This window comes from Serinus canaria, chromosome 12 (assembly GCF_022539315.1).
Source record: "Serinus canaria isolate serCan28SL12 chromosome 12, serCan2020, whole genome shotgun sequence".
Lineage (NCBI taxonomy): Eukaryota > Metazoa > Chordata > Aves > Passeriformes > Fringillidae > Serinus > Serinus canaria.
In genome coordinates, this window is record NC_066326.1 from 6,797,009 (window position 1) to 6,941,187 (window position 144,179).

General features: G+C 44.7%; 2 protein-coding genes across 4 annotated transcripts; both read right to left on the bottom strand.

The window, feature by feature from the left end:
* Positions 1 to 153: 153 nt before the first annotated feature.
* On the bottom strand, positions 154 to 3,490 carry SNTN (sentan, cilia apical structure protein). Its single transcript, XM_009091149.4, has 4 exons — positions 3,325 to 3,490; positions 2,689 to 2,723; positions 1,785 to 1,924; positions 154 to 447 (listed from the first exon to the last, which is right to left on the bottom strand). Exons 1-4 carry the CDS (start codon positions 3,432 to 3,434, stop codon positions 289 to 291), a joined length of 444 nt encoding a protein of 147 aa, XP_009089397.4. The 5' UTR covers positions 3,435 to 3,490; the 3' UTR covers positions 154 to 288.
* A 5,220-nt stretch (positions 3,491 to 8,710) lies between these two features.
* Positions 8,711 to 106,924, bottom strand: SYNPR (synaptoporin). 3 transcript variants are annotated; one of them, XM_030228131.2, is made up of 6 exons: positions 106,816 to 106,924; positions 106,659 to 106,724; positions 35,832 to 35,956; positions 19,674 to 19,872; positions 11,556 to 11,747; positions 8,711 to 10,494 (listed from the first exon to the last, which is right to left on the bottom strand). In XM_030228131.2, the coding sequence occupies exons 1-6, from the start codon at positions 106,831 to 106,833 to the stop codon at positions 10,228 to 10,230; spliced, it is 867 nt and encodes a 288-aa protein (XP_030083991.1). In that variant the 5' UTR covers positions 106,834 to 106,924; the 3' UTR covers positions 8,711 to 10,227. The 3 variants fall into 3 exon arrangements, with proteins under 3 accessions (XP_030083991.1, XP_050835397.1, XP_050835396.1); XM_050979440.1 differs by lacking the exon at positions 106,659 to 106,724 and having other exon boundaries at positions 106,816 to 106,893; XM_050979439.1 differs by lacking the exons at positions 106,659 to 106,724; positions 106,816 to 106,924 and adding an exon at positions 103,700 to 103,750.
* Between the last annotated feature and the right edge of the window lie 37,255 nt (positions 106,925 to 144,179).

The following is a 144,179-nucleotide window of genomic DNA, read 5'->3' on the forward strand; positions in this document are numbered from 1 at the left end:
CTGCCTTTCCCTGGCATTAAACTGGGCTGGAGGTTGTCCCCAGTTGTTAACTGGTCTTGCACCCAGCCACTCACTCCCCAAAGCACAAAAGGAGAGGACACAAACCCTGAGCACCGACTTCACGGAGTGTTTCAAGAGAGGAGTGAGTTCAGCCAGGTTTGGACACAACTTTATTCCATTTAGAAGGGACCAGCACAGGGTATCCAGGCACACAGGTGGTACTCTGTGTGTACCTCACTCATGCTTTCCTCATGTGGTGCCAGGCCATTTCTTCTTTAAAATCACAGATCATTTTGTGGTTTTCACATTTTTGATCTCCTGCAGCAGGTCAGACATTAGAGTGAGACTGACTAACAAGATCATGAAGTCTTCAAAATTAATTTTGTTCTCTGACTCCTCATCCAAGGAAGAAATTATTTCCTGGTATTTTGGTTTGTTTTCTTGGCCCTATGGAGGATTTTAAATGAAAAAAAAGAAGAAAAAGCATGAAATTCCTTTTTTATTGCATCATTAGAAAAAAAGAAAGACATCTACTTATGTAAATATTAATGTCATTTTTATTTTCCCATTCAGGTTGTTATGTCAACATTCATATTAGTTTTTCAAAAGAAATTCAAACAGAAATATTATTGCAGTCAGAAAGGAGAACAAAAAGTCCTCAAAGTTTCCATAACAATCCAGAATATATCTTTAAGTCTAAAAGACACTTAATTATGACTGAAAATCTGACAATGATGATGATACTGCTGGTAACTGTTAAATAAAAAAGGGAGTCCTGTGTCCTGATAAAACTGGGAGAAGGAAACAACTGACCAACCCTCTTAAATTTAATATTCAAATATATAGAAACACATATTTTGAAGGTCTCAGAAACTGTTGATTTTACAGGCATGACTTTAATACTGCTACTCTTGATCCTCTTGGGCATTCCTGTTGGAATGGATTATTAAAATTCTGTAACATATCTATTATTTATATTTCCTAATGAAAAAGCCTTGCTAGAGTTCCAGGTTAGTTTTTTTAGTTTAATAATTTCCAAACCAACTCAGGATCCCAAGCTTAATTGCTTCCAGTAATTTTTTCAATTCTTTTTCAATAAGGTGCCTAGCTTCTAATTTGGTGCCACTTTCCCCAACCCGCCACGTGATTTTGTTATTTTTGGAAGTAAAGGTGTTACCTCTCTCATTTACTTATTTGAGCTCTTTTTTATTAGTCCTATATAGCTTTTCCTACCACTTGATAATTGTTTTGTTTTAATTTAGGGAGGGGAAAAAAAAAGCCCTGTGTGAAGTTTACAGCCCCAAGTGCTGCTGTGATGGTTTTCCACCACACCCAGCCAGGTGGCTGAGGGCTTTCTGCCCCTGTCCCCCAGGAACCCACCAGTGACTGCAGTGAGCACAGCCCTGTGACACAGGGCTGGCCCCCAGAGCTCTGGCAAACCACCAAACACCTCATTAAATGCCATGAGTTTCTTCTCTTCACAAAACCAGCTTCTTGTTATCACCCAAGACTTTTAATTTCTTTGGTTGGGGTTGTTTTTGCAATTGCCCTGTTTTCTTTAAACAAATTCAAGCAGGAATCAGCCGTGGTTTGTTGCTGTCCCCCTTCTTAGGCTCAACATAAAGTAACTCAGTCACAGAATGTTTGTACCAAATCCCTCAAGTCTCACTTGGGATTACCCCATGGACTGATGCTTGCCAAGCTGCAGGAGAGAGCCTGAGCTGCCATTCCTGCACCCAGAGTGCCCAGGGCTGTCCAGGGCTGGCCCAGTGCCACCCCCTCACCTGTATGAACTGCCAGAACTGGGATTGCAGTAAGCTCTTGGTTTCAGATTTGCTGAGCTTGCTCTCAGGGTCAGCATAGTTGTTATACACCAAAGCTGCTGTAGCAAAAGCCTTTTCAAGGTCTGAGCCTTTTCTTAGAGCTGGAGGGAGGAAGAGTTTATCCAAAAAAAAAAAAAAAAAAAAAAAGGGCTTTTGAGATGTAATTGAAAGGAATCTGTTAAAACCATCCAGGGTGGGTGGAAATCTGTGTAGTTTCATTAAAGTTAATGAGACTGAAACTGTTTATACCCACAGAGGATCTGGCCCAGATTTTATTTGGAATGGGCCAGCACCATGCCTCATATCCCATGCAATCACACCCTGAAGGGACCTTTCCTTCAGAGCTAGGGCAGTGACACAGCATGGGGCTTGAGACCTATCCTGACCCTGGGCAGCCAGCAAGGACCTGCCACACCACGGGGACAGGCCATGGTGACCATCTCCTGGATGCATTTGGAGTCCCAAAGACCTGCACCAGGGAAAACACGGCCCCTTTGGAGCCTGGCTGCATAGGAGCATCCTTGTCTGGAGCACAGGAGCACCAGTGCTGCACTTCAGCATTGGCAAACTTGGGATCTGGGCTGGATTCATCCCCCCTCGTGCATGACTCTGAAACACTGATGCTCACAAGCCTCTGCTAGCAGGGGTTCCACAGATGATTTGTGCTGTGATTTTTTTATGAAAAGGCAAGCAGAAGAGATGTGACAACACAGGAGTACAAGGCACAGGGACCCATGAGACCCTCTTGACTTGTATCAGCTGAGGATCTGCACAGCCTCTGCAAGCCCTGTGACATTGCCAAAATTTCTGCATGTGGGCTGTGAAGGACCTGAACCCCAAAGGGGCAATGAAGGGCTCCCCTTACCTTTTATTGATGCCAGCTGCTTGGCTATGGGTACACTGGGGGTGAGAAAAAGCAGAGAGGCACAATTATCACTTGGTAAATTGTGTTGGGTATTGAATTTCTCCATGAATGAGCTTGCTCATTTCTGTTTTATTTAATCACCCAGGAACTCAGGGCTTCCCAAGGGACAGTGTCTTTCCTTCAGAGTGGAAAGGAAAATGGCCTCTACAAGCAGCACAAGAACATGGCACAGCTTCTAATCCCCCACCTAAGTGAGTAGCTGGAGTTGTTACTAAAGCTGGTCATTAATTTTAAGTGAGGGACATTGCAACACACTTCATGTAATTTCTGCACGAACATGAAAGAGGCCCCAGAGATTTCTCAGTTTTATACCCATTCCCAGGAAAGCCGAGGGGTCTGCCAACCCCTCCTCACCAAAGCTCTCAGTTTGGAGCAGGCACATAGCTTTTATTTCCAGCAGGACTCACATTTGTGAGAATCACCCCCTGCTTTCAATCAAAACCTAAAACCTGCTTACCTTGTGCTGAATTGCTAGAAACTAATTACAGAGCATGTGATAGAGACAAACACACCCAGATAATGAGTTTCAACACAAATGGCAGAGCACCCAGATGCCACAACAAAGAGATGACTTACCCCTTGGGCATGCCTGCAGCAGCTGGAGGGCCCTTTTTGGTGGAAGCAGGAGCTGGCTGACTGACTGAGTACTGCTTCATACTGGGAACACTTGTTCTGCAGCCACACATCTCCAGGCCAGGGTGTTTGTGATCTCCAAGCAACGGGGTAATAGCAAGCAGGTGGATGGAAGCTCTGCCCCGTGGAAGCAGCCTGCTTGTAGCCATGCCTATCAATAATGCAAACACTACCTGGGAATCCTGGAGCCAGTGAAATACACCGGTCCACAGCAGCCCCTGGAAGGCACTGCTGGCCTGGCAAGTAGTGGGGCTTGAATTGTACAGGGTAATTTGACAGAAACAAACCCAAGTCATAATGGAACCCGGATCCTCTTAGACCTGTGGGGATGTAACTTTGCATCAGGAATAACTTAGACACTGCATCCATTCATCTATACAAATTATAATTTTAATGAGAAACATTCCTGGTGTGAGATAATGTAACTTGCCCCAAGCTATAAAGTGAGTTATTCCTTCAGCCTGAGCTGGAATCCAAGCATTTCCGAGTTCCTGATCCAGCATTTATCCTAGGTGAGCACACTCCTACTCCAATATTTATTCTATTTCCCTGTCACGGTGCAAAGAGCCCTGCTCTGCCTCCCAACCCCTTCCAAGGCAGCAGCCAGCAGGGAGCCTGGGCTGTGCCGCTTCCCGAGGCAGCTCGGAGCCATATGGCAGAGCAGGCGCACATTAGCGGCACTGGAAGGGCTCCAGTGAACTTTGTTATTTATTGGCATGGATATTGCTATTAGAAAACACAGCTTGTCACACTGCCTCGCTCCACCCACGGGCTCCTCTCTGCGGATCCTTTGCCTAGAGGTGTCTAGACAGGATAACTTCAACTTAAAAGACAAAGCAGCCACTTTAATTCCAGGGTGGTCTGTTAATAGGTGGTGACTTCAACTACCTCGTCCAGCTCATCGTTCCTGGTGAAAGGATACAATACTGATGGTAAAACTATCCACGATGAGACTTTATGTAACGGGACACACAAAGGAGACTGCAACAGATGGCCTAGAGAATTAAAATGTTTTCCTCATTTAGTAGAAGCTAAATTACTGAAGGCTAATGAATAAGGATGTTCTGCACCTTACCATTCCTGGATTTTAATTATCTTAAAAAGCATGGGAAAAGAGAACCTTTAATTTTCCATCTAAGAGTGTCATTACTCAAACAATTCAGAGCCTTTTTCTGAGAGGTTTAAGCTGTCTTAGATCTCTAGTGCATTCTTTAGGACTGGCTCATGAATAAAACAGAGCCTGTAATTGCAATGACGAAGCCAAAACACATATAATCAATGCTCATTATTCCATCAATTAACACACTAAAATTAAACAAGAATTCAGGCTTAGTAATCTGCCATCAGCTTAAAAAAAAAAAAAAAAAAGAGTCTTGATATCATGTTGAAGTGATAATTCCCTTTCACATCTGTTGAACCATACAAGGAGGCATGAAAGGCGTTACATCCTGGTTAATATGTGGGATGGGGATGTTTGGTCGTAGCATCCAAGGTAAAAAATGAGAGTGAGAAACAGACTCAGTTGCCTGTTTATCAGTGGCAGGCAGTACTGCGAGCGAGCTGGCAAACCCAGCCCTCTGTGTTTTGGGATCTTTCCACTGTAGATCAGATTTCAGCTCACAGTTGTTTTAATCACACCGACTTTTGAGAGCCTGAGCTCTAGAACAGGTGATTTGCTTTGCTGGGGTAGTAGCAAGTTCAGACAAACCTGGGGTTCATTATCCCTCTAGGATACAGTAATTAATGTGTGCAGGAGCGTTTGTGCCTGACAGATAAAGGGTAGCATGAGGATAACCCTTGCCTTTGCAGATGATCAGCTTTGAAGATTGAGATTTTGGCTGTGTGTGTTGCTTGAGTATTCTGGTCAGCAAGGTGTGTGTGGAGCCAGGCCATCTGCTCGGTAGCTATTTTGGTACACACTATTTATGTTTGAAATACCCAGGTGCCTTTATTGGTCAATTCTTAGCATGTTTCACACGTTAACAATCCTGTCTGTGCAAAATACGCAACCTGCCACTTCAAGCTGCAAGATCTTTACAGGCAGTTCACTTAAAATAATCGCCACTGCAAAAAGCCACAGCCTCTGCCTCACATTTGGTATTTTCCTGGAGTCTTCTTCCTCTTTTTTTAAGGAAATGCTTTTTGCATTTCAGAAGGCTGATGTTGTGAAACCTTGTGTGTGACAGAGCCATGACTCCCTTAGAGATGACCCTGGGTGGGGCAGGATCCCAGGGACACAGGCAGGAGGGAATACCTGAAACAGGAGACAAACTCACACCTCCTGGCCTCTCAGGCTGCATTTCACCAGCAAACCCTTCAGGAGCTGCAGGAGAACAGCTGCTAACTTGCACCCAGGCAGGTATCAGCTTGAATTCTTCACTCAGAGGAGCTGTGGCTGTCCCATGCCTGGAAGTGTTCAAGGCCAGGTTGGACAGGGCTTGGAGCAACCTGGAATAGTGGAAGGTGTCCCTGCCCATGGCAGGGGGGATGGAACCAGATGAACTTTAATCCTGAAAATACTATTGCCAAGTAATTTTCCCTCTGATAAATGTTTTATTATAGGACATTTAGATTTCAGAAAGGCAGCTCTATTCCTAAAAAAACTAAAATCTCATTAATGGGGGACACAACAATAAAAATGTAAGAACAGGAATTAAATGCAACAAACAGGGTGCCTCCCCACTGAACTATTAAAATTTCATACCAAAATGCTAAGGTCTTCATATAAGGATAGATGTCATTGACAAATGATGGGATAATCAGCACCAGATATATTAACAGCAAAATACAAATTATTGCTGATGTTAAAGAATTTTGACTCAAATCTATCTTAAAACCATCGGACAAAGGATTAAATGCTTGTGACATGATCTGGCATAATGAGAAGAACTTTTTCAAAAAAGGATTAAATAATACAGTGGCAGTTTTTAATCAGTAGCTCTTAATCTGTCTGTCATATTAGCTGTGAAACTCTGGAGATATTGTCAGGAGCAGACTACAGGGAGGTGCAGTGCATGTTGATGCCACTGCCTCTTCTATCAGCACATCACAGTTTCAGCCAAGATTGATTCAGGGCTACAGCCTGGATTGCTCTTTCAATTTAAGAGCATATAAAGATTTGAAATAATTAACCTAATCAGGTCAGGCATCTACAACATGAATTCATGCAACAGGAGCACAAACTTTCTCCAAGCCTTAGCCATCACTTAGCCATCACTCTGTTACATGCAGATCAGTGGCCACGCTGAAGGAAATTTGGCAATCAGGAAAAATATCACACACAAAAACCCCAAGCCCATCCAGCCAGGGCAAAGCCCTGTGGGCTGTGTTTGCATCTGAACTCATGCTTGTCTCCTTGATGTGCTGGCAGGAAGTGAAGCAGGCTGCAGAGCCAGTGGTACCCAGGGCAGGGGATGTGCTTTGCAGAGCTGGAGCATTGATGCTCCAGGAGCAATGGGGGAAACCCAAACCAGCAGGTGAACATGCCCCTTCCTTGGCCTCTGAGGCACCCGGAGAGAAAGTCCTGTGCTCCCCCCTCCCCACCACACTCACCAGATGTACCTGTCTCTCCCCCATAGCTTCACACTTGATAATGCAAATATGCTCCTAACTTGGGTAGCTGAGAAATGGGCTATAAAGAGAAACACATGGGAAAACAGGAGGGACAGCACAGAGATCAAGGAACATGTTTTTTCTCTCCCAGGCTGACCTAGTTATTTAACTAACTGGCAGAGATACTCTAATGATGAAGCAGGGAAGCAAGGAGGCTGCCAGCAGCAGTTTCAGAAAGGATGCTTGAGTTTACTTCACTATTTGTCTTAAATCCAGGTAACATCAAATGCAGTCTTTTTCAGAAGTTGCTCCACCCTTGGCTATGCAGTCACCATCCCCAGCTGAAATCAACTTTCAATTTCTCAGCAAAAGGATGTGATAAGACTCAAATCTAGAGGAAGACAGAGGAAACATTCAAATACATTTTCTTACATAACACAGACAAGTGCATGCATCACTTTTGTTTTCACTTTTGCTGCTGCCATACTTTATTAACCTGAGAAGCTATAGGTAGAGATTTTTCTTCCCTCCTAATTCAGAGTGAAGATTACAATCCCCAAAGGGTAACAACTAGCTCAACTGTTCTGTACAGCAGCAAGGAGCTGAGGTACCTGTAAAGATCTGGCCAGCTGGGTAAAGCAAGGGCAAGTCTTCCATGAAAATATGTGCCTCTTACTCTACTTTTTCTTAACTCTTCCACTGGTTCTGCCCTTCATGAGAAAACCTTAGACTTGGAGTTACACAAATAGTACCCAAAATACGACATAAACTTAATTCTGTTCTAAGCCTTGTATTAGAAACTGTCCTTTCTCCAGGGGTGTGAACTCCAGAAAGCTGCAGATTTGTGCTCACATGGTTGCATAAGAATTTCATCTGGTTTGAAATGCAGGAATAAACCAAAGCAAAACCCATTTCCATCCCTCAGCATTGCACAGAAAAGTTTAGGAATGGGACTCTGCTGATTTGGGTGGAAAAGTGCATGAATAGAAAGCTAGCTGACACAAAAACTATTTCTAGTGGAGAACCTTAGATATGGGAGGTCAGTTTGGGATATTCCTCATCAACTAATCGAAAGAGAATTTAAAGTAACAACAATAACAAAAAAAAAAAAAAAACAGAGCAGAAGCAGGAATATGTGGGACAGAGTATGAAGTGCACACATCCCATCAAACCCCTTGCCACACACACAGATTTCACTTTCTCCTGACTTGCCAATGTCTAAAGTTTTTCCAAACTTAAAAGAAGAAAACCAATGAACCAACCAAAAAAAACACCTCCCCCAGACAAGCAACCCCAAAATCCCAAAAAATCACATAAATCAAAAAACCCCAAACACATTAACCAAGAGCCAAAAAACCATTTTTTGTTAACCCAGAAAATTGTATTTTGCCCTCATTTGGAATAGGAGAACATTTAGATATTCCAGTTTGTTTTCTCTACAACTCACACATAGCTTTCCAGCAATCCTCAGAACTGGGATGGTTAGCACAGTATTGGGGTAGTCCTACTGACAGTGGAAAGAGAGGGAAAGAGGCAGGCAGGTATTAAACTGCACAGTTTTAATTTTTTTTAAAAACTTGTGATACTGACCTTTAATGACAGGTGTCTGCAGAAGTGTCGTACTCCACTGTACATTAAAACAATCCCCATAAAAGTGTTGGAAAACAGTAAGAATATGACCAATAAGGTCAGGCACAGGAACAGTTATTTTTCTTTAATAGTTATCTTCGTTATTTGGCAGTGACATTTCAATATTAACATACTCTGAAAACATGCATTGTATGCAATAACTTTATTAGGGTCAAATAGATATCACAATATAGATTCATCCACTGAGTAGCCATAAATTGGTTACAACAATCATAGAAGAGACTAAGCTGTTTTAAGCTAAGATGCTTTCAACATTACAGCTCATACAATAAGATTATATACTGATACACTTTGATCTAGAAATGCAGATGATCAGTTTTGATTAGTACATTGTGCTTCAGGCTTTCATTTGTGTCAATGCATCCCATATGCTGTAGTGAGGGAGGGTTGAATTTCCCAGGGAGGAATCCAAACAGGCTACAAGTCTGGCTCTGGCTCTTTCAGGACGAGCTCCTCTGAGCCTGGGTTATTTGGTCAATCCAGTTACATTCTCCATTAGCACCAAGCTAGTGCTCAGAGCAGCAATCTAACAGAGGGATATCTAACAATCTTGAAACAGCACGGACAGAAAGGTTTTCTTCTCATCAAAGGGCACAAAGGAATATTTATGCTTTGTAAGGTCACAACAATACGTGCGGTTTTCATGTTGCTGTGTCAAGCAACAGGGAGTTTGTTCCACATGATTTTGTGTACTGATATCTGCACCTCTGTTATCTTAGTTAAATAAATACCTTTGTAAACATATAACACAGTTACTTGGTCCTTATTCTCCACAGCTCACGTTAAAAGATTCACAAAACATCCATAGAAATAGTGATTTATAGAAGGAATACTTAGCTGAGCTAAATGGAATAAACATTGGTCAGGTACCATAGATACTACTGAATGCCATTTCAAGGAAAAACAGTTTAGTTACAAAGCATTCAGAACTTGGGTAAGCCATATATTCAACTCTGCAAAATATATAAAAGATGCATACTTCTTTTAAACAGACATTTAACAAAATGTAGTGGCAGAAGTCGAGAAGTTCCATTTACACAGTCCAGACATTTGGTAGTATGAAACTGCTTATCCATGCACTAAATTACAGATGGATGACTCAGTTAACTGAAATAATAGTAAAATCTTCTGAAACAAAAAGGTATAACCAAAACAAACTCTCTGAAGAGTCACAGACAGGCAGTTCTGAAAATTTAGGTGCAATGTTACATGCATGGATATACAGAATAATCTGTAGAAATCATAGTAAAACACTTCCGTTTTTCACCAAAATGCAGAAGGAAATTCAATTATATTATGCATATTAAATACTACTGACTTGAGGCTACAAAAAGCTTCTACCATCTTAACACATACAAAACTACCCTAAAGTTATCTCTACAGTACGTACTACAACAGCAACTCCAGGTCACCGGCGAGGAGCACATCCCCTGTGTCTGGCTAGTCAGGGAAAGAAAGGCCAACTCCAGCCCACTGGCCACCTCCCATCTGCCAAAGGAGGTGGGCTTAGACCTTTAATGGACATTAAACACTGTGTTGTAGTATTAATTTATGTAGAACCCTTAAAAATCTGGTGCCACTGAAACTTGAGACCTGTTAAACTCTCTACTTGCGAGGGATGCAAGAGCTTGTGCTGCGTGAACCCTAAATCTGATTAGCAAAGGAGGTTGGCCCGCTCTGCCCATAGCTCTGGGACTGGCCATATTCACCCACCTGGCCATAGGAGCCTGGCTGGTTGTAGCCACCAGCTGGCCCATAGCTGTCTTGGTTGTAGCCACCTTGGTTGTAGCCCCCGGGCTGCTTCTCCATGGTGTCTGCAGGGTGGCGCTGGCCTGAGGAATGCCAGCCCGTCTCCTTAAACACAAACCAAATGTTGCCTGCCCACAGGATAAAGTTCAAGTAGCCAAAGACCTGGGTGGAAAGAAGAGGAGCTCGTCACCAGCAGCCACAGTCTCACAGCTCAACCTAATGTTATGGTCCCCACCATGACATTGGGTCCCGGGGGAAGGCAAAGCTGCTCCCACCCCTCCTTCCCAAGGACAAGAAGAAATGGCCTCAAACTGTGCAAGAGGAGGCTCAGACTGGTTATTAGGAAAGATCTCTTCACTGAAACTATTGTCAAGCTCAGATTGGTTATTAGGAAAGATCTCTTCACTAAAACTATGGTCAAGCACTGGAACAGGCTGCCCAGGGAAGTGGTGGGGTCACCATCTGTGGGGTAAGTGTAGATGTGGCACTTAGGGATATGGTTTAGTGCTGGATTTTGCAATGCTGGCTTAGTGGTTTGACTTCATAATCTTAGAGATCTTTTCCAACCTAAATGATTCTCTGATTCTCCCAAAACCCACTGGAAAATTTTCTCAGTTTTGGAGCAAATTCCCAAATTCACCTCGCTTAGATGTAGCTCACAAGGTGTTTGCTTTGCTTTTTTCCAAAAAAAATATGGAGTTTTAAGAGCAATTTTTTTTTTTGTTTGAAAACATAATCTAGTTTAAAGAAATTGTGGAAAGATAAAATTGAAGGAAACTAATTAAAAAGAGAGCTCTTAATTGGTCAGATGGCCTAGAGGGGTTTTTTGTGTTTATTTTTTTAATGCGTTGAAGTCCAATTTAATGTTGGTTTTTTGTGGATTTTTAGAAGAATCTGTAAGGCACAAACATTTCCTTCTAAAGGAGCACACAGACCCCTTTGCAAGAGAGTTGCAGTGAGCAACTTAAAAGCAGAGGGGCAACCAATGCACTTGGACAGGCACTTTGCCTTTTCCCCATCCCAACCCTGCACACCCACCCTGCTGCTGCTCCATGGCAGAGCTGCTGTGACTCACAGCCTGCCTTTCCCTGCAGCAAGACTGCACTTCCAATTAAATCATGTCAGCTAACTGCTTTACACCAGTCAATTTAGGTCAATACATGGCCAAAAGATGAAAATACACTGCAAGGTAAGGGTGAACAGCAGCAATAAAAGTCACTTACAACCGAAGTGTTGAGGCTTGACATAACAGGGCTGCGAACAGGCAAGCATTTGTTGGACTGCTGTTTGCAGGCAGACATCAGCAGCAGCACTTCATCAGGGTCAGTTGCAACCTTTACATCTGACAGTCCTTTAGCCCAAGCAGATGAGCTCACTAGCCACAAGAATGAGAAGACCACTGTCACAATGAAATCCTAAAAGACAAATTGGTTAGAAGCATTATACTGGTGTGTCCATTGGAAAGGAAAAAATATTCAAAATCACCAGAAAACTGAAAGCTTGTGTCAGAGGAGAGAAATAGCAAGAGGTTGTTACTTAGTGGAAGGTTGTGTTACTGTCATCACCCACAGAGCTAATTTTCAGAAGGGCTTGACATGCTTAATGGGGCAGAGCCCCTGGCTGACATTTGCACCCTTGGCCTTGAGGCAAGATTCCCACAAACATGTGGCCTGAGCTGCCTTGAAAATGTGGCTGTTCACAGCACCAGGCTGATGCATTGGGATCAATTACAAAATGCACATGCCTGTAAAGAAGCTCGGCCCTCCTACAAACAGTCGGGGTGGGTTTCCAATAGGAAGTGTTTCTGTCTTAGGGAAAACCTGAAATTGGCTAATCCTCAGGTATCAGATGAGGAGTTTTCTCACCAGCCACAGGTAAGGCCAAATGTCCCTGCTGTATAAGCCATGCAGCCACTAATTACCATGAGTGAGCAAGTAAACAGCAAGACTTGCCAAGCAGAGACTCCTCCCTGGCCTGGTAAAGCACTGGCTCCAATTTCCCATCCATGTCAAAAGAGGGGAGAAGGTGGGGTGGTCCCTCCAGGTTCCAGCAGCTTTGCTCTGATCCACTCTGCTCACTTTCCCCTTGAAAGACTCTCGGGAGCATGCACAGGCATAAACTTCTCCTTGTCTTAGCCAGAACAAGTGGCCAAGTGACACTGTTGTTGTGTGGGTTTGGGGGGAAAGGAGGGAGGAGGTGTGATTTTTCAAGCTTTCTTGTGTCTTGCTAAAACAGAAGAGCCTTTCTGCTGTCATATTTCATCCCATCTGTCAGCCCACAACAGATGGCAGAGGTGCCAAAGTCTAACATACCACTAACTGCATCGCTGCGTCTTGATATCCCACCTCCCGTGGGGCTGCTTCCCCTTCCCCCTTGCAGAATAAAGGTGTGCATGGAAGGAAGGGAAAACACTCATTAAGGACCCAGTGTTTCAGGTTGCTTCTCGAAGAAATAAGCAATCCCTAGGAAACACCATTCTCATGTAGAAGCACACCTGACCTTTGGGGAAGGAGCTCTCCGTGGCACCACAGGGGTGCAGGTCCCGTCACGACGGACGAGGCACCAGTCAATAAAGGGAGCCATGAACAAAGGATGTCTCCACTGACACAGATGGGATTAAATTAACTGTGCTTGGATGCTTTCCCAAAGGATACATCCTTCTCTTTTAACAATTTGTTTTCTGCAGGCCTGTGTCTGCCACTGAGCTCTGAGCTCCTCTGACCTCCTTCATGCTGCCCAAATGGGCTCTCTTGAGGAGCGTGAAGCCCAGGAGCTGACAACTCCCTTAACACCCAAAGAGACTCCGTGTGGGCAGGGGCACATAGCCCAGAGTAATTCTTCTTCTCACAGAGATTTCCAGCAAAAGAAATTACTGTATCTCACATGTCTTAGCAGTGAATGAGAAAGAGATTCCTAGAGGCAACGGTTCAATTGCAAACATTCCCTAAAAATTCCAGCTGGTAGAAACACGAGATGTCTGCTGAGCTGTGGATGATGATGGGAGATGCTCTTTATTTGCTGTGAGGTTTGACATGCTCTCAGCCCAGATGCCAAGCCCCCATGCAGTTTCGGACTGACACAAGAGATGGGGACACAGCAGAGTTTTGGGGAATGTATTTTCCAAATGCCCAGCAACCCTTTCCCAGTGCCACCACATTTGAAGCAAACTAAACCCAGCTCTGTAATCAGTGCACTGGCAGTGTCAATTAAAGAAATGCATAACAGCAGGTAGAAATTTGATGCAAACAGAGACAAACTGACTAAAATTAATGCAACACAGGAGATCGAACTTGCTAAAAAGAGAGAAATTTTAAAAGCAAGGAAAGTTCTTGAAGCAGATGACAGCAGCAGGAATACAGACCTGCTGCTGAGCTTACAGGCCCTGACCCCATGTTGGAGAGGCTCATTGCACAAATTACTGCATCTGCATGATACAGTCTGACTGCTGGTATAGCCCAGATCCAGGGCTGTAAGTCCTTCCAGAACATCCCACGGCACTGTGCAGTTGAGGGGATGGCCCTAAAGGCATTGAGTATTTCATGTTATTTCTCAAGTCTTGTCTTTCCCATCACACTCCATGCTCCAGCCTTCTCCTGACTTCCTCTGCTCCCCTGTGCCAGGGTGTTCACAAAGTCTAAAACCCTGCCCTCTGTGCTACAAGCTTCCCTGTTTCAGAGCAGGTCAGAGCCTTGGGGAAAGGGCTCTTGCTCCTGGGGTATCAGGATCAGCTCTTCTATAGAGGAACTCCCAAAAACTGTGAAGTCTGGCTGGTTCAAGAAACACACCAAACCAGAAGGGAAAGATGGCACAGTGGGACTCAAAGAGGAAACCATGCAGCCTGGCCAACAGCTGGCCAACAGCTGGCCAAGGAGACAGGACTGAAAGGCTAATGGAACACTGGGATTTTTTCAGTAGGTGCTCTCATCAGGCCTACACGGTCAGACTCAGGCTCTCAGAGGACTTCTTCTGCCTCCTCTGTACAATGCAAGGAGCAAAATGATTCTATGACTAGAGTGAACTTGCATCTTCCTATTTGTGTTGAATCTTTGAGAACCTTCAGCTTTGGCTGGAACCTGAACCTCTCTTGTTTTCAAGTGGGTTTGAATTCCTGGCTGAACATTTTCACAGCTCTGGGTGGAACAGAGTTACAAGATAATGACATGCTGAAAATAAAAGTGAATTTCAAGCTAAGCTGTTCTGTGGCTTAATGTCTATCTGGGGAATTTCTAGTTGGTAATTAAGGCCAGAGTGCCTGCATGCTAAAACATACTAAAACAAATCTTGCATTTCAATGTTTAATATCCCTATAGCATGGGTGAATTTTTTTTCCTTTGGAACAAAATAATTTTTTGCAGTTGCTCTCTTAAAATGATGTCCAGATCTCTTGAGTGTGTATTTGTATGATTACACTACACTTCTAATTACCAAGTTTCTCTCTCAGATCTCAGCTGAGATACTTTGCTCTGCCTACAGATGCCTTTGGGAAAGAAGGAAAACATAAACATGTAAAGAAAGGCAAAAACCAAAATTTAAAATACTCCGAATATACAAGGAGGGACTTTTTAAGATCCTGAAGTATGTGCGAAAAGAAAAAAAAATTCTTGCTGCCTTTTTCAAGTTGAAACTTGTTATTACTGAGTTTGCCAAAAATGTCTACTCGGAACAATTTTATATATTACACATTTTAGAATAGAACTGTGAATGCCTTTTCTTTTTATAACAATTGAAATATTTCTCCTTGCTATCAAGCTACTTACTGGTTTTTGCAAAATGTCCCTCTTTGAAAGGGGCAGTCACTTACAGTCACTTAAACCTCCTGAGCACAGCTTTGGATTGCCCAGTGTCTGGCACAACCTCACCCAGCCAAGAGCCTCTGCAGAAGCTGCTCAGAAAGGGGACATGTTTCATCTGCTCCAAGCTGGTCAGTGGCTTCACCAGCCCCTGAAGGCTGTGACACACATGTCCCTGCCTGCCCTCTGTGCCCTGCTCTCCCTCCCAGCCAAGTCTGGCAGGATGGGCTTGGGCTGTCATGGCTGGAAACAGGCAAAGCCTCAGCTCTGGCCTGGCCAGAGTGCTCCTGGCATCCCTCCTCCCTCACAGAGCTGCAGCTGCTGCCTTGGAACTGACTTCCATGCAGAGCTCATGCTACAAAACCTTTCCATTTGTGAAAACCCTCTCACACATTTGCAGCCTCCAAGGGAGCAGCTCCTCAAATGCTGAGGTCCACGAGCCCTCCTAGTCAGAGCCTGTCTGGCACTGCCAACAGCTTTCATGGCCATCCACGCAGCAACAGAGGGAGATTTCTTTACCCAGCAGAGGCAAACCACTCAGAGGATTTGCTTTCACAGTCACAACCACCCTAAATTGCAGAAGTAGCCCAGGGAGAGGCACAGCCCTGGTCCCAGCTGGGAAAGTGGCCAGCAGCAGATTGCCGCAGGCAGCAACGCCTTCCCACTGTGGCATTTTAGCTCTTTTTTGGTTTGAACCAGGTCCCACCCCAGATTTTCTGCCGAATGAAGCTTTGAAAGAATTACATGCTTCCTGCAATAGTGTAAGGCCTTGCAAGCTTGCTTCACAGGGAAGTGCAGAGCCTTTTGGGAGGCACCAGCATGTACAGCAAGGTCACCCTGGCTTGTGCTTTAAAAGGAGATGACAAGAGCAGGCTGAAACAGCTCTTTGAAATGCAAAGAAATACTCAGGTTCTTCCTAATTTCATTTTTCAACTGTAAAGGATTCAGTCTTTGTTTTTATAGATGGCTCTTTATTCTTTTCCTGTCTATTTTTTAGACAACTGGACACTAGTGAGGAAGTACAACATTTAATCAAAGAGGTGTCCAAGACCTGGGTGTACTTAACTCACTCAATCTGCAACATATGTAAGGAACCAAATGACTTTCTGCATAATGTCATTATTCATGGGACTCCAGATCCCATGAAAGGAAAGATCTCATCTTCTTAAGATATAAGCATCTTTATGCACCATAAGAATGAGATTAGTAAGTAATCACTATATAAATGAAATACCTCTTTTCAGGGCTATGTCAGTCCCTTTCTTGGCTGAATAATTGTATGCTTTTATATTAATTGACTGGAATATTAATAAAGTGATTTGCATTTATGCATGAATGCATGTGGTTCCTCATGGCGAAGCTGTAACTTCCCAGAGACAAACCTGAAGGCACACAGGACTGTCAGCATGTGGATTTTAAATGGAACACATATGGGGTAAAGAAACCATAGGAAAAGTAAGAATCCCGAGTGATGGGGACTGATACACATTGACTGTGACTATTCTTTCTTTTCTGAGAGACATATGGAAACATCCTATCCCTGATCCCCTGAAATTTCAGCACAGCTGGGTTGGTTACTCTCTGCTTGCAAGAAGCTCCAAAGGTACAGACCTGAAGCAGAGCATCAACAGAGGGGCCTGGACTGGCAGCCCCAGGGTGCAGCTCATCTCTGCTCTCATCACAAACCAGCAGGGCCTCCCCAGGTATTGGTGTTAAACAAGTGGAAACCAGCTTAAGCTGGTTTGGTCTGAGAGATGGGGATGTACTGAAAACTGGTGGCATTTTGTACATGGCATTCTTTATAATCTAAGTCACCACCTCCAATTAATTTCTTTTAGAAGTTTCTGTCTCTTGAGCACTAATCAGTCACTCGAGAAGCAGCCTTGCCCTCGTTGTACCCACCAAGGTGAGACCCCAGCTTCTCACGGCACACATGCACCATGTGGGAGTTCACAGTGGAATGAAAATCACAGCTGTGGTTTGTAGAGCTCAGAAACACACAGCATGTTTCTATGAGGTACTGAATCCCTGCTCCTTGTTTCTTCAGAAACTGGGACTCCAACCTCTCCTAGGTTTATCCATCTGCATGGACCTCTCCAGAGGATCCCTCAGGGAGCCAGCAAGGGAAGCAGAGGCTGTGTAGTGCAAGGACTCATCATTCCCTCTGGGAATGGATGAGTAACACAACCAGGGCCCCATGACCAAAAGGAAGACTTTTATCCCCCAAACCTGACAGGCAATATTAGCAACAGAAATGGTTTACTGCATAGTGAATAAACACACCCCTGCCATCCAAACAGACAGGGAGCAGTTATCTGCTTCTCCCACTGGAAATATTCCCTTGCTATCATGCCTCACTTCGCACTGAATGCTAAAATATTTTTCCACAGGTAAAGTGATGCTTTGCTGAGATCTCAGCACATGCAGTTTATTTCCCTGTATCTGTATAAACAAAGTAAACTTGAAACATTTGTGACTGAAATTTTCCCTGCATGTTTCTCGTGACTTAATGGTCATTAAATTCTATATAATCATATCTTCTGCACCCAGTCAGGCTTCTGCAATTTGGTAATGCATTGATGGTGACTGCCTGTGCAGGGGCCTTTTGAAAAATATAAAATTTCAAGTGAAAGGGGTTTTTTCCTCTCTTGACTTCTCCTGTCATAATCATTTTTCAAATCCTGAAAATTTGTCAGGAGAAAAAGGCAGCTCTGAGAGAGTGCTGCTTAAAGGCAGATGTCATCCCAGACTGAGAAAATACAAAGCCAAGAGGAAGTACAAGGCTTAAAACAGGAATGGTTTTAACCATGAAATTGTGATCAGGCACTGCAGCAGAAGTAAGAATGGACGAAACCACCATCTTCAAACTCTTCACAAAGAGAGAAAAACTGGTAGTCTGGACAAGGTGCCTGATGCACTGATCCTGCCTGGTGATGAAACAGAACGAGGGCTGCCCTGCCTCCTGCACCAACATGTGCTGCACCACAGATTTCTGCAGCACTTTTCTTTGGAAGGAACAATCTCAGGGATGAGACATACTCACACATCTGATCTGATACACGTCAGTTCAGAGCAGCATCTGCCTGGAGCTGGAGGATACACTGCCTGCCTCCTTCGCAGAGCTTGTGACATCCCTTAGGTGAGCACTGCAGCCCTGAGAAGCTCCTTTTCACTCCATGTTTTCTTTTTCCTTGGCTACTGATTGCTTCCTGGCTACAGCTGCCAGCCTTTTCTCTGGCTGGGGCTCTGCATTTTCCCAACAACTTCACTTCACAGATGGACTCATACCTGTCCTCAGCCAGGCTGTGGTGCTGCAATCATTGCACTGGACATTGTCCAGGGACACCAGCAAGGATGTGCTCCAGGCAAAAAAAAGTTATTTTTTTCTAAAAACACCAAATAGAACAGAGCTTGCAGTGCACAGGAGTTGCAGGAGCATTTGGCTGGGGAAGATGGGACTCTCCTCCTGTCAGGCATAACCTGACCATAACCCTCAGCCACTCCCAGAACCACTCACCAGCAGGAGCTGCTTCTGCTATAGGACAAACTCAAAAGCATCTTTATATTCTGAAAAAATAAGGTCATATAGCCTTGGTTTAAATACTGTGAAATTGCAAAGGGAGGCTTTGGTAACAGACACTGATTAAATTTAACCTGTAGATTCAATTACAATCCATTACACAGAACAAAGTGAGTCAATGTGATGTCAATGCTATAGCAGATTGTGCCATGCATCCTGTGATAGACACCACTGCAGCAGCTGTTTCAGGAAAATCCTGGACAAAGGCAAGTGGCCACATCATGATGTGACATATTAATACCATTGTTTATCTTTCCTTTTTCTGTTGCTACAGAGGATAAGGTGGCTGGTCAAAAGCAAGAATTATTTTCCGCAAGAAAATTAAGATGGAAGAATTCTGTAACAAATTCTTTGATGAAACAGTTTGAAATGAGATCTCACTTGATACCAAGAAGAAGCAAGGCACTATTTATTTACTTTTTCTGCAGTGACTCCTTTATTTTGCCTGTTCTTTGTCTCCTCTGTGAGGATTTCCTTACATTTCCACACCATTTCCTAGGACAGGAAAGGCCCCAGTGTGTTGGTTTGGCACAGCCTGGTTTTTGGTAGCAGGAAAGGACCACAGGGGTGGCTTCTGTGAGAAGCTGCTGGAACCTTCCACCATATCCAACAGAGCCAATCTCTGATGATCTCCTCTTTTCTTTTTTCCCCACCAATGAAGTTCTGCTATCATAGGGCTGAGATCCCAATTTTGCTACCACTCAGCTACGTGTTCATTTTTTGTGTGATCATCATCACTGTGGGCAGTGGGAGAGAAGCACAGAATTTCACAAGTACATACAGGACTAAACTCCTCCTGCATACAGCCTCCATTACCTTTGATGTTAAAATATTACATCACCATCAAGACAATGCAGAGATGCTTTGGGCAGGACACCTGGCTCTCCCAGACCATGACAAAACCTCAACAACCGAAGAAGCAAGAGGTGAAGACTACACCTGAAAACCCTGCAAATGCTGCAAACACTTACAATTAGAGGCCCTCTGTTGTTCTCACGGTACTTGTTCTGGAAGAAGATATAAACCACAGTGGCAGCCAGCGAGTAGAGGAAGGCGAAGACCGCGATGGTGACAAAGAACTCTGCCGAGGAGGAGAAGTCCCCGATCAAGGCGAGCGTTTCCCGGCGCTTGCCTTCACAAGTGGGAGCCTCAAAATTCACTTGATGCAACCTGGAAAACATCCCATAGAGCAGCAGGTGAAGCACAGGAAATGGAAGCTGCTATCTGAATAAAGCTGAACACATTTGCTCTGTCTCGTTCCTGATGCACATCGATCCCTGTGAATAACTGGCAGCTGTGGGCAGAGCCCAGCGAGTGCCAAGGTGAGACTGAGCAATGAGCACATCTTTTAATCAATCCTAGAGAAAAGTTTATGTTCCAGTGGTTTGGTACAACCCTCCCCATCCTCTCTGGGGTTTTGCCATGGCAACAACTGAAAAAGGATAACATGAGAAACAATTTGATTCTTGAATTCTTACAATCTGGGCAGCAGAAAACAGAGTCTTATCCTCAGGACTAAGCCCATGGGATACCCGTGTTTGGACACTCACAAATTCCTTGCATAAAATTGTCTGGGGCAGAGCTACCTGTGGCTGTTAGCCCATAGTGCTTCTACATTAAAGGCTTTTAAAATCAAGCTGCAGCAGAAATACACAACTTGGATCAAAGAAAAAGTCTGCCCTGGTGTAAGCAACCTAAGCCCTAACTTTATACTCATGACTGTTTATCAGTGACAGAGCTAATAGATTTATAGTTCTGTCTGGAAGCTCCTGTGAAAGACTTTTTTCCTGCAATAATTTTAATTTCTAATTCAGAAAAAGAAAGAGGATCCATGGAGGGGTCATTTTGGCAGGTCCTGTTGCATTGCACAGTGGGGACGTGGAGCCCAATGAGGGATCACATTGTTCTGCCCTGCACAGGCTGAGTGAGGGGGACGAAGCCAGCAGCAATTAAAGAACTGATGATCTGGTGCTGAGAAAGGATTAGGCCTTCTGGGATACATTCCTCTGCTCAAGGGCAATTAATGTGTGCAACAGGAAGCCAATGGGAGCAGCAGCCATAACTATATTTGGCTAAATAAAAAGTTAATTCCCCAGATGAAAACAAAGTACCCACAGCAGAAATCACAAGATGGATTATTGGTCATTGGAGATTTGGATGACTTTTTGCCTTTGCTGGTCCTGATTAAATGTACCCAAACATGTAGGCAGAACCTTTTCATCAGTGGTTGATGAACAACACCAGTTACTTGCCTCAGAGATTTTATTCTCTGTCATTGTAGTAGTGGTGGGATGAAAACAAAAACCAAGTCTGCCCAGATTGCAGAGATGAGCAGTGGCTGAATCACCTTTCCAGCATAAAGCCAGCAAAGCCTGATGAAATCTGCACACATGAGAGAGATCCTAATGCCAATGATCAGTTTCCTGACTTCACTGTCTTTATAGCAGAGTTTTCTTCCCCTCCCCAGGAGCCCTGAAACACAGACTGGACAACACGTGGTGCTGCAAGCAGCAGCTCAAAGTCCTGTGCATACCAAAGAGGAAATAACTTAGGGAATATTTCTACCAAGATTCAGACTTGGAGCTGCTGCCCAACCCTGCCCCTCTGACTGTCCACTGTCAACACAGCCCAGCCTCATCCTCAACAACCACCAGCCCTTACAAAACATGGCAAAGCAACTGAGACCATTTTCATTTTCTATTCTCTGTTTTCCTGACTGCACCTTAGTTCTGAATCATAAGCCAGAAAAAAATGTTCATACATTAACACCCCACTTGTACCTTCCCAGCAGTGCTTTTGTGGCCAGCAGCTGTCAGGGATACGAGATCACAGAAACCTTCTTCCATCAAGTTATTTTTATTCACTTGCTTTTCCTTTTAGATTTCCTTGGTCTCTTAGAGGATGTGCAGTAATTGGTGCCTCTTGTGGCCACCTCACCTCTGTCAAAACAACCGAGATCTCTGTTGTGCAAAGGGCCCCAAAATAGACCATGATTCAGACCTGGGAAGAGGAGCTGTGACAGGCAAGAGAAGTGAGGGAGCCAAGCCCTGCAGTGCTTAGGGTGGATGCTGACTTTACATGATACATCTGAAAAGCTTCTTTAAGGCAGGGGAGGATCACTGACAGAAAATCCAGTTTCACTAATCAAAGCCTTTTTGATCTGGAATGGCATCTCCAGGAGAAAGCTCTGATTTTTTCCCCATGATGTTGCTGAGTCAGCCTTTCTGGGGGCAGGATGGCTTGGTGATGACTCACAAAGCATTAACTGCCTCCGCCTCTCACTTTTGATACAATTCTACCTGTTCTGTCTCTTACTTCCTCTGACTTACTCTTCTTTCATCTTCTCTTATCTCTGTTTACACCCCACCTTTTCCTTCGAGTCATCCTTGGTCAGCGTCCTCCTTCTGCTGATTTTCCAATTTCCAGCACCACCCCTCTATTCCACCTTTGACTTTCCATTTGCCAAACAAAATCAGGAGCCCCAAGAGTGACCCTTTGCAATCACACCCTTTGCACTTTGGTAACATTTGTTAGGCTGCATTAACAGGAACGATTTTCACTGATTGATGGGCAATGCAAATAAGGAGCACAACAGTAATGAATTTACTTAATTAGGGAAACCTTTCCCCCTGTAAGCTCCTCCAGGGTGGTTTTTTTTTTTTTTGAGTTTTGCTATTAATTCAGAAATAAAGCTCCTGACTTTGGAACGTGACCTTGCATCCCACACTCAGCAGAGCTGCACTAAGGTCATCCTCGCTGCCCATTGTTTACCAGCAGCATCCTTTTGTTAACAGCAACTGCCATGGCCAAGCCATCCAGGCCGAAATTCCCTCAAATTCACTTCAGTCTGAACCAAGTCCACCAAAGGCAGTCAAGTTTCACTGATGAAGTCACAGTAATTAAGGGCTTCTGAGGCTTCTTCCACCACTTGGCAAACTTTCCATTGCCGTGGGAAATATGATGACAAGACAGCTGTATTGTCTGGCATGACAAGATCAAAAGAGGGCAGGAATGTTTTACAGTGAAAAAGGGGATTTTTGCATTGTTCCTCAGCAGCGAAGAGCAGTTACATTTTCAGATGCTAATTACCCTTGCTCTGAAAAGAATACAGGAAGCCAGACACATTGAACAAAGCTACAGCTGTTATATGTGCATGGGGGAGCAAAAGTTGTGCTCTCTCCATGTGAACATGAAGTTCCCTTTTCTTCCTGAACTTCCTCAGTACAATATTGAAGCCACAGCTCTTTTAGTCATAGCCCTCCATTTTTTTGGAGCAGCTTAATTCCCCTGATGATCCTTGAACATGAAAATAGTCATGAGCCAACTTCCCCAAAGACCTGTCTCACTCCCCAGCAGAAGGGTGAGTGATCTAATATTGTCTGATTCACCCCTTCAACAATGCACACAGGGCTTAGACTTGAAGCCAAGAGAACACACAATTAAAACAAGAATGTGCTCAAATGTTATTGATGAACCAGCCTGGATTTCCTCCCCTGGGCTTTGATTAGTGTGTGGATTAATAAATAACAGATAAATTTCTGCCTCCAAAAATTCTCAATGGGAGTTAGTGTTTCTCCATTCCTTTAGTAGGATCTAGTGAAAAACAGGCAAAAAACCCCCTCTGTTTTGGCAGGTTGTCCTATTTTCTGAAAATAGCATCTTGTAATCCACCCTCCAACTTGTCTACAACATGCTGGAATAAAATCTGCAACACCCACACATGTGCTTGCAAAAACCCAGAGATCCATTATCTTTTCATTGGGCTGTGTTTCCCCCCAACTTGTTTCTGGAACTCAAACTGTCAACTCAAAATTGTCTTTACTGCCTGCAAATCCCTGAGAGAAATAAATCACTAGAAATGAGTTATTGCAGTAGTGCTTGTGGAGGGGTTTCTTGGGAAATGTTTATCTTGGCTGATAATCTCCAAAATGAGGGGAAAATGAAATTTCAAAATACAGTAGTGAAATGCTGACATGCACAGAGCCCCTCAGCAAGTCAAACTGCTCTGCTGAGGCACAAAAACGTGACAAGGTTTACATCTTCCTTCCTCTGGGATGCAGAGTAAAGGCATTTCTTTTAGTTAGCCCTGAAAACACTGGAGTTCCCTCATTTCAGAGGACTGTGCTGGTGTGCCTCCAGCCAGCCACTCCCTGGGCAAATGTAACTTTTGGAGGTACCAAATATGGATTTTTTGGTAGACTTAGTGAAAGAATACAAATAAATGAGAGCCTTTCCTCACACAACAGAGCTCATCATTCCTGTAAAACTTCTCTAGAGATATTACCTACATTAAGAAAAACACTTTGAAAGTCATCTCTAATAGTCAGGTCAAAGCAGAAATCTGCCTGAAAATGAAAAGTCTTTTCTTTAAGGAAACTGGAGTCCACTGACTCTTCCAACACTCTTCCCAGCCTGCTCTTCTCACTGCAAAGAACACTTTCCCCAGTGCTGGCCATTCCTGAATGCTGGGTGTTAAAATCCTGTCTATCTGCAAGGCTGCTCACACACCAGGGAACAGATTTCCTAGATTTCCTTCCAGGCTTCAGGAGGATGGATGGAGTGAGCTCTGCATTCTCATCCTCCTCCTCCCCCCAGATCTGCTCTGCAGGGACAAACTCCTGAGTGGGGGGGACCCTGCAGCATCAAAACCATATCCCAGCAATTCCCAGAGGATCTCTGTCTTTGCACCCAGGCATCCAGGAGCTGCTGAAGTTAGTCTCAGGCAGAGAGCCTGTTAATACCACATTTGAACCCCTTAAAGCCATTAATGCTGAAGCTCTCTCCAGCCCTTCAAAGTCAAATAGCTGAGATGTTATTCAAGCCCTGGACAACTGTGGGGATGAGATGGGGTTTGCACCTCAGCAGGACAGCAGCTACCATGGAGGTGACTGCTCCCTGGCTCTTTTGCACCTTGTGCTATTCTGGTAAAATCAGAGGTTTCTACCCTTTTGCTAACAATGACAAGGCTGTTTCTCACTCCAGGCTGCTCTCCAACAGCTTTTTTCCTAATGAAGAAATTACCTAACTCAAGTATTCCCATCCTTTACATTGCCCATCTGCCATGACACACATCTCAGTGCTGCCTGCACATACCACAGCCTTTCAAAACTGAGATGTTTATCCATCCTTCCTAACTATCCCAGCAGTTTTCCATACCTCACTCTACCAGCTGCCCCAAAAAACAACACCCTTCCAGACTCCTCAGCACCCAAAGGTGCCCTCAGTACCCTCCTCCCCTACAGAGCAGCAGCACATTCATTTCCACCACATACCTGCCCCTAAAAAAATCTGTTCATTTTTATCTGCAGGCAGAAAGCAAAATTAAAATTTGCCCTCTGACTAAGCAATTCAAGCCTTGTCCTTTGTTTCTTTCCTTTCTAGAAGAAGAAGGAATAAAGTTAGCTGATCAAAGAGTATTTGAAAATATTTCACTTTGAACTTCTCTCCACTTAATAAATCCTCTCTGTTTATCACCAAAAAATGAATTCCAAAGCCCACATCACTCTAGAATTATTCAGCACTACCAGCCATTTCACACAAATACATATATCATCTTGCAAATATTTACTCCTAGCTCGTGTCCTGGACATTTGAACATCCTAAAGATCTCCCCTTTGTCACGGCTGACTTTAGTGGCTTACACCCATCCAAATCCATGTCCAGATCAGCAGGACCAAAAAAAAATTTAATTTCTCCTGTTAAGACAGGAAGAAAAGGTACACAACCCCTTTGAGGGTGGGTTCTGAAGGCGGTGGAACAGGGACAGCACTGGTGGTGGGCAGAAGGCAGCAGTGCCATACCCCAGCTTGAGATCCCCTGCAGGACCCACTCCCAGTGACTGTGTGCACAAAGCTCTTGGGAAAGAGCCAGCACAACATTCCTGGGGGAGGAAACATCTGGAGTGGTGCCAGCCCTGGGAAGGAGCCTCCCCAGGCTGTGCACGTAGCAGGAGTGCAAACCCTACTACTCCATCGTAGCACCAAAAAGCCAGCAGAAAGGCTCATTATAGAACACATGCTGCTGGGAGTGCCTGCTAAGCTGAGTGGGTGATCCCAACCCCACTTCCAAGCCTTTATCCAAGACCCAGATTTATCTCCCAAGATAATTTCACAGCTCTTCTCAGGAACACATGCTGTGCAAGCAGAGCACAGTGCTCAAAGACATGCTCCACCAGTCTGTACAGCCCAGATACCTTCTCAGATTGGGCACTTGCATTCTTGGTGGTACAGACTAGTGGCAATATACTCTGATTTCCCTTCACTGAGCTGTTTTTTTGGGAAAAACTGCTTTCAAGTCTCTGGGAAACTTTGCTACTACCTCTGAAGGAAGGTAACCCTTAATTATCTTTATAAAAAGCCATCATGTTCATGGATCAAGGAAAATTATAGGACCTGGAAATGCCACTGGCATACATTTACATCACCTCATAAATAACTGTCCAGGGTTACCTGGTCCCATCCTGATATCCTGGCTGAACCCATGGCTCTCATGTCCCTCCTGCTGTCCTCTCCTCTGGACAGACACAGGAAACAGCTTCCAAACTAAGAAGCTCCTGTCAGAGCCAAACAAAAGCTTCCATTTGGAGACGGATTTACAGACATTTAAACATCTACAGATGAAACATAAGCAGTAGAAATCATAAAGAAAAGCCATTGAATATAATAAGACCATTTCTAAGAAGTGGAAGTATCAAATCCCTGGGCAGTGTTTCTGCATGGAGCAGTGTGGGACTGCTGATCTGCCATTCCTGCACCCCAACACATCCTGCAGCTGCTCACACCACCTCCAGTTCACCTTCCCTTCCACCATCAAATGGGCTATGAACTCCATGGAAAAGTATTCCAAATCCTTGGGAATTGCCTGGTGTTCAGCCAGAACCACCTGAAAGCACAAATGCTTCACCCTGTCACAAGCAGTGTTCACATACATTTTCATCCAGATCCACAGACCCTGAAAGCAGCAATTTCATCCCCAGACCAACTGATATAAATACAAGAGCAATTACAGAAGATGCAGCAGCATTTACTCCTTTGTGCTGTATTTCAATATTACTTTGTTTTACTTTTTATTATTTAATTATAATTTTTCTCAAGTGAATTGTCCTAATGTACCTAAAGCAATCAAATTAAGTTCTCTGGAGAGTTTTATGGGATGAAACTCCCAGTCACAGTATGTACATTTGGAAGGATATGACAAATCCTTTCCTCAGGGAGCTGGTGGGCTGCAGCACAGGCTGAGCAGACTTGTGGGTCTGGTGATGGACCTGCAGACAAATTGCCATTACCTTCACACCTTGCATAGCCCAGGAGGTGTGAAACCACAGAGGACAGGCACTGAGTGGGGCTCTGCTGCACAGTCTTAGATGCACATCCTCTCCAGAGTCTACTGGATGAAAAATATTGCATTCATCTCCTGGAAAATAAATTAATGTAGAATCCAGGTCTGAGAGGAGACCAAAGACATCCCATGCACCTCATCCCCTACAGGCCTGGGGAAATCTTCAAAGCCCCTGCACAGCAAATGCACATTTTGGAGAAGAAAATAGGGGAAGGGCATGTGTTTGATTGTCCCCCAGCTGGGTCACCATGTGCCATACAGGGATCAAATACCAAACAAAGCAAAGCCAAAGGGTGGCTGCTTTGGTTGCTTCTGTACTGACAGCACGAAAATGTGCAAAAATAAATTTGCAAGGGAAGTTGCCTAAATTCTGACTTTTAGGAAAAGCTTTTGTGGCAGGCACAGATAAAACATCATCACTGCACAATACTGCAGAGACTATTCATGAATATATATTAAAAATTCAAATGGTGAAAAAACTGCAACAAATCCAAAATCAACTTCCACTTAGAGAACGAATTTGGCCTAAAGAATTAATGAAGAATTTTTCTGGCACTAAAACAGTGTTCAGCATAAAATATAGCCTCTATGAAGAAAAATCAGCCAGTCTGGATCATCCAAATTCAGGAAAAAGCCAATTTTTGAGTGCCAAAAGAATAGCTCCACAATTGCAAAGTTTTAAGAAAGCATTCTCCCTTATCTGCAGCAGACACCATCTCCAGAAATTTCCTACCATTTTCCTTCCCCCTCCAGCTGTGTGTCCATGAGCTCTGTGTTCTTGCAAAGTTTGTACATAGACACCAAGATGAGAACTAACCAGTCTGAAGAGCTGTGAACCAAGACAAACCTCCTCTATGGCCCCAGTTCTACATTGTTTGTTCTGAGTTTTATGGGATTAAAAGCTACAGAGTAGAAGCAGAACACTGATGACAGCAGCAGCTGAGATAACCTCAACATCTGGAGAAGTCATCTCATCTGCAGAGCTGCTGCCCCATCACAAAAATATTGCCTGGACCCATCAGCTTGTCCTTGGTTAACAGTTGTCCTTGCATTTAACTGGAGACTTCATGGTTTTACAAGTCTTCCTCCCCTGACCTCCTCAAGCACTGAGCCCCTGCTGACAGCCCTGAACAAGCAGAGGGTTTTTCACCCTTGGGCTGCAGCTTCTTGGCTGTTTACAAAGTAGTTTGAGCCAGAAGCCAAGCCATCCAGACCAGCCATGAAATTGTGGGGGTGGTGGGTGGCCTCTTACTTCAACAGCCCAGTTGTGATGAGGACCACATGCACAGGGTCAGCCCCAAAGAGAAGCTGAAGATGTGGTTTTATCAGATTTCTGGTAAATCTGATGTTATCAGATTTCTATAGATGTCATGCAGGAACAAAGGGTGATTGGAAGCATCTCTGGTCCCTCACTTGTGAGGAAAGGACACTTGCCTTTATCCACAGTTCCAAAAGTGCAAACTGGAAGTAATGACCATTCTTTGCCAAGCTTGATGATTTCTACAAAGTGGCTTTTGAAGACTGTAACTGGGGTCAGGAGGAGGCCCTCAAAACTAGAAAAGTCACAAAGTCATCCATGTTTTAATCTGTTTTAATCAAACCAGCAGCAGTTCCATCAAACCCTGACAATAGGAATTACACTGTGCATTGTTCTCATGGACAGCTGTTACTGCAGACCACAGCTGTCCAAGTAAAAAAGCCCCATTTTTTCCCATTTTCTCTTTTTCTAAAAACAGTATTTCACAGTCACTGTGGTCCTTGAAGACTTGTGGAAATTGGAGAACACTGATTTGCAGTTTTCAATTACTTCAATAGTCTGTAGCCATGCACAAGCAAGCAAAAATCACATCAGGGCTCTGAACTATGGGATGCACTCTTTAATCACTAGAGCCAGTTATAAAAATGTGAAATATCCTTCCCTATTACAAACTATGCTCATTCAAAGCTGGAAAGAAAAGTACTTTTTTTGCAGACCTGGATCACCTTTTCCCCAGCCCAGGAGACAATCTAAGAGCAAACAGCTCTAACTAAACCAACCATTGATCAGTGCTCAGTTTGGCTTTGCAAGCTCCATGTTCAGGTTGCTTCCAGACTTGTTTCAGTACAGAGACTTGACCAAGGTCTCTGATGCCTTCACTGCCAGGGAAGTGCTGGGGCCATACTTTAAATAGCTCACAAAGTTCTTGCATTCACGTCAGAATGGCACAAAATCTTTTAACTGGCTTTCCACTGGGAGATTTTGAAAAATTGAGCTGCAGTTTTCTGGATAGCCCTGTAAATTACCAGAATGTAAAATCACAACTGAGAAAAAAAGGTCTATTTCCTAGTTAAAAATATATCTTAATGCTTCAGTTTGCATCATTAAGTCATATTAAATATGAAGATACTTTGTGAAGGTGTCACAGTCATAGATATTTGTAACCTGAAGGATTTGCTGAATTTTACCCAGCAGGATGCAACATTATCTTCCTCATTCATACAATTTCCTCTTTCCACTAACAGTAGAAGTTCTGGTTAGGCAAATTATTCATTAAGAGGTCAAAATTAGGTATAAAAAGCACTGCTGAGGTCAGAGTTTGAAACAGTTGTGAAAAATAATTAAAGCCATGACTGAGCTCTCAGTGCCCATCCTACACAGTTTATATAACAGGGATATTGGTGAAAATCTCCAGCTTAGCTGATGTATTACTGAACATTTTTCCTCATCAGTTCAGCTGTTAACCCCAGATCTGTAGTGCCAGATGAGGCAGCCACAGTTTGGCAAGAAAAGGGACTGAAGTAATGCAGCTTTCACTATTGCAGATCCAGAGGGAACCACTGTGGCACAGCTCGTGGTCTTCTGAACTCCACCCAATCATCCCTGCAACTCCTGCTTGTGCAAAATCTGCTTCCCAGAAGCACCAAGTTTTGTTCTAAGAATTTCCAGGGTGGAGAATTATCCCTTCATTAAGCTGGAATGGGTCATGCAAGGTTTAACCATCACCTCTCCCTTCCCAGGAGCTCTGCCAAATCCCCCTGGGAGCTGGGGCATTTTGGCACAGCTCACACCTGAAGCCAGTGCACAGCTCCTGCTGCCTTGCTTTTGCTCCTGTCTATGCACAGGAGGTTTATGAGACCACAGTTTGGTTTTGAAGAAGGGGCATCTTCTGTAAGGTGAAGACATCCAAAATAAAACACAAACCTTAAGGAGTTCAGCTGACTCTGTGACTTTATTCTTTCTTATCTCCAACCTCCCAAGAAGTCTGGGAGCAGAACCTGCCATTGCTGCCTGAAAGTCAGCACTGCAGGCAACTACTTAGTGGAAAGAATTTCAATTTATCAGCAGCTCTCAGTCTCCCAGCCATTACAGACATTCATAATCTTTCAGCCAGAATGTTTTTCACTGAATTCTGAAGCAAGATTTACAAATGGATGACAAAAAATAGAAGGATAGTACACCCTGCACAGAAATGTGCTAACATTAGCAGAGGCCTTTTCCAAAGAAAGATGGATGCAAAGCTCAAAAAGTTGGATGTTTTCTCCTTAATTATCATTTGTAGCTTCTAAGTAGGCAATTTAGATCTGGCTGTCATATTTCAAATGGAAGACCAGGCTGCCCATAGCATGTAGATGAGGTGAACACTTTCAAGGGTGCTCACTGGGAATGTCTTTATTCAAATGAGATGCTTAAAGTGAATGAAAAGATCCCATAAAACAAAATTTCCTTTTCTTTCAGAAGGAAGGACCACTTGAAGAGACAGCTTTACTAACACACTGAAAAGATACTAATAGGTGATTTAGAATAAAATGGAAAACATTTGTTTTGCTCACTGCTGGGATACAAAGATGTGCAAAGACATCTTTTCATCAGGGTCTCACATTAGCACCACCAGGAAATCCTACTCTGTCCTTCTGGTAACTGTGGCTCAGTGCTCCTAACACCTCTGCACACACTCCACCTAACCACTGGCTTAGGAGAGACTGTTTAAAATTTAACAATGTCATCCTGAGGTCAATACTTTCCAAGTAGTTTTCAGGATGAATGCCCCAAGAAAAGACAAGAGATGCTCCAAATTCATTCCCATGCAGCATTTAACTTGGGATAGACTCTGTATGTAGGTTTGGGTCAAAGCATCTCCAAAAGCTACAGACAAAGAGATTTTAGTCCAGGGTCTGCCTCAAGACTTAACTTCGGGGCTTGTATTGAGATGGTTTTTCCTTCCCATTGCCCTGCAGGCCCAACCAGCATAACATCTCTGCTCATGGGACTCCCAGGAGCCACAGAGCCCGCCAGCATCACCCAGAGCCAGGCTCTGGCACAGCATTCCTCCCTGGAATGGACAGGGCATCACCACAAAGAGCAGGTGATGGCCTCAGCACAGAGCACCTCTCCCAGCACATCACCACGAGAGCACCTCTGAGGTGCAAAGCTTCATTTAAATCAGTAGTTGAAGAAGCCCAAATGTTTCAGTGCAACTCTGCCAGCTGCAAGTAAAACATCAGGTTTGTGATGGGAATAATTAACTAGCAAAAAATCTTCAGTACAGACTCTGTAAGTTAAGCAAAGGAAAATAATTGCTTTGAGGAGGACGGGTAAAAAAGCATCTTAAAATAGTGAATATCAGTAACAAGTATGTACCCAGTAGGTGTACTGTTCAACCTCTTATTATCAAAGTAAGCCCAAGGAAAAACCAAGTACATGATAAAAATATTTCTGGGATCACAGAAAATAATAAACAAATAGGACCTTCACTAGGACTCTTATTACAGACAAAACATATTGCTTCAGGGCACTTGGATAAGTGACAAATCCAATCTGAAAGGGTGATGGACTGTGAGAGTAACAAATAATCCCAAGATACTGAATTTTTTTTCCACCCCCTCCAAGAATCATTGCCTGGGCGACGGTCAAGTTAATGAACATCCAAATGTGTGCCAAATTTGCAATAGACTCTGGATCAAGCACAGATCCTAATGCTAGAGAAAAACTGCTACTGTGGGGCAGGAAAATTGATTCCATATTTGAACTTGTAAAACTTCCAAAATGCATATACAGGTATCCATAGAATGGCTGATTTCTGCTTTAAAACATGAGGAAGGAAGAAATGTTCTGTAATAAAACTAGAATCAGGTCAAAATGAGAAAAAAAACCCCTCAGGTGAATATTTAAAACATCTTTATAAATATCAGATTAGGCATGGAGGAGTCTGGCAGGATCTGTAGAAGAGTGTGGCAGAGCTCCAAGAGACACTGTTGGAGGATATTAGGGTTTAGACTTCAGGTTAATTTCCACACTGCAGGGTGACTACAGGGTCATGGATGTGGGCTGCAGGAAGCTTAAATGAATCAGTGTAACTGTGGATGGAAAAGCATCCATCTCATCTCCTGTTCCAGGAGAGATGGTGGAGCCAGATTTGGGGTCAAGTACATCAATACTGGGGGGACTCTTCAGTGGTTTCTGCACCCCAGCAGCAGGAGCTCAGAGCAGAAGCTCAGATGGGAATGGCTCAGCTCCTCATGCTCCTGACACAGCCACCCTGCACAGGCAGGGCTTTTCTCCCAGGGATCCTGTCTCCCAGCAGTGCAAAAGCACCACTGCACCAGGTTGCTCTGGTAGTGGCTAGTGATTAGTACACTTTATGCTTTTCCTCACTTCCCCCTTTTCAAAGGGCAAATTAATCCAGGTCCAGAACTAACTAAGAAAGTGATTCCAGCAGAAACGAGAGGCAGCCACCTTGTGAAAAAGGTTTCTTTGGGTTTTCCTTTTGGTGCTCCACAATTTCCTGCTACCAGAGTTAGAACAGCAGTGAGACAACACAAGAGACAAGCATAACTTCCATATAGCCATAACTTTAAAAAAAGAAAAACCAAGAAAGAATTAATATTAGTTTAAAGGTATGTTTCAAAACTCCCTGTCTAATTGTACTAATTATTTCTCTTGGACTCATTTTTATTTCTTGCTGGAGACTTTTGCAATTTGTAGGTTGGGGCTGAGAAAAATCTCAATAAGCAGGTGTGAAGAAGCTCCTTTGTTTTGGGAGCATCTGGAGCTACCTGCTGTGGAGTGCAGCACTGCCTCTGTGCATTCAAGACTGGCCTGGGGCCACATGAATCACCCCCTCACCAGCCCTGGTTTTGTCCCTCCTGCATCCTCCTTTTCTTCAGCTCAGGTGATTGGCCCCAGAAGCATGTGGTCACAAGTGCCATGCCCATCCTTTCATTCTGATCTATGCCTATCCCCATTCTGATCTTGCTTCAATAGGAAGGTTTTCAGGGTCCTTCAATCTCATTTCCAAAACACCCAAGCCTTCCTGCTTTGCCAAGCTGTCCTGTTCAGCCTTACCACCTTGTTTACCAGCTTTAAGCTCTTGACACTTGTCATCTATTGGCCAAGGTCTTGCAGTTAATTTTTTGGGAGAAGAAAATAAAGCCTCAAATTCCCAGCAAGAGAAATGAAAGCAGCTAGTAGCACAACTTGCTTTGTTTCAAGTCATGCTGGAAGGTGCAGCTCATAAAAAAGCAGCACTCAGGTATTTTGACTGCTTCAGTGTCACTGCTGACAGCCCCAACAGCAGCAGGGTGTCAGATGCTCAGCAGCTTCTCTCCTTCCACCTACACCTCCCCCAGCTGACAGCCAATAATCAGGACTGTGAAGGCATTTGAAAGGAAAATGCCATGGGAAGATGGACCTGAATGCAAGTCAACTAGTGGGAAATTCATCCTACCTAACAATGCCTACAAGCCCATGCAGGGAGATGAGCCTCAGCCTGAGGAGAACAGTCTTCATTAGAAAGCCTCAGCTTTTCTGAGCTGCCTTTTCCAAGCTTATTCACTGCTCTGAGATGTTACCTTTCCCAACTTTCACTGCTCTGAGATGTTACCTTTCCCAACTAATCTCACTTCTGTTTTTCGAGCACCCCATCTCCATTCTGTGGAAGGAGCATTGGAGAAAAGCAAAAATAGCAAACACATGAGAAAGTCACAGGAATATTTAGATAAAACACTGAGATGACACCAAGTTCCAAAGTAGCAGATTTTCCAGGCACACATCTGCTGCCTCATATAATCTGCACATCTCTGGACACTTTTTGCATATGCCTCAGGTTTGCAAACAAAATCCCAAATTGCACAAAATCCGAATATATTCATGCTTCTCCTGAAACAGCAGCTCAGAGTCATCTCCCCTCTCACCTGCACATTTCAGGTGTATTTGTACCACGTAGCAAACCACCCCACTGTGTGTGCCATACATCCCATCTGTGCATGCTGAGTTCAAGGGCCAGCTACAGCCTCAGCTGGATCCCTCCTGCAAATAATCCCTATTCTGCATCATCTCTGCAACATGCTGGAATGTTGCATTACTCATCAATTACTTCCAGTTTTCTAATAAGCAAAACTGTGGGAAATTGCAGATCCAGCCACTTCCTTCTAGAAACAATGGTTGATGTGCCAGGTGAAACACCAGGAGACACTTCAGGGCTACTTCTCTCTGTTTTATTAACTTTTAAAATAAAATACTATTTTATAATAATGCAAACTAAAAGCACTTCACTACAGGGTGTATTTGTAGTGAATGTTGGAGAAATGACCTATTTGGAAGTGAATCAAATTACAAACTCACATAACTCAATTTTCAGGATCTCTCCTACGCATACTAAGCAGAAATGAAAGAAAATGTGGTCATATTCAAGCCAAAAAATAAACATTTGTAATACCAGGAAATGTGACTTTTTGGAGTAATAAATGTATGTCAAGCAAGAACAACATTTCAAGGAATCAAATTCAGTTCCCATTATTTAGAATTTGCTGTATCTTAGAACATGTTAAAGAAATAGAAGCTTTCAAGTCTGGTCTGTGCACAGCAATCATAAGCAAAACAGCATGTGATTTCCCAAGGAAGAAAAATTATTTTAGAGTCATAGTGTACTAGACTTGGGATTGAATTACGCATTCTTTTCTTAATCATCTCAATTCCTTGAAGAAATCATTTATACAAAAGTGAGTGGTTTCTGCAGTGGACTTGACTTATCTAAAAGATAGACTGTAGATGCTCTTCTGAAGCAGGATCTTAAATGGCAAGAACATTATATATATAAGTATATACTATTTTATATATATATATGTATAACTACACTATAGTTTTCAGATGTACTTAAAAACATAAAAAAAACCTATAAAAACTGTTTTCCTAAATCAGTAGGTTTAAAGCATTCGGACACCAAGAGATGCAAACAGGCAATTAATAAAATTTTCAAAAGCATTTCAAAATTATCGTTCAAACTCATTTCGGCTTTTTGCTTCCCCATCTCTTGGAGCAACTATTCCAGATCCTTGCTAATGTAGTGGATGGGAAACCTCTCTCATTTCCAGCCTAAGTTAATGGCTACACTACAGTTTTTCATCTTGGGATGATTCCCTTGGAGCAGCTATTCCAGATCCTTGCTAGTGCAGTTGATGGGAAACCTCTCTCATTTAGAGTTTAAGTTAATGGCTACACTACAGTTTTTCATCTTGGGATGATTGTGTTGTTTCATTTTTCCTTGCCTCCCATTTTCCACTCCCCCAGCTTTCCTGGCCTCCACAGGGCTCTGGAATCTGAGAGTCATGAATTCTCCCATGCTGAACTCCCATTCCCAGCAGTTCCACGGCCCCATCCACACCAGGTGGGTAGCCAAATGAGTAGCCAAACCCATTCCTCCTGCACACCAGAGGAAGATTCTGGAGCCCCAGAGCAGTGCTAGACTGAAATGTGCTGTAAGTGAAGGATGCCAGCCCAGCCCCGAGAGCCGAAGCGCGCGCGCCGCCGGCGTTACCTGAAGGGGTAGGCAAAGGCTATGTCAATGCTGAGGTCACTCTCGGACTTGTTTGCACAGTCCACACTGAGGCGCAGCTCTCCAGAGTACCCGCCGCATGTTGCAAATGCAAAGATTGCAAAAAGCTGTCAAAAACAAACAACAATTTTATTTCGTTTCGTTTCAGCAGATCCATGCAGTAGCTCTAGCTGCAGCACCGGCCCCCTCGGGTCAGGTTATCCATCACTCCTTGCATTTAAAGCATTGCCATACATTATTCCTGTACCCTTCCCAAAAGCAAAGAGCCATGACACATGAAGCTCTGTTGCCACACAGACAGACCCATCACCATTTGTCCATGCCAGCCATCTCGGTTCTTCCCTCCTGTCTTGCAGCCTATTTGGGATTCACAACCCAAGCAGTAATTTAAATCACCCCACTGACAGGTAAGATTGGACAAGAGAAGGATGGATATTGACTGAACATAATGAGCAATTCTTAAACCAAACAAAACACTGGCAGAAGTATTTCAAAGGTGCAACCAGAAGTAGCAATAGCAGACCCAGACAGATCACACAGCCACCATCACATTATGTGGCAAAACACAGACCTGAGCTGCCCCTCTCCCACTTCACGAAAGACTTAGAAAAAACCCACAGTGTTTGTTTTAATTACTTTTCCTAAATTACTACCGTAATCTAAAGTGGACACAGAGGTAAAGTAAACTGACTGCAAAGCAGAAAGGAATTCCAGACTTTGGCTGGAGTCAGGCGAACTGGAGAGGAAAAAAGAGTTGGGTGGTTCTGATGCAAACCTATAACATATCTTAATCTTCCAGGAGAAAAATAATGAAGGAGGGGGTATGCAGGGCAGAGACACATCAGCTTTTATATTAAGGGTTCAAAGAAAGGAATTGGAAGCATGCATAAGTATCTTCAAATATCACTGATGTAGGATTCCTTGGAAGACCCCAAGTAGAAGTGGGGACAGTTTATTTATGCAGTTGTAATTTAAATTAAAGGAAAAGTTAGATTTTGTTGGTTGCAGCACTATAGCCCTGAAGTTACTCCATCAGTTTTAACAGAGTTACTGTGAGATTTACAGAAGGGCAGATCAGGGAAATGGAAAGCAAATGACCAATCCCAGCCACAATTAAATAGGCTAAAATCAGCAACCCAGAGGAAACAAGAGAGTGTTCACATGTGGAAAGAAACCATTTTTATGGACACTGAAAAATAATGCAGCAAGTAGATGTAATGGCAAAATAACAGACTGAAAACATAATAAATAGAAAAACTAGATCTTTTCTTGCAGCACAAGGCTTTGTAAAACATACCATTAATCTTAGTTCTCCCACTTTGCAGCATAAACAAAGTCCCAAGTTTCACCAGCCTCCTTGGAATTCAGCTTTGCATCTGCACCTTTTCCCCAGAGAGTGACAGATTATAGGGGTGACACCTGAGCACTGGGGCAGGGAGACCCTCCCTGGGTGCAGAGTGGTGTGCTGAGCATGATGGAGCACAGGGACTAACAGGAGAATGATGCAAGTTTCCACCCTGCCACTCAATTCCAATGTGATCAGGGCATATCATACATGGAGGATAGATTTGCAAAGGTATTAAGGTAGCTAATGACAAGAAAAGTTAATAAAAACTTTGATTGAATCAATTCTTCTTGCTGAGCTCACTGCAAAAGAAGAAACCTGAATTTCACTGTGAATTGACTTGTTAAATATGTGCCACAAAATAAATGTTTTTATTACAACTTAAACAGTGTTCCTTCATCCTAAATGAGACACTTCCTCTGTACACACAAGAAGTTTCTGCCCTTACATGCAGCACAGCACTGAAAATCAGCATTAATCACCTCAGGTCAAGTTGTGAAAACAAATATATTAAGGAGAAGACAATATATTAAGGAGAGCAGGAGAGAACACTGACCTGCTTTCTGGCCTAATTAACAGAGTTGCAAATGAAATGGTTTGCAGGTACATAGGCACAAAGATTAACAGTGATAAATAAAGAGGGAACTTGAAAGCCTGCAGTGTGAACCTGCCATAAAGGAAGAGCCATCACCTCCCAGCTAACACTCTCAGCAAGGGGACAAGCAGAGCAAAGAGGTGCAACTGAAATGCATCTTCTTTAATCATGCATTAGAAATCACCATAATGGGTGTCATCATGTTTTTCACCAAGGGCACAGAGCCATACCCAAAACCACAGCTCAGGCTATTCCTTCCTTCCTGGAAGTATCTCCTCCAGAATTCCCAGTTTTTCCTCTCCCCTATTGAGAGCATCCAGCCTTTACTTCAGCCCCACCACCAGCTCTTAACCAGAAGCTTTTCAGCAAACCCCTCCATGCACAACCACCAGCTCCCAACCTTACCCAGCACACACTCTGCTCCAAGCACCAGGCAGCACCCACAAGGCAGGTGGGGAGAGAAAAAGGACCATGCTGCAGACTTTTCTACCAAACTTCAGCTGTGCCTCAGCCAGCTCAAGCCTGGCTCCCTGCTGTGGCTGGATCAGCTGATGGCTGGGATCACCCAGTAATGCCCAGCCAGTCCCCACAGCTGCATGCTGAGGACACCAAGCACCTTTAGGAAGCATATTTATAATTTACATCAAGGGAATGCAGAGTGAGGGCTGTAAATCAATGGTATTTCTTTGGGGTATCATGGTCAAGCAGCAGCATAATTCTTCTCCTCCTACCTCTGCATTTCCCCTTCTCCCCCACCCCAAGTTGTGCTGCTTTATGTTGTCAGAGGAGTGCCCAGAGCAATAAGCCAAGAATTACTAGCTGGTTTTTTTGTGCACACAGTAATTCTGCGGCCATTTCAGGAATACTGTAAACACCACTGTATTTTATTAGAGCAGGATTTGTGTAAAAGGCAGTTGTAAACCCCATAATGGGAGCTTTATGGGCCAGACTCAATAAAACCTCCATCTGCAAGATAATTTTATTGAATCGGGCTGCTCTGAAATTGAAAAGTTTATGGAGAAAGGGAAAGTGTTTCCCCATGTTCCTATTTACTCCTTGCCTGTAAATGCACACTCAGCACCAGGCCTGTCTGCAAGTGTGCACACATCCTGCTTCTCCCCTTCACATGAGATCAATGTCCCCATGCAGTTACCTCTGGTTATCCCGTGGCTGCTGCCTGCCAAGGCTCAGGCCTGACAGCCAGTCCTGCAGCAGGAATGGGAGGAATGTGGTGCCACTGAGGCAACAAATCCTTGCTGCCCTGGCTGTGCCAGGCTGCTCCTGCCCACAGGAGGGGGAGCAGGGCAAGCCCTGCTTTCTCCTGTGTTCCCATCCCTGCTGCAGCTGCAGCTATTGCCTGGCCATTGTTAGACAGTGGGGAGGCTGGTGCCTTCACTGTGCCCAGACCCTTGCAGGGAAATGGAAAATGCCTGTCCCCAGCCCGGATCAGTGCCCCACATTCCATTCCATAACACACCAAGCATCCCCCAAATTCTGTGTGTGCTATGGAAGCAGTTACCAACCCACCCAATGAGCACAGACCAAAGGGAGGGAGAGCAAGGAACATTATTTGTGCTTCTCAGCACACACTGGAGCAATGCACATCTCACATATCCAGGCTAGCCTGGCTGGAAGATCATCCTTCTTCCTCATGGTCTGACACAATGCTGCCAAGGCAATGAGTTTCTGTAAAGTGATTAATCCCATTCCCAGATCCTGTTATGATGATATTCCCTCTTTGACCTCCAGCCTTGGCCTGGACTACAGGTATATTTTTATAAAGAAGTATAATCCCACAACATAAATTAACCAACAGAAATTACATTTATTATGGTACTGTGCAACAATAAACCAGACTTCCCTGTCAAATCAGACAAGCATGTTTTAAAGACCAGTTGGTTCCTTAGCACTTTGAGAAAAAATAGCAACGTAATATCCAGCAGAGCACAACACTGCTTCTCACACCAGCTCAGGGCAGGCAAAGGTCCATCATATGATTTATGGGACCACCTCCCTTCCTCTAATGCCAGGTTTCAATGCAATGGCAGTAAATCCTGTAATTCAGTATTCAGGTGCTGTCATTTATCCAGGCTCAAGGCTGGCTCCTTCCTTTCCCAAACCAGCAGCTAGGGGCTTGGGGTGTGGGATGCCTTGAGGGACCCCAAGTCCCTCATGTGAATTAAACAGTTGCTAGTGCCTCAGCATGTGACCCTGGGCATCACTCATCCCACCGTGGAAGGAAAAAACAGGATGATTTCATATCCCTTCTCCCTGTTTGGCTTTGTGACAATTCCCTTCAATGCCTGCTGAGCAACAGGCTCGCTCTGCACACCAGGGGAGGGCAGAACAGTTCCTGACAAGGTGAGTTGAAAGGCTTATGTGGAACATGTTACAGCTGAAACACCCTGGTAGGAAGACAACACTGTCATTTAAAATTGATGAAACTTCCATACAAACCACTTGCTTTTTGTGGGAGCACATCTGCCCTGTGCAGCAGCCTGTGGCAACTTGCTGGCTGACTGGATGGAGCCATGCTGGGGATGCACCCCAAAATTATCCTGCTGCAAAGGATAGGACCTGTTCTGCCTGAGGGTTCCTTGCTGGATCCTCCAGGAGGGCAAGATCTTAAAAAGAAAGTGTTAGTCTTGCCTGGAGCTGTGGTGGCCAAAAAACAGGCTGTGAGTTATGCAGTTCACTAAGTGATTTGGTCTCCAATGTTTTCTCTAGGCACCAAGGAAGGAAAGTGGGAATGAACCTGCTGGATGCTTTCCCAAAGAGATCCCCCCAGCCCCCTACTCCTGCCCTAACACTGGAAAGCCGAGGGGAACTCCTGACACTTTGAAAGAGCAACCTGAAATATTCAAAACGCCTGCACTGTTATTAGTCATTTTACATGTTCAGAGTGTTTTAAAAGCAGACCTGTTTTTCTGACATCATTTCTGGATCTGAGACCTCCCTTTCTCCATACCACCATAACAGAAAGACTGCAAAACCTCTGCCAAATGTCCCAGTGCCTCACACGTCCCACAGTGGCCAGGAGTGTGTGTGGAGTGAGGAGGGAGCACATTGCTCTGGAGACGTCCCCCCGCAGCCGGCACCGCTCACCCAGCAGAGAGTCTCCTTAAACTGAGATTATTTATTTATAGGGCACAACCAGTAATTGAACTTTATTATGAAGGCTGTAAAGGGAAGGGTTGAAGGCACTAAAGGACTGTACGGGAAACATTTACTGCAGAACTGATGGCCCAAAATATGTCACCAGTGAAGGATTAGGAAGCACTCTCTCCTCTGGGTCTCTGCCTGTTTCTTTTTTAAAATCTGGCATTTTTCCTGCATGAATCTGAGCTGCAGACTTCCTGGAATCACTTCTCCTACATACAAGCCTTTGTGCACTGGAGATTATCAGATTATTGACTTTGGGATTCCTAATTATATCAGTTTGACTGGTTGATGAATTGGAGGTGGATAGCGTTGCAACCAACGCAGTTCTGGGGGGGTGATAACTAGCTGGAGTCATTTTCCTTCAACAACTACTCAGGGAGAAAGCTGAAATATATTCTGCTCCTGCTGAGAAACAAACCCTAAAGCCACAGTTCACTGATTGCTGGGATTCAGTGTCCCCACCTGATAAATAAACAGCAGCATTGCTAAGAAGGCTCCTGTGCCAGCCCAGCCTTGGTCTGTGTGGAGTGAAAACCCCAGGGATGAGGGAGCAGCTTGAAATTTGGGCATGAAGAACCACATATGCCACTGTCCTCCACCTGGAGGAGACCAGTGTGCTCCATGACTTCTCCACACGGCTGTGGGGTCTTCATGAAGCCATCTACAGCAGAAAACCTCTGTCTGGCATTTTAGTGCATCCACAAAGAGCAGCCCTTGATGCCACCAGCTGGATGGAAAGACCTGACCCCAGAGCAGGCAGGAACCCCATAGCATCCTCTGTTTGAAGCACAACACTTCATTTAATGCTTAGCATTTTTTTAAATGGAAAAAACCAAAACCCAACAACTTGATTTGATTCTTAATGGAAAGATTTATGGAAATGAAATTGGGGTATTTTTAGTGAGTAAAGATCATTTTATAATAACTTGGTTATACAATACTTTAATCCCAAGGAGACAATTTTCTCTCTTTTGCTTTGAAGAAAACCTTTATCTTTTTCAGTCATCTTCCATTGATTATTCTAAAAATCCCATTTAGCTCCACCAAATAATGGTATGGTAGTCTTTTCTCATTATGTTTTAACAGAATAAAGCCCAACTGTATATGAGAGGATTAGATAGCCATTCGCTGGGGTAAAGAACACTGTTCCTCCAGATGGCCAGACAGAATCTTGTAATGCCTTTCCTATTTATTAAGTTGAAAATGTAATGCAAGCTGTTTCATCCAGTATTTAATGGGTCAGCCACAAAGCTGAAAGCTAATGGCAGCATGCATGGAAGAGTTAACAGGCAGAAAACAGAGGCACATCCAGAGCATCTCTTCTTGGACACAGTGAAAAGCCTTGCAGTACAGCTACTTACACAAGTAACCTGCACAAGCACCTCGAACCACGAGTCAAAGGTTTGAGGTAAGCATTTACTAAGGTTTTAGAATGTATTGTACAAATTGCTTTCAGCACATGGACATTGACACATTGGTGACGTGTCTTCCATGGAACAAAAGACACCAAGAGGTGCTGCAAACAGGCTTAGGTACCTGGGGTAATTACTGGGTGAACATGGCTTTATTTGGGATGTATCACAGACATACCTGCAGCCCTTTCCCCTCTGGCTGTAGAACAGCCTGGAAGTTCTGGCTCTTCCTCTGCAGCCTCCACAGCTTCCCCTTGGTGCCCTTTTCATTTAAGGACACGGGAGCACAAGTTGGACAGACATGTTTGGATTTGTACATATAATCCCTGAATGACTCATGCTGTGACATATGTCACTGCAGCAGAGACGTGCTCCTTTTTGGGGCTGAGAGCTTTTCTAGTCCTAGACTTCCAGCAAAAATAAAAACCAAACAACCGTGGCAGTCTCTACCAGGATCCACATTGTGACAGCGCCCAGAGCATCACAAGTGCCCAGAGTCCTGGAGAGCAGCCACTCCCACTCTGTGTCCCCTTCCTCTTGTCTCATGAGCTGCTTTGGCACCAACCACATGTGAGCACCACAGGCAAAACCACGGAAAGCCACGGTGAGGTACAAGAGAGCTTTTCTAATAGGTCAAGTCAATTCTCATTTTGCTAACAGGCCACGTGCAACAACCCACCAAACACCCAGGTTAATGCATAAATATAACTCTGATTCTGCTCCCTCCAGAAAACAACAGGTTTTGTGCAGACTTTACAGCCTGATTGTTTGTGATTTATTGTGTAACAAGTGTAAACATTATAAAATAAAAAAGGTTGGATGGCTGCTCATTTCCTCTTTTGCTTGGTGGGTTCAAAAGCATCTGGGCTTAAAATGGCCCATAATGTAACATAAATGCATAGAGAGCAGGATCCAAGTTATTACTGAGTGGGATTTACTCCCTCTAATAACCACAGGGATTTTCATTACGGCTGAGTGACATGCACACATGGAAGCACTCTGTGAAGGGAAAGTACTCCTGAACTTCATGTCTCCAAAGCCTGACTGGCCACTGCAGGCACAGGGACTCAACCACAGCCAAGGCTACACCACACTGCAGCACTGGATGGCAGGGACCACAAAGCCAGCTCTCAAAGGCAGTGTTGTACTCAGTGTGCACAACATCTGCCCTGGGCTGGGGCTGGGACAAGGCAGCCCTCCCAGCCAGGGAGCCCAGCCCCACTCCCAGCTCTCCCAGCATCACCACCAGGCACCACTGTCCCTTGGCAACATTCCCTGATAGCTCCTGGAACTGCTTCCTCACCTAATTTGTGCCTTTGTGCTTCCCATTAGCTTCAGCTCCTTTCCCAGCACTACTCCTGGACCTGGGCTCCTGAGGAGAATTTTCCTGCTCTGGTGACAGATGCACACAGCAGAACTGAGAGGCTGGAGCACTCCTCTGACCAGAAAATGCTCTGACAGCTGGGTCCCTGCAGCGTGGCACAGTCAGGGGGCTGCTACCAAACCCTCCCTGGGTCAGCCCTGATGGCAACTGATTATTAGGAAAGGCTCTTGTCCTTCAATCACGCTGTATTATTAATGTCCTAATGATTGCCCATTGACTAGCAGGGATTTTACATTCCTGAGGATGTTTCTGGGTGAATGAAAGGGCATTAACCTCATTATTATCACGTCCATGCTCATCAGAAGCCATTAGTAACTTCCTCTCAGCTCCCTGGGCTCCAGTGTAACTATCTGGTGTCATCTGCTGCCTGTCACCTGCTGTCCTACACGCCTGCCCTGGCTCTGTCTCCAAACATGGGGCCCATTGCCTCATCTCAAACCAGTTTTGGATGGAAAAATCCACTGGAGCTGGCTTTGACCTCGACACCCACCTCTGTGCAAAAGGCTGCAATAAGAATTTGCTCCTGGCTAAATATCAGCCCACATGGTAAAAATAATTTATTTTTTAATAATTAAGATGATGGGCTATAAATGAACCTTTGCTTTGCCGAGCTCTGGGAATTCACAGGGAACATTTTGAGCAAGAAACATTTTTAAAATTAAAACCTCCCTCTCCTCTTCTTTTCTGCCACTCCTCTCACACTCTGTCCCCAGAGATGGTATTGCTCTCCTTCCCACACTTAAATCATGAAAAGCAACACCTAAACACAACATATTTAGGAAATGCTAACAACATTGTCCTTATCTCACTAGCTCTGAAACACTTCATCTGGACAGGTTAAGTTGTCCTGTTCCCCTGCATCCTCCTGTGCTGCTTCACACCTCTTGCCTGTCTTCTTTTTATTCACATCCCTTAATTCGTGTTCCATGGAATCTTTACCCATACCTGCTTCCAAACACAAAGAGAAAAAACATTTCAAAAATCAGGTTCTTGCCTGAATGATCTCCATTTCCTTCATGGTTCAAAAATATTTAATTCTGAGACAACCAGTCATCCTTCCCTTTCTCTTGGCTTCCAGCAGCTGCTGCAAATCTTCTGTGCCACTTCCCAACGTACTTCAAATCCTCCCAGACCCCAGAAAAGAAACAGACACTTGTACAAAACCAATAGTGCATCAATATGTGTTTGGCTGTCGCAATCTTTACATCTGCACTGCTGGAGATGAATATCCAGCTTTTTTTAATCCATAGACTCTGGCCTGTGGAATAAAGCCAGGACCACTAAAATAAGGAAGCAGAGAAAACACAAGCAGAATGGAAAAAGCAATTGAACATGCCATAAACTTAGAATCAGGTGAAAGCTAATTATGGCCATGCTCACTGAAAAGATAAGGACACAGGGAGGGAGAGAGACTTATTAATTATTTGTGTTATGGTAGCACTTAGAAGCCCCAATCCTTTATCTGGGACTAGCTGTACTATACACTGCAAACACTTAGATGTATCTTTGGGTAGTGGTACAGAGTTTTAAGGAAAATGTACAAATGCTCTCTTCCTTCACCTTCAGCAGCTTCTGCTTTGTTAATGCTTTTAAAGGAACCTGAGTCCACCAGGTTCCTTTAGACTCATTCTGAGCAGCTCCCAGGATGGTCTAATTGGTCAAATAACAAATAATGAGCATTAAGGCAGCCTGCACTCCGGGCTGAACTGGGCAAACCCCAGGAAACCCCCAAAGTGGGCATGAGCTGCATCCATCACCATCCACATCCCCTGGAACGGGGGATAGGACACTCACTGCTGCCAACAGAGACGCTTCATCCTCATTGACTCTGTGCAACTTTGATTGCTTTTCTAATTAAGATACATTTTATGGTAATCTACCAAGCCCCTTAGACTAAATCACTCACTTAATCTGTTGTTAGTGCCCATATGTTTACAGCTTTCCAGCCTGCTGCAGCATATTTGCTTTGCCACGGCACCAGGGAGCTTTGGTGACAGATGAGGCACTGCACAGCCCTTCAGGTGGCACAGGGCTCTGCCACCCACCCAGCCTGTGCATGGACAGATGGACAGACAGTCCTGACACGCACATAGCAGTTTGGAAAAGAGAGGAGAGGGAAGGCACAGCACTGCAGATACCCCATGCTGATCACCTGTCTCTGTCTCTACAGATGAGCTTAGCACATCTTTCTCATTTCCTTTTCTTTCCTTGCCTTTTTTTTTTTTTTCCTTTTTCCCCCAAAATAAGAGATGGCACACAACAGGGGAGGACTGCTGAAGAGTTTCACAGTACTGTCACGTCTCTGGCCTTAGAGCTCAGTTACCAAAGAATTTCACTGCAGGTGCAAGGGCTCTTTGCAATCTTTCAGTCACATCTGCAAACTAAGGACAGAGCCAGACCCTCCATCTGCCTGGACACTGAAGGAAATAAAGGCTGAGCAAGCTCGACAGTTCTACAGGGGGATGTGTCCCCAGCCCCAGCTTCACCTGCAGCCCAGACACACCCATGGGCCCTTCCTGCTTCTTCAGGGCTGGCACTGTGCCACCACAGGCACAGCGAGGAGCTCGTGTCCCCTGGGCTCCCCAGCAGCCCTGCCTCCTGTGTGACACGGCTGCAGCGCTGGCAGGCAGCAGCTCCATCTCTTATCTCACAGCAGGCTGCCTGCCCTGGCTCTGGGTGAGGGAGCAGGGATGCACTGAACAGAAACATGGCCCTTCCCTGTTCCAAACCCATGGCACAGCTCCCAAATGCCTGCATCCCGCAGTGGTACCTCAAACTCAGGAGGGACACAGACACCCCAGCTCTGCTCAGACCAGCTGGGCTGAGTCTCCAGCCCACCATGCAAAAATGAGTCAAAATCACAATGTTGGAAACTACTTGTGCTCAGCTTGCTGAGGGAAAGAGAGTCCACAAGCAAAATCAGGAAAAACCAAACTCCAGGTTAGGTTGTCATCTACCACCCTATGTTCGTGGAAAAATTCCCTGGGAAAAAATGGTCATATAATTCTACAGAAATCCTTAATCAAGAGTAACATGAAGAATAAAGTACCACCTGCAATCACCAGCACAGACAGGCAGCTGCCACCCAATATCAATACAAATACCTTTCCCCCTGCAGAGTTTCTATTGATCTGAACAGGATCAACAGAGGTGAGGAAAGTACTCATTACATCCAAGGACTTGGGTAAAAAAGGAGTATCAGACATTCAGAAGGAGTCAGATATTTAAGAAATCAATTTTTTAAAGGGTTTATGGAATTTCTCTAGGAATTGTTTGAGCTGCTAGAGAAGCAGCCAGAAAGACAGGTCTCAAAGGAAATGAAGCTCCTGGGATCCAAACACCCCTAAAATAATGTTTCAAACCCTGACACACCTCCTAGCAGGGGACAGTGATGTCTCCATCCCTCTGGAACAAATCTCAAATTTTCAGTCCCAAGGCTTGAAAAGTACCATGCTGTCCCTGCAGTTGCACCAAGCCTAGTTTGCACAGCAGCCTGAAGTCATCTTGCAGAGTGGGTATCACACTCCTGGGGAAGTGATGGAGGCTGCTCCAAGGTCTGAGAGCTGAGGGATGCTTGATGGAACTGGGCTGGGGAGCAGCTGCCCCCAGACCTGCTACCCTCAAGTAGCTGGAGATGAAGGATCACCACACATTGCAGACAAGGGTGGGCAAAAGGAGAGAGACAAAACCCCATGGACACAGAGGATTTCTGTATGCATGACATGATGAGCAGGGCAAGCTCTCCTGTCCCCCTGCGTTTGTGTCAGCCATACCCTGTAGAGATGCAGGGCTGATGGGATCATTTCTGCTCAGCCAAAAGCTCCTCTGCCAAGAGAAAGTCTTGCAGCAAAATACTTAACCACATTTTCACTTTGTGCCTTAAGTCCCTTGGCTGCTGGCAACCTGCCCTCAGGGGCAGGGATGAGACTTGCCCCTGCCTGCAGCCCAACCAGCCATTTCAAGCCACTTTTCCTGCTTCAAAGCTATTAGGATGAGATCAAATGCCTTCCTTAATAAACCACAACCTGGCTTCAGGACAGTCTGGCACCCCTGCTATGATGAGTTCTATGGCACAGAAAAACCAGGCCTTTAGCTGTGCAGGGTAGGAGCTGAGCTTTTCCATCCCTCCCCTCCTGGGTCACCCAAACACATTCCCTGCTCACCTCAAGGACTGCACTGAGACAGATACCAGGGCTGAGCAAAGTTAGAAATGCCCAACGCTGTCCTCAGCCAGGCAGGATCATGCTTAGAAGGTGTGTGAGATGTGCATTGCTCAGACACCCATACCCTCCACACCTGAGGAGCTAAAGGACTGTGAAAAAGACAATTATTGTTACCTACCTTGTTCTCTAACATGGTGGCACTCAGCACATTTTATGTACCATGTTTTCTGTGCCAAGCACACACATTCAAGCTAAGCAGCTGCTCTGAATATATCTATGGTCCTTATGAAACAGCAATGACAAAAACACCAGAAAGCCTCTGAACTGAGTGCCTATTAACTCCATTTTCAGGAACAAAGCACTTGGACTCGCCTGTGGAGTGCCCTGGCTGCCTATGGGATGCTGGGCACCAGCATCAGCTCAGCCAGGGCACAGACCCAGCAGAGCCCACGAGCCACTTCTGGGGGGCACACCACCAAATATTCCCATCAGCTGCTCTTCAAGCAGGTGAGAAAGCACATGAACTATTACATAGAAAAAGAAAAAAGGAGGGGGGAGATGGATAATTAAAGCTGTCCAAAGCAGCTTAAAATGACTAAGCAGTTATTGCCAATCTGAAATTTCTCTCTGATTTTAGAAGAGTTTAGCTTGGGCTTACACAACATCCTTACCTTCTCCCGTGGGTTTAATAAACTCAGTTACAGCCTTCTAACATCTTATTAAAGTACACTTCATATATCTATTAGCATACCCTGGTACCATGAGAGTAGCAGACTATTCTAGGTTTAATCTGTTGATTTTCTGAGCAGATACATACTGAAACATGTTCTCATAGCAGCTCCAACTTGTGCTACAGCTGGAGTTCTTAAAGACTTCTGGAGCACCAAAGCTATTGATTCCCATGGATACGGTTCAAGCATGACAGAATTAAAGTGTCAATAAATTAATCAGTATAATGCTGCAAACTCAAGTATTAGGTAGTATTAAAGCTATATATCTTGTTTTCCTCAGCCTACTATTACAATTCCTGACTTGTGCTGCCTGGAAAGCTCACCAGGAGCTGTGATGGGAAGAGAGAAATAACTGCACCTCGCTGTTATTCACAGGTAACAAGGAGGTCTCCAAGTTAACCAAGAGGGATGAGGAATGAGGCTGCTGAGCTATAAAAGCCAAGGCAGGAGCAGAAAGTCAGAGCAACAGTCTATTGACCTGTACTAATGATGTTACACTCTGAAAAGCAAGCTATTTAGTTAGTTAAAGATTTTCTTTATTTCATTAACATATTTTGATGAGGAGCATGTTGCTGCCAAGCTGTCATACTTCAGATTGATCTAAGGTAATAGGCAGTCAGATTTCATACTTCAGCTTGATCAATATTAAATAGCTCTTACGGACTTTTTTTTTCTATCAAATATTGCAGCATTATTTTGGAGGCACCTTTGATTTAAACTGCCAGAAGGAACACAATAAATGAGAATTCCTTTTCCCTTTAATCATCATTGTTCATGTTTCTGCAGTAAAATGAAGTGCAAAACAAGTTTTCAAAGCAGGCATCCCTCTCTGAAAAGCCAAACACAAACTGAAAACATTTCAACATATCTAAAAATCACAGAGCAGTTTGGCTCAGCATGAGACTACAAAGAAGCCAAGCCTAAAGACAATTTTGTGGGCTTCACAATTCCTGAAATACCCCACTTCTCCCCCAGCCAGTACAGTTACACAAATAAATAGAGATGCATATAACTTACCGGAGCAAATATCACCATACACATTTACAAAAGGATTTATAATCCAACTTGCGTCTCCTGAAATAAAGCAAGGTTTGTCTCATACTAAAAATAAAGGCTCCCAAAAGCTTCTCACAGGAGAGAGAGAGAGAGAGAGAGAGAGAGAGGGAGGGAGGGAGCAAGCGAGCATCAGCTCCTTGCCTCGCTTTTTATGAAGCAAATAAGGAGAGCAAGAAAATCAATGCTGAGAGAAAGTGAGATGATATACCAATCAGGCAGCAGCCTCAGACTTGTTTGCAGAGGGATGGCAAACTGCTCATATTATTAGACACTGACTACACACAGCCTGAGTGGAGAAACCATTTCCCCTCAGTGAGGGGCTGATTGCTTTGTGGTGGTGCAGGTACCACCGTGGTGGGCAGGGAGATGCAGCCCCTTCCCACCCACTGCTAGTGCAGCATTGCTTTGGCCCTCCTGTGAGCTCCACAGACAAGAATCAGCCCACAGTTTTGGGCTAAAGTTGAAAAAAGCTTGGAGATCCTCCAAACTGTCATTGGAGCAGTGCTTCTTCATTGTGGGGTTTGGGGACTGTTTGGACCCTGTTACATGTTGAGATGTCTTTCACTGCACTCAGACAGCTGCCCTGCAGCTGCAGCAAGGAGCCCATGCAGAAAGGGGAAAAGATTTCCCAAGTCTCCCAGACCTTCATGTGTGCTCAGCTCACCCTGTGCTTGCACAGGTCCAGACCTCCAAAGTGTCCTCCTGGAATTTGTGCTTTTGTCCCCTTTTGTGTATCAGAGAAAACCAGAGGGAAACCCATGGGTTTCCATGGGTGAAAGTGGGAAAATTTTTATGCTACTAACCCACCAAAACAAAATCTTTGCCACATGTGTGTTGGGAGGAGGAGGATGTATCAGGGCATGAGCTCAGGCACCTGTATGTGAGCTGGATGCATCAGTGGCAGTCAAACACCACTTCTTTGGGAAGGTGCCACATTTGCTCCCCCCAGCAGCTACACAGACACAGACCACACACCTTGTCACAGCAAACTTCCTCACAACAGGGGCTTCAGGCCAGTCCCACATCTCCCTGCTCTGTGCTCAGGACATCAGCACGTTAAGAACAGGAAGGGATCCATGGATCCCTTTTGGAAAGGTGTCAGCTCTGCACTTACCTGTGCCCCAACACCACTCAGTGTAACCAAGACTAAACCATACTGTGCTGTTTATTGACCAGTGCTGAGCTGATCACTATTTTACTCTCTTTTCTACCCCCAGCATCAAGCATTTACAAATACATGTGACATAAGGCAAATTTCCCTTTTACTAGGAGACAGAAGTTACATGCTGGTATACAGATACACCTGTGGGGTGACAGCAGTTCTCTGCACTGCAAAATTGGAGCATAATTGCTTTTCCCCAGTGGCTCGTGATTTACAGTAAATGCTGGAATTCACAGGGAAAATCCTGAAGACAAAAGCAAGGAGGCTGAATTCATCTGATAATAGAGTTTATCTGTGGGGGGCTGGCACTTCTAGCACAATCCAGGTGCAGAGGAGGCTCTGACAACACTTTACGAGCACTCCAGCCCCTCTCCCACAAGCAGGAGCTGCAGAGCCTGACAGATGTCACTGCTGTCAATGTGGCCCTGTGTTTCCAGCAGACACAGCCTGATGCTGGTGGATGCTGTAATGAGGAGATGCTGTGATCTCAGAGAGTTCTTCAGGCTGAAGCACTGCTCTGCTGCGTGGTGCATTTTAACATACACAAAAACATTCACCAGCTAGCTACCTGCACACTGCCTGAGCCCCAGCCACCAAGATTAAACACCACAGTGACTCTGGTCTGCAGAGCTGGGCAGCATTTGCCTCCCCCTGCACTGGGAGCAGCCCTTTGATGGCTTACAAACACAGGCAGGAGCTGCACTCTGCAGTCACGTTCACTCTCCACGTGGTCAAAGGTGACCAAGGACCACACCAAACTCACCACCCACTGCACCAGCACAAAGAGTGATGCTGGCTCTCCCACAGCTCTTCTCCAGCCTGTGGGTGCACACATGGGTGGAGGATGGCAGGAGGATACTCAGCTTGCCTCAGCTCCCCAGCTGCTGCAGCTCACTGCTCCTGGCCTTCTTCACTCCATTCAGTTCTCCAGCTGGCACTCAAATGTGCTGTATCTCGTGGTGAGCAGCCTCTTGCTGCAAGGTGTGAGAGTAAGTGAAATGCAAACACCTCTCATTTCCTTTTCCAGTGAGAAAGTTTATTTTCCCTTCCCACAGCTAACAACTGCTTACTTAAATTCTCTGAAGTCTTCTGAAAACTTCCAAAAACACATCAAGAGAGTTTTGCTGAGCTGAGAGCTGCCATGTCTCAGCCCTCTAAAATATGTGTGCACCTGGGCACCTGTGTGGGATGTAGGGATGCAGCTTTAGCACAATGGGTTGCAGCAGAGGAGGACCTGTCCTGGCACACACCTCTTCCAAACAACACTGCAACACAGACTCCACAGGATACAGAAACCAAGGGCTGCTTTTTTTCCCTAACTGATAACACACCATGAATGCTGTGGATCAGTTCTAACACTGCTGACAGTGAACGTGCTGGTGTTTGCTGACAAGGCAAAACACTTGTCAGGCTGCAGCAGACCCTGCAGCACTGCAGCCTGGTCCTTTCTCAAGTTTTATCAGATTCCTTTTCAAAAATTCATCTGAAACACTGGATGGGACACTCAGCATCACCAAGCACAAGAAGAGCTGCTGCCAACACCAGCACTGCTATGCCATGTGTCTGTGCTGTAATTTTGACTTCTTTTACTTTTTTACTTCTGATTTTTGAATTAGGAGTTTCAAAGCAAGCTAAAAAACTTCCTGGGATTTAAGACCCAAACTACTTTAGGTACTTTTGAAAAGCAGTATATATCCATCTAATGGATTTGCATCAACTTTGTCCAAGGTTCATGGCCAGTGTTGCTGAAAGGGATGCAGTGACACCAGCAGCAGGACAGGCAGCAGCCTGGGGAGAGACTTGTCCCCAGATACAGCAGGACTCAGGGGAGGCACCTGCATGAGGACAGCTCAGAATTACAAAAGCTGGAAAATACCCCTGAGATCACTGAGCCCAATTAATGCAGCACTGCCCAGTTCACCACTAAACCACATCCCTAAGCAGCACACACACATGGTTTGAGCACTTCCAGGGACAGAGGTTCCACCACCTCTCTGGGCAGCCTATTCCAATGTCTGGCTACCCTTTCAGTGAATAAACTTTTCCTAATATCTGGCTCCCCACCACTCTTTGCTGTCTGTTGCCACCATGCCCCAACCCAGCACAGAGTATCCAAGACCCACACAGGCACTAACTGCCCTTAGAGCCTCTCATTGCTCTGTTGCTTTATTCTTAACATGCTTGGTCACATCGTGCCAGAACCCCTGTTCATGCCTCTCCTGTGTGTGTGTGCAGAGTTACAGACACTTCTAAAATCACACACTGCACTGTAGAGCTGGAATTTCATCAGTCTAGTCATGGAGCACCTGAGCTGGAGCTTTTCCACATCAGGAAAAGTGAGCTCTGCCCTGCCCAGGTAAGGCCAGGAACAGGCAGCACCACCAAAGGCCCTTTGGACCATGCTACTGCTTTGGTGGTCACTCCACATTTGGAAAAGTTAATTAATAATATTAAAGTGTCCATCCCACCTGTGCTGCAGAGAAAGCCTCAATCAAGGCAGCAGAGGTGTCCAAGAAGGCTGGAGTCTGACAGAGGGGCTGGAGCCCCAGCTGAGAGAACAGTCAGCCTACCTGGAGCTGCTGCTGTGCACAGGGAATATTAAGATAGGCTGCCCGTTTGCCAACAGGGATTCTCACATTTCCCTCTCAATCTTTATTTAAATTTGGGAAGACAGAAAATTAACAAAGTCTGAGATCTATAACTGGAAACCATTTGTTTTTCTTGTGGAAATGGAACATTTCCTAATGAACTTCCCCTCCCCCTGTGCCACTCAGATCCGGATGCAAACATTGCTGTGAGTTTATCAATCTGGGCTTGTTTCACGCAGTTTGCAATGCTAATGAGTAAACCAATTTTGACATATTATGTAAGCCAGTTTCTGAAACAGAGATTCTTGGCAGGCCAAATGTAAACACAGACACCCTCTTGCATCCAATTTAAATGAGCATGTTGCTGAAAGCACTAAGGGCTTGATTCTGTTGACTTATTCCTGATTTACTCCAGTGGGAAAAAAAAAAAAAGGTGGGGGGGAGAAGAGAAAGAAAACTAACAAAAATACCCCTTCAATTGAATTCCTAGTGCAGCAGCAATTTGCAAAATGGATCTAATTTTGTACCAAGGAAACGTGCTGGAATAAGCTAATACAGGGTGGTGACTTGGGCACTGTGTGAGCATCAGCACAGCACACGCCTGGGAGCACACATGCCATTCCAGATGGAACTGAGGGGGGAGATGACAGCTCTCCTCTCCCTCATCCCCCCAAGCCAAAATTAGGTCCAGGTAGTGGCCCCCGGGTTGGACCAGCCCCAGAAGGTGACTCCTTCCAGCCTCTTGCTCTTCCACCAGAGCTTTGCAGAAGGATGATGCCTATGGGAGCAGCAGTCACAGCCCAAGAGCAGCACCAGCTGTTTGGAGCTGCCCCTGTCCCTCACACAAGGGCCAGTAGGAAATCAGACCATGCAGGAATATTTGCTCTAGCAGACACTAAAAGTCTGAACTTCACCAGCACACGTCCAGGCGTCAAAACCCCACGCACCACTCACTACCTTGTCCACCTGGCTCAACCTGGCAATAGCCCCCAACACAGAAAGTCAGCCACTGATTAATGGATGACATCCACCTTTTAAAGAATAGCACCAGGAAAACATGCTGGAAGGCACCCACTTTGGATAGCAACCAGCAGAACAACTCCCAGTGACACAGGGATGTGCTGAAAGTCACAGGCTCAGATGTAGGGGGAGAAAACAAAAGAGAGGGGATACGTTTTTAAAAGCTCCCCCCAAAAAAAGCCTCTGCTGGAGAGATGAACAGGATTTTATTAAAGCGAGGAAGGGCTGAAATCAAATCCTTCATTTGCACTTTTCCCAGCACCATCTGGAGCACTTGCATCTGCCAAAAGCACGGAGCATTTCTTCAGCCAGGAGAGCCAAAGGGGACAGAGGCAAACCTGGAGGTGGCCTTTGCCCTGCTATCAGCTCCGGGCACCTCCACAGTGCCTTAAAACTGAAACACATGTGTGAAGCTGAACTGTGATGCTCCTGCCATGACAGAGTAAAAGCAATACAATCAGAGACATGCTGTGCTGTGGGGTTGGGTGTGCTGCTACAGAATGTATTTCTTGAGGGTCAGAGATCCCACCAGGCACCAGAGCTGCTAAACATCACCTTAGATTAAATTCCCTGCATAACATCACAACCAGGATAGCATTTCTCATACCTGGATCTTTTACATGGCAAGGTAAAGGAGAGCAAAAGGAAGAATACTTTTAATCTCCCAGTAAATATCCCATCTTGAGCTTTCAGTGGTGAAAGCAAACCTGAGAGTTCCTCCCTTTGTGCTGTGCTGCACTTTTAAGCTATGATCATAAGCAGCCAAATGCCACACATTTGTTGGCTCATTAAGTTTCACCCTGCAAGTTTAACAACTGTGTATTTCTAAAGTAATTCACGTTTTTATGCCATAAGAGAAAACTTACAGCTGTCTAGACACAGAGGAAAAAAAAAAAAAAAAGGACAGTGCTTGAAAGGAGGGCAGCAGACAAGGAAGCATCACTTGGGATGTGAACAACAGGGACATGAGATGCCTGTACAGCCCCAGCACTGCAGGGCACAAATCCCAGCACTGCAGGGCTGTGGAAGAGCAGCAAAGACTGGGAAGAGAAGATGCCCCGCAGATCTGAGGGACCTCACAGATTTTTGTGCAAGTCCAGCTCTTTGCCAGCCAACAAACACCCCCACTACTCACTCTGCCATCCCAGCACGGAGCCCAAGGTGGGAGCAAAGCCCAGAATCACATCACAGCATGGGCTCCCATCCCAGCAGGGAGATGAAGGCAGCAAGCAACCAGTGCAGACTGATGTGCCATAGCACCTCCTCCATCCCTTCTGCTTATCTACACCTGGCACATTACAGTAACAGAAAGGTAAATGGGGATTTAATTCCTAACATCTCATTTTTTACTGTAATTTTAAATGGTTTGAAATAACTCCTGTGGTTAGAAGTCCAACTGTTATTCAATTTGGAAAGCCCTCACTGTCCACTCAAGCATCCCCTGGATATCTCATGCTCAGAAGAGTATGACTGCCATTCCCTCATTCCTAGTGCTTTCTGCATTTTTTAAACATTTTCCCATTTTTGCATGTCTTAAATACCAGATACTAAAACCACATAAAGAACAATCAGAAGGCCAAATGGATACTGACTGGATGATGAAAACAGCACGAAATAAAAGAGAATCAGATTATTTTCTGTTGTAATTTTTATAGCTATTTAACAGGAAGAACGGAAAAATCTAATTACTGTCAACTGTAAGTTTTCAGCTACCCAGCCAGCACTGCGCTGTTATTAAACTACTGTATAATTGCCTCTTTTACTCTGCTTCCCACAGAAGTTGTGTTATTTCACTCATAGTTAAACTCATAATATTGGCTTCATAACTAATCCTGTCAATCGAAATCCCCGGGGGCTGGTGCAAGGATAAAAATAGCAAGGAGTTGTTTCTTCCCTCAGTTTTTTTCAAAGGCCATTTCTGCAGGCACTGGGGCTGCAGCTGCCAAGGTGCCACCACTGGCCTGTGATTGCCGCTCCTACAACTCAAAGGAGCACAGAGGGGAGGGACAGGTCCTTCCAGCAGGAGATTTCCATGTGCTGTGTCCATCCCAGGAAAGGCCAATCCTGCCCACCTCTCTCTCCTGACCCAGGCAGCTCAATTGAGGTATTTGATGTTGCATAGTTGAACCTGACCTCCAAGCCCAGCTGTGACTTCCTCCCAGCCCTGAGGTTGAGGTGACACTAACAAAGCCTAAAAGCACAGGTTTGCTCCTTCCCCAAACACTGGGACAGAGTCTCCCATAAAAAACCCCACCAAGACACCCAGCTACCTGTTCAAGAATCAAAGATGCACACTAAAATGTCAAATGTCTGTTGGCCTCCAGGATCTTAAAGGTCTTTTCCAGACTAAATGATGCTGTTCTTCTCTAAGCTGAGTACAATTTGTCTATGCACGAATAGGAAACTGCAAAAAGCACCAGATTTTCAGCCATCCAAATAGTTACACTCTGTCCAAAGCCTTGTTTGTTTCCTGTACATCCTGGATTGATGTCCCTTGCTAATTCATGGCGTGGTCCTTTCCTGGAGATGGCACTGGGTTTGCTGCAGAAGACAAAGGCAGGGTCTCCTGCTCCTCCAGCATGTCCTTCCTTCCCTGTGGGATACTCCTCTTGCCCAGGACACAGAGGGCCTAAACTCACTGTTCAGCTCAGCTTTGGGATGAGGTGGTAGGGCTGGAAGTGGTGAGGGAAGACAGATTTGACCTCACACTCAGCCCTACAATCTGTCTCTCTGGAGACAACAACCCTGTGCTGGGGTTGCTCTCTTGTGGGCACGCACAGAAACTGCTGAGAGCTGGCAAGGAAAAGATGGGAAACAACACATTTCCCAAAGTGGTGTCCCAGAGGAAGGTGTCCATGCCAGGAAGGACCCAGTGCCAGGGCTCTGCATGCACCTGGACCAGCTCCAGAGTCATCCCTTTTGCCTGGAGGAGTCCCTCCCTGTGCTGGGGCTGACACACACAGACAAGAGCACAGAGCACATCAGCACACTCACTGCACCACCAGGTCCATGTGGGAATCATGGGAGACTGGTTCATCTGAGGTGTTTTTCCTCCAGGGAGAACCATCACCCCACCTACTACAGCCAGAGCCAGGGGTACAGCATCCCAACCTTCACTCAGCCTGCTCCTGGAGCCATCCTTGGGATGGACAACAGCAGTGTCCATCAACACAGGAGTGAGAGAAACAGAACATCAGTTTTAAAATGTGTTTAAAAAAAAAAAAAATTGCTAACCCTTTCTCCCACCCCACAGCAAGGATGGACCAGCCCCAGCACAATGTTCTGCAGCCACACAGGAAACTACTTCTTCCCATGCAAGCCTCAGACACCCTGACCAGAAGTCCAGAGGGGCCCCAGGGTTAAAAATCCCTTGTGTGAACTGTGAGAGCCCTCAGAGAAGACAGCTCTTTCCTGAGTTGCATTACTCTGTTCTCCCCCCATCACTAAACTTGCTTCACTTTAAGACAAGAAGATGGAAAAATAATTTTTGCCATTGCTTGGGCTGCCAAGCAGCACCACAGTGCTCCCAGGCAAACCAGGAGAGCTCCCACATCCAGCCTGGAGAGCCCTGGTGCTCCCAAGGGTTGGGGACTGCCTTGGCTGACAGAGCTCTCTGACAGAGAGTAGAGATTTACAATAAACATGGCCCAGCACAGTGATAGATTTCTCACCCATGGTGTTTGTGCAAATGAACCCTCAGGCTGACAGACCTGCCTGCTAGAAAGCTGCAAAGACACAGAAACTGTGTTGTGGCCAAAGTCACCCTAGTGGTGGCCCTGTCAATGAACTGCCACCTCCCTGCCAGCAAGCACAGCCCACAGCCTCAGCTGTGCCAGGCATGGCAAGGACAGAGGAGGGAAGCACCAACACACCAGGGTTGAAGCAAACCCACCAGTGTGACTGAGAACTGTCCCTGTGTCCAGGTACAGGAGGAGAGTCAGGGACAAATGAGGAAAACTGAGGCTGCCAGGCACAAGAGCAGCAAAATCTCCTATTGTTCCTACAAGTGTTGGTGATGGCACAGCACACAGAGGAGCTCACAGGGACAAAACAGATCTGGTGGCATGAGCCAGCTGGCCTCAGTGGAGGTGACAATGTCTATGTCCCCTCTTTGGATGCTCAGCCAGGTCCTCAAGGAGAACATGGCAAAGCAATCACTCTTATAAACACAGGCCTTAATATCAAGAACATTCTTGGGGTCTGATTCTTCAAAGATTCAAAACCTGCCAGAGCACCCAATCTTCCTCCATCTCCTTTTGATTATACTGCTTGTGGTGTGCTCATTTAAAATTGTCAACTTTTCATCCTCAAAGAAGAGGAACGAGAGTCCCAGGCTGTCCTGTGATCCTCATGAAGTGACACTGTGTTTTGATGAATTCCCATCAAACAGCAGTAGATCCTTCAGGATGAATCTGGAAGAGGAGAGCACAGGTTGTGTAAACAGTGGGTAAATCAAGGCCAGCCCAACTTTCCCATTTGCACAGTAACTCAAAGATGCAAGAAAACGTGTGCAAGGGTCTCTGTATTCCCCAAATTAAAGTACTATGGATAAAAGGATGAAAATATATTTCAATTGACACATTGGTCAGGGAAAAATGAAAAGGAAGTACATTACTGCTTCCATAAGTTCTAATTATCAGTGGATTTTAGATACAAGAGCAAAGCATTCATCTTGCTACCTATTTTTCACTAAACATAGTTCAATCAGAGAAGCCATCAACTTTCCTAGATGGAAGTAATTAAGGAGAGCACAGGCTGTTGTGCTTGCAGTGGAGACAGGAGCCTTCCCCTTGGCAAATCATATGCTCCCTGATGCATCAAACCCACCAAAAGCTTTCAGCCAGCTGTTAGCCCAAGGCTTGTTCCCAGATGTGGGGCACTCTGCTGCTCCAGCAATCAACCCCCCCACTGCTCCAGCTCCATGGGATGTGCAAATCCCTCTCCCCTACATAACTGCACCCATTATGAGAACAAAACACAGCTGCTTCTGAGAAGGGCACACCACTGACCTGCCCATGTGCCAGCGTACAGGGGAGAGGAGATGTCTGTGTGTGCCCATCTCATTCTGCACTCAGCTCTGTAATGGACGGACTTCTAGTCACACCTTAAGAAGGAGATGGGACCACTGAAGGAGATGGGACCATAACCAGGGACCACTGAAGAAACTCCAAATGGAAAGCAAAGCTTTCAGGAAAGCAAGGGTTGGACCATGTGGTGAAAGGTTCCACCTCTCCAACTGATGTCCCCAAAAGTGCAAGTGTGGGATGCTGTGCTGGAGACATCTTCAGTTCTGTCTGAGACATGTTGCCTACTGTGTGTCACCAGGGTATCCTGTATTGTCCCAATGCTCAGAAAAATCAGTCATGCCCCTAACAGAAAACAACACAGCCAGTGCAAACACCAGGCAATGTCTTACCTGAATCACCACCAGCAAGGCTTCAGGAAGGTCAGGGGCTGAGGTACTGCATTTCCCCTCTGAACGAAGGTGAGTGGTGCATCTTTTGTCTCACACTAGGCAGCCACACAGGTGCTTCAGGCTGACCTTCCCTGTGGCTCGCAGAAGACTGTCCTTGTCCAACCAGCAGAGGCTTTCTGTGCAAACCACCTCACTGTCCTTGGGCTTTTGCACATTTTGTGTGGGTGAGATTCAAGTTTTGGTTATTATTTCTTGAAATGAGAACCCCCCCTGCCCCAGAAGCAGCACTTGGTTTACATGGAAGACAACATTCTCCCACACGTCATTTCCATTAAAGTATTCCACAAAAGTCTGGGTGTTTAGTACATGCTTGTTGGCAATTTATGCAAATCTAGTCTACAAATAATCTTGACAAATAATGCTAAGAGTGAATTTGAGCTGAGGCTGTCTGAGATCACAGGTGTTGGTTAGGTTATCAGACACAGTGGGTGGCATGTTAATGTGTTCATGTCCTAACTAGTGGGTATAAGTGAGAGGCTTGATCTACAACTGAAAGAAAAAACTGAAAGAAAAATTGAATATAGAGCACAACAGATATTGCTGAACAGATTCGCATGTGGGCACTTGATTTATCACAATGCCTACATAAATATGTATGGAGCAACTGTTTCAGAGAGGCCCCATGCATGGACAAGCCTGTAAAATAACTTTTCTGATCTAAATATTAAAATTGGCCCTTGGCAAGTAATATAAGTAATAGTCTCTTACAAAATCACTGTTTCAATTAATTTTACTGGCACCACCTTTATCTGTGCAAGAAGGAGAGAGAAGCATCAAACAGGCCTGAAAGCCACCAAAATAAATTCAGAGTTATTTTCAAGGGGTCTGCTTGTCTCACAATTAAGAAAATGCACCACGAGATGGAAAAACAGGTTTAAGTCCCATCTCTGCTAGGGTCTAATTTTTATCTGTAGAAAAGTAGGATGTATTTCTTGCAGCAAGCACAAAGCATTTTCTCTTACTTCAACAAACAATCATTTTTTCTGAGCAGTTATACCAAACAACTTACATTTTTTGCACCCTCTAGTAGCTCTGCTTTACTGCAATTGTCATTGTTAAAAAAAACCTCAACAAAATAAAAAAAAAAGTACCTTTCCCCTTCCTTAAACCTATTAGAAATGTCATTCACATTACCCTGTGGAAGTGAATTGAACAATTCCCAACAGCCACTCAAAAAATACATAATCACCATAATTACTGGTGGCATCTAATTAACATTCAGCTTCCTCTCTACAGCAGCTACAGCTGGACAATCCATTTATTTCAACCTAAAACTAATGCTCTCCTAATTATTTTCCATCTGACTGAGCAGCCCACCTGTGCCCGTTTCCACCGACGGCTCCGTCTGGCACAGCCTGGTGAGCTCAGCCTGGAGCAGCCTTGCTAACAACTGCCCCATGCAAACACAGAGACCTGCTCCCACTAATTACACAGCTCCTGGCTCTGTCAGCCTGCTTCACCAGGATTCACAGAAAAAGAAAAAAAAGGAAAGGCAAAGCAGCTGCAAAAGGCTGCAGCCACCCCAAGGGATATTGTGCTCTGGGTTTGACAGGATGGGGTAGAGGATAAATGAGCCCATAAAATGCACGTGCCTCTGGTTTGATGCTGTTTGATTCTATCTTGCAGAAGGGCATGGGGTCAGGGTGGGCACACCAGTGGTCCAAAAGCCTGGCACATCCTGGTGCTGGTCTCCAGGCTGGGGAAAACCCTCTGCTGCCACCTTTGTTCTCCATCCCTGGCCACTGTTGCAGCAACAGGAACAAAACTGCTCAACCCAAATACTATTTTAAAAATAAAGACAGCTAGGGATTACACAGATATAGCAGCCTGCTTTTATGAACTGCTTGGCATCAGTCACTCTGAATAAAATGAAGTACATGCAAATCTCATGATACCTCAGTTGTTTCAGTCTACTCCTAGCCCTTTCCACCCTCATATCACTCATCAGGCAACTTTTTAATTCACTTTCATTTTTCAGACATGCATCACCTCTTGTTAGGAAAAATAATGCCTGCTGTTGCCATCTAGATGAGCTCCAACTTATTAGCTCTGTTTCTTTTCGAAAACTTATTTTCTTTTTTGCTCGCTCCTCTCTCTCTTTGCTATTATGTTTCTACTTGTATTATTTCAGCCTGTAATGATTGTAGCACTCCTAGGAATGATGATCTGCAAAATTATCTTGTAATTGCATTCATATTTGAACTTTCATCATTACAACTAAATACATAAAGGGGGATGAGAAGGAAACTGACAGTTACTGGGGGAAGCTCTTGGCTGAACTTCTCCTGAACTCAGGAATTACTAACGCCTCTTTCTTTCCCTTCGCCCCCACATTGATTTGTCAGCTCTAGGGTGAATCTCTGAAGGCACCAAGAGGCCTCTGCTCAGCATGGCCAGCTGGGCTCACAAAACCCACAGTGACACAGTGTTTACCCCAGTCAAAGTGGGCAAGACAAGTTAATGATGTTCAAAACCAGTGGGGAGAAGGAAGGAGCTCAGACAGCACAATCCTGTAGACTTCACTTGCTTCAGAGACCAAGGAGAAAAACGCAGCAGGTCAAGAGAGGTCTTAAGAGTTGTCAGAGATGGCCTGAGCATCCAGAGGAAAAAACAAATCAGTGCATGCATATTGGAAGGTTATTTATGCAATAGTCAGGTATTTTTTCCTTCACCAAGGAAAGAACTCCAAGCACCAGCTAAGGGCAGAAATTCAGTATCTTCAGGCTGTGCCTACAAACTTCTCCCCTCTTCGTCACCTGCTGAGCAGCGAAGTGCCTCCAAATGGAATTGTCCAGACTTCCCCAAACAAATTTTCAGTTCCACAAAAGATAACTTAATCCTGGCAGCTGACCTGCAAAACTTTTAAGATATGGCTACAGGGAGAGGACCAAATTTTATGAAAATGCCCAAGTTCTTACCAGTGCAAACCAAGCTTAGATGGATCAGAGAACTGAAGTCCCAGAATTTGCTAAACTCAAGAGCTGCCCATGTTGTCCAGGAGCACTCAAGTTTGAAGGACTAACTGCAAACCAGTGTATTTTTCTTTGCAATTTTCCAGAAAATCATTTAACACAGTTAACACAAAGATCTCCAGCCAGAGAACATTGCTAAGATTCCCTAGGTGAACACCTTACATCTCATTTACCCTCCTGGTGAAGCCCAGGTTTGCAGACACCTGGTTTTTGGGCAGCTGGGCTCCCCATACCAGCCAGGCTCACACCTCCTGCTGCACATTCTCTCTCCTGGAAAGGGCACTCAAAGCACCAAGGAAAGAGCCCTTGCAAACCCCAGAGGTTTTCAACTGGCCCAGCAGAGAAGGAGGGATGGGTGGATTCTCGGGTGTCTGGTTGCACAAACACCATCTCTGCAAGCACTCTCAGCAGGGGCAGGGTGGGACTTGGGAGGTTCCATTTATATTTTTTAATTTACTTTTATAAAACTTCCAGAAATGCAGATTCTTTGAAACCCCACTATCCTACCCCATCAAGTTGACGCTGTCCAGCAGGTTCACAATGTATTAGTACCCCTTGTTATGTTGCAGGGTGCCAGCCACAACCAAATTATTTCATCTGATGCTTGAAGACAGGACTTATAGATGATAAAACAAACATCTCCTTCAAACAAATAGCCCTCTCCACAAGCCAAGCAGGTAGCAACTTCTCACTTCCAACCTCAGCTAGCACTCACTTGCACTTATAATTGCTTTTAGCCTCTTCTTGAGGCAATTAACTCCATAGCCACCCCCCTGACACCTTCTCACTCCAGAAAGCAGTTCCCAGTTCACTGCCACAGGGCTCTGCATTTGGATCTCAAGCTTCTGTCTTTATTCCCTTTCCTCTGCAGGGCTCTGCATGTGTTTGTGTCTGGGCATGTGTTTTCTCACCCTGATGAATTCATTATTTATGGGGCTGAAAGAGCAAAGCTGCTGAAATCATTTAGCTCTTCTGCATGTCTCCCAAAGGCATAACAAACATAATGGGAAAGCAAATACCAGGCTAAGCTGGGTTGTTTGAGGGAGAGCTCAGAAATGAACGTGGGGGTGCTGTGCAGCAGGTATGCCAGTACATGCCAAGCTTTCCTGCCTGGCATGGGGCTAAATCCCTCCTGTCCTGTTCCAGCTGCTCGTGGGGATGCCCAGAGCAGCCTGGACCAGCACAGGTCGGTGTGCTCCAAGGGATGCTCTGTGTTCCCTGGCTCACTGAGGTGTTCAGCTCTACCAGATCTGGCAAATGGCACTAGAGGGCAGAGCTGTTTACCCTCAGCATATCTGAGACAAGGAAAAACCCCACGACTTTCAGGCAGCTCCTGAATTCTCCACAGTCCTGTCCAACACCAAAAGCCTGTTAATACACAAAAGCCACCAAATACATTTCCACTCACAGCCACAAGCACAGGCATCAGTGAGCCAGCTGAGAGCCTGCAGTTCCTTGCTCTGTCTTTACTAAGACTGAAGTCCTGGAGATGTGTGACAGCCTCTTGCCACGGCAGCAGCAGCTCTGCCTGGGCCTGCCCTGGCTCTCTGCATTCCGGGGTGCACAGGGCAAGACAAATAACACAGGTCCCTCGACAGCAGTGGGAGGTAACAAAGCCTGTTCTCTTCCTGTCACTGATGCAGACAAAAAGGCTTTACTCATCAGGAAGCTCAGCTCAGCATGGCCAGCTGGGTTCATAAAAGCCACAGTGACACAGTAGGTTTGATCACAGAGACCAGAAATTATGGACCATGCTGACACTCTGCTGCCCAGGCTTGCTGCTAAGCACCTCAACAGATGGAAAGTGCTTCCAAGCAGGTAAAACCAAGGTTATAGCTTTTGTTCTGAGTAGATGACCAGAGGCTGAGAGAATCTCTGTAGGCGGGCAAACAGTACTCCTTGAATGCACATCTACCCCATGAACCACAGGATTTACATTCCAGAGAGCACCTCCAACAGCCACCACTACATTTCCTGGACCTCAGGGCACTGCACTTGGCTCAGGAGGGGTGGGAGGGACTGTAATTCCCAAAATTGGCACTCTTGTGCTGTTACATGCAAAGGTTTTTGGATGGTATACATTTGCTAACTCAACAGACTCTTCCACAGTGTCCCTGGTACTGAGAGCTCCCTTGGATGAGGATTATGGCTCCAAGAACCCCACTCCAAATCACTCATAAATACTTTTCTTATTATTTCCCCAGTGCACACAGTGTGCTTTTCTTTATTATTCTCAAGATCAGTCATCCTCCAGGCCTGTTTATTGTTGAGTAAGGAAGCAAAGGAGTCTTGCCCCAAAAAGTCACTGCTCCTTCCAGAGTCTAAGGAACTTGATGATGAAGTACCACACTGCACCATATCCCAGCTCTGCTGCCAATGAGGGTTCTTCATAACAAAATCTCTTGAGAGGGCAAGGAAAATACCTGCAAAATATAACTCAGGCCACAGTGCATTAATGGCTTGGGCAACAGCTTACAATAATGTTGGCTACCTTAATAGCATGAAAAAAAAGGTCTATTAATATTTAAAGAGAAGGAAGGAAATAATACTGGTTTCAGGTCTCAGTCACATTTTGTCCCTTGCCACAACCACTTTATTCCACATCTCTTCCTCCTGGGCACACCCTGCATCATCTTCTTTGCAGAGCAAAGGCAGTGCATTGTCTTATTTTTGTGCAGAATTTGATTTCAAAGTCATCATTGCAAAGAGGGTTGAAAGGACCCTCAGAGCAGAGGCCAGGCAGCTCTATCTATTCTGGCAGATGTTTATCTAACTTCTGACTCCCAGTGACTGCAACTCCACAACTTCCTGGGGCAAAACTACCCCAGTGCTTCTCCATCTGCTTCTTAAAATTGTATATCCCTCCACAGCATGTCTTCTTCTCCCAACCAGCACAGACAAGAGAACTGCCCATTCCCTTCCTCTCCTGTCTGTAGCAGCCCAGGAGAACTCAAAAATGATCTCATCTCCTTCCACTTACCTATTTTTTCCCCCCACAGTAAATAGCCTGAACCCCCCAAGTTTTCTCCCTTTCTCTGTTTTCTCTGTTTCTCTTTCTTTTGGGAAGAAGCCCAAAAAGTGATGGTTTCCCAGAGCCTAACCAGCAGAGAGCAAGGCAGGAAATGAGGACAAGGGCAAAACAGGTTCAAATTTAAAGACATAAAGTAAATTCATTATTAACTGAGTCAGAGGAGGATAATGAGAAGTAAAATAAGTCCTTAAAACACCTTTTGTCTCCCAGCCCCTTCCCTCCTTCCTACCCTGTTACCTCTCTAGCTGGGCCAGCAGCATGTCCACCTTCAGGGCCATCAGAGATGGGCTTTGTTGGCCATGCTGGAAGCTTCCAGCAGCCTCTGACAGAAGTCACTTCTGTGACCCTCTCCTGCTACCAAAAACCAGGCTGTGCCAATTCAACACACAATAGGTGATACTACAGCTCATTTTCTGGAGTAACTCAAACTGTAAATAACTAACAGTGCCCAGAAAGGGAAAGAGTGAGAAATAAGGGGGAAAAAAAATACATGTTTATATGTTTAATTCAGCCAATCATATAGTATTATTATACTATTTTATTAAAATTTGTTTCCATTGTTTCTAACTAGAGTTTTATGGCTTCTCCATACAGAGACTGTCAGTGACAAAATTCAGCAATATTCTACATGATTTCAAACATACACAGGTTTAAACAAGGCTCTGTAGACAGTGACACTGAGGGGTGGCAAAATGATTGCTTTCACCCAGCTGATTTATGACTAAAACCAATTGCATTGAAAGCAAATGGAAGACAGACTCTGCCCACAATTTAACATGCATTGAGTGCAGGGAGGTGATGGGGAAAATGGACCATTAGCACATGATTTCTGAAATAACCACAGCACTGCAAAATTAGATGGTTCTGACCCTGTGGTGAGCAATAGTCTCCTCCAGAGCCTTTTTTCCTTATCAGTTGCCTCTTCTGCAAATCCACCTTGTTCTCCCCAGGCTTCTCATTAACTCTGGTCCCAGTTTGGGGCTTGTGGAGATGGAGCCAGCCTGAGCTTCCCACAGGAAGGTCAGGGTGGATGTGTCAGCTGGGGCACATGTTTTGGAGCAGGTGGAATTAAAAAAAAAAAAAAAAAAAAAAAAGAGCAAAGGCTGACACTTCCACAGAGCTTACAGCACAAATAACACAACAGTTATTTAGCAATCTTGTCATTGCAGGCAAAGCTACAGCTGAGTCCCGATGGTGCTTTGATTTTAAAGCTCAATCTTTGTAAACACATTGGCTGAATTAAGGATATGGATAAAGACAGTGGGAGGTTTTTCCCCTGAAAAGAGCAGAAAACAGTTTGTCATGAAAAAATTAATCACAAAAAACATGCTTCTATTTAAACAATTATTTCCAAAATTTTGGAAGGGATTTCATCTCCCCTGGAACTCAACATTGCATTTGGGTTAACAAGCACCAGAAGTAAAACCAATTAAAATTTTACAGTCAGTGAGGACAGAACCAACAGGGTATAACAGCCTTCCAGATTTTCATTGATATGGTGATGAAACACAAATATTTATGAGCTGAACACTGCCTCCAATATCATTCAGAAAGAGTCCTTTTAGTGCTGCAACTAACCTTCCAGGATTGCAAAAGAAAAACTCTTCAGCCCAGCTCACTCTAAAAGTACTTTATCACCACGTGATCTCTTCTTTGTCACTGTTAGGCAAAGGAGAATGAAATTGTGAGACAGGATAATGCTGCTCATAAAAAAAAAAGAATGAAAAATCTGGAGATAGTTGGAAGTGATGGATCAAACTCATGCTATGCGGATTTTTGCCTTTTTATTTTATATATTCTCTGTATTCTTTTCACATATATTTGTGGTCTATTATTGTATTACTGGTTAGTTTTCCCAGTAGTTTTTCATGGTCTTTCCCTAGGTAAATAGACAAAGCACATTCCAAGGGCCCCTATCCTATCTTGGTTCTCTCCCCTATCTCTCTCTTGGTTCTGGCTACCAAGGCTGAGAGCAGCTCTTGGAGACCCTTTTCATGAACAAAGTGCAGCCATTACCAAGGTGGGGCTCCAGAAAAGGGCTGGAGGGGGAATTACCTCATCACCTGTGTTTCTAATTGGGAATTCTTGTCAATTATGCTAATTTGCTAAATTTATAGAAATTGTGTTCACCCTGTGTGGGCGGGATTTTGTGGACATTTTCCATATCTGCCCCTGCAGGTCTCCAACTTTTGTATTACCTCCTATACTAATATTATCTTAAAGTGTGTGTTGTTTAATTTATAGGTTCCTAAGGCATTAAACTACTGCACAGAAATATGCAAAAGAAAGCCTTATTTACATCATAGCATTGAGGCTGGTGCATTATTAAAAGGAACAGCCTTGAGCTCCTGATAGAAGAACAAAAGATCTCCCCATTCACAGCCAAGGCACAAGAAGGAACTGCTTGCCAGCACCTCACACAGCCTGTGACCCAGCCAAGAACTGAGCCCAGATTTCTCAGTGGCAGTCCAGCATCATGAACACATCCTCCCTATCAAAGGAAGGCTTGAAGAAATGCCCTGACAGTGCAAATCCATACAAGAAAATTAAATCTACCTCATCAAGAAAACACTCCTCCGTGTCTGTGAAATGTATAATTCCATGGCAAGGGGAATTTGTCTCATCTCATAAATGTCACACACGTGCCTCACGCTGCTCTGCACCACCTCAGCAGTGTGCTGGAACCTGGAGAGAAATGTGACAATCACAGCACAGCACTAAACACTCACCCAGGGGCACCTTCCACAGGGCAGATGGGGTCTGCCCAAGGTTCCATCTCAGTGATGGAATGATCTCAATCTCTTCCCTCTCAGAGATGACCTGTGCCAGGTGACACTTCAGAAAAGGGGAGGAGAGAGGACTGGTCAATACAGAAATGCAGGAAAAATTCTGAAATAGGTACAAGTGTTGCATTCTTGTCTGAGATGATGCAGGACTTGGCTTTTTTTCCCAGGTCCTTTCCTTCTCCATATAGAAGAAGAAGGTAGGTGCTGCAACCTCTAGAAAATACAAGCAAGAAACTTCATCTAAAACTATGGGAAGGAGATTCCAGCTTGACCCAAAGGAAGAACTGAAGGTTACCTGTGATGCTGAGCAAAAAACTATTTTTTACAATCGCTGTACTGCTTTGCCCATTTATCAGTCTGCACTTTTGTTCTACTTTCATAAATCAGAATTTGTTATCAAGCACATTATTTTGTGTATCTATCTGGGTGGTATATGAATTGAAGACTGAAGTGTGCCACAAAGCCACACCTCACCTCTGGGGTGGCCTCTCAGCTTAACACCTCCTCAGCCCACATCAACCCGCAGGTGCCAGACAGCAGCAGCAGGACTCACAGGCAAGGTAAGGAGTGCAGGCTTGGGAGAGGCATAGGAGTTTTCTGATCATCAGCAGGGAGAAGAAAACTCATTTGATGCACTCCAGGAGAGAAGAAGTGCACCTGAAAAGCCAGGGATTTTGTCACAGTTGCTTAAACAAACATGTAACAGAAAACATTTGCTTTGCTTTAAATTCTACTGTAAGCGACCACCATTTGTACACTCCCTGAGAAAACAAAGTAAAATGCTCTTAATAACTATGAAGACTGAAATGAAACTCTACAGAACAATGTCAAAACACAGGTAACAAGGAAAAAATATTTTCAAGTATAATTTCCTTAAGCTGAATTGATACAGAATATCCAGGGCAAGTTTCCCAAGGTGTGAGTGTGGGATCACACACAGGACTTCTGCAGCACCAGTCTGACCTCAGGGAGCATCTCCCCAGCCACTGCTTTGCCAGTCCAGCCAGGAAAAGCTGGCAATGCAGAGAGGCACTTACCATGAAAAGCCCAGGAAGATGAAATAGTGGCAGAGAGTTTTGCAGAGCAAACCTGTGGCAGTTGGGATGCAGATGGTGTCATGCTACCTGCCAGACCAGGGGCATGCTGTGCCATCCCTGCCTGCACCTCCCTTTTACCTGCTGGGAAAAGGAGCACCAGAGGAGGAACACCAGAATGATGACTTGTGATGGACTCCAGATGGGGCTCCCTAAGTACCTCACTTGTGACTTTTCTGACTCTCACAATGTGCACAGCATGAGGTGCTTTTGGCACACACAGAGATAGCTTGGTGGGGATAATTTGCTGTGCTCAGAAATGTCACTGTTCACCTCTTGACAGCAGCTGATTTTGCACTGTTTCCCTGGCACTGAAAACAACAGGGTAATAGAATAGCTTAGAACACCAAGGAATATAGAAAGAAGTCTATTAAAAGCAAGAGAAGTCTCCTAAGTGAGTTACAAAGCTGCAGTCACTGCAGAGCCCGTGAAGGACAGACAGTGAAGTTCATTAAAAAGCTCTCAGCAAACATTCCTTGTGTCAATTCCACTCTAGAGTTATCCCCCAAGCTTCCATCTATGCTGCCTGTACACCTGGTTCTCCTCAGGTGTTTCCAAGATGAGCAGCTCTCAGGAAAGGGCATTGCCTGTGTGCTCTGCCCAGGACGTCAGCACCCTCAAAGCTCTGAACCATGCTGGGGCAGAGCCAATTCAGAAGTTTGACTTTCTCTAACCTATCCCCATCTCACAAGCAGCAGCAGCCATTCCAGCAGCTGAGCTCACTTTATTACAGCATTTCTCTGAGAAAACAGCACTGGACCAGGGAGAGACACATTTGTTCTGTTCTCCCCATCCATGAAGACAGTTCCCTCTGGGCCAGGCTTCGAGCACAATCACTCCAAATATACACAGTGTTGAGGAATGGCTGGACACAGTCCTGCTTTTTACCCACAGTTGCTCATTTTCCATCAGTCCTCACTGCTAAAGAAGATCTGGCTGCCTCCTCACTCACCTCTGAACATCTGCATTGATCCCCTTGTACCTGCCTTTAATTATCAGGGTGGTTGAAGTTCTCCAGATAAACATAAATTCCCTTCATATGGAATTATCCCCCATGCACAGCTCCCCTTGTGGCAGGAGCAAGAGGACTGAAATGAGTCTGAGAGCTGTGCACATTCAATATAAGGCTGAGCCTTTAAACTTCCCCATTTTTTTTGGTTTTGTTTTGTTTGGTTGGTGTAGTTTGGACTTTGGGGGTTTCTGTTGTTGTTTTTTTTTTCCTTTTCCATGTTCTTACACCATGGACAGCATGTGCTTTGGGGATGGGCAAATAAACTGTGGCAGTGGGTGAACAGGCAAAGGAATGGGGACTGAGCAATGTGCCACATTTTGGATACTACAGGACAAAACCATGCAAAATCTTGGGGTTCTAAAATCCTTATGTCTCCACAGCTGCTGCCAAGCACAGGATTTTGATCCCAGCAGGGAGGAGTATCCCAGAAAAGGAGTATCCCAGTCAGACCTTCCTCCTCAGCATCTCAGTGTCTCACTGCAGCAACACAGGCCCCTTCCACACTATTTAAAATATCATTAATTACCACTCTTGCCATACAGTACACATAAATATACACTAATCCATGCACAAGAGTACTCTTGGTTGTCTCTGATACCAGAGTTATAACTGATAGCACAGCAAATGGGGGCCAGTGCTCCTCATAGCAAATATATTTTCCTTGTATTCAACTTCATCACAAGTAGGTTTTTATATGCTAAATTTATGCAAGCAAATGCTATTTTGGCAAATTCTTTTGTCAGCATTTTTATGACAACAGATACATACAGAATATGACTCTGGCTCACTGAAGAAAAAAGCCAGCACTTCTGAGAAAAATCAGATTTAGGAAAGAAAATTGTGGTCTGGAATAACTGTCAGTATTTTCATAATATTATTCATTGTTCCCTTCACTGGTGAAATTTATTGCAAATAAACATAAACAAAACAGAATTAAAGAGAAGCAGACAAGTTTCTTAGGAACCTGCAGACATCCCCTTGAACTTTCCCTGCTACTCTCACCCCATCAAGGTATGCAGAGAAAACAGGGTTCTGTCACAAGCCTGTGTAGTGCATGACCAGCAGCACTGAAGCTTTTGGAAGCTCTCCAAGGCCCTGATTCACCATCACACACTTCTGTGGCACATTGAACCGTGCATTTGTTATCGTGGAGCTTTGAGATAAATAACATTTCCTATCTGACTAAATAAAATCACATTACTGCCTCAAAAGGCATCACTGTAAGGGCTCGAGATGCAAGCAGATCCTGGTAGTGGAGCTTCTCAGCCCAGTGCCTTGCAAGGGCAGAATACCTTTGATCAAGGCTTGGCTGACAAATGCAACCTGTTGCATCTGGGCTCTGCTCAGGGCAGAGATATTTGGATGCCCTGAGAGCAGGACATCCTTCCCCTGCAGTGGCATTTTGCAGCACCTGCCACAACCAGTGGCTTTCTGACGTGGTTTCTGAAGCACACCTGCAGGGACCTGCAGCCCTCCAGGGCTCTGTCCCTATTTCTCACAAGGGTGGCAAGGCAGTTTGTTGCCAGATTAGGCCAGATATCTGTTGATCTGTGTAATGCAGATTAGAGACATGTAAAAATAGCTACTTGCTTGGTTAAAAAATCAGAATCAAGGTTGTCCCGGGCCACAGACAAAAATGCAACATCTTTCCTTAAAAGTATTTTAAATTAATTCAAACACTGACTTTCATCAACCTGGTGGTGCTGCATGAGCTGTTCAAGCTGAGAGATGTTTTATGAAAAATACATCCTATATTTGGAGTCCTCCATCCACATGGCATAATCACATGATCTGGAAAAGTCTCTGCAATTATGATCCCATCACTGTTCCCCCTAATATGTAAGGAAAAAGAACTAACACTTTTTAGTTTGCTTTGGTCAAGATTTTATGGGATCCAAAATGAATACAGCTACCTGGGCAAAATCAGGAAACTCCCATTCAAAATAAGATCAATTGCCAAGCTGACCCAGCTGCAGCAATGGACAGTGAAACACAAACCAGAGAAGGAAATAACAGTTCTCCCTCTGCTCCATCTTCCAAACCAAAACTGGGACAAACTACCAATTAAACATAGGCTTTCAGATCTTCATATGCCATCTGAATAATACTGCATAGAAACAAGTTGCAGGGCTAACAAGTTTCAGTACTTAGTATTTTCACCTTAATTGAGATTAAAAGCATTAGAAAGAAAACTTTAATACAGATTTAGAACAGTTGCAAAAAATTTACAGCAATTTCAACAATGACCCACAGATTACAGCAGATACCCTTGGCCAGGGTATTATTAAAAAAGTCAAATAGAGTGGAAAATATTACTGTCCAGAAGCCAGGTGAGCTAAAAAAAGACTTCTCTAAATGTTTAGATCAGGAATGCTTTTTATTGACTCTTTCTGGCAGGTATACACAGACTTGACCTTGACTGGAACCAACGATCATCTTCATCTGTGCACAGGCTGAGCTGCTCACACACTATTATAAATGTGTATATATGTACAAAAAAACCCCAAAAAACAAAAAAAACCATATACCTTATGGTTTTTATACATAGATGAATATATAAATAATACTCTGGACTTCACTAAATAACCTTATACCAGGACTTGCCTCCCCTCTGGCCTCAGCACCACTAAAACTACACAAGATGCTGTACATTTAATAAACATGGTTTCACTGCTGTACAGAAAACATCAACTCACACAAAAATGGACACACATCTATTTTCAGCCCACCAGAATAAACAAAAAGATATGTAAAGAACTAGGAAACAGGGAGATAATGAGCTGTCACAGCGAGTAACAGTTTGGCACCAGTGGTGCAGCTCTGAACAGTCACAGTTACCAAATAATAATGTTTACTTCAGCATTTCTGTCAAGATCAACTTGATGCCTCAGGCAGTTTGGGAAAGAATCACTTAGTCAACAAGAAAAATCCAAATTCAATTGGAGGAAACTAATTAAACTGAGCATGAAATTCTTCCAAAATATTAAACTATGTCTGAAAAGACACCTTAGCACAACTGAACTGACAGGATTTTGGAAAAATCTCCATTTCTCTGATTTTAAAACACTGGGATCTTAGGCTGTCCAAGAAATGTGTTTTGTAATTCATCTCTTGCAATAAAGTCATCCCTGGGGAAGGATAGCAGCAGCATTACCTTCCTGAGAACCCTTTCATGCTGTTTCTCTGGTAAAATGCTGCTATACTTCTAAAGATGCAATCATAAAGGATGAAAAGTCACTTTAAAGAACTCTTCAAGGATCTTTTAATTGGTTTTCATTTTACAGAGTTTTGGGACTGCACATTTTACTCTTTGAGATGCACAAGGATCCCGACTGCAGCCTGGCTGAGTCACTCTTTGGCTCTGCAGGGGTGACCACCACCCTGCACAGTGGTGGCTGCACATCCCAAGCACTGCTCCATGTGTGCACCATCCTGGCAGGCTCCATCTGGGAGCAGGAAGGGCCCTTACAACAAAAAGGGTCAGTGACTCCAAAAAATCAGGTGGAGGTTTTCTTCCAAGTTAAGACTCTGGCAAGTACAGCAGGTATGGATTAATGGAAGCATGCTATTATATTATTTTTAATTGGTTCCCTGTGTAAGATGGTCCACATACCCACTAGTGATACAAAACCCAAGAATTCTGATATGAAGAAACAGCATTTATTTTCTCTAAAGTATACCAGATAGAAGCCAGTTGTACTTGAGCTCTGTTACAGTCTGCTCTTCCCAAAATTTCACATCCTTTATAGCTAACACACTCCAGGTGATGTGAGACGAGGGGATTTGCTGAATCCACTCAGCAAGGCAAAGGCAGAGATGGTGTCAGGGACAGGATGCTGCCTGTGCAGACACAGAGCCATGGCAGAGTCAGGATGCTCCTGCCGCTGCACACAACTTCCTCTAGCGGGTTTTATCCCTGCAAAACCTCGGGAAACACTGACGTGGAGCATTCTGCCCTTGTCAGAAAACAGCATTAATTCTGCAGCAGCCCATTCAAAGGGCAGCGACAGAATCTGGGTCAGGCGGAGCCCGGGTTTGGCCAGCGCCCGCCACCAGGTGTCACCAACTTCTTGATCAACGCAGATCTGATCCCAAAATGCGGCTCTGCCAGCCTGTTTGTCACTCACGGGGGTCACTGTCGCACGTACCACCTTATAACCAGAAAAGACCGGCACTTTCCCCTCCAAAACCGCATGCTGTTTGTCTCTGCTCCGTTCAGGTGTCTCTGGTTAACTCCTCTGGGTTTACAGCCACTCTGTCTCTTTTCTGTCACCTTGCAGAAAAAGAGAACCCGACCCAGCTGTGAAGCCCTGTTGCCATGAAGGATGTGAGGGCTTGAGGGTGCCATGTGCTGTCTCTGAACAAGGAGACCCAAGCCTGCCCCAGCCCACAGGGAAACCTACCATTCCACCGTTTGCTTTACTATCAAAAAACAACCCACTGAGCAGTCATGGTCTAGATCTCCAGAGGGAAAATGGTTTGGGTCAACCCCAGAATTTCAGCTGAAGAGCAGTAAGCTCCCAGATGTGTAAAACAAGGTATAAGACATGAAAGTTAAAGAGTATCTTGGAAAAAGGTAAGTGACAACCATAAAAAGCACCGTTACTTATCCTGATGTCCAAGAAAATGGTGCTGCCCAGAAAGTGGGAGCAAGAGAAATAAAACCTATTCAGATGGGGAATATCATCTTTCCAGTCTCATATCTTTATGTACATGCATGGCATTTAACAGTCAATATAAGAACTAGAGAGAAAGCATGAGTTACTAATACTTCTGCATCAGTTACAGAACTTCTGAAAAAAAAAATGTTATCACAGGAGATAATCTATCCCAGGCTCCCAGTGAAATGTCATGCATGGAGCAGGGACACACAAAACCAGCACCCAGCACCAGCACTGGGAATGCTGCCACTATTCTCAGTGCCTACAGACATTGCCACACTTTGAAGATGATCAACGAGGAAATATTTTTGCAGCATCTGGACACTGCCTCAGCATATGAAAGACACTCCCGGAGGGACTCAAAACTCTCTGTTTATTCTGATTTGAGCTGCCATGCTGCAAATGTCTCTAACTGGGAACAGATCTTCTTTACTGGTCAATAAGCCCCAGGTCCTTCCACGAAGCAAGCAAAGCTCTGCCGAGTGAAAAAATTTAGTGGCCTTGAAACCTTCAGAATCAGGATTTTCTGTTCCTCTTCTCTATCCCTCTGATTATCCATCCCAATGCCAGAGCCTTGTCAAACACCTCAGAACTCACAGCATCCATCTGGAAGGTCCTCATGTCATCTTATTCCTTCAGATTGTCACTATAATGTCAACTGAAGGCACCATCACAGCACACACTATCCATTAGGGTCAAAGAGAATGTTGTCCTTATCTTCATATAAATTAATCCCTGGAGTCTGATTTTTTTTTTCCAGATTAGGCCTTGCAGATGCTGAACTCAAGAGACAGACACAAAACCAGAAATGTTTTGCTCTGCTTTCAAGGCATCACTTTACATGGCATCCATATCAGGAATATTTTCACTTTGCATGGCCACCAAAGTGTCATATCAAGTTTAAGTCAAAATCATCATACCAAGGCTGCAAAAAATGCTTCAAGATTTTCAATTGTATTTAAAATTCTGAAAATTTTCAATTTGAAAGAAAACTGTAAGTAAAAATGCCTCCAATCTGTATTGATTTCAATGTTGCAATGTAAAGTTTGCAGAACAACCTTGCCTAATAGCAATGAAAAATCTCCAGAGTATTGTACGAGATGTCAAAAAAACCTTGTAATCTGGGACAGTGGAGATTTTCACAGTCTGAAAAGCAGAGGTGCTGCCTGTGGTTTTAGGACAGACATATGAGCTGAACAGTTTTAGTGAGATCTTCAATAATAAGTGACCTTGGTGTGTTTAGTTCATTTATCACCAGGAGTCATAAACCTTTCCCCTTTCTCTGGTTCTCTGCAGAGTGACACAGATGCTGTATTCTGCACAAGGATTCTGCTGTGAAAAACATAAAACACCACAGAAATGCACAGTGAGTGAGGCAGAAATGCCCCAGGTTTTTCCTGCTCCCACCATGGAGCAGGGCAGCAGCTCCTGCACGAGCCCAGGATCAGCCCTTTGCACAGGGAGCCTCAGAAAGGGCTGGGCCATTTCCCCAGGAAGGCATCTCCTCCTCTGACAGTGCCTGGCTCCAGCCAGCAAAGAGGGCTTGTGCTCTGCCTTGATTTTGCATCTCATTATCCCACTCTTCACAGTGAGCAGATGTGAGGGAGCTTTTCACTTTTTGGAACATTGCTGCACCCAGACCAGATAGAAAATACTGCACAGACCAGAGAACTGCCCAAATACATCAAAGTGCTATATGCTCTTAACCTACTGGATTGACCTAGAAGGAATTCCAGACCTCCTCCTCAGGAACCTGGATTAAATTCCCAGCTCAGGCACCCATTCCTTGCATAAGCAAAGAGCAGCCTTTCCTGCCCTTTGCTTTCATGCATGAAACAGAGGTGGTGAGCCTTTGTGTAAAGCAGGAAGGATGCTTGGCAGCCCTTACAACAAGCCACATTTCAATACAGCAAAAGGTGAAGTGAAGTTAGTGCCTAACTCACACTAAAGGGTTTTTAATTGTGTTTTTATCAATGGTGAGGCACTGCAAGTCAAGAGCTGTGACAATATACCCTAAATCATACAGGATTACCACATTGTGTCAAACAAACATATAATTAAGCAGCTTTAATATGTTAACAGTTTGGAATCAGATTAGCGTTGTATTAGGCTAATAGAGTTGGTCCCCATTAATCCAGATGAATTGCTCAACTCTGTTTACTTGGATTTTTTTCCCAGAAATTTAAAAACATAAATCTAATTCTCAGCAGAACGTGCACATGCTGTAGGGTGGGATGAATTCATCAAGATAGCTGGGCACGTGGATAAACCAAGTGCAGCTTAACTGGTTCAACCACACAATGAAGAACTAATCCCCTGTGATGAGATTTTTGTACCACAAGAAAAGACAATGTATCTGGGCCCTGAGCAAGGTGCTGAAGCACCTCTCCACATTTTCAAATGGCCCTGAGTACTGTGTGGCTCCACACAGCCCCAAGACCAGTACTGGAGTCCATGCTGCAGAAACACTCCACAGAGGTAATGCTGCTTTTGTACACAAAATGCAGGGATGCGAGGCACAGATGCATGTAAAACCTGCTGCCCAGCTTCCCTGGGCCACCCAAGCTTTAAATACAGAACTTTAGGGATCACACACATCATGGCAGCAATGCTGGGATGTCTGCACATGTCCAAGATGCATGATCCCAGATGTAGGGCTCACTCTATGGCCAGGCCAGAAAGAGCCTTGATGATTCCATTCAAAGCTTACTCTTAAGGATGCAAGAAAGCATCCAGGCAAAAAGAAATGTCAGTAGTAGGGCATGGAGGGCAACCAAGGCCAGCCCACATTGCTCATGACCTGTACTGATGAGATTTAATCCAGCCTCACCTAATGCAGCCTACTATTGGCACTTCCACACACCAGCAGCAGAGTGAAATCTTGTGACATTAAAGTTTGGTTCAGATGTCAAACTCAGAGGTGACACTTCAAAGCCAGACACCTCAAAATCACTCCTACACATGTGCTCCATGCTTAATTTCTGTGTGAGTGCATGCACCTCTGTGAGTAAACACATCCATCCTCTCCCTACGTATACATAAAAAATATATAATGGATCACAGAATGGCTTGGGTTGAAAGGCTTTTTCAACTTTCAGCTTTAAAGATCTTCTAGTTCCAACCCCCCTTCCATGGGCAAGGATGTCAGCCACCAGATCTATTTATAGATGTATCCTATATTGCAGCAGGGAAATGGCAAGATTTCACTTAACTTAATATGGCTAAGGCAAACACACACGTTAAAGTTGCAATTTCTTTTTAGCCACACCTGTATTGCTTTATAATCACAAAACATGGACTAGATGTACACAAAATCAATGTCTACTTGTCTTAAACTGATCAATTGTCACATTTTTCTATATCCATGCAAACAATTCATTTTAACAGTCAATTTATGCTCACAAACAAGGTAGTTTATAAGAAGACAAATTCCGCTACTGTCTACATTCAAGGTACCACTCAGCCAGCAAGAGGGATTTGATTTACATTGCATGAGTATTAGGGAGTCACCCAAACACCCATAAAACTACACACATAGAGGATGAATTCCAAACAGTTAATTAATCATGCTCATTCCAAGACAAATCCTGTGGTGCAGAGGGCAGGATGCTGCAGTCACCTGACCAAGCTTTTATTCAAAATGTTATTCTCAGTAGAGGGTACCAGGCCTTGATTTACAGCTCATAAATCCTAGTTCACAGTGTTTATGCTACTGGGGACAAAACGTTTCCTTAGAAATATTGCTGGGAAAATGTCAAGCAGTGAGTTATCTGTGATAGAATGACATGGAGACGACAGGTTTTTGCTGAGAGTAAATGGCAAAATACAGAATGCAAAAAGGTTTGGACGGCACTGCTTCTTCTGAAGTCTGAAGCTCAGCACACAACACTAAAATGAAAGCCCACTTGCATCTGTTCCATTTACCATGGAGTCATAAGCAGCAGTCAGATATTTTTTATTTGCCATCAATCAGTTATTGATGTGTAGCTCAATAAAATGAAAATATTTTATAGCAGAGACTTCATCAAGCATCCTTGTACTACCAGAGCACAACACAGTGCCAGAGCAATATGGTTTAACACTTATCTTTGCATTTATTGGTATTTACAACATGCAGCAGTAAATGACACAAAAAATCCATGACCACCAACACTTATCTCAAGGGCAGCTTCAGAATCATTTGCAGCTCTGCCCCTCCTCCCCACACACTCTGACCCCCTTCTGATGGCCAGGCTTGTTCCCTCATTGATAGCAGCTACAACACTAGAACTGAACACAGTGCTGCACATGGGCATGTTCCCCACAAGGGACAAGGGGCTCCTCTCCATTTGGGAACACACCTTTGGTAGGGAGCACTCACTCCTGTCCCCTCTGCCCTGCAGCTGATACAGGTGCCTGCTGCTTCTGGAGGAAAACAGCAGCACCCCTGAGGAGGCTCAGTGCAAACCTGTACTCTCTAAGACCTGGCATTTCTTCCAAGATCACCTTGTGAATCCTATTTCATCCCAAGAGCTGCCAGCCTGACCTGTGCCCCTTCTTTACCCTTCCAACTGCAATGAGGAGGCTGTACAGAGCCAAGGCTGCAGAGATGCTGCCTCCTCTGTTTTGTCTTTGCACTCAAATGCCTCTACATTTCTTCACTCTTCAGCAGAAAAAGCCACATGTCCCACTGGGACTGTGACAGTGACATCAGCCACATGCTTCTGAAGGCTCCTGTCAGTGGAGTTAGTGGTGGGAGATGCTCCTGAGAATTCCCCCAAATGCTGTTGGGACAGCAGAAGGTCCATCTTCCCCTCCCACCAACAAGAGACCAGCTGCTGAGCTCAAGAGGAATTGCCATTGATTTTTAAAATACACTGGTCTATACTAGCCCTTTCCTTTTCTATTAAAATTGAAATATTGTATTAAATGATGCAGCTGGAAAGTGTCAAAGAACTATTATTGCGCATGTGTGTGTTCCCTTAAAGCTTTGATTTGTCCCACATAATTGTAGACAGGAAGGATGACATGTTCTCTACAGAAATTTATTACATTGTCAAAATCCTTGCTCTGAGTTTTCAAAATGAACAGTTTTGCTTGAAAAATACTGTGTTACAAAATTTACACACATATGAGAAAGACAGCGTAACACATCAAAATCAAAGTACTTCAGTTGACCAGATCTGAGTTTTGGGGTGTTGGTATCTTTTTCAAGGCAAACAGACTTTCAAGATTTAAACATTCCTTCCTGACTCAAAACAGACAAAATTTTGGCAGTCTTGCCTTTTTTCAGTGAGACGTGAAGGCTGTTTCACACACAGCTCTGCCAAGCATCACTGAGGCAGAAATTACACTCATGTGTGAGGAGAGGGCAGATTTTTCTCCTGCCATGGCACACACTCTGAGACAGCCCCCTGAGAACATGGTGGTGGCCACACAAGGAAATGCCCAGCTGGGGCAATCAGGGCCCCATCCCATCCCATCCCATCCCATCCCATCCCATCCCATCCCATCCCATCCCATCCCATCCCATCCCATCCCATCCCATCCCATCCCCCATCCCATCCCATCCCATCCCATCCCATCCCATCCCATCCCATCCCATCCCATCCCATCCCATCCCATCCCATCCCATCCCATCCCCCTGTGTCCTCCTGGCTCTCAGAGGGCTGGAAGCACCACGAGGGTCACTGAGGACTCACTGAGGAAGCACAACACCAGCACCTCTCATCAATTCTCTCCTTTTCTCACAAAACTGCCTTTACTTCTCTTCTCCCCTCCATGCTGGCAGAGCAGCTTTCTGCTCCCAAAGGCTGCAGTTCTCTGAGGGTGCCCGCAGCCACAAGTTGTCTCATTAGCTCAAACAGCTGTTTTCCCCTTCAAGCATCTAAACAGCAGAGTTATTTTTAAGTGTGCCCATTACACCTGAAAAACCTCTTTTGTCTCTCTCTCTCAGCAGTTTCTCATCACACCAGCACTTTTCCGTACCTTTCCCTGCTATCACAAAATTTAAAATCCAACACCAGGCAGGACAGTTCTCCTTGGCCACCTCTTTTGCTGTTTTTGCAAGGTGTGGCCCAACCATAAATGTGTATTTTCACAAACAGTGCTTAACCTCCACAAATGCAGAATATTTCAGCCTTTTCAGCATGGCTGCTAACAGATTTATCACCTTCATCTATTACCTGGCCCATGACACTTAGGATTTTTCCAGTTTGTTGTACACTGAGAAGCAGACCATGCTGAAGATGAGTTTCCCCCAGAAATCAGCCTTCTAGCAGCAAGCAGGAGAAAGGAAATGCAAAGACACCTGACAGCCCCCCTGCTATCTCCAGAGAGCCAGGCGTGGGTGTCCACCACATTCCAGCATCCAAATGGCTCAATTCCCAAAGGGACACCAAAAGCCCTTACAAAACCTACCACAAACTTCACAGTCTTCATTCTCAGCTGGGAAAAATGGGTTTGTTTTCCTCATAAGCTTTTCCTTCTGCACTTGAAACATGTAGGAAATACCGTGGTGCCTCTGGAGCCAGGATGCTCCTCACACTAGGATCAGGAAACCCACAGCCAAACATTTTATCCCACAAAGAGGGAGAGGTTGTGGCCACCATTGCCTGCCCAACCTCCCCTCTTTGACACTATTGTTTGAGTATAATGAGACCTTAAACAAGTGCTTTTAAGACTGCCACTTTCAAAAAATCAGATGGCATCTTGGTTTGGTTTTGTATTTTGGGGAGAAGGAGGGAGGCTCTGATGTTGCCAAAATTTAAAAAAAAAAAAATCAACCACATAAAAACCCCCATATTAGCTTATCAATATCAGCAGCTTGAACTAGCACTTTATTTGTGTTTGTATACAGTGACAACATTCAGGTGAGACCAATAATAAAGCAGTAAGTATCACAGGTTCAGAAGTAATGTTTTCTAGGTAAAAAGCATTTATGAAGAAAAATCAGCATCACAATTCCATTCATACTCAAACGTGAGGAAATGACTTGGCACAACCGACAGCTCCATCTTTTTGACATATTTGTACTTTGCTTTTAAAAAGTAATGCAAACACAAAGCAAAAATGTTCAACACAGAGGATAAAGAAACACACAATCAATGTCTCCCACTCCCCACAGCTGGAGGCGACACATTCCCTCAAACATGGTATTTATCTTGGCATTTCTAAATTATTCACTGTTATTACTATTTTTTTATTTCTTAAATACATGCCAAAGTATTACTTTCCAAATTACCAGCCTCTGTTGTTAGTCACCTGCAATTTTTCACCTCCCGTTCAAGTCAGGGCAGTCACAAGAAACTAAAGGCTGAAGTGTGAGGGAGTTTGCCCATGAAACCCATGGCCTTGAGGGTGCCACAGCTCCAGGGCTTCTCCAAAAACACACTGGGAGAGCTGCTGCCCAAACAAAAGGAGCTGAGATCAAAGGGAGAGGAAGGGAAACCAAGTCATGGGGCTGCTGCTTCCCAGGGACTGTCCAGAAGAGGTGGGTGAGCTGTTCTGGCCCTCGAATGACCAAACTCCCACTTTCTCCCACCAGCCCAAAACCAGGTTTTATGAGGAATTCACCACCATGCACATGGCTACAGCCTCTGCAGAACATGTTTCTAAAGAAGGGACAATTGTTTGGCATTTGTGAGAAACCAAGCTCCTTAAGAAAATGCTGTGTGGAATCATGTTGATGCATCATCCTCTTGCCACAGTATTTTTAGAGATCTGTGACAACCTTTCCAGGGTAGGAAAAAAATCCCACTTTGGCCACCATGGGCACATGTCAAGGGAAAGCAGCCACACAGGCACCATAATATGATGAATATGTAGCAAGTGCTGGTTCCTTTTTGCTGTAAAACAGAGGGAGCAGACACACAGAGCATTTGGATCCAGATCTTCTTCCTCCAGGTACTGACTTTAAACACTTTGCAACAGCTAAAGCAGCACAAGGATTCCACATTCAGTTCTGAACTTCTCCCTAACCTTTGTGGTGGTATTAGCATAAGGCAAGGAGACATATTTTGACTCCCATCTGTGCAAATCCTCCCCGTGCTGCAGAATCAACATTCTGTCAACCAATTATTTTATGCTGTATCACAGCACCGGGGTGTGGGGGGGAGAGATGAGGGGGAATCATCACACCTACAATCAAAAGAGCAAGGTTTTGCAACATAGCATGTACTAAAGATGTCTGTCTTAAGTCAAACTAGCAGCCATATTTTATTCAAGAAGCATGTAAACAAATCTGGCACATTCATTATAAAAAAATTGTGTACCTAGCATGTTCATCACATTTCAGATATTCCATTCCTCCCTCCCCACTGAGCTCCATGGAGACAAGTCAATCAGAGTTAACCATCTGGTAATCCTTAGCCCAGGCTGTGCAGCTGCTACCTACCATTTTTAATCAGGGCTATGTCTTCCATTCATGCTAAATAGGAGGCATGAACAGCTGCTTGGCCAACACTTTCAAGCAAGCACTCTCTCTCTCTCTCTCTCTCTTTAGTATTCCTGGCTCCTCTTCCTTTCAGCTTTACATTTTGCCCATATTTTATGAGTATTCACTTAAAAAAAAAAAAAGTAATTGTGAAACAAGAGGAAAATGCTTCTGGTCATTAAATCTTTAGAGAGTATATCTGCTCTAAACAAGTTCCTGGGGGACACAGAGTCCAATCACAGTCTCTGATTTTACAAAATAAAAATTATTGTGTCCATGGCAATACCCTTTTTGGTTTGGTTTTTTTTTTTTTTTTGTTTTTTTTTAAGCTAGAGATCCCTGCAGAATGGTTCTGCATTGCACATTTCAGGTAGAAAAGTTTTAAGCATGTGAGATGTAAGATAAATTTAAATGAAGAATATTTGGATTAATTTTTTAAATGGGCACAGTAATTAGCTAGCTTACAGGGAAGGTTTCCTGCAGGCTTCCCTGTATCCCAGCACCCAAGCCTCCCTGACTCCAGGAGATGCAGGGGAAGGGCACATGCCAAAATCACCCCCAAATCAGGCTGTCTCACCTCCCTTGCTCAGTTCCAGAGGAGATGCTTCCCTGTGAACCATGCCTTAAGCTTCTCCCATTATGCAAAATGCTTCGGGAATTGTTTTTGTAGGAAATCCAACTGAATGGCAACCAAATCTTTTCCAGAGATCAAAATGCTCCAGCACAGCAGTATCTCAGCTGCAACTGCTCCAAAAAGCAGCATGTATCCTGCCCAGGTGATGGGTACCAGCCCAGCTCCATGCTGGGCACACACACTCATCCCTCATTCTCTGCCTTGGATGCATCCAGAGCCATGACTGTAAATCTCTTACCACAGAAACAGAGAAAAATAAACTCCTATCCCCTGCCAATGGCAGATTTGCTGCAAAGTCAGGGAGATGGGTCATGACCATGGTGATGCCACCTAGTAGGAATGACTCAGAGAGAACTGGTACCTGGCCCAGCAAGATTTCCACGTGGATTTTGTGGGTGCAGACCCCGAGGTGTTGGCTGAGCCTGTTGGTTTAGGCCAACTCCTCCAGCATGGGTGCTTCTGTAGAACATGTTTTTACATGGTTTTTTCCTGAAATTCTCCTTCAGCCATGAGATGTTTACATATATATTGGTTTTCTAGAAAAGCAGAATCTTGGGAACATGGAACTCACCCATTGCCTCTATACTCCGTGCAACAACAGTCACAATTTATACCTCAGCAGTGTTAGAGAATGTTTTAACCCAGCAGAACGTCATTACTTGCTCCACCTACCAACAGACAAAACCAACATGAAGATCATACTGAAAATAATAATAATAAATAAAAAACCCCACAACCACGTAGATGTTAGAAAACTTTCTCTTTATTAATGACAAGTCACTGGGGATGTAAAATCTTGCATGGCTTAATCAATTCGTTTGCCTGAACAGAAAATAAACAGAGGACATCTTCAGTATACAACAGTGCATAAGGGTTAATGCAATCATGCATTCCTCTGAGCTCACCATGAATTCAGCATTTAACTTCCATGAATTTGCCACAAGTAAAAAACCAAAGAAATAAGTTAGATGACAGGATGGTGTTTCATCTTCTGGAGGGAAAATTCCTCCAAAACACAAACATGTCAGAGCAAATTTTAAGAGAAAAATAGTCTAGAATTATGGTAGAAGGACCCTGTGAAAAAATAGCTCTAGGATAATGAGTGCCATCAAATCGATAAGGTCCACTTCTCCTTATGGCCTTTATGCACATATACGCAGAAAATTACTGCAAACATTCTGCTTTAATGGCATTTTAGTGTTTCATCAGAGATAAAAACAGTCTTTGCTGTATCTAAATGTGCAGATTCACTTCAACTCTTACAGCAATCAGAGTGAATTGGAAGAATAAAATATTCTATGTTAGCCCTTCTGGGAAGACTTATTTCAACCAAAAAAAATCCTCCTCATGAATGATGGACCAAAGCATGTACATCTCTAGGCAATGATCATGCTGAGGGCAGTTAAAATGGGACAAGAGAGGTGTGGAAAAAGAGACACAGTGAAAAGCACAAGTGCAGATGATTTCTTGACTGGAAAAATAATGCATAAAAGAGCAGAACAGTATTCTGGCACAAACCAACCAAATTAAAGTGGAACCATTGGCTGTACATATTAAACTGGCCTTTGCTGTCTTCTGCTTGTAGGTCAATATTCCCAGTCTGCAAATCCTGTATTTGTTCTCTGATAACCTCTGATGCACCCTCCCCATTGTGCATCCTTTCATGCTACAGAAGTGAATACAATTTCAATTTAGGATACAAACATGGTAAAAACCAATCACAAATTTACATATACTAACCAAAGGTGGCACCAAACTAGAGGAGCATTAAAAACCATGAGAGTCAACTCGTTTTATGGCACTTGCTCTGATTGTGCCAGCTGCTCTACGGGCAACCCTGAGAACAGCAATACACTTCCAGAGGTCATGATGGGGCAGAAACTCAGGCTCAGCAACTCTTACACAAACTAGCACATGCCAAAACAGCGCAGAAAACACCTTCTGTGACTGAAGTGAAGCTCAAGAGATGTCCTCAGTCACTGTAATGCTACAAAGCTGTATAAAGCCAAGCTTTGCAGCCAAAATACTCTTATGAATTATGCTAAGCAGCAATGCCCATGCCGTAGCCAGTGTTTGCTACCTCTGGCAGAAAAGGTGATTCTCTGATAACTGCTACACAAAAAAGGGACATCTTTTCTGATATGGAACCATTTCCTCCCCCAAGCCCTTGTTTTCACTGCTGCAAAATGAGGCAAGGGATGAAGTACCCCTTCACCCAGCCAGGGATGTCTCCTGCAATTAGGAAAAGCTCATGGCACTTAAAGCCCTTGACAGGCAACTGAAATCAGTGAAGCACCATTAATCCTCACAGCAATTAATTCAGTATGGAGCAAGCCCTGGACAGACACACATCCACCACTGCAAAGATTCAGAATGGCTCTGTGCTTTCACACTTGCACACAATGTGCACACCTACCTCAGATTTTAAAAAGTCCAGTGTGCTACTACAGGATGTGCTGGGATGCTGAGCCCCAAACCCATGCAATGTAGTAACTGGAAGGGTTTGGACTTAGTAATCCAACAGATTTTTGGCAAAAAGTAACACCTTCTCTTTGAGAAAAATCCAATTTTTACAGAACATGGTCACAATAAAGATTGCATTCCTCCTCTAGACTTACTCCCCAAAAACCCCAGCCAATTCACAACCTGATGGTGGTGATGATGATTTTGTTTTCTGCCCTCCTCACTAGTTTTTGTTTTCTCCCCTCCCCTACTAGTTATGAAACAGACTGAAAGACTGAAAGGGAATTTCAGCATCTTTAATGAAAGGGAATTTCAGCATCTTTAATTCAGAAAACAGAATGAACTAGAATTCTGGAAAAATAACTTGTGACTAATATGCAGATTTTATCAGCTTGTAGATCGGAAGCCACAGTTTGCTGGAAGTTGTCTCCTTCTCTGCTAATTTGCCTCAGATTAAAAAGGCACTTGTCTTCTCTCTCTAAGTGAATACTTCACCTCAATGTCTTTTGCAGCATATGCTCAAGCTTGCAGTTACTATTGATAGACTGGGAAAGAATGACAATCCTCAAGATTTGATAAAAATCCTTCTTGAACCCAAATAGCTGCAGAATTTAATTTATAATTCAGATATTTACATTCAAACATCAGTCCTGAAACCTTCTCTTGCAACACTCTTACCACAGATGGAATTTAATTTTGATAAAGGCTGCAATGGTGTGTGTTCAGACTGTGGCCACACCAGAGCCTGTCATGAAAGCTGGTGATGACCATAAAACAGTAGAAGTGTTCAGATTATTTTAGGCCAAATGTCCAGTGGGATATCTAAAAAACTACTAATTTGGAAGGGGATAGACACATGATTTTAGAGTGGGAAGTGTGCTCTCTGGTCATTAGGTGAAATCCTGGGAATATCCACGTGATGAGCAGAGGAAGCTGGTTTAGCTAGAGGGCAGAGTCTGGGGGAGCAAAGCCTCACAAGGGAAGAACAAACATGCTCTTTGTATCCAGCAGTTTTTCAATCCACCAGCCCCAGTGCTGAGGCATCATAAGGTGAAGTCATCAATCATAATCTGCAAAAGGGGCAAAAACCTGCATCATACAGATTACTCCTGCAGGATCAGACTCTCTCAGGATCAAACCACAGGTTTAGCAGCAGTCACATCCTTGGTTTTCTCCATCCTAAAAACCAAACATCTCAGAGGGTCTGTGACAGGAGGGACATGCCCTGACAGACCACTACCCCTGCCTCAGATGTCAGTGCAGCACTGGGAGTTTGGAGGAGAAACCACAGGAGATGGTGCATCTGGAACCTGCTCTGTTCCTTCCCTCTGACCCCACAGCCACACCACAGGAGATGAGAGGTACAACAGGGAAAGAGCAGATGGGGCATTGCACTGCCCATTTCTCTGTGTTTCTACTGCTCTGACTGGAGAATTTGTGAAGGCATTTCTATTAGAAAATGGTAACTATGCCAAGCTTTGATCCATCAGTGTACAACAGAATACAACTTTGATTTTCATGTTCTTAGGCATGAAATAAACTAAAGGCACCACAACTAGGAGGTGCATGCAGACAGCTATAGGAATGCCCTTGGTACAGATGAGGACTACAACTATGAATTACACCCTGAAACAAAATGTCCATTTCCTAGGTTTTTTTCACCATAAAGCAGCATGGTGTTGATAGAGGCAGGTACAGGAGCTCACACAGTCTCTTAGACAAAGTGACTAAAGTTAACAAAATATGTATGCCTGGGTAAGCAACATGATACTGTCAGTCAGTCACCAGCACCACAAATGAGAATCTAACACAGAAAATGTGTCCCTGAGGGGTGTGAAGATACATGAACTCCTTGATGCTCTTCACAATCCATTATCTACATAATGGCAGGCCATAATATCCAAATCCCCAGCATCAAAGATCAAAGTCACGATACACAGCCATAATCAATTTTAATTATAACAATCACCCTGTAAACAGGTCAGGAGCTAATTGGATCAATAACTGAATTCCCATCGAATGCAACGAGCTGCACATTCAGCAGCCTATGGCTACAGAAAGAGTTTGTTCTCAGCATTATTGGGACAAGATCACTTTTAAATTGGCTGGGGCTGCAGATCCCCTCTGCATCCCAAAGGCTCACTGCAAAGGACAAGTCTTTCAGAGTGGCTGCACAGAGCTACATACCCACCACAGAGGTCTTCATTATAATCGATATTTGAAGCATAAAACATTCAACAGCAGGATATTTTAACTCCTAAAACCAGTCAATTATGTTGGCTGAATTAGCCAGTGTGATTGAGTTGGTGAGTGCAACGAAGGAATAAGAGTGAAACAAAAGCTCTGTTTAAAATAGGTCGCTCCTTTAGAAAATTTTGTAATTACACACTGCAAATACATTTGCATGTTCAATGAGTAGTCCATGTTTCTTGTGATGAGGAAGCCTGGAAGAGCTTAATCAAAGTCTTGCTTATCAGCAAAGGCTAATTGGCTTCCACAGCACATCATCCATCAGGATCTAGCATTAGGGCAAGCTTTGCCAACCATTAGTTGGCAGAAAATCCCAATTTATTTTGATAACAGAGGTCTTACCTCCGGGGGTTTCCATGACCACGTAATCAGGTGGTGCATCCGTGGCCCATCCCATGCCCTCCAGTCAGCATCACCCAGTTAATCAACTCAACAGCCAGGGAAGATGGGAACCGACCATGATGCAGAGTAATTTGAGAAGAAAGAAAGGTACAAGGGTGATACATAATGAGTTGGAATCTTTTTCTTTTAAGGAAGAGTGCAAAATAGAAACTAATTAATAAACTGCCATGAGTTAAGCAACCCAAATAGGCAAAATAATGATGGACTGAAGTTTTCCCTACAGCAAGCTGTCATCTCAGTGTCAACTGTAAGGCTGATTTCCCCAGCGTTATGCAAAGAAATGGCCCTTTTTTCTTGTATTTAGCCTTCATATTTCAGCTACTAAGTCTTCTTTACACTAAGTTGGGTGTGCAGGCAAGGAATAAACCCAAGCCTTCTATTCCTGGACATGATCTGCCTATGCAAAAATCTGGAATTATTTTAGGGAAGCACATCTTAGTACTTCCAGACTTGTATTTCCACCACCACAACACATGACTACAAATGACAAAATCTAAAGAAAATCAGACCTTACGGAGGGCAGAGACTGAAGATTTATTTATTAATGTAATACTTCATCTGAAATCATCTTACATCTGTGTCACAGCTTGAAATTCTTATAATCAACCTAGTAGAAAGTATCACAAGATGCTATTGGCTTGGTGCAAGACCACAGCAAGGAGATAGCACCAGAATTTATTGCCATACCAAACCTTGTATGCAGGAAACATTTTTGCCATTTTAATCCAGGGACTAATTCATGGGTGAAGAATCAGGTCCTGCCAGGACCACCTGCAATCATCTTGTGGCTGTGTGCCACCAGGCCACAGCCAAACACTGCCTGTTTTGGAGTCTCACACAGCGATCAAAAAGGCAACAGGACAGCTCTGCAAGTATTACAGATTCATCAGCACAGCACTTATTCCTGAGAACCTCAGCTAATTAGCACTGCCTCACTGGCAGCACACACTGGGATCCAGCCCATCCCCTCCACATGGCACTGCCTGGTGCTGGGCTGGTCCCTACAGCTCACCCAGAGCTGGCCATGCCTGCTGGGGTGACACAAGGCACATGCCCCAGTTGCCTCATCATTCACATCACCCAGCTACAAAACTCAACTACAACGGTTAAACACAAGCAAAACAACCTAATTTTGTGCTTGAGAAGACCAACTAAGAGTCCTCTCACCATCTATAAATCCAAGAGCAAGACCTGGGCGATTAGGACTGTGTGTTTCCTAGGTGATAAGCCTTTCATTTTTCTGAAAGACATTTGAAATAGAGCATAGGAAGATTAATCCTCCCCAGAGAAGGGAGAGTTCACTGACTAATTTCTCTTGCATTTAGATCTAATAATTAGGCATATTGATTCTTCTGCTTTGTTCTTACCATTATAATGAAATCATTAAGACAACTTCAAGGAAGTATTTGAAAGCTCATTTCACTTTGCCTTCTCAAACGTGGGCCACCTGACACTTACATGCACACTCAAAGGGAAAAGCAAAGGTGGACTCTTGCCTTATTTATCTCTGTAATTCATCAGGCATCAACTTCAGGCAGCAAAGTGCTGCCTCAGGCTGCACTCCATTTGCTGCCTATCATGACTATGAACAGCAACACAAATGAGATCCATCTGGTGCAACCAGGACACACATTGCTCTGCTGAGCTCTCAGCAGTTTGTTATCAAGGGAGACTGTGGAGAGGCTGACCCTCTCCAAGAGTTATGAAGAAAAAGAAAGCAATACTTGTAATTCCCCCTGAAGAGCCTCATGGTAGCGTTCTTACAAAATATTACTCAAATGTTATTTCCAGTTCAATTTTTTTTTTAAGATTCTTGGAAGATAATGGTAAAGTGTCTACACTGAAGAGCACTCATGATCTCTCCAATCTCTCAGAGAGCTGCACAAGCAGGTTTTTCAAATACAAGTATGACACTATCCATGAAGGACTCAATCTTTGCATCCACAGGAGGAAAATGTTAGACCAATGGTTTGGGGGCTTCCTGGTGGTCTTCAGGGATGTAAAGCTTGGCTGAATGGATCAGGGCCTGAACAGTGTGCATTGTGCACATCTGCACGGATACTCAGGGAGTGCTGAAATTGGCACAGTTATGAGAAGGATGAATGAAGATATTAAACATGCAAAAAGTTCTGAGAAAAGCCACTTAAATTGGAAAGGATTTTCTCATTTCTAATTCAACATTCCTAATTCAGCTGATAAGAGTTCTCTGATCTCTCCAGCATGCCTCAGATTTAAACAATTTTAGGCATTTTTGTATTAAATAGCCTTTCAAATATTAATCTTGTAAAAACAGAGGGAAATGCATATGCATTTTAAAACATGCTTGCTTCACAAATACCACTAAAACAAGCTGATACACAGCCACAGTCTGGCAGCCCCTGAGGGGCACAGGCAATGACCAAAAAAGAAAGAGATCACTCCCCCAAAATGCAGATTTGCTGCCCTGGAATATGACACCACATGTGTTAGATGTGGATGAGTGTTTAGGTCCAAAGTGAGCACAGAACTTCCCAGAAGTGGGGCATTTACTGCAGACTGGGATGGAGCACTGGAGCATCTTGGCCCAGAAGTGACATCACAGCCCTCTCCACACTTTGCTCTTCATGCAAAGCTCACCCAGACCCTCGTGGCTGATGCAGCCCTGGCACAGTGTGAGCTGTTAATGTTTAATAGGCTCTCCTGTACCCAGTGGTCACTGTGACAGCAGGGAACCAATGTTTATGATTCAACACTTCAAAGAGAAATCTTAGATGTGGCTACCTCTCAACAGGAGGAAACATCTGAAGAATGTGTTTTTCTGATATTTTTACTTCCTGAGAAATGAAGGGTGCTTTCTGTATGACTCACATCCATGTTTTTCACTTGTGATATTTTTAAACTCTGAGATCCAGCACTGACTGGAATGCAAAAAGTGTGACTTTTCTCCCGTCCTACCCCAAAGGGCCTTTCAGCCAGGGACAGGTGACAGCAGGAACTGGGAGTAGGTCATCTCCAGGTTTACAATGGGGGTAGAAAGCTTAAAAGAAACAGCTTTAGAATTTAGGAATGTCAGCCATATGTGACAGCTAAAAGGTTTGATGAAAAAGAAGTACAGACTTCTTTCCTATGAGAACACAACGTGTATTTGAAAACAAACAGAAAAAGTCCTCCAGAATAAGGGCTCCTTTCTCTCCTCTCCAGCCAAAAATATCTTTACAGTCTAGATGAGAGCTAATTTTTTTTTAAATGCAGTTAATTAAATACATAATTCAAAGAGATATCCTCATGACAAGCAATCCAATGCAGATTGTTTACATGAATTTCCTCTCACTGCACATTCCTTCCCAAATTCTGCATGCTTATATTAGGGCATCATGGAGAAACCCCCACCTGTCCTAGCTGCACTCAGACTGCAGACCTAAATTGTCCAGTCCTCAAAGAATCAAAAGATGCAAAGAACAAACACAACAAACAATGATAAAAGAGTTTCAATGCTTTGACACTGCTCCCCAGCTTCTCTTTCAGCTTGGAGAAGGCTGAAGGGTTCCTTGCTGGACCAAGGCTCACCATAAAATCGTGTTGGCTGGGCTAAAATGTCTTTAGCATCAGGCCAATGTAAATGCTGCCTTTCTTTAAGTACAGTTTAGTTCCTTTAAAACCCCATTCAAGAGACCTAAATGCCAGCCTCAAGCTCAGACACAAATAAGCATTCAAAGGAAATTCACAGGCAAGTTTTTGCTCTGGGCAGAAAGATTTTACTAATGGTTTCACAAAACTTTTTTTTCCTCCAAGCAGCAAAAAAGCAGAAGAAAGTTGAGGCAGAAGAACTACACAAGCAGTCAGAAAAACAATGAAACCTGAAAACTCAAAGGTAAGAAAGGGGTTTCTGCCCAGTCAGGGGAAAGGTGGCTGCAGACACTCAGAGGATACAGGAGCACACCAGGCTCCGCTGCTCTGCCAGTGTGAATAAACAAGAGTGAATCACCAAATCATCTGAAGCAACTCCTTTTAAAAGGAATAACCTGCAGAGGACTGAAAACCTGACTAATGATTAAGATCAAAAGAGGTAACATCAACACAGAAACCTATTCAGTCGATACAAAAATGTCTCCAGCTCTCCAAGTGACAGGGAACAAACTGTTTGCTTAGCAGCAACACAGAACTGTACAAGATACAGAGTTTAAGTACACTTCCATTCAGATAAGTTATCTCTTCCCCTCCCCACCAGCAGCTTTTAAAAGATTCATCTTGAACTTACAGCACTGGAGGGTTTTTTCTTCTCAGATTTTTAATTCACTGGCATCACAAAGACCTTCAGCAATTTACAGTGTGAAGAGCACTTCCTCCTCAGATTGCCCTGCTTTGAGTCAGTTTGTACACTATGGTTGCTTCATTACTTACATTGCATTACACAGGGGCAAATACAGCAGGCACTGCTCTCTGCAGCAGATGTGCCCCAGGGCCAGCACGAGCCAGATGTTTCACAGGGCCCCACATCAGGAGCAGGGCCTGGGCTGCTTTACCCCAACTGCCCTCTTACCTTCCTTCTAGTCTGAAAGTGGGGTAAATCAGAGAAACTGCAGAGGACACAGCCACATCAGCAGGCTACACTAATCAGTGTGTTGCAATTAGCAAAATAAAAAAAACCAAAAAACCAAAAAAACAACAAACCAAACAGAAAAAACCATCAACAAACTACCAAGACAGCAAAGCACAAACCCCAAACCTATGGAAGACACCCAATTCTGTTGAACTGCAGAAGGAACATTAGAGGAACCAGAATATATTTCTTCCTGCCTCTTGTCATGATGGTCTCAGCTGTTTGTCCTCCTGTAAGTCAGAGGAATGCAAGCCAGACTCCTCAAACCCTCATGCCATGCTCCCCCCCATGTAGTTTTGGTGATAGTTGCATCAGAGGTAGAGCAAAAAGTTACAGGTTTAGCAACTGTGACCAACCAATGCACAAAGTTTTCACCCTGCCACTGATTTACTGACAATAAAATGGCACCTGGGCCAGAAAATCCCATGGGTTTTCTTTAGACACGTTCAAAACAGAGCATTCCCACATCTTGTTGCCTGATTGCTGCTTCTGTGAGATGTCTCTTTTTCATAAACACTTCCCATCTCTACATGCTATATGTTGGCTTTAAATATCACAGATAAATACAGGTGGTAAAAATCAGAATAGACTGCAAGAATCTCACCTTCCTCTTTGAAGGCACCTGTGCTTTCTTGGTGGGGTAGTGAGCTGCTGCAATGCCAGGAGGCCAGTCCATAGGAATACGTGACCACTATATGTGGCATGTAGAATCTGATTCTTCTGCATACCACCATATGGAACAGAATCTCAGCGACATCAAACGTTTACCTAAACTCCATTAATGTCTTCTGCAAGCCAATATTTATAGCATACACACCAGTAGCTGCTGTCAGAGTGTGTATAAATGTTAAACTGAACTGTTAAAGAAACATAATGACAGATGTAGAGATGCTGAAGAGTGCAATCTATTCTAATTTATGATAATTTATTTCCATCATCTGGAGCCCTATTCAGAAGAGAAAGCTGAATGCATCCCAAAGCGCATCATGGGGTGGAGTGTAAAAATCCCCAGAAAAAAAAATAAATTCTCTTTTAAACGAAGCAAGAATACTCTTGTCCTAAAACCCAGGACATGCTTAGCAATCTCTCTGTGCAGAAGCAATACAGATGTGGGGTACTCAAGCCCTGCCTCTTGGCAGCCCAGTGACACACGGGTTTCAGTGCAATTTGGGAATAGCTGGGAACTGCTTGTCCCATGAAAGATGTCTGATCACTGCTGAGTCACTACTTTTGGGGGACTGAGCTGCACAATGAACATTTATGAGCTCTGTCAGAGCCCCTCCAGCTGCACGAACAAACAACGCTGCACCCATGGGTGGCCAGCACTAACGAGCACATAAATTTGAAGAGGGAAAGCCATTTTTAGAAATGACTGAACTGTGCCATGGTGAGCTACATGGCAGAAAGAGCTTTTCCATTTGATTTCTCAGCAACACAAGCTGTGCTGGATCAGTTCTGCCATGAGACCCGAACCCCATCTCCATCTCCTGTTGCTGTCATTCTGCCATGGTGGAGAGGATGAAAAAAAGAGAAGGGAATAAAAAAACAGTGACAGCACTTGGTCCCTGCAGTGGGGACCACCGCTGGGCCGTGGAGGACCACGGGCAAGGAGCTGATTTTCATGGCATCATCCCTGCCTGGGAAGCAGCAGTGGCAGGAGGCTCATACCCTGTGGCACAGCCAGCATCCCCTGCATATGTCAGCCCACCGTGGAGCCAGCTCCTGCTGCCTGCCAGGGCCTCACAATCTGGACAGGCACAGATTTTGTGCTGGAAGAGGCGCCCTCTCACAGAGCTGCCTGCCACGAGTGACAGGCTGCCACAGCAGCCCCAGGATCGCACGGCCAACGCAGCAAAACACGGGGGCTCAGGAATGCTGATGCTCTGCTGGGTGGACTGGGCTGCCCCTGCACAGCTCTGAAAAACTCCACAGTCGGCCAGAAAAAGGGCTAGGCACACAATATATGCATAGACTACAGCACCAGCTTACACGTCAGATGACAATTTTGGACCATTTTAGGCATTTTAGGCTCGCTTGTCTTTTCCCAAAAGAGCTGTCATCTCTCAAAAAAATCTTGACTTTTCTAAGTGCCAGGGCTAAGGGCTTGTCACATCTACCGTGGGAACACCACTGCTGTGCCTTCAGTGAGTCTGGGTTGGCCCCTCACCCTGTGCCTGCTCTGGAAATCAGGTGCCACAGCCAGACTAAACCATTCCAATGGGCAAAAGGGTCCCATCACTGACTCCTCCAGAAAGACTGAGCCTGGGGCAGCTCAGCGAGGTGTGCAGAGGAGGAGAATACTACCATTTCTGTAGAGCATCTATCTTTACAGAAATATTTTATGTTGAAATATTGTAGTTTCTGTCACAAATATTCCTCCATTCATGATCTCACCAAAGTGCCAGTTTTCAAAGGAAATTGAGATTAAGAATTATTTTTCCCTCAAGTAAATGAGATTTCTTTTCCCAAAGCAGCTCTACCAATGACTCCTTTTGATGTAGCAACAACAGTTTCTTCCTGACATTTGAGGTACAACCCAAACCACAAAGGACAAATACTCCACATGATCCTTAATCACCTGCCCCAGCCTATAATCCACAAGGAAACTCCTTCCAATACCTTTCTTGCTGCTCTGTGCCTGGCTGCAAGGAAAGCCAGCTGCCTGCCAAATGCTCCCAAATGGGGCACTTGGCTGGGATTAATCGATGGATGTGCCCAATGTACAACATACAGCATTGCTCCTGCTCTCTGACTGAAGAATCAGTTTATTAATTATTCCACCTGAAATTAAATTCCTTTCACAATAAAATCTTCATTCTTGGCATCAACCCTCTCAATGAGTAATTCCATCAAGGAAACTCTTCTTGTAGCACCTCTTAGAGAAGATTAAAAAATGGAGTGAATATGTTTAGAGAGAAGCTCTACTGAGCCATACTTGTGAGAAATCCCTCTGTCCACATGCCCGTGGGTCACCAGTTGGAAAAGGCAGCTTGCAATGCACTCACCACTTGGCAGTGAGCAGCTTTTGCACTATTATCCACCCTCAAATGCATCCTTGCTTCTGCGTGAAAGATTAGAACAAAATGCTGCTATGACACAACAGCACACACCAAGTGCATCAGCTCACCAAGATCAAAGGCACACAGCAGTGAAGAATTTAATTAAAATGTTAAAACTAAACAGGAAGGCATCCATTGTTTAATTTTTTGGCAGGCATCTCCTTTCAAACTGGGTCCTAATTCCATTCCAGCACGCTGACTGCCCTTGGAGACGGCAATCAGGAGAGCCCTGCCGGATTTATCAGCCGCTGGATTTGGTGGTGGGGGAATCCCACGCTTGCTTTGGCTTTCAAGCACAACCCCTAAAAAACACTAAGAGAAATTGAAACTCAGCTTCAAAGGATAATTATTGCTATTTACATATTCTGCAGTAATAAGCCAATTTGCAGTATTAAAACTAAGCCTCCTGGGCTGGGCACAAGATATACCCAAGAGCATCATTCCCCCTTACAGTCCCAACAGGGAGGTGTGACCTTGCCATGTTCAACCACTTCAAGACACTCTTTCCTCCATACAAAGGCTGTTTGAAATGGGGTAAAAAATTGAGGCAAAGAAGGGGTGTTTTGTGTGCAACATGACCTCTGTGTGGGGAAGAGCAGGGGTACACTGTGATGTGGTTTCAGATTTGCATGCAGCTGGGGGCCTTGTCTTGTTTGGTTTTGCTTTAAGCATACCTCCAGCACACAGCCAGGGAGAAGATTATTCTGAAAACAGTTGAAGCAATGCTCAAGTTTGCTTGTTCAATATCTGTAAGATATTTCCTGGCTTCCTGGGGTATTTTGGGCTGAATGCTTAAAGCAGCCATGGACCATACCTCAGGGAGGCTGAACCAAGAAGCCAGATGTCTCCTTGGATTTTGGGAACCTAGAAAGAAAGCTTTTGGTACTTCTTTAATATTATTTGGGATGTCAGAGAGACTTTTCACCTAATATGAAGATTGCCGGATGCAGTGTCAAACACGGGGCCCCAATACAAGCACCCAACACGTACATGACAAAGGATTTGAGCTGGGGCTTATCACTTCAAGCCAAAGACACTTTGGATTTGCATCACCTGAGAAATTACACAGGAGGGCAGAGCATTAACATCAGGAAACAAGAAAACTGAGGGCAAACACAATAAACTTCTCTTTGAAATTCAAAGACCTACTGTAGAGCTGTTACTATAAATTACTTCCTGATGTATCAATGATCTTGCTGATGTTTGGTAGCATTTCATTTTGAAATCTTCTGGGCAGAATTTCACCCTCAATACTTCAGAGTTTTGAGTACTTCTAGTGACTATTCAGTCAGACTGTTCACAGCAGGCTCTGGTACTTCTCATAGAATAAAGATCAAGTTGACAGGTTGGGACTTTTGCAAGAGTCAAATCAGATTTATTTCTGACAGCAGGTCTGGGATTGTACACACCTCTCCTCTGAAAATGGATAAAACTTCATTGAAATCTTCCTGCTTCAGTTTTTCTCCTGCTTCCTTAACACTACCTCCCACCTGCACATTTTAGTGACTAGGATGGGGTCTTCTTATCAAAGTGGCTTCTCCAATCCAGCAAAAGCCCCTGTGTCATGGTCTGATCACTGAAAACATCCTCACCAACTTCTGGCTAGCAATGACCCTGCCAAACTGGGCTGAACATCTGCACCAGCAGTCATCCAGGACCTGGAGCATCAGAGCTCCCCACAGTGTTTATCCCAAGACTCAGGCTGCAGCACTTTCTTCTCCCCACAGTATTTACTCAGCAGCTCCCACAGGCTCTGCCTCTAACACAGCCTTCTCCCAGATGCTAAGGCATTCTGGAAAAGGCACAGACAGAACAGCTTGCTCAGAGAAACACAATTACCTATCCATTAGAACATTGGGAAAAAAAGGAAAGGTAAAAAAATAAAGGGCAACGAGCACATTACTTCAGCCTTTCCTGAGCCTTTTTCCTGGGTCATGCCCCTACCCCTCTGCTTTAAGGGCCAAAGCTGACATTCATCTTGTGAGACCTTTCTTCTTTGCTCTCAACACTGAGGTCCATAACATTTGCTTCATGCCACAGATGGCTGCTCATCTGGAAAACCCTCTCTCCTTAGGGGCCACACCAGTCTAATCCTCTGCTGATCCTTCTCCCCTGGCAGCATTATGAAAATACTTCACCATGGCAGAACCCAAGCTGTGCAACACAAGACTCTGCTCCCTCCCACCACAACCAATCTCTGAGCCTGACCCACAGGAGTTCTCTCCACACCATCCATTCCAGCTTGGATTTGAGCACTTGCAAATGAGTGCAAATGCCCCATCCAAATTCTGGAGCATGTACTCATGGATGTGCCTGTGTCCATAGGCTGCTAATGACACAACACCTAGTACTTTTGTTTATATAAAATATTCTTAGAGAATACTTCCTTACTTAAATAAATGTTCTATATCAAAGCATTTCAATGACATAAATAATAACTACAATTATAGTAATTGGAATCCCCATCATTTTATGTGATTTAGGATTTTCCTTAAGAATGGGAAGCATGATTAGCTTTTTTTGCTGAGTGAAATATTTGGAATGGGAAAACAATGCTTTCAAACACAAACCTGAGAAGTCTCCATCATGGCCAGAAAATAAAACTGTGCAAATTAAAGCAAAAGCTTACAGTTTGCCTATATTCAGTATTCTTTTGCTTTTGCCAAAAAGCAAGCAAGCTGTCACCTTAGCAACAATGTCACACTTTGCAGCACATATGCCACTTTGAACAAACACCTTAAACACAGCATCTCCACACTGTATAATCCTTTCTATAATGTTCTAAACAGCACTCTGTAGACCCCCCGGGAGTAAAATCCATGAAGACCTCTCTGGCAGCTGCTGGGCTGGACAGCCAGCCAGCCAAGTGCTGTTTTCCACACTGCACCCCAGGCCCATACTAAGAAGCATTTTTACTCAGGGCCCAAGGGGAAAGCTGGGCTTACAGAGGTGCAGCTTTGTCTTGCACAGCCAGCCCTGTGCAGAGCCCAGTGTCACCTGCTGTCTGCCTCTCCTCTTCCCCTGCTCAGGACAAGGTCCTCTCCCCTGGAGCAGAGCAGAGAACTTCACCAAGCAACATCTCCTGCCCCTTGGGACCACACACAGTGCCATGAATGCAGGTTAAATTAGAGACTTGAGCATCCAAATGATAAAAAGCATTTATCAGAAACATCTTCAAGCCTGTCCTCTCCCAACTGCAACATCTGAATCCAGAGATGTCAACATGCAGGGCTTTTACCCGGAGCTCCAATTATGCAGATGCTGATTTTTCAGGAGTGATGACTGAAACATCGCCCTCATAAAAATTGTCAAGGAGATTTAACTGTGTTTGTCTAATAGCAGAACCCTCTATCTCCACACATCTTATTGCTAGTTTGAAAGTCAGATCATTTTTGTTCTTCTTTTCATAGAAACCTGGTTTGCATATATAATCAAATTTAGCATTAATGAGTCTCTTTTCTCATCTTCTATTCCTAATGCTTCAAACAGCCACACTCGGATAAGAGCAGCCATTGAAATGGCTTGCCATGAGATTTTACCAGTTTCTCCCAGGAACTTCCACAGCAGGAGCATGTAACTCCAAAAAGTTCTGCTCCTGGAGCCCTGTCTCTCAACCATATGTGCTAATCCTACATAATTATTTATACCAGGTCGCACTCCGGGCTGCTTGAGAAACATCAGGATTTAAATGAACTATTAGCTGACCTTTTAAAACCAACTCTTCTGTGATCACAACATGGTCCTAAAATGGAAAATGGTAGGCATTTTCCAGATGAAAGATGTCATTTATTTGCAATGTGGTCAGGCACTGCTGACCTTTTCTCTTCCCCCTATCAGCATTTGTACCATTTTAACAGCAACTTGCTGATAAGCACAGTTCTCAGTTTCCAACCAGATATGCATGCAGATAATGATGGATGTGAACAGCAAAGCAGTCAGCTCTCTGCAGACTGCATGAAACATGGGACCACAAGGCATATTTCCTGTTCTTTCAGTTGTGTTCTGGGTTTTCAGTCTTTAGAGCTCCCATCTTTTTCTGCTGCCTTGATCTAAAACCATATCTTTCATCAAAGCCAGAGGTCTCAGAATCATGAGACTCCCAGTAGCTGAGACTTTAAAACCACAAGGCAGAACACCATGTAGTCACTGCTAGAGCTTCTGCTGCCTTCATGCCAGTCTCACTGGCAGAGTGACATATGGCTTCCACATCTGCCTTCAGTGAGACTACAAAAACTTCTCAGATCCTTCCTATTGCACACCTGATCTCAAACTGCAAAATCCACTTCCTGGGCTCTTCCTAATAAAAATAACTTGTCTGACAGAGTTCCCTGCCTGCAGATTATCCCAATAAGTGCTCAGAAGTTGGAGGCCCAAAGCCAAGGACAAATGAAGCCTGTTCCCAGGGCTCAGGTCTCCTGGATGTTCACATCTTGTTGGTTCATGGTGGCAATTTTTGCCTGCCCAGAGCTGCAGTGTATTTTGCATGCATTATGCTAAGCTGCCTATAAGAAATCATCCAATTAATGACAGCTTACAGAGAAGGGTTAGTTACACGGTAATTACCTTTCTAATATTAAAATACCATAGAAATGGATTTACATTTTTTGATTTAGTGGCACATGTTTTACTGACCTGACACTACATATACAAGACCATTGAGGCAGCAACTGGGACCCAGTTAACAAGAACAGCTAAGTACTTGCATCCCTAGGTAGACATCAAAAGACTTAACAATACATTTTTAACATGTGTATGTGTTTCTTACACATCAAGATGCACGGATGGGCCCAGCACTAATGCAGCATCTGATCCTGGCATTATATAAGCAAAATCACCAGGCAATAAGAAATATTAATTTTTTTTAAGGCTTTTCTTTTAATTTGTGGGTAGAGAAGATCAAACACTCAGCGCTTCCACCCTGCATCCATGAGGAGCATTAAGCTTCAGCAAGATAAACCTGCTCCACCAACTAAGTATCTGCCCATACCAGAGTAGCCAGCAGCCTTCTGGTTAAGCAAAAACCAAACACATTTATGCAAATGTGATGAAGAGTCTCAAGCAACCATAAAACATTTCAGGCCCAGAATACACTAGACAGACCAAACTACCAATCACACATGCTTCATGCAAGCATTACCTTCTTCCTTTCCCATTTATTTTCAGCATCTCAAGATATCTAGGCTTTTCTAGGGCACACTTGAAAGCAGGCAGCTACTTATGCCCATTCGTATGCATGCAAATAGAATCCAACAAAAGCACTCCACGGCCAGATGAGCAATCAGCACTAGGACAAAAGACAAGACTTATTATCAGTCTTTCAAGATTCAGCTTCCCTCTGCCTTCTGAACACGCATCTGTGTGCAAGGCAAGAGGTGCTAACCCTTTCAGAATCTATACCATCAAAGCAAGCTTGACTCTTGCCAGGCAGGCAACAGCCTGGCCCTTCTCCTGGCTCACCAGTCAAGTGATCACAGCGTGAAGGCAAGGAAGCAAAGCAAGGTTAGCTCAGTCCATGTGCGCCACACACAGATTTTTCAAACAATCTTCATCCAATTCCCCCCAGAGATTTGTTGCCCAAATGCTTTGGAACTCTTTGGAACATCCTATGGAGATGCTCATGAGCAGTGATGAAAGGCAGTCATGCAAGGCCTGCAGTGTATTTTTTCTTTGCATAAAGGCATGAAATAAAACAGCTCAGACACATTTGAGTTCACTGAACGTCCTAACATTCACTTCCAAGCTGTCCTTTTAAGAAAATCCATAGTATCCATAAGATTTGTCCTGCAACATAAATGATTCACAAGTGCCCTGATAAAAGCTGCACTGGCTTACACAAAGTTGCAGCCTGGCCTTTGTGCCAAAAATACCCCCTGCCCATAGCAACCCAGACACAGCTGCAAGTTGGTGGAGATGGGAGCTCAATGCAAGGTTATCTATAGGTTGGTATTTTAAAACACCAACCTATAGATAACCATCAAGGCAATCACAGCATCTCCTGACTGGCACAACGATGGAGTTTCTGCATCCCTGCTATTTATGGAGGAGCACAGGGAAAGACATTATGGAGGGCACTGCAGATCTTGTTACTTTACAGGAAACTGAACAAGTATCAGGTTGCTTTGGGTTTGCAGAAGGAAAGTTGTTAGTTGAAATTCACAATGTAATTAAACATACATACCCACACACCCCACCACCACCCGTGCCCCCCCAACACCCTAGGGATACAAAGTTCCCATCCTTACAAAAATATTTTTGCCAGTAACAGCCTGAGTACAGCAGATAGCTCCTGTACCAACCACATTGCCTTGCTTTTCACTTAATTTCCTCTTCTAGGGCTCCAGAGAGACAGCAAGTGCAAAGCAAATAGACCAAAAGTGACAAATTTGCTTGTTTTGCTCACTTTTTGCAGACCCCAATAAAAGCAGTCTAAACACATCCAAAGAGTCACAGGACTGAAATTAATCCGGGGAGATGAATGAAGGTATTTCTTCTCTTTCTTCCTTCCTTATTCATTATTGTCAGGTGCACGTCTAAGAGAGTTATTTTTCAAATGAAGTTTTAACAGTGTTTGTGACATTGCTACTGGTTGTAGTGCCACAGTGGATTATCTGAGAAATAAGCTTCAGAAGAACATTCTTCTCATGCAAAGATCTCTGGAGTAACAGCCAAGGGACTAAAGATGAGCAAGAACAAATGCAGCTTTTAAACAGTTCTTCCCCGCCCCCAGCACATGCCGCGAGTTGACTCAAAGCTGGAAACACCCAGGCCTCACCCAGTGCAGCTGTGTGCATTTTTCCAAGTTCAGATTTGTGATCCACACGCTTTATGGCCAAGGTAGAGTTCAAAAAATGCAACTCTTGCATAATTGCTACAAGTTGATTTCTTGGTTTCTTTTCTTTCTCTTAACCTTCCCCAGGCCTGAGCCAATGTTGTTTCTCAATGGCTTCTAAATGCAATTTCTTGTCTGAAAATAAGATTACAGTGTACATGGCAAATACAAATGAAAACATATTACAGTGCTATGAATATTCAGAAGAATCAGCCTTATCTCAGCAGCTTCTCTCTGGGTGTTAGGTGACCATCAAAATAGGAATTTGAGAAGGTCAGATAAGGTCCCTGCTCCTCAAGACAGAAGTCCACGTCTGAGCCAGATTACAGGTAAACTGGAATCTGCACACCTAAAGATTAATTCTGCAACAGTTACAGTTTCACATCTGAGAAACCCACAGCACTTCAGTTCCCTCCAGACCCACAAATCTGTACACCCACAAACACAAGTAATTCAGCAGCAGAGGTTCAGGAATAAGGACGTGCTCACCCCAGAGTCTCTGTGAGCCACCCCAAAATGTCCAGAAAACAAGAGTGAGGATTCCAGGCTGGACTGCATGGACAAGCTGAGGACATTTTCAGCCTGCACCACCTCCACCCTACCAGCCTTTCTGAGGAACTCCCCCAGCTCTGCCATCTGTGCTGCAACACCACAGAGCCTCTCCCCAGGCACGAGAGCCACCCAACGCCCAGCATCGCTGCGTCACCAGCTGGGCTATGAACTTTATTCCCTTGCAGATGCAATCTAGGACTCAAGTGGGAGGTGCCAAGGGGTGTAATTTAACTGTTCTGATCAAGTGCAACAAGGTCTGTGAGGCTGCTGGGGGACATGGAGAGGGAGGACACAGAATTGACTGGAGCATTTGATCTTCAAAGGTTTAAAATTATGGCTAGGCTGATAAAGGAAGTGTGAGGGAAAGGTGGACAATTAGTTGGGACTGGAAATCATAGAGAGAGGAGGACAGCAGTTTGGAGGCATGGTGAGAAGAGAAGGAAGATGGGAGAAAAAGATTATTTGAATAGAGATGGAAATCCAAAAAGCCTTTCAAGTATATTAAAAAAAAAAAAAAAAAGGATTTCCACACTCTGAATTACCATAAACTCAACTGTGCTTAATTCTACTTACACATACATGTCAAATGGAGAGAAAGTAATTTCTCAGATCATCTTAAATGTTACCACACTCTGCACCCTTTTCCTACACTCCCTTACTGCCAAGGGCTGGCCCACTCAGGCCAGGAGCTCTGTGTACACACAGCTGCGTGTGCGTGGTGTGTACACACACAGGCAACGTGCACTTGCAGCAGCCAGAGGAGCTTTACTTGTGGCTTCCAACCGGGACAAAGGCAGCTTTTATATTTGGCTGTTGGAAGAAGTTACAGACCCAGGAAAGTGCCAAGAGAAGAGTTCCCACTCGCTGTCCCAAGGATGCCAACACACTGGCTGGGGCGGGGACAATTTTCTCGATGGCACAGCCCATGCCCATCAGCCCAGAGTCCTTCCCAGAAGGGCTCGCTTCCCAAGCTCCATCAGACATAGCCTCATCAGGCAGACAGCCAAAAGACCACGGTCCCAGCAGCTATTTGCCATAGAACAGCTTTGCTCTCCTTTCTTCTGCCCTGCAGTGAGTGCTGCAGAGTGGCTGAAGCACCCTCAAACCAGCGCCTGGAGCTGAGCCCCTGGATGTCCTGAATTCTCCTTGAGGCAGGAGCAGCAGTGCTGGGTGGGTTTGTAGAGCTCTGGGCAAGGAACACAAGGGACCTTGTCCATCCACTGCTGTGTGCAGGTGACCCCACTCTGGGGCCACCCTGTCCCAGGCCATGGCACCACCACATCACCATCAGCCAACTCCACAGGACCTGATGCTTCAAGGTGCTCAGCGGGGAAGAGGATCTGCTTCTGGTGAACAGGGACAGAGTCTGGGGTGAGCAGCTGCCCCCAGCACACCAAAACATCCCCTCAGAGGCACCCTGGTCCAGGCTGCACGTTGCAGGTGCCAACATGTGGATAAACACACCCGCACGGGGATGCGCCCCCCAAAATACACGCCTTACATAATTCCCCAGCCAGTCGGCGTTAGGGGAATGTGATTAATCCTCCATGACATGTTCTGAACTTTCCGTTCAGAGAGGCTCTCTGCTCCCGCAGACCTACCGGCGATGGATGTCATTTGACCTGCAGACTTCACTACGAATGAGCATCAGAGCAACACACAGTGACATTGCTCCGCACACCAATTATCTGCCTCCTTCCCCGCTCGGCCCAGAGACAAGTTTGCTAAATGCATAACGAGGATTTTATGTTCCTCAGTGTTTGTTTTTTTTTTTTTAATTCGTTTCCAGCCAGCACACGGATTGGGGGGCGGGGGGGGGGTCACCCAGAAACCCAGCTCGCCCCAGCGCTGTAGGACGCGAGTCCCCGGCCCCTCGCCCCGTGTCCCTGTCCCTCAGCCCGGCCCAGCTCCCACCTGTTCCGCCGTGCGCGCACTTTGGCGACAACCCCCCCGCAACCCCTCCGAGCCCGGCACTCACCCACTCGAGCACCCTGAGGAAGGCCAGCGGCTCCTTCACCACGCGGAAAGTGCCCGCGGAGGCGAGCTGCGGGCAGAGAGAGGGGTCAGCACCGCGCCCGCTCCGCGCTCCCCGCGGCGCCGCACAGCCCGCCCCCCGCCCGCGGGGCTCCGCGTACCTGGTCCACCGCCTCCATGGCGCCGCAGCCCCGCGGAGCGGAGCCGAGCGGAGCCCAGCGGAGCCTCCCGCCCGCCGCCAGCCGGGATGCGCGGCGCTGCCCCCGCGCAGGCCGGGCGGAGCAGCCGGGCGGGGCCCGCGCCCCCCGCGCCGCCCCGCGGAGCCGCCCCGGCCCCGGCCCCCGCCCGCTGCCCCCGCCGGGCCGCCCCGGCCGCCGCCGCTCCCGCACTTTTTATAGCGGCGTGGTCCTGCTGGGAATTAGTGTTATTTTTCCCTTTGTTGTTGTTTTGTTTTTTAAATTTTTATTCCTGGCAGGAAGGAGAAGGAAGGCGTCGGGAAAAATAGAATTGAAATTAAAAAGAAATAGAGAGAAAAACCAAACTGCCTCCTCAGCGCGAGCACAGAAACTATCAATATTTCAGGGGATGGCACCCGCTGCCCTGAGCCTTCCGTCCCCTCAGCCCCTCCCGGGACGAACTCGCTCGTCTCCCCCGAGGCCGCAGGGCTGCAGCTCTGTGCTCTCAGCCCTCGCTCCCTCCCGCTTTTTCGAGCATTTCCTTGACAGCAGAACAGCGTTTTCTGCCTTGCTGTTGTCCTGGCCTCATTTCCCAGCAGAGCCTCAACAATTCTAATGCATCCCGGGTGGCACAGCCCGGCAGGAGCGGAGCTTCCCCGTGTCCATCCACGCTCACCGACAGCATTTCCAGCTCCTTGTGACATTTAAACGGCACTGCGAGGATTTTGCGATGGAGCAAATTCCTGCCCCAGTAAGGGCTCGGGACAGAAACCCACCAACCCGTTTAAGAACACAACAGCCTCTAGATTGAGACCCCGAGTCTGCAAATATTTGCATATCCAACTTCCCCGCCACCCTGATAACCAGAAGGACACCAGTGCTCAAATAGGATTTCGGCCATAAGTAGGTCAGAGATGTGCCTAAAAAATACCTGAAGCTTTTACTCTCTGTAAGTAATCAGCCAACTGCAAAAGTTAAATAAGACAATTAGTTTTGCTCAAACTACATCTCTGGTATAAAAACCCCAAACAATAATCTAAATGCGCTTTTGGAGTAAACAAGATGGGGGGAGGGGGTGTGGGGTGGGAGCTGGAAAAAAAAGATGAATTTATGAAGTTTTTACTGGAACTTGAAGCAGACGATTTTGTGTTAAAATCACATTTCTGGAACAAACTCAGCTGAAGTCTGGCAGCAGTGGGACTGGGTCCAGATTTTAAAAAAATTAAATAATTTTTTAAAATCATATCAAAACCAGCTTTCAGATCAGAATTACATTTTTTTTTCACTTAAAAATTCTTGTATTTTCAGTGCTCCTTTCTTTGTACTGTGGGAGAAAAAAACAGGAAAGGAAAATTGATCATTTTCCTTACAAAATATTATCAAATATGCTTTTATTTATTTATTTATATAACATCCTCTAGGAAATATGAAACACTTTCAGCAATTCTAGGAACTGCCTGCTGGTGGCCCAGTGCTGTGGGAGGCAGAGTCCCCTCACGGAGACAGAAGGACAGAGCATCCATAAATCTCCAAGATGCACAAGCAAGCAGGGATGCACAATCATCCTTCTGACTTTCAGCCAGAACTTCTCCCACTGGTAAAGAGATACAGAGCCAGGTCACTGCAAGCCACCTGCCTCCAGTTCTTATGCCTGAAGAAGAAATTATCATGGAATATCCTGTGTTGGAAGTGACCCACAAGAATCATTGAGTGAATTAGTCTGGTCCCCAAGAGCAGCAGGGTAAACATTCTCCCTCCTGCAGCAATTTCCAGCTCTGGTGTCTGGTATTCCCACCAACAAAGCCCTTGGCTGTGGGAAGTTTCATCACTTGCTGTTTACTGTGACTCTCATGTGCTGTTTCCTTTAATAGGTTTCTTTCATGGAGAGACTTACAGCTGTGGATGTATTGAAGCAGTTCAAAAACCTCCTGAGAGATTGAAAAAAAAATGCTGAAACATTTAGTAAAGGCATAACTTAGCAGTTGACTGGGGAAGATGTTAAGAATATTTTTTCTTTAATTTTATCAGTAGTGTATTGGGAAAAAAAAATCTGCCCCATCTCCATCAACTGCCACAGAGAACTGGAAGCCAAATTCACTAACCCTTTATTAATTACCTCCAATTATAAGCCTGAGATTTTAGTAGCACTTGAACTTCAGTTTTCAAAAATTGTCAAAGAAAGGAAAGCAAAAGTAAATGCTCCTAAAACCTTTACTACTGGCAGGTTGCAAACTGGGATGATTTCCCCCACTGATCTCTACGTCAGCACACTTGGGTTTTCAGCAGATACAGGAGCTCCCTCATGCTGTTTTGGGGGGATTTTTCTCATTCCCTCTCCACCATCCTAAGTGTGTTTCTTCTTGGTGCTCCTCAGTGCTTGGCCATCCCCACCTCAGCTCCCCCTCTGGCTGGAAATCTTTGCAGAATCATGGCAGGAGCCTGGGTTTATAGCCAGTGCTCAGTGCCTCTTGTTGCCACTATGAACTCTTCCAGATGGCTGTTAGCATTTGTTCTCGGATATGGCAGAGTGTCTCTGGCTTTCACAGCTGCTTTCTCTGAACACCATCCCAGTCAGCTCAGAAGTAAGAGCACCTCCACCCCAGTTCTGAGTGTCCTAGAACAAACCTTGCTCTGAAAATGACATTAAAGCTCCCCACTTTTTGAGCCTAGCTAATAATGCACACTCTGAAATGCATGTTCAGGTCAGCAGCCGTGATAAGTCTGCAATTACTGGGGGTACAGCAACAAGCTGTACCCCAGGACACTACATTATATTCACTCTTCTCACACCTGGGTGGCTGGGCTTGACATGCATGGATCAATAAAAGACAGAGAGGTGCAGGTACAAATCTCCATGCTGAATGAAAAATAGGCTGGAAAGACTCCGAGTATTTCATAGGCACAGGATCTCACACACAGGAGGCTCCTGCCCTTTCCTTTCCTTGGAAAGGCTCCAGCAGTGCTCTAAGGGGAAGCAGCCATGCCAGTCCTGCTGGGGGCCAAAATTTTCTGTGGGACACTGGTGGAGCTTTAGTGCTCATCAAAAAAATTAATTTCATTGGCCCAAGTCCTAATAGGGCAAGTTTAAAAGCTAAAGTCCTAATTTCAGGATTAGCATTTTGTCCTGCTACAGGCAGTGATTCCTTTCCTGTTTCTAGGAAGCACATACCTCGATTTTTCATTTGGGTAGAAGGTGGAAAGCTTTCCTGATTAATTGAAAGTGTGGGAACTTCATCTGTTAGATGTTATGTGTCAGCAGAAAAAGCTTCAATATGTACCTACTCCTCATTTCTACCTTGGAAAGGTTTTTCTCAAAGGGCTTTGCCAGGAGATCTGTGTTAGACTTCTCCCAGGCTGCCTGAACCTGTGTTCTCATAAATAATTTCCTACAGTGTGGTCTAAGCACCAGACCAAGTGAATTCAGGCTTTTGCTGCACACCCATGGACTGCAGACCACATGGGGCTGGAAAGCACCAGACCCATGGAAGCATGACTCTGCCAACACCACTCCTCAGCACATGACTCTGGATCAAATTTTCCCTCTGGGAATGGAGAAATAGCCATGCAGGATGGGGACACTAACTTAAGGGATGGTAGTGCTCCTGCCCCTGCCCAGGACTGCGGCATGCCAGCCTTGAGGGGCTGGAAAGGACATTCAGGCTTTGTTTTTCCTTGGGGTGCCTTTGATTTAAATCTTACTTCCACCTGCTGATATGGAAAGGGTGAGGGTAATCTCTTGTTCTCCTAGGCTGGACATTAAAGGTAAGCCAGGTATATCTGCACACAGGTGTGTGCACAAAGGGTAAGTAGTAGAAAAAGTGTCTTTCCCTGCATGTGGCAGAGCACAAAGCCTACAACCCATGGGTCATCCAAGCTGCAGCAGCAAGGGCCAGATGGTGGGGTCACCCAGTCTGAAGCGAATTTAAGGCAACTGGGGATAGCACCAGTGCAATTTTTTTGTGAGCAGTTGGGTGTGGAAATGAGGTCTCGCACACGCGCTAGGAGGACCATATGGCGCTTAGCACACCAGATTTCCCAGCTCCAGCCAGGCCTCAGTCTCACACTCTACCTGTCACTCTTCTCGAGATCCACACTCTCGAGGGTCACTTCATCCTCTCGGGGTCTCCATCAAATTTGTTTGCAATACATTATCTCCTAGAAAGGAGAGCTTGGTGCCATCTCTTGGATCTTTCCTTGTTTTTAAATCTCCCAGTTATTTGATTAGGTTTCAATAGTTTTCCCCTGGGGCTGTATTCTGCACTAGGGAGCTTTTCACCTTTTCCTGGCACAGAGTTCACTCACTCATCCCAAAGCCAATTGCCAGTCATTTCATGGCTTGGCTTCACTTTTATTGGTGTGTTCACTCTCAAATTTAATAACAGAAGAGCAACAAAATATGAGGCCTTGGCATAGCCAAGAATTGCTTTCTATGTGGCCAGGAATCACATATGGTGATCCATGGGAGAGACCAGACTCTTAGGTCCCAGCCAGGTCCTGTACCACAATTTCTAACACTCATAAGCTCCCTCCCCCATTGCATTTTTGAATCCTAGGTGTTCAAAACACCCCTGACTATAAATAATCCTTACTAAACCTAATTCCCCAGGGAATCTCATTTCTCACTTATCCCTGTGTGCAGATGATAGGGCCAAGCATAGACACCAATCCCCCCTCCCTGTGTACTAAGGTAAATAACTTGGAATGCCACAGGACTGCAGAATATTCCGTCCTCAGAAGCTGAATAAAGTCTGCATACAGAAACCCACATGTGTTTGTTTTAGAGCAAAATAGCTTGGAAAAAAGTTGCACATCTCAATGTGTTGCCAGACAATAAAAAGTCTTCAGGATTCAAATCAGCAGAGCAATGAGGCTATTGCTCATTATAAAGCTAAAGGTACAAAAGTATTTTTGAAAGGAGATTTGTTGAATCAGCATTTGTTTTTCTAGCAATGTGCACAATGTCTTTAAACAGGGTTATTTTCAGAGTGTGGCATGAAAATAATTATGGAGCACTTTCTAAAGGTTCAGTGATTAAGGCAAGAGCTGGCAGCTGTTTGGCTGCACAGCTGATGTTGACCAAAAGTATCATGACTACAAGTCAAACTATCTTAGTAAGATTTCTAGAACTAACACAAGGCTTGCAACTATTTCTCTCCTGGTCTCTAAGAATAGATGCAGAAATAATCTTTAGTTTTTCTTTTTGGATGTCAGTTATATGCCTCTGAAATAAAATTAAAAACTATATTATTGAAAGTCAAGTTTTCTTTAGTCCAAAGGTCTGCCTGACTTGGCTGCAACCTTTGTTCCATGTACAAAAGGCAATCCTGATTTGATTTTAAAAACTAACCTGTCATTTTTCTTTTCCTTCCTAATCTTTCACTGCCATCCTGTCTTGACATTTTTGATCCTGGCTTCCAGAGCACATTGTCTGGCTTTAATAAAAAGCATTCTGTAATTAGGTTCCAGCTAATTTAGCTTAGACTATTAAAAAGCAAAAAAAATAACCTTGCTTCATGGTAAAACCCAGCTAAGTTTCAAAGGAGATGAACAGGGGTAACCTCACTTCATAAATATATCACTGGCAACTGGCAAATTTGTCCCATAAAATCATCAGATATAATTTGTCCTGGGCATTTTGAGGGTGATTTTAGACACAGGAACATGAAGAGCACAAATGAGCATGAGAAGCACTGCTGCAGTCATATTCAGTCTCTCCCCAAAAACCTGTGTCTGGAGCTCTGGAAGGGACACTGTCAGGGCTGGGATCCTTCAAATCTGACCTACTTTTCCAAAGTAGGAAATCATCCTTACCAAGGCAAATGTTTAAATGCTAGATTTCTGGTTTTTTTCCTTAAAGGAAGAGGGGGAAATGTCAGTGCACTGGCTCCAAGGAAGAGCTGCAGACACCAGAGCTGCTTTGGGTTAACCACAGAGGGGCTTGTACCACATCCTGCATGGGGATGATGCCCTCAGCTGTCCCAGCCCCACGAGGGGATGTCCCCATGCTGTGCCCTGGCCCAGAGCCCATTTAGGGCACAAGAGCAACAACAAAACCCTAACCCACCTTGCTGCTGGTTTGCATGAGAAAAATCTCTTTTCAGGATAAGGAATTAGAGGGTCAGGGCTAGCAAGGTGGTGGGGAGGACTCACCTTGCCAGCTCCAGGATTGGAGGAGAAATGCCACAGACCCAAATTTGGCTCCTCAATACTGGTACAAAGCACATTCAGCATTTACATCCTTAAGGAGGGATGAGGTAGGCAGCCTGCATACACATCTCTGCATCCCAGGAGGGTTCTCACCTGTCCTTTCCCTGCTAGGGGAGCATTTATTTACCTCCTTCAGTCTGGATTAAAGCTTTGACAGCGTGGTAGGTGCGACTCTCCTGTAACACAACGTGGAAAATACAAACTCATCAAGATCCCCAAATTCACACTAGCACAGCCCTGCACCTTGGAAGGTGTTTTTCACAGCTGGCTGTGTAAGACTGCTAATAAAAATGCAAAGGACAGGAAGCACCCCAAACCCCATCACTACCCAGGGATATCCATCCAACTCCCTGTGCACCCAGAGCCTGGAGTCAGGAGCTGGTGCCCCATCACTTCAGAGAACAGTTCTTTCTCCTTAAAACTGCTGGTCTGATCTCTCACACAAACCATGAAGGAAAAATTCAGCCTCTTCTCCAGCCAGTGAAAATTCAAGTTCAGGTCATCCATTCCAGAGGGTGCCCCAAGCCCAGGGCTGCAGATGAGGCCAGGCTGGGAGGCAAAGCATCACCAGGTGTGCAGCCCAGACAAGGTCACAGCAGCAAGGGAGGTGCTCCAAATCAGATCAAAACTCTCAGCAGGTTCCACTGGTGAAAGCCTGGGCATGCAAGGCATTAAAGACAGTGACCTGCTTGGATGTTCTTGTCAAAGGCACCTGATTAGTACTTGATGGATGGAGAGAGGAGCTCCAAGCACAGCACCAGCTCCTGTCATCTGCAATAGAATTTCAAGAAACTTTTAGGAAATAAGCAGTTCTCTACATCCTGCTTTTGGGGATCAGAAACATAAAATGAACTGCACAAGTGTAAATTATGGGAAAGAAAAAAACTGCCCTCAAAAAACTGCCTGTAACATCCCTGAACAACAGCCCCCACTCCTGCCCTCCCTGTAGGCAATTCACACATTATCTTTGCTTTCCTCACACTGACTACAGTTTTCCCAGGTGCTTTCCCCGGGCTCTGGGGTTAGGCAAGAAGCAGTGCTGTAAACTTCCAGGTGTTAATAAGGTGGTCTCTGCATCTAATTGGAAATTTTGCTAACCATTTTTCAGCATGTGCTGAAGTCATTATTGGTAACACCTCAAAACAGGATCTTACTAATGTCATAACATAAACTTTTTATAATTATAGATAATTTAAAATTTATCTGGGGACCTTCCTTTCCATAAAAATAAATATAACAACTCTTTCTCATGCTAAATATTGTCTGAATTTCCTTTAGGTTTGCAATCTGGCTAAAGCTGTTGTACAAGTCATGCTGACATACTATTTATAGCAGTGTTGAGAACACTGAAATCCATTCTCTGCTCCCAGGATAGTGTGTTTTTAAAACTGTGTTTCACCAAATTGGAACTAATAAAAAAAAATTAAAAATCAAGGCTTTTTTTAGGCTTTGTGGAAAGATGAAAGTACAAAAAAACCCCAAAAAAAGTGAAAAAAGTGCACACTTTTTCCTGGTCATTTGAACAGTCTTTTGAGTTCATTTTGCCTTGCAAGGCACTCACAGGGAGGGGTGCAGATCACCCAGCACAGAACCAGCTCTTCCCAGCCCAAATTGTGCTGCACTGAACTCTAACTCCCCACCAAGGACTTCACAACATCCTCACAGGTGCCCAAAAAGTGGAGCAGAGACTGGATCCTCACCAATTGTCAAACCCTGGTCAGGCTCTCCCCTGCCCCAGGGACAGAGTGAAAGGGGAAAGATCCTGCTCTCAAATTGTTTCTATTTTTTAGGAATACTCCTAAAATTATTCTTTAAGACAGAGAGCCAGCCATGATATTATTCCTACTTACCAAGCAACACCCAGTTTCCATGAGGATAAATTAGCCTTCCCATCTGGTTAGAAACACCCTTTGTCCAACCACCCACCAGGCCCTGATGCTGCAGAGAAGGTGATGTTGGTTTTGTTTTGAAGAACTCAGAGCCCACTACGTTGGTGGAAAGAGAAACATCAGGAGACCCTGCAGGACAGAGGGGAGGCAGGGACTACTAACACAAAACTCCCAGTGAGAGGGTGTTACCAAACAGAAGAAGCAGCATGAAATATGAAGTGAAAAATATGGATGGAAAAATAACAAAGAGGAATTTAAAACTCAGAGATATAAGCAAAACAGTACTTAAAAAGAAAGCAGACACAGCCCATCACAAAAATCCCAAATAGTTGCAGCTGAGCAGAGGTAGAGAGGGCTGTGCTGGAGAGAAGGGTTGAGTGTGCTCCTCTCAAAGTTGTGTTAGGTCAATCAGCAAGGGGCAATCTCTGGATAGTCCCTCTGCAGGACTACTGCCTGTTTTTTGGAGGGGAGATAAGAGTGGTAAATAGAGCTCAGTGCAAGGCAGCAGTGGGTCATGCACAGAGCTGTTCCTAGGTCTGGGTGGAACTGCTGAGTGATTCCTAGTTTGGTCACCTTTATAGCTGTGTGCCTCCCAAGAAACATGAATTTTTCTGTTATTGCTGAAGGTAATTTTTCTTAGAAATGGCAAAAATCTTAAGTTTTGAGACCTTAAAAAAGTAGTAGCAGATGGAAATTATGCAGCATCTTCTTTCTTTCTGTTCTCCTGCTTGTATGTTATCACCTCTTGTCTCTCTTCCTCACACACTGGCTTTTGACTACATTTCCTGTTTCAGTTTTCATAAATATTTGAAGTCCTTCAAGGACATCTCTTCAGGTGCAGAGGGAGCTGGGGGCTATGGCAGCTCTCACAGAGTCATTCTGGGGGATGGAAAACAAAGGCTTGAGTCTGTGAAATAACTTATCTGGGAGAAATACTCTCAGACTGTCTGAGAGCATTTGCTAGGCCTGTAGAAGAATGGGAGGCTGGAGAGGAAATAAAAGAAGTTCTTTTACCCCCAGGCTATTGTCAACAAAAGGCAGTGTAGTGATACTGCACTGCTTTTCTCCAAATCTGCCCTGGCAGGAGCAACTTCTAGAGTCTGATCTTTATGAGGGCCACAGAGTTTATTTCAATGACCTCTCTATACCAGAACTTCCTGGAGAGGCTGGAGATCTCTTGAGAATCTCTATGTGTGCACAGAGAATCACAGAATGGTTTGGGTTGGAAGTGACCTCAAAGACCATCCAGTTCTGACACCCCTGTCACGGGCAGGGACACCTTCCACTGGACCAGGCAGCTCAAAGTGGCCTTGGACACTTCCAGGGATGGGGAAGTAAATATAAATATAACCATAAATTTAACCATAAATATAAAGAAATAGAAATTGAAATATACACCCAGAGATGTATATTTGTACCCCATACTTTAGTGGTGACAGTCCTAGCACTTAAAAGGAGCAGTGACTTCAGTGGCAGCGTTTCCCCATAGCCCTCTAAGCCATAAAAGGGCTGTGTGTGACCAAATGACCAAACCCAGCTGGTTTGGTGTTGAGCAGGGAGCTCAGCAAGTGTGACTAGAAGGGCAGGGCTGGCTGTTCATGTGTTGGATAGCAGCTTTGAGTCAGTGGTGAATGTGGCCGTGGAAAGGCAAAGTCTCAAGCTCAGTCTCTCTGGCCAGGAACAGCAATTCCCACGTGTCTGCTGCTGGTCCCTGGTCCAAGGGGCTGTGTAAGTATCCCTACACTCCCTGGAGAGGTACTGTGGTGTGGGAGCTGTCAGCATGGAAAAAAATGGGCAAATCCAGGCTTCAAGGGGCAAATGTTGGTACTTTCAGACAGAGCCTGTGGCTCTTCTCTGCCCTTTTTCTCCAGACTCTCCAGCAGCTGTCCCTGGTGTGAGAGAGAGCCCTGTGAGATGGTGGCTGTGCAGTCAGGGTTTAGTGCTGGGGTTTTGGTTCAAACCTGAAACCAAGTCTGGCTGAATGGGCTCCTGATAGAGGGGGCCTCTTGGGAGAGTGTTAAGATCCCCTACTGAAATGTAGGCTGTCTTATGGTTTCTCTCTGAGGCTGGATCTGATAGTGCTGGTAGTGTTTAGACTGAAAGCTCAATTGTGTTTTGACATCTTTTCCTGGTGTGATGGAGAGGAACATACCCAAAATCTGTCTTGTGCCCAGACTTGTTCCTCAGCAGTATTTAATATTCTAGGATTGGATGCTCCATAAATAAAGCAAAGCCTCACGAGTCTCTGTGGGACAGTCTCTTTCCTCTCCTCCTGGTTTTAACACAGGAACCCTGGAAATTCAAAACCCAAACATGTGCATGAGGAAACTGGAGTGTGGCATCCAGCATGTTCTGCTCCCCAGTCCTGCTGTTGTCCTGAGGGAGATCAGATTAGGGAAAGGCAGTGAGTGATGGCTTCAGGCTCTTTTTGTCTCATGTGATGGAGGGGTGAGATGTCACATGGAATGAAGGAAAATAAGAATAAATTCTGAGGAATTTGTTAAAACACAGTATTTTTAATCTTAAAATATTTATGAGGTTTTAACCAGAGTGAATGAATATATGAATGTGTAAAAGTACCTGATCCTGTTCTCTTATGCTGGAGGAAAGGATTTTTAGAAATTGATCATGGGCAGGTAACAGACTGAAGGAGCAAAGGGCAGGACTTTCCCAGCTGAAGGGCTGATCTCCCTCACAATTTTTACTCACTCTTGGAGGGCTCAAGCCCTCAGGACCAGGGCCAGCTACATCTCAGAACAGAAAATCATGGTATTTACCATGAAAATGTTGATATTAAATGTTTTATTGTAACATATTGACTTAAAACCGGGGCTGTATCTACAGTGTCATACTAAACACTCTATCAACTCAAATAATTGGAATAATTTGAACATATAAGATCAGGTGATTTAAATAAAAAAGTATTTAGTAACACCTTTCCTTTGATGGGAAAGCAGGGAGAAAGCTCTTTTTATCTTACTGTAAGATCTCTATTGCCACAAACAACCATATCACCAAATGAAGAACGCAATTAAGCCACTGGATGAACAAAAACAGAACAACATTATTTTGTTTTTAAAGGGTATTTTCTTTCTGCTACAACCCTTACCAGTAATGAAAACTATGTGCACATAACAGGAGGAAAATAGATTCTTAGGATGATTTTCAAAGGTCCCAAGCAGGATATTTAGTGCAAAATCTGCTTCATGTGAATATGAGAGTTGAAGGGTTTGGGGGTGGTTTAGTTGTCACTCATCTAATTCTTTTACACCAATTCACTTTGTTATGAGGAAATCCATGTTTGTCTTGTAAAAGCAAAACATTTAGGTCATGGGGGGAAAGCATTAATTGACAACTATTGATAAGCAATTAACATTTCAGTAATACATGTTAAAATTAATGAATTCTGTATTTTAATGTGGCACTTCTCTGGTATTTGACCTTTTTTCCCCATCTTTTGCAATTCAGCTGAAATGTAATTCTAATTCACAAAACAACAGTTCATTGTCAACGCTCATCTATACAAAAGCCTTTTTACATCTTTTTAGTAAAGCAAAAAGGGCCTAAAACTAAGATTACTTTGCTGGCACAACATGAAGAATGCAGTATGAGTGTGAAAAGTGCATATTATGTGGCTCTACGCAGATATTTACTATATGTATTTTGTTGTATTGATTAGTAGTGCTGTATTAACATTTTAATAGTATGGTAAATGTAGTTGTGTAGTTAAAAAGTAACTTTTGTAGTTAAAATAGGAACTGTGTATGTGGGATATTTTTTTAAGAAAGGAATGAGGTACTCATACCAGATAGCAGCCACAGGACACCTAAATCTTTCAGAGAAAGAGAACTTATTGCTCCATTATCAGGAGAAAGGAACTTCTTCCCACCTTGCTCACACAAAGACGCCCTTTAGGATTAAGAGGGAGAAGCTGACACTGCCCAGACAGAATCCTGTGTTTGAATGGAATTTATGCATCATGTATAAGATGTATGAATATGCAACAGGCTATTGTTTTTAAGGGTTAATCCTCTGTTAATGAGTGTCCTTTTTCGAGCTTATGTTGCCCAGAAAAAGGTATCTGGACATCCATAACTTTTTGTTTCTATTGTCTCATATTGTCCTAATCCAAACTGTCCAAATTATTATTGCTCTAATTATATTACTATTTTAATAATAATTTTATTACTATTAAACTTTAAAAAATTTAAAAACAAGCAATTGGCCTTTTCCACAGAGAGGTTGGGGCAAGCCCAATTTCTGCCTGGGGATGAGAAATTCCTTTGCTGGTGCATCCACTCCAGCACAAGGTGAGGCACTGAATGCATCCAGCGCTGCACTGCTGCAGCACCAATGCATCCCCCGGCCCAGGGATGCTGCAGCTCCCACCAGAGGCTGCTCCCTCCTGCAGGGCTGCCTGCAGCCGGGCTCGGTCTCCTTGTGATCCCACACGGAGCTAAATCTGGAACAAGTCCTCCGAGATCAGCGGTGCTTCCCTCGCACACAGCTCGGTACGAGAGCCGATTATCCCAGACCAGATGTCACTTTCTGCAGCCGCTGCGGCGCCGGCACAGGGTGGGTTGGACTGGCTGCACCTTCCAAGCTGTTCTTGGGCTCCTGCTTTCACCTCAGCTTCAGCCTGAGCATCCAGGAGAGCCAGCTAGCATTTATTGTTTGTCTATGGTATTTTTTCAGGACTCAGTTTTGTTGTTCTGAAACACAGGTTCTGGCACTTTAAAAAATGTTTTGCTAAAATAAAGCTCAGAATCGTCACAGTCAAATTTAGGATGCACAGGGATCAATAGTTTATACAGTCTTAGGGGTGAAATCTTTCGTTTCATAAAAAAACCCCTGCAACTGTTCTTCAAGTGATCACAGCTCTAAAATATTCCTAAGTATTTCAAGGCTTGTGATTAAATAATATCTGTCAGCACCAGAGCATGCAGAGCAGCCCCTTTTAATCTCAGCCAAATATGATAATTGTTTTTCATCTCCCATTCCTTGCTGGCCACACATAAACTATTTTCTCCTATTGAACAGACTTTTCAACAGCACCAAACCACCCTGAAGTCCCAGGCTCCTTCCTGGCATGTCTCTGCTTCTCCCAAAGGATATGAGTACACAAGCTTCATACTGTCCAAAGCTGCTATCTGGGCAATCCATCTTCTGTTCCACAATGAAGCAAAACCTTGCCTGGTTCTTATGAGTACATGATTTCCAAAGCTTATTGCATTTAAGTCAGAGTGAGGCAGAGACAGGGTTTATTACTTGTGTTGGAGAGTAATTTTCCCTCTTGGTCATGTGTTGGAATCTCTGGGACTGGACAAAAAAAATGCTTTGTTTGAAAGCTTTGCTAAGAAAACCAAGTCCATATTGGATGTTTAGCAGATTTGACATTTGATTTTCTTCAAAGGTAATTGTAGTGTTGCTGAGGGAGAAGAAATGTTTCTGTAAGGACTTGTGTACAGACCAGAATACATTTTCTTGTGCAGGAGCCTTTGAATTTGCACAGATAAAAGCTTCTTCCTGAACATCTATGCAGTCAGACCCTATCATGTACATTATTGTGAAGAAAGTGAAAGGAAGAAGGTTATCCAAACACGACTAGATTTGGAGATTGCAAATCATCTGCACACCATTGATCCCACTCAAACCTGCAGCAGAGCTTCAGGACCTCTCTTTTTTGGAGGCTTAGAAGAGCAAAGCACCTCTATATTCCACTGAACTCCTTTTGCTTTGGATTCAGGCATAGAAAGACATCAAAATAATGCCATGGATAGCAAGTGGCTAAAATAGATATAATTTTTCATTGTACAGATCCCTTAATGACACTATGCATATGCTTTCTCAAATGCATGTTATAGCTATGACATGAAAAGCTCTCTTTGGAGCTATTTTGTGCAGGTGGACTAATTTGGGAAGAGAGAAATGGAGAAGACATCTGTGCTCCATTACATAGCTTGAGTTTAATTTTGAACAGAGAGAAATGGAGCAGAGGAGTGTGAGAAATGGGCTTCACTCTTCAAAATTTTAGAAGTTTAATAGGGGATAAAAGGGACAGTGACAGCACTGGGTGCATAGCCATTGCCAGAGGCACACTGGTTAACCATAACAACTCTTCTTATACACTTCTTTCATTGCATTGGTCAAATTAATGTTGATAAGATTATACATATTCAAACATTTTGTTGAACTCATTTGCATGTTCCAGGAATTCTTTAGCTTGGTTTGACCCCTGATCCACCTTCTTAGAGCACGTGCAATAACGTGGATTTTCTTTTTGAGAGTCGTGTGTCACTTCTTTACAGCAGCCCCCTGTTCCATGGTTTCAGCAGGTGACATTATTGATAATCAAAGGGTCAATGGCAGGATTCCGTATCACAGCCATGTCTTAAATGTTATCTGACCATGCAGACAGCTTTAGCTTTTTCCACAAGTACTTTAAATCAACATAAGCTATTTCACAAATATATCTGAGTTATTCTCATTGTTGTCAGTTAGTTACAAAAATAAAAGTATTGGTTATTATTTCACAACTACAGCTACTTCTGTAAAGGTTAACATTGTAATGCACAACACATAACATCCATTTTAATATTTTGTGAAAGCCAAAACTATAATATTTTTTATCACACTGTTTACAAATTAAAATATCATCTATAAATAATGATCTGAGAATACAAGCTACACAGTGGCCAGGGCATTGGTCACAACAAACGGACAAATTATACTATATCAAAAGCAGTTAAAAGTGATTACAAACTGTACTATATCAAAATCATTGTGATTAATAATAATTTGCAAAAGCCAATATATAATAGTGAAAGCCAACAATTTCATAGTTGTTTATAACAGGAGTGTGCTCTTCTCTATAGCTGGAGTTTACATCTGGGGAGAGAGAGACAGAGGTTTTTCCCTGAAAGAACATACCTGCTTTGCCACCTGAGAGAGGCACCTTTTGCCCATGTTTCTCCAAGCCTTGCTGTACCCTGATCATGCATAACCTCATGAGCAAAGGAGCAGGAATATCTGGGATTCTCCTCCAGCATGTGTTGTATTTCACAGCAGGAGTTTAATGCCTTGCCATAATGTTTTCCTATAACACAGCATGGAAGTCAAAATTCCCAGTACTTTCAATTACTGGACACCTGAGTGAGGAAACTGCTCCTGATAGGATTAGCAGTGGTGCAGGGTTAGTGGCACGCAGTGACCAGAGAGGACCTTGGAGCAGTTCCAGGAGCTGGTCTCTGCACAGGAGCAGGGCTGTGCAGTGAGTGGGGGGTGGCCAGAGGCCTACCCATCATACCAGAGTGAGCTGGGCAGCTGTGGCTGCTGCTTGCAGCAGAAATGGAATGTTGGATGCTGTAGGAGTGTGAGAGCAGTTGCAGAAACTATTGCTGGTGGCAATAGGAGTCTCATGAATTTCCTGGGGGCAGGGTTGGGTCTCTGATTCCCTGCATATTTCAAGCCAGATATTTCATCTTCAAGCTGCCACTGAAGGAGACAACCTATGTTGTCTCTTGTGCTTATAGATAGAGCAGCATGAGATCTCATCTGATGTGATAATGTGCTGCTGGTTCTGGGAGCTGCAGCAGATTTCCATCTGTGACATGGCATCATGTAAATGTCAGGCTGCACCAGTCATGGCATTCCTTTGGAATGATTGTGCATGCCATGATATGGAACTGTGAGCAGCAACCCAATTATCCCTACTTCAAGATAAATGGTGTGATTATGATGACCACAGATAACAAGAGGTAAAAAAAGGCAGAGAACCAGACAGCTCACACAGTCCAGGCTCTCTGGCTTCGTTTGGATGGGAACGTGGTTTGTGCTTCCTCAATACAGGGCATGGTGTGAAGCCCAGAGCAAAAAGAATCCTTTAGATAGGCTGATGCTTTAGTACTCTGGATTTAAGAATGAGGTGAATAATACAGGTGAATATACCCTGGAGCATCACAAGGAAGAGCAGCTCACCTGAGATAGGAAGGACAGAAATATCTGACGGCCACCTCACAGTGTCTGAAGCTGTGGAGCCCCAGCTATGGTTTGGGTGTTTGGATTTGCCTTTCGGGCAAAAGTTAGGTGATAACTGGTGCAATGAGTTCCCAAGGGGGTGCAGTGAGGGCTCTGAGATGTGGAGGGGAGGTGGAAAGGAGGAAAATTACAACCCACTTGCTTCATATTTCTCAGGGTGTAACCCCCAGAGGAGGTGAAAAGCTTCTGCAGCCTTCAGTTCCTTATCTTCAATCAAAACACAATTCAAAGACATTTTTATTACAGTAAAAAAAAAAAATCAAAACGAGTATCAGAGTCTTATAAGAAATAAAGGAAAAAAAAAAGTGGTGGATGCCCACAGTCAATAACTGGCATCCAACAGATGATCTCACCTGCTACAGAATTTGCATTGGTCACCACCAAATAAAATTATGCAAGTACATGTTTTGAAAATCAGTTGCACTATGAGAGTGCACAGATCTCACAGCTGAGGGGCAGCAGAGCTGCCATGCATCAGCATTTTTTCCTAAAACTCCCTAGTGCCAAGGTCCTGCTGGCTACCCTTAGGTGGTTGGATGCCTTAGGGGTTTCACTGTAATTACTGGTCTACAGTCTGTGTTCAGGAAAGCTGTGATTCTAAGAAGTCTGTAAAGTTTTCTGATTCCTTAGCCCTGTGTTAGGCAGTAGCAGGTGGCTTGGGCTGTGCATTACACATACAGGCATTCCCAGACTGCTCCTCAAAGGTTCTTTTGCACCTATTTCTTCCATATGCCTGTTACAAAAATTAAAAATTTTCATGGCCAACAATCTGAGGTGGAATAACTCACTCCTGGTTCACCAGAGTATAGCCTCAGATCATAACCTCATAGTAGGAACAGTTATGCCCCTGTGTTTAGTAAGTGGGGCACTTCTTGTTATTGCTCGGTGGGTAGAAATATCCTCTCAGATGCAAAATCTGAATTCCCTCACAACAAAATTCAGCAATCAAGAGTTTGACTAGCTCCCAGTGCTTCCAAAATGAATGGCATAATTAAATGATTTAAAGCCTGCTGTAATCAGGAGTGCACAGTCAATGAATATTCAAGCTGTTCTCATTGTTAGGGATGATAAAGATACATCTTCTCTTTAGGTGGGTCATTATTTATTGTCTAAAGAGTCATCCAGAAGATGGTGCCACAGTTCTGCCTGTGAAATGAACGCCAGCCCAGAAGAGACTCCTAGCACAGAAAATAATATTTCATTGAAATTTAAGAGCAAACTTATTTTCAGGGGCAGTTCAGAGCTCCAAACCTGACATTAAGTCTGTGTTAAGTCTCTTATGGAAAACTAGGGCAATGTATCTTCATCGTTTTTGCTCTGTGTCACTCCAGGCAAGGTCAGCCAGCACAAGAGGGAAGAGAAAATTCTTCCCATCTCCCCATTCCCTTCTGCAAAAGGGAGAGATCTTTGGGTATTTGTTAAACTGGTTGTTCTGGGTAGCAGCAAAACATCAAAAACGATAAATAAGATGAGGACAAAATAAGCCTTGTTCCTAATGCTTCACAAGGCTTCAGTGGCAGTAGGAAGTGCAGCATTAAATAGAGGCTGTAGTTGTTTCTGTTGGTTAAGGAAGGACAGTATTGCTGAGGCTCTGTGTCACTGAGGAAAATGATGAGGTCAAGCCTGTAGATCCTTGTAATGAGATTAAATAATCTGATTTTCATTTCACAAAGCTTTGCACTAACATAGAAGGAAAAAATGAAAACTGAGATTGGTACGAAGCAAAATCTCTGCTCCTACCTAAAGCAGGCATTTAATTTTTTCTTCCATTACAATTTTCTGTTGTCTGAGGTCTCTTCTCTGTAGCTCAACCAATTTGTCATCCGATTAGTCTGATGAAGCATAGAGAAGTCATTTGAACTGTAAATTTTCTGCAGGCAAAATAAAATGCAAACAAGAAGAGCTTCCTGTGCCTGCCAAAGTGATGATACTCAGAATACAAATAAGAAAAAGCCATGCTGACAGCATAAGCTATTTTTATATTCTGTCATTGGCTCCCGGGCATGGCAGTTTGAACAGGACCGCATCTGTATTCCCAAACCCAAATAAACCATGTAGTCTTAAGTGAAGTTCATGTCTTACAGAACAGCTCTTTAATCACAGTGAAAGGATCCATTGCAGGAAGGATGAATCATGGTGTTGATTCACACTCAAGCTGTACATTTACTGTTGGGATTAACCCGGACACAACAGCTCCAGAGAGGAGGGTTTCCTGCTGCTGACAGGAGACGTGCAGGAGGAGCCAGCAGGGACTTCTGTGCTGGCAGCAGGAGCTGATGACACTTCACAACTGTGCTTCAGTGCTGGACCTTTTAGAAGCCAACGCCACGACCTGGCTCTTTGTGGTGGCTGGGCACAGAAACACACGTGTGTTCAGGGTGTGGGTCCCCTGCCATCCTCCCACTGTGACACCCCAACCTCCCCAGGGTGCCTGGATTTGTCACCTAAAGGTCACCCTAAAGGGCAAACACTCACAAGAGGACAGCCCCCACTTCCTGACTTGGATGAGAGGGATGGGGAGGGATGCTCGGCTGGGGCTGTCCTTTCCCACAGCCTCAGCAGCTCTCAGCTTCACTCTCACGTGGCTCCTCTCTGAAAAGCAGCTGTGGCCTCATTCCCTTCTATAAAACCTGCAGCATTTAGAAAACACAAGCTCTTTCTCAGCACTCTTACACTGCTGAACTGTTGTACAGACATACGTCACGCACTCATTACCTGCCAGGATGCACTTAACAGCTCTGGCTAATTGCAATAACATCTTGCTTTTATAATCTCTTTGACACTGCTGGACCTCAAAGTCTTTTGGGAGGTCAGTAGCATTAGCAACAGGCAAGATTTTCCACAGCAAGTGGAGCTGAAAGGAGCACTAATAGGACTGCAGCTGGCAAATGGACCGTGCAGTGGCACAAAGGCCTCAATCCTGAAAGTTCTTCCACAATAATCCTCTGGAAGATATTAGTGGACCAACAGGAGACTTTTATGATGCAAGGGACATGCTGCTTATGAATTTCTGGAAAGTAGTCTGACTTTCTCTAGATAAGCATCACAGGGGAACTTCTGCCGAGCCAGGGAGTGTTTTACTATCCAGGCACTATTCATTCAGCACACTACAATATTAGTTAAGTAATTCTCTCCTGAATTAGAAAATTACTTTGATCTCTACAACAAATATCTCTGTAAAACCAGGAACTTGCCTGGATTTACACAGACATTCCCATAGCACTTTGCACTTCAGGAAACCATTTTCTGCTTCAGCAGAACTCGGGCCAGCTTCCCACTGGGGCTGAATTTGGCAGCCAATCACCCTGGGTGAAACCCCCTGTTCAGTTACACTGGGGGCAATAACCCAGCCTGCCACCAAATTTAAAGTAGTTCTTACCTTAATTGGGAGGAGTGGCTGAAGGCTTTGCTTCTCCCTGGCCTTGGCTGGGCTGACTGCTCAACAGCTGCTTGGGCCATGTGGTTTTCTGGCAAGTGCAGGTTGTTCACCCTGTGTTCAGCACCTTGGCCCTGCTGCAGGGATGATTGATGGTGATGATTGATGATTGATGATTGATGATTGATTAGAGCCACGGCTGTGCTCCCACCCACGCTCGCTGCCAGGCCCCTTCAGGAGAGAGACACTGTGCTGCCATGCCCTGCTTTGATGAGAGAGTACAGCAAAACACACAGTGGGATGAGTCCATCAGGCTCTTCACAGCTTTGGACAGGCCTGGCTGTGACTTCATCCTCACTTTGCTTCTGAGCAGCTGAGCACGGTCAGGGATGCTCCCAGTGCGTCCCAAAACCAGGAGTTCCCTGGCAAAATGCCTCTCACCCTGGATGCCCAGGGTGGATTTCAGCCTGTATAGAAAAGACTCAAAAAAACCTTGCCTGAAGAGGGTGTGAAAGGGGCAAGACATAACTCCTGGGTGAGTGACCCAAACCTGGGGTCTGTAACACCACTGATGTCCCAGGCTCCAGAAACCTTTAAAAACAATCAAAAGCAGATAACTCCCATGTACCCTTTCTGAGTAAATTGAGCTTTTTGGTAGGAAAGAGGTTGATAAATAGATTTTATTTTAATTTTTATCAGCCATTTTGCTGCAGGAAGAGATTGGGAGTTGGGAGAATCCTTTCTGGTGCTGGGGACTGGAAGGTGCTGCACTAGGAGATGTCAGTGTTGTGGTGACTTAGCCAGCCTGCAACGAGGGCTTGTGGGAGAGCTCTGAACTGTAAATCCACTTGCTGAAATCCACCTGACTCAGGCTTGAAAGAAAGGAAGGAAAACTACTACCCAGATTATTAGCATTGACTTTTGCCTTTTTCATTAGGACTTCTCCCTGCAGGAGAAAAAAATGAAGGCAGAGCTAATGTCATGGATAAAATTGCAGCCCAAACCTGATTTTCATGCTCTATTTATTACAGCAGATCAGAGGTTTTGTATGAGATCCTTGGGAATGTAAAGAACAGTGAGTTTGTTAGACCAAAGCAGCAGTTGCATATTTCTCCTGCCTCAACACAAAACTCAGCTGTTTTCTCAACCTGAACTTGGTCCACATCCAAAACTGACCTTGGGAATGAAGGTCCTTGATGCTGGCTGGGGATCTGACCCCAAAAGCTCCCCACAAACCCAGTCAGCTGTGGCTGGCCTGGAGAGCAGCTGCTTTCCCTGCACTGGAGGAGGAGGAGGCATCACCCCAGGTGCTGCAAGAGGAATCACTTGGTGTTCAGGTGGTGCTGGTGGCAGTGCCACCTCTCCAGCAGAGAGGACAGTGAGAGCCAACAGCCTGGATCACCTGGAAACCCCCTGGTAGGCTGGGCATGCCATGAGCATCAGGCACCTGCTGGAGCCACAAGGCAGCACAGGAGCAGGCAGCGGGCACCGTGCAGAGCTGCTGGCTGCAGGCAGGCACTGTGGCAGTGCAGGAGGGAGTCTGAGCCCCAGCACCCTCGGAGCACCTTCCCTCTTTGCCCAAATGCACCCAGAAATGGAGCCCTGCTTCCTCCCTCCAGAGAAGCGCTTTCCCCAGCGCTGCCATTGTTTTTTGGCCGCTGTTTCAGACGCGTGGTAATTCACTGGTGCAGCAGTTAGGAGCACAAATCCACTCATTTTCTCTTTCTGGGATCCATCTGGGTGCCTTGGGCCTGTTAGAAATCCTCTAACAGGAATTTTAACCAAAAATCCGAGCTCCCAGTGAGAGGGCTGTGTTTCCAGCCCAAGCTTTGCCTTTCAGGGAAAATGGCCCCACTTATCAAGTTATCTGTGAGAATGACTAGGCCTGATGCCAGGATCGCTATCGGCTGCCTGCTGAATTACTCACTATTCAGTGACCTTTCAGCAGATTATCGGAATTATTTTGAATTTCAATGGAGGATGCTGGAGTCTCCTTGCTTTCAGGCCGGCTCTCTGCCCTCCATTAAATCTCTGAGCTGCCAGCACAAGCTACTGGGTCCAAGGCAATGGGAATGGTTCTGGCTCATGTGATGGCTTTCCATGTGTGTGATCCATCAGGAAAGTTGTGCTCTGAATCCAAAAGCAGCAAGACTGTCACGATCAATTTTCATCAAAAGTGAGGTTTTGGTTGTCAGTAGCAGAGGTGCAGGGTTTTCTTGTGGGATAATTCATGCTGAGGTAGATGCAATCTTTTTTTGAGGGGGTCTGCATTCATTTGCACAGAAGAAGGATGGTTTAGATTGATATTTCCTTGCATAAATATAACAGAAGGTGAGGAGGAGAGAAAATAATTAACAGATTCAATCACAGAATTGCTTTCAAGGCTCTTCAGAGGTACTATAGAAAGAAAATACCTAACTAGTGGGAAGATTTTGAGTGTCCTGATGGCAATAACAAATGGCCCCAGGTTGGCTGAGTTTGAAACATGGGCCTCTACTTGGAGAGGGGGGACTGCTTTCCCAGCAGGACAGATTCCTTCTAACCATGCCAAGAAGCCATTTTATTGTTGATGGATCAGCATGTGGAGGAGGGAAGAGAAGGACTCTGAGTTGTGGTTTGTGAACCCTCCCAGCAAGAAACTTTGTCCTATGCAAGTCTGGTCAGCTTTCTTATGAGTTTGTGTCTCATGAATATTTCTTGAGTGTTCTTGAAACTGAGCTGAGCTGTGCTGCAGAGACTTGCTGACAGCAGTTCTCTGCTCTTCCCTACCTGTACAGGCAGCACTAGAAATCAGGATGTCAAGCATCTCAACTATTGATTGATGACAAGCCCCAGGATTGGCCAACTCTTCAATGCCAGTGACAGCATCATTTCATACCCATTTACTGCTGTGACAGTGTTCAAGGGCTGAAATACACACTGGAGGTTTCTAGGCCTGTAGCTCATGTGATGGGAAATACATCCAATAATCCAAAATTCATTTTGCACTGAGCTTCCCATAGTGGGAAAACTGTGTTGGCAGTGTTACACTTGTGTCCCTGCTTGGGCTGTGCTGCTATGAGGGTCAGGGAATGGGGTGATTTGCAGCCTTTATTGGCACTAAAACCAACCTTTCCCAAAACAGGTAAATTTGTAACCCACTTATGCAGGACCTAGGGTAGTTGTACACCCATTTGTGTGAGAGGAGACACATACTGTAGTCATAGCTACATTTCTAAGAATTGCACTACAGAATTGCATGTATATTACACTACAGCCTCACAAACCTGGCAACATGTTCAGGGAAGAACAGCTGTTATAAAAGTCAGTACTTGGGAAAAAAAAACAATTAGTACTTATATTAACTGAACTTATTACTGCAAAGCAAGTGAGCATTTCTTATGTTTGCCATTGAGCAAGTGCAGCCATTTAAATCAGGGCTGTCACTGGTGGCCAGCAGCCTTTTCTTCCTCCAAAGAGCATAACTCTGGCTGTGACAGGACAGTAGGAGAATACAGAAATATTTAATGCTAAAGTGCAGGCAATTGAGCTGCGTTTTCCTGCAATTTGCTCAGCTGCCACTTGATGGGGCCGAACGTCTCCTTTTGCGGCGGGAGCCGCTCGCTTCCCGCGGCCGGGGATGCGCAGGGAGCAGGCGGAGAGGGACGGCGGAGGTGGGAAATAAGGATCATCGAAATCATCACCGCACAGGGAGTCTGTCGTGCCTTCCCAAATCTCACAGTGCTTCCCTTGCCTCCTCCTGTGCTATTTCATGGCTGCACATAAAATTGCTCTCCAAATCCTTCTTCTTTGCCCAAGGAAAAAGTGGTACCTGTCCTGCAGCCAGTAGCAAAGGGCTGGTGTGGAGCATCTGGCTCTTTTGGACAGGTCAAGTGGCCTCACAAAATGCATGGATCTGACTTCCCCGAAGAAGCCAGAGGAAATTACATTTTTAACTTCACTTGCTGAGTATGTCCAAAACCATTCATGAAATCTTTCCCAGCAGAAGGGAAGTAATCTTCTTCCTTCCCTCAAAGAACGTGATGTAAAACATCCAGTTTGGGTTCCACCCATTGAAAAGGGATGTGGGAAAATAATAGAGGGACTCTTGGAGAGCTGCTAAGATGCCAAGGTCTGGGGTACACACTTAAGGGCCAATGTACTGGAGCACCACACCTTGTAGTGTCTGTGCTGGGGTTGCTGCTGAAAGGAGCTGTTGTCTCCTGCTCCATTCTTGCTGGAGCAAACAGCTGTAGAGTTTCAGGCTGTCAGCTGGGCTGACCACAGGCCTTGCAGATTCTGTAACTAATGCAAAGAAAGGTGTGTGTCAAGGTAAATAAGAGAATCCAAACTGAAGCCTTGTACAGCTATGCCTGGTGCCCCAGGAAAGCCACACATTCAGAGAACAGGGCTGCAGAAATGGCACCAGGGCACTTGGAATTACCTCTGTCTGAGCTGGTGGCTGAGTCTGAGGCTCAGACACACCCAAAAAAAAGCCAGTATTTCATTATATGTGCTCTAGCCTGGAATGTCCTTGGCTGAACTGGCAAATGTGTGAAGGTCAGATATGTTCATGAAGAACAAACATCTGAGGACACAAAGGAAGAAAAGAAAGTAAACCAGTGTCTCTGCACAGGTGGGGGTGTGTAGGCTTGCAGGCTATTGCAGTTCCATGCTCCAGAGTTACCAGGCTGTGCAGCATTCCTGGTCTGCCTGAGAGTGAGGTCTTCAAACTTCCCATTCATTATTGGCATCACTTTTGGAGCACAACACCCAGTGGGGCCAACATCACAATCTTAATGCTCTGCTGTTGGTAAAGAAGCTCCTGATATTGCACAAACATGGCATGCTGGCAGGCAAAGCAGTGGTGCTAAATTGCATCAACTCTGAGGATGAGTTTAAACACAGAGCTTTTTCTATAACACCAGAAGCATCTCTGCGTGGTAACTCAGAGATTGCAGCTCATTACCAGCCCATAGGAGGAACAAGGCAGGATGGCAACAGCACCCCTGGACCAAGGGACAGCAGCTTGTGAGGGAAGGGTTAATCAAAGGCTTTTTCCTCCCCTGTTTGATCACAGCTACTTGCAGACCAGTGCTTCTAATTGCTTTCACCAAAGTTTATTACTTTGAGTTACTCAACAGTGAATTGTGACCTTTTCATGGGCAGATGGTGTTAGAAAAAGGGGGAACAGTTCTAAACTAAATCAAGAGAGATTTAGATTAGATTAGAGGAAATTCTTTACAGTCAATGTGATGAGGCTCTGGCATAGGCTGCCCAGAGAAGCTGAGGAAGTTCCCCATTCCCTGAATTGTTTAAGACCAGGTTGGACAGGGCTTGGAGCAACTTGGTCTGGTGGAAGGTGTCCCTACCCATGGCACAGGGGTTGGAGCAAAAAGATCCTTAAGGTTCCTTCTAACCTAAACAATTCCATGATTATGTGATTCTCTGACTCTATATCTCTTTCAGACAAAGTTGATTTGTAATACAAGTGAAATATGGCACATTTAACAGATTTGTACATCCACAAGTTGCTTTGTGATGGTGTCCTCAGGAGATATTACTGGTTGTGATAGTTAAGAGATGATTATGTGAAAACTGGATGATGATTTCTAAAACTTAGTTAAACATGAGGAAACCAGCTTCTTTTTAGCACCACAGCAGGCTAAAGAGACAGTAAGGTTCCTCAAAGAGCAGTGCAGGCTTGAGCCTGCTCCATGTATTCACAGCCTTTGAAAACAGTGTAAGGTGATGAGGCATAGTAAAAATGAAAGCTTGAGGCATTTTCACCTCAAGGAAAATCTGACCATTGGGGAATAAATATGGAACATAAATAAGTAGAATCAAAACACCAGGTAATGCTTTTAATGAGCACTTCAGCTGTAAGTCAAGGGCATATTTTGTGGAACTGGTTGCTCTCCATCCATCTGCTGCTAACAGGCTGAGGGACATAAACTATGTATGATGAAAATGGGAACCAAGGATGTAGCAGCAGAGAGTGTCTTGTAATCCTAACATGGATCTAATGGGACATTGGTGAGCCCTGATCTCAAACAAAGATGTCCTGAGTGGGGATATTGTGGTGCTGGGGTGTAAGAGAAAGGTTGATGAAAACTCAGCTGTTTTTGCCACTCAAAGTCTGTGTGCAGTGTTTGAGGGAAGGACCTCACCCAGAAGCCCCAGCTGTGAGTGGCACAGTGCCACTGGGACCTGCTTAGCTCGGAGCACAGCTCTCTGCCTCAGCAGGTGATGTGGTTGGTGACAAGCAGTGTGGCACAGAGGGGCACAGCATGGCATGTCACCTCCCTTGGCCCCAGCGAGCACAGCTCTGAGTGATGCTGACACCTGAAGGCTTTGCTGGTCACGGGACAGTGTGTCCAACAGAGAGGTCCCTGGCAGTTCGGGGGCAGGGGTGAGTGAGAGATTGGGATAACTGGCCAAAATAAGCTCTTGTACATTGAGTACAAAGAGCAATGCTTGGTTGATTAACTTTCTAGGACAGTGAGATTGCTTCAGCTGAAGGAAAAGGGTGAGTGCCTCTTGCAGACACCTCAATTCCACCCCTAGGGATGATGACCCTGTCGAAGATGCCCATTGTGCTGGCAGCTGGGACCACCACTCTGTTCTGCAGGAACCTCTGTGCCTCCCTCCCTTCAGATGGTGGGGCTGGGAGGGGAAAGTCCTTGCAGGGGGATGAGCAGGGCTGTGTGTTCACATCTGGCAACAAGAGCACTGCCTGGGGGCTTCCAAAAGCCAAAGGCCCTGCATGGTGATGCTGGCTCTGCTCCTTCCTCCTCACACTCCTCTTCAGCAGCAGGCAGCTGCCATGGGCTGGGTGCTGCCTTGGGGAAGAGCAGGGATGCAGGGAGTGAGGCTGGGTGGTGCTGCCAGCAGAGCTGGAGAGGCTCTTATCAGTGCAGCACAGAACCAGCCATACATATTCATTTCATCCCCAGTCATTTTGATTTTCTCCGGGTTGGAGAGAGCTAGCAGGGGACCCCACTTTGAAAGAAAGTCTTAATAATAATCTTTTTCCATTTCTTCTGCCTTTGCCTCGGAAACAAAGGATTATTTTACATATTTTACACGATTTTCTTGGTAGCATAACTGAGGCTGACATGGAAATTAAGACATTTTGAAAAGTAGCTGGTGCTGCTATTCCAGATCTCTGACTGGCTTATAATGCTCTGGGGCAGCAAACCCAAGACTGTAGGGGTCTCTGGAGGGGAGATTTTTATGAGAGCAAATCTCAGGCATATTCCATCAAGGGGAACTTGAGCTTTTTCAGAGTTTTAATGAAAAAGGCTGTATCATCCCTATCCCTACCTCAATTAAATATGTAGAAATTACTAATTGTATAGAAACGTCTAAAATTTTTAGCATTCATAGAAGCTTCGGTGAGCCTCCCTGTCACCCACTCTGCCAGAGCTTGTGGCTTCCTTTAGCTCCCCGCAGCTTTCTTACTTCAAAATATTCCTAAAAGGCCCAGTCTCCTCTGGGAGGCAAAATATCAACCATTGCAGGGCAACCTTGTGTGGCTGGTGCCAGTGAGGGGGGGTTGCTGTCAGCTTGACATTGGGCTCTTCTTTTGATGTGCCTGTGCTGATTATCTGAATACAAAGTCCTGTATGTCCAGGCACATTCACCATCCTATAAATGTTGGATATTTAAGTACCCTGTCATGTACAGTACTGTCCCATTGATTTTGAGTATGCTCAAAAGCAGTTGAGCAAAAAGTAACAGTGGGATATTTTAGAATTCTCTCTACAAACACCATTCAAATATTTGCACATTGTCCAACTATTTGTAGTAACATTGTGCTGAGTTTAACTAGATGAAAGTTTTATGCACTAATTCATTGACAGCTTCCACAAATTTTCCTTCCCTCAATCTACAGCATGCAATGCTTTCAGGGTTTTGAGAGTTTCATACAGGAATGTGTTTTATTTCTCACTATTTTAATGAACTAAAAAGTCAAGACAACATAAGCTTGTGTCTTGTCTAAGCATTGCTTGAGTGTGTTGCTTAATCAATAGTATCCTTAAATAAACAGCACCAGTGTCACCCATTTCTCTACTCTGTTTTGGTTTGTGTTTCCTTCTGCTCCCTCATCAGTCAGGAATCACCTCCTGACACTTGTCAGCATTTTGGAGCAGGCCCCTTTTGGTCTCTGAGAGAATAGTGCAGTGAAAGTCTGCATGTGCTCAGAGAGAAAAGAGAAAGTCTTTTTTGCTTTGAAACCTGCTAAAATTTCCAAGAAAATTCTTCTGTCAAGGAGAGGTTCACATCTTATTTCAAAGAAGGCAGCTTGGTTTCAAGACAGTGTTTGAAGTGCCCTGGATGAGTGACTGCAGGGTCCTTGACAGGGATGTGGGAATGGCTCTGCATCAGGGCACTGCAGAGCTTTGCCCTGGATTTGTCTCCAGGAATGCCAGGTCTGCCCTTCTGGGTGTTTTGGTAGGAGGTTGATGCCTTCATGCTGATATCAAAGAGATTCTCGTGCCTGCTTTGCAAAAACACCGGCTAAAATACCTTCTAAGAAAGTCCAGTTTTTAAAGAGAAGTCAGGAACAGGGGACTCCTGAAGAGTTGACATGATTTCCTTCTTTGAAGCACAGTAATATTTAAATTAAAGGGAAAATTCTTTGTCCATAAGGAGACTGCAATGATTTTAAACAATGATTTGTTAGTGAGAAGTAGAAAGAACCAGAAGCTGAGGAGAGGGTCTCTCTCACGCATCTGCAAACTAATTTTTTGTTTGTTTGTTTACTGATGCAAATACAATAGGAAGGCTCAGAAAATGCAGATTTGGTTTTATTATGCCTCACTCAAGAAATACATTTACTCCATTTGGAGTACAATTCATTTGTGGCCTTTTAGTTTGTTTTAATTTTGATGTATTTATTGAGGTATGCAGGTGTTCAACAAGCTTAAGTGGGGAGTTCCACAGGAAAAGAGCAGTTATGCAATAACCCACATTCAGGCACATTTGGGCTTTTCAACACCACGGACCAATCCATAATGTTACAGAAGCTCACATGTCCAAGGAAAGAACAACATTACCTTTGACCTGTGACTTCTCTGCTTTGGCTTTTCATGTCCCAAAATTCTCTGAATACTTGGTTCTTCACATGCTGTTGTTGCTCTCCCGAGTTGTTTAACTTGTTGCTGTCTCTTTCTTGACAGATCTCAAGACCAGCATATTTTCATATAAAACATTACAGTACAAACAGAAGACAACTCAGAAATACTGAAACGCCACCCCAAAAATCTGCAAGGATTTAGGAAGCAAATAGACAGACATGGAGCTCCAATGAGCCCCAGCCATATGAGCTGTGACATGTGAAAGACAACCGAAGGGAACTTGGGAAGAAACATTAAAAATACTCCGAGAAATTATGAGGATGTCTGGGATGATAAGAGCTGCTTGGAAGGGTAATAAAAAGGAGATCTATTATAATGAAAGATGGGAGAGAGAAGCAGTTTGCCCATTGCTGCTGGCACTGCTGAGCCATGCAAGACGAGCGGGGCCTTGTCCCAGCCTGTGTGACACTCAGGCACCCGGCACCTTCACAAGGTGACAACCAAGGGTGGAGATCAGGGCAGGAGTTTATGTAACCCAGGATCACACAGCACCCAAGGGGACTTTCCAAACCCAAGGGGACTTTGGCACCTGTCACCAGTGTCTAGGAGAAACGTTCCCCCTAAGTGGATGATTGCACTTGACATGATGGAGGTGTGACAGCTTCATGTGTGAAACAGCACCAGCTTGGCTGCATCTTTGAAAGGCTGATACAATGGGTGCAGCTTGGGATGTATCTGAGAAAAGGAGAAAAGATAAAGGTGTTATTAAGGCACTTCAGTATTTTACACATAACAAATATCTCAGAAGGTTCCTGCTCTTACACATTTTCAGGAAATGTTTTTAGAAGAAGGAGAGATTAAATATGACAGCAGGTGAAAAGCTCTTTTTCTAGCATTAATTTAGCAGTGTAGTAAGCCTCCTGGAGCTCAGATGTGTTAAGATGTGCAGGAGAGGGATTTAGCTCATGAAAACCGTGGGTTTAAGCAGAGAGCAGTCTGGCATTGGGCAGGACCCAGGCTGCGCCCTCGCTGTCCCCGCAGTGTCGCACGCTGGGAGTGTCGCTGTCCCCGCAGTGTCACACGCTGCCAGCGCAGCTGTGCCGGGTCCTGCGCTCCTCCTGCCGCCCCTGCAGGGTGCTCTGGGACACACAGCCCAGCCCTGCACGATTAACTGCGAGCCAGAGCGGGCTGGGGGCGTTTCTGCCCGAGCAGGCAGAGAAGAGGGCAGGAGGAAGCGCGGCTGAGATGAACCGCGCCTCTCCCTCTCGCGGCTGCCCTGATGCTGACTCGGGGCCAGCAATCCTCCCCCCGCTTCCCATGGCCGGCAGCAGGTCTGGGCGACAGGAGAGGGGCAGACAGCCACTAGTGACCTGGGGCTGCTTCTGGGAGGTGCCAAACGCTGCTGAAATCCCCAAATCCGAATGTACGGGCAGGAGTGGAGCAAAGCAAGAGCGGGCAGGAGATGGTCTGGGAGAGCGAAGGCTCCTTGAATGGTGGGTGACCAGCCCTTGCTGGTGACTGAGGGCTTTGCTGGCCTTTGTATGGTGGGTGCTGGGGCTGAGGGGAGGGGGAATGTCTGAGGTGGTGGGGAGTGGAACCTCGGTATCCCAGAGGTGTCAGGGACATCCCTGCAGCAGGGGGACGATCAGCTGAGGTCATGATGCTCAACATCAGGCAGCAGCAGTACCTGAGGACACTCTGGGGTCAAAAGTCTGTGTGTGGAGAGGTGTAGGATCCATGAAGGTGCTTTATCCACTGCAGACATGGACTGGGGCATGACCCCAGACTCCAGGCCCTGTGCTCCCCTCACCTGCTTGGGGAGCTGAGTCCTCGGGCTCCCACCCTCGTGAAGCAGAATTGGGCTAAGGGCTTTTTCCTTGCATGAGCTGTTTCTAAAGCCTGGAAACCAAACTAATGTGGTGATGCTGGAGCACTGTGCTGCTGAGGGAGCCCACAAGCAGCACAGGGCACAGAAATGGGAACCTTCTGCATCATCCCAGAGGCCACAGAGGCACCCCCAGGCTCTGATGGTGCTGGTGGCTCCTGTCATGTTGGTGAGCAGTCTTCATCAGATGTTCATGATGAATGAAGTGCCAGTGTTTTATGAAAACTACTCCTAATTTATTTTGGTCATTTTTTCTTATACCTCTCTGCTTTTTGCCCTCAAAGTGCATTTTTTAAAGTTTCATATTCTTAAAATTTACGATGGTGGGATAGCTGCTATTTATGAACAGAGAGTGCTGCTGATTTAGTTTTAAAAATTTACCATCACTTTCATGACATTTTAAGAATTCTGCAGTTACATCAGGTGATTAAAATGTGCAGGGCTTCTCTCAGACTTGCTCTGTGCTCTCTTTTCCCACAACCTGTGAAAGAGCCAAGACAATCTTCAGGGTCTAGGAAAAGATTATGCAGCCTCTTCACAAGTCTGCAGGTGAGAATGAGCCCAATCCACCTGAAAGCCTGACAGGATGCTCACCCTCATTTGCAAGCAGAGATAGCCAGCATTAGCAGCATTTCAGAAACCCAGAGCACAGCAGATGCCTCGCAATCTTCAGGAAAAGACAAAATGCCTTCCAGAGGCTGATTTTCACTGCCCAGCTCTGTCCTAGTTTGCATCTTCCTGGGAGAGAGAATTTGGTGTCTGAAGGGGATGGGCGCCAGACGAGAGCTCTGGTGATGCTCTCAGGTTTGCACAGTCTGCACCTCCCTGCTGGCAGCTGCCACATCCCCAAAAGCAGCAAATCTGGCTGCTTATTATCTCTGCCTTAATCACCCTGGGACATGAGTGGCATTACTGATATCCATGCACCCAGATGGCTCCCAGCCTGTCCCTGGCTCCCTGCTGGAGCTGCTTTCTCAGACCAACTGGCTGCACTGGGCATTATCTCAGAGACACAAGAGAACCAGAAAGCACACCAGACACTGTCCAGAACTAAATAAATGCCCAGGCTGTGAGGTGCTGGAGTCCAGGCAAGACCTGCCCTTCCTGGCAATAATGTTTGGGTGAGACTTCAAGTACAATAATTACTAAAAAATGGGGACTTTTATTCCAGAAGCACATTTTGCATGTGAGACTCTCTACAACCTGACTCATGTTTTATTTCTTTATCTGAAAGAGGTGTGAGGGAGGAAGGTGTGTGAGAGTTTGGAGTGTGGCACAGGGGGTGGGCACTGGGACACTGCTCCATGTCCCTGCCCTGAGCTCAGCAGGCAGCCTGTCTCAGGGGAGATTCCCATCTGATGGACCACACATCTTTGTCAATCCAAGGCAATGCAGGGAGTCTCACAGAGGGCAAAGCTGAGCAGATGGGGGATCTTACATCACCTGAATTTCAGGAGAAATGTAAGGGTATCTGTCTTAAACCACACAAACTTCATTCTCTTCAGTGTTCTACCCAGCTCTTGTGAGCAAGGGGTGCTTGGCAGCACCCTGGGTTCAAATGGAAACCTCTTTGTTCTCACAGTTAGTTTTGTGCTATTTTTGGCCCTAGGTTCTGTACAGATGTACAGTTTGCAAGCTATTTTATCAGTAGATGTTTCCATTTTGCAATAACTACTCATGTATCAATTTTCAAACCACTTGTAAAAATTGTGAAGCACAACTTTCACTCCAAAGATGTGACCCACCTGTTCAGCTTTTTATTAAGTTGCTCTTTTGCTGAATTATGAAGTCTTCCAGCTTCCACAAATCTCTTTCCATTTACTGTATGTATTTCAAGACTTCCTAGTTACAGTAACATTATCTCATATTTCAGGTTCTGCTCACACAGTTATTAGGATTGCCATTAACATCTGGACCACCTTTATGTTGCTGTGGTGCTTTCCTGGCTCCTGCTGCCTTGCTTTGGAAACAGCAAGCCTGCATATAACAGGGTATTTTCCTAATTCACAGATGACAGCTCCCCTCTCTGTTTCTTTGCTCCAGATCAACTTGTTCACTGGTTTTATTTTTGCTGTTAATTTTCTTATGAGCTCTTACAATAATGGAGGTCCCCCTTATGATGGTGTTTTTTGCCACTGCTGAGGATAAGGACACAAATTCTACCCTGCAGCTAAAGCTCATCCTCCTTCATTTTTGTCAGGGCTGTGCCTGGTGCTGCCCGAGGCCAGAGGAGTGGGAACAGTTGTCTCTAAAGTCCCTTCAAACCCAAACAATTCTATGAGTCTGTGATCTACCCAAAGCAGAATCAAGTGCCCCACATCCAGACATGCTTCACCTCATTTTCTTTAGGTGGAAAATGTAAAAGCCTTTGTATGGCTGTAAGGAGAAAGAAAAAGCCAACATTGCAGAAGGTATTAACATGGCTGAAAATTAGCATCTAATTCAAAAATTGCAGGGTTTTTGAGTAATCTTTAAAATATATTTTAAAATATATTTGAGGAAGAGGGACCATCAGTTTTCAAAAGGGCCGTAATTTCCATCCTAAGAAACATGTACATTGGCAAAATTTCCAGAAAACATGGGAAAATATGCAATACAACAAAACCTTTCATGTTTTCTAAAATATTTACGTTTAGCTACTACACTTCTGTAAATGACTCACACTTAGATTTCCTTTTGTATAACCTCTGCACAGCACATATTACAAATATTAGAGACTTTAGATAAACGATCTTTGTGCTTTTTTCTCCAGAGATGACCCCTCTCTGACCTGGACATTCAATAGAACAAGTTGATGGGGGGGTGCTCCTGGACAGAGGGGAGCAGCAGCTGCCTGGGGCAGAGCCCAGCAGAGCTGCTGATGGTCTCAGGGGTGTGGGCAGCTGAGCTCAGCCCTGTCCAAGCTGGGGATATTTCAGCAGACCTCAGGAATATGTTACATAGTTCCAGGAGCTGTCTAGCCCCATGCACAGACCACAAAATCACAAGCACTCAGCTCCCAAACTTTGTTAAAAAGTTTCTTAAAACCTGTCTGCAGCATCGTGCCATTACATGTAATCAAGGAGTGTGCTGTGCACAGGGGTAACTGCTCAGATCAAAGCTACAGCTACTTATTTTTTCTGTTGCAAACAGCAGCATCTGCAGAGCTCCTTCAGTGATTCCATCTTTATTCAACAGGCAGAGCCTTGGCTGCCACTATTTGATAAATTAAGGGGCAAGTTTTGGAGGGTTGATAATTATTACAGAAACCCTGTACATTAACTGGCAGAACATTAATGGCAAAGAACAATAATAGCTTATATACCCTCTGGACAAGAAGGTAAAGTGTATTTTTAATTATGACACACTTTACATTTGTTATTATCTATTATTATATTGTTTATCTCCTTTAAAGTATCATTTAGATACCTCAGCTGTGGTCTGAATTCAACTGTGCTCTGAAGAGGTTAGATTTGAAGTCCCTGACATTCAGGATATTTCCTGCTGTCTTGCTTCTGTCAAGGCAGAAGTGAAGCTAATTGGGAAGAGGTCCACATGAGTGTATGGATGAGAGTGAAATGCAAATGTGAAGATTCCAGGTATACATTACTACACAACATCCTTCCTAATATCATCTCAAGTGCTTGCAGAAGGTGTCTCCAAGAGGTCCCTGGGGTGTTCTGGGCAGCAGGGTTCTCCCCACGGGCAGTGGGGCAGAGTTGGGCACATTCCTGCCCTGGAGCTTTGTCTCCTGTGATGCCCACAGACAACAGTGGGTGCATGGAACAGCCTGAATAAGGACTGGACAAAACCTGGGTCTCCCCATGTATAGTGCACACACCTCTGTCACCCCAAAAACAAGGAAGATGGGAACAGAGCAGCCCCTCCCATGCTGACTGTAAGTGGGGGACTTCCGTGCTCTGCCTGTGCAGCAGCCCCGAGGAAAAGCATCCCTGTCCCTGTCCCTGTCCCTGTCCCTGTCCCCGTCCCTGTCCCTGTCCCTGTCCCTGTCCCTGTCCCTGTCCTTGTACCTTTTCTTGTCTCTGTCCCTTTCCCTGTCCCTGTCCCTGCCCCTGTCCCTGCCCCTGTCCCTGACCCTGACCCTGTCCTTGTACCTTTCCTTGTCCCTGTCCCTGCCCCTGTCCCTGTCCCTGTCCCTACTGAGCCCTCCCCTCTGCCTGTCAGCAGCTTTTGCCTGCGAGTGCCTTTCTGCCTGCTGGACCCTCATCAGCATGTGTCACCATAATTAACAAACGTGATTAAGAAGTGCAGAAGTGCTGGTGTGGCACCTTGTCACTATGGCAGCATTTTCTTTTCTCACTTGGTGTTATGAGCTAATAATTAAAGCTTTAATTTTTTAGCAGCTTCATGTAATTTAGGGCAAATTTTTCGTGGTGTTCCCTGATGTTCTCTTTGTCCTCGTGGTACCTAGCCCAGGCTGCTGCCACACCAATCAGTAGTGATTTTGTTGTTAATTACTGCATCTTAAAATGAAAATTAGGTTTAAAATTATATTGCATAGAAACAAACTTGTGTTGAACATACTTTTCAGGCTAATAGGAATGGATGAAAGAGAAACCTGCCCTCCTCATTTCTGGTTTTGCAAGGGTTTTGTAAGTTGTTTTCATAGAAACATAGAACAGCCCAGGGCACCTTCTTGGATTATCTGGCCCAGCTTTTATTCATTAATACCCATCATAAACCAAAGAGCTCCCAATCCTTCATGATATTTTACTTTTCAGACAGTACGTGGACATAGGAATAAAAATTGGTTTAAATAATTATTTACAGAAATAAATAGTATTAGGTTTCTACATGGATCCATAACTGTAAATTAAGCTCACAAGAAGAATTGATGAGAGTTTTGGGGCTCTCATTTAAGACATGACTTTAGGGTGAGTGAAGTGAATAAGACAAACTGGGTAGCTAGGGGATCCAGAATGCTGCTTCACCTGAACTTAAAAAACACAGTGGTTATTACACTGGGCCACAGAACAATGAGTATCTTACTGCCAGCAAAGAAGTCAGTTGATTCAGGTGCAGCATAATATTTCAGCCTAATTTATTTACAGGTGAGTACAGTCATGGACAAATATTAGAGTATTAGAAGGCCAAAATGAATTAGCTAAGGAAGCCTTCCAAGATCCAGAAATCAACTTTTGCTGCAGCAATAACAATTTTTAAAGAAAAAAAGCCAGTAGCCCCCATGGCCCAAGGGGCTGCTGTGGATCAGTCACTTAGCATGAGCCAGCACTTTGTCTTTTTGTCAGATATGAGTCTGCTCTTCCCTCAGGTTGCACCCCTGACAAAGGGGTTTATTATCTGCTGCAGTCTGATTAAAACAGATGACAGAGCACTGCACAGGACCTTGTGGACTTTAACTCGAATTTAATTATGGATCTTCCCAGAGTAGAGTCTGGTGGCAAATATTGCCACAGGTCTCTTTTGTGGCAGATGTTTGCAATCAAGCACCCCAACCAGCCCCTCATCAGCCAGGTCTGCACACTGCAGCCTGTGCTACTCCATCAGCTCACCCAGCTTCAGCCTTCATCTCCAGGTGCCCTGGTCTAGAATAGTTTACTTGCAAGTAAGCCCAGGTTACCCATGAGGTATTTGGTATCTTCATGTATAGAGAATGAGGGGAAAAGGTCCCCTTTCTTCTGCAAGTGCAGTCTTTTGAAAACCCAGGCTGGGCTGAAATGCTCATCCTTTTCCCAGTTTTGAACAGCAATGTCAACATCTGGCTCATTTTCTGGGAGTTGTTGCCCAGTGTGGATTAGTGAGAGTCTCCATTTATTGTCATGGAGTAATAATGTACCTCATCCATGCTCTTTGCTAACAGCTCCAGCAATTATCCCAGCATCAGCTGCTTGCTTGGGATAAGGGGAGGATTGTGGGAGTGCAAACCCTTGGGACCTTGGTGACACCTGAGTGATCCAGAGCCTGGGGGGAGGAGAGAGAATCTTCATCAGCAAAGGTAATTGTGGCCCTTTTACATGAAAAATAATTTTAATATTAGCACATACCCTGAAATCTCGTGGAAAATCCATCATAAGCTCAGCTGCAACTGCAGTGTAGAATTTGCTAATAAAGTACAGGAGGCTCATTTTGCTTTGGTTGCTTTTTATCCCCATGTTCACATTTCTGGCTTACTTTGCCATTAAGAACAGTTTAGATGATTCCTCATGGCTATGATGATGCTGGACCCCCATTAAGGGGTTTGTTCCTCACTGCTGCTCTTCCACCACTGCTAACTAAGTCTCCCACACTCAGGAAAGGCAGGTAGACAAAAAGAAAACGTACTGAACAGGTTATATTTTAACTATATTTTATACTCTGCAGCTTAGCTGTGTACCCAGTGCTTTTAAGACACTGCATTTTAGGCAAAACCAAACTGGCTTAACCTTCACTCCCATTTGTCAGGATTCCAAATCTTTAGGGTGTGAAAGTGATGACTGGATCAGGTGAAGGTTCCGGAGGTGCGTGGCTCTGAGGCCAGGAGCTGGTGCCTGCAAAACCACGATGTCACCAGGTTTGGGACACCAACACTCCTCACTCCAGTGACTGCAATCTTTGGCAAGCTTTTGAGCTGCTGTCAGAACCACTTTGCACAAGGGAAGGGAGAAAATCCAGTCTTGGTCTGGATCTGGTAGCACTGCCCAACCCAGCTCTGTGGCAGCACCATGACTGAGGACTCAGCCTCACATAAAATTTTTACAATCCAACTAAACCCTCACCCCACTCCATTTTGTATAGAAACCACAGAGTGCTTCAACTTGGCCTTCACAGCTTTCCTCCCCTCCCCAGCAGGGCACAGAGCCAAAAAGCAAAAGATAGGTCAGATCTATCACGGCCAGAGGGATTTTCTCAGATGTGGTGAGTTTTGCAAGGGAAATTGGGACTGGGAGAGAAAA

Coding starts and splice junctions, on each gene's coding strand:
- SYNPR (XM_030228131.2), bottom strand. Junction 35,957..106,658: donor TCCTCAGGGTGCTCGAGTGG/GTGAGTGCCGGG, acceptor TGTTTTTGACAG/CTTTTTGCAATCTTTGCATT. Junction 11,748..19,673: donor ACAACAGAGGGCCTCTAATT/GTAAGTGTTTGC, acceptor TTTGTCTTTTAG/GATTTCATTGTGACAGTGGT.
- SNTN (XM_009091149.4), bottom strand. CDS start 3,434: ATGTGTGGCTGCAGAACAAGTGTTCCCAGTATGAAGCAGTACTCAGTC. Junction 2,724..3,324: donor GCTGCAGGCATGCCCAAGGG/GTAAGTCATCTC, acceptor TCTCACCCCCAG/TGTACCCATAGCCAAGCAGC. Junction 448..1,784: donor AGTTCTGGCAGTTCATACAG/GTGAGGGGGTGG, acceptor AATCCTCCATAG/GGCCAAGAAAACAAACCAAA.